This window comes from Nomascus leucogenys, chromosome 22a (genome assembly GCF_006542625.1).
Source record: "Nomascus leucogenys isolate Asia chromosome 22a, Asia_NLE_v1, whole genome shotgun sequence".
Lineage (NCBI taxonomy): Eukaryota > Metazoa > Chordata > Mammalia > Primates > Hylobatidae > Nomascus > Nomascus leucogenys.
The window spans coordinates 107,614,288-107,758,466 of record NC_044402.1 but is presented as its reverse complement, the minus strand read 5'-3'; the positions used below and the strand labels follow the sequence as shown (position 1 = coordinate 107,758,466).

At 40.3% G+C, this 144,179-nt stretch overlaps 1 protein-coding gene across 5 annotated transcripts; it reads left to right on the top strand.

Annotated features, from left to right (window-relative positions):
• Positions 1 to 51,504: 51,504 nt before the first annotated feature.
• On the top strand, positions 51,505 to 142,699 carry KLF7 (Kruppel like factor 7). Of its 5 annotated transcripts, XM_030802855.1 has the most exons (5): positions 51,550 to 51,652; positions 51,860 to 52,099; positions 93,168 to 93,801; positions 129,193 to 129,316; positions 136,526 to 142,699. In XM_030802855.1, exons 2-5 carry the CDS (start codon positions 51,998 to 52,000, stop codon positions 136,575 to 136,577), a joined length of 912 nt encoding a protein of 303 aa, XP_030658715.1. In that variant the 5' UTR covers positions 51,550 to 51,652; positions 51,860 to 51,997; the 3' UTR covers positions 136,578 to 142,699. The 5 variants fall into 5 exon arrangements, with proteins under 5 accessions (XP_030658718.1, XP_030658716.1, XP_030658714.1 ...); XM_030802858.1 differs by having other exon boundaries at positions 51,505 to 52,099; positions 93,168 to 93,596; XM_030802856.1 differs by having other exon boundaries at positions 51,505 to 52,099; positions 93,168 to 93,798.
• The last annotated feature ends 1,480 nt before the right edge of the window (positions 142,700 to 144,179 follow it).

The following is a 144,179-nucleotide window of genomic DNA, read 5'->3' as shown; positions in this document are numbered from 1 at the left end:
CTCTTAATGGCACAGAGCATGATGTTGGATGGAAAAATGTGGATGTTGATGGCAATGGGTCAGATAAACTGTACAAACCATGACATGCATAGCAAACTAAATATAAGGGGTTTTGATACCAGCTGGTTCAGACTAATATGTTCCAAGATAAGACCACTGACTTCTCATTACAAATTTCAACCTATCTCTGCCCAGCTCTCACTTACTACTAGGTTGGTGCAAAAGTAATCGGGGGTTTTTGCAATTAAAAACCCCCGATTACTTTTGCACCGACTTAATAATTTCTGCCCCAGATCACCTTGTGACGACCCCCACACCTCATGGAACATGAGTGGTACCTTTCCCTGACTCGCCTTTTGAGAATACTGAAACTCTTAAGGTGGTGCTTTCTTTTGCTCAGCAAGTTTAATAAACCCAGTTTTTCTGTAATCAGCAGTTTTCCCTGGTGGTTTTGGTACAGAGCTTTGATACCTCAAAAAAAAAAAAAAAAAAATCAGTAGAATCAGGCTCTAATTCTAACACGTTTTAGGAATAAATTATTTAACTGGTATTTTTTAATGTATACACAAGAATAATATATGATTAAAAAATACATATGTAGTAAGTTTAAAAGAACTTTCACCAAAGCATAAAATAAGAAACTGCCAGTAAGAAAGCATTGTGTTATAGTTGATTGGCATAAATTTTTCTTAGTGATACATAAAATAATGATGTATCATACAATCAATAGCATTTTATATGTACTAAAATACAGTAATAATAGCTAGCTAACTTTTTTCTGGACATTAATAATGAGCCATGCACTGTGCTAAATGCTTTACCTGCACTGATTTAGTTCTCGAAGCATTGTGAGGAGGTAAGTCCTATTGTTACCCTCATTTTGTAGAAGTATAAACTAAGTGTGGAGTGTTGCCTTACATTACACACTAATGAATGGTGGAAGGGTTTGGATGCGGATATTCTGACTCCGATAGGATAGGAGGAAAGAAATTCCATTTGTGGCACTATTTTCTTAAAACCAGCAGAAAGCATTAATTAGAATGACAGTATTTGTACAAAGCATGCACTAAATTTTGGAATTGGGCTTTTAAGGGTAATATATTTACCAGTTCTTTGGTGTTCATGGCAGTGAAGTTGTTTCCCTTGGGTATTTAAGAAAAGATGCATTCTGAACCTAAAGTATTTGCCAGCTTGTTTCTTCCAAAAGAGAGTCCCTAGGTGTTCAAAGCCATACATCAGGGTTAAAAAACAAGCAACCAAATAAAAACAAACCCAGCACTTGGGTCATCCATTTAAGTCACTGCTTGACAGCTGTTCTGGGAATGGCTGTTGCCACGGGTTACTGCAGGGCACTCAGCATCTCAGCCTTACCCATCACATCCAGCCTGGGCTCCCATCTCTCTGAAGAGATGACCCTTCCTTCCTTCCTTTTCCCACTCTACCCCCACGTTGTGGTTCATATTAGATTTTTTTTCCTTTTCAGGAGAAACAAAGTAATAAATATGCTAAAAATTCTCTAGATGTTGCATAAGGTATTATCTGCCTTTGATTCCTTTGTTGCCTCTTATTTTTCCTCATAGATCACAGCATCAGCACCACTTTTTCTATAAGTGTCAACACACAGTTCCAACCTGTGGCCTTCCACAGGTGGGGTCACAATTGGGCATTGTCAAACAACGAGTGTAGCAATATAAACATCAAGCAATTAACATGTTCTTAATTGGATTTTTCAGATAGTAGCCATCACAGTGTATTTTTAGGACTTTCATTGTTTATGTTCTTGTTTTTCTTTCTAAAATCTTTCCCTCTTATCTAATCAATGCATTTTCATATTCTTTTTGGCCAATAAATTTGACTAAGGCGCACTGATTTTCCTTCTACCACCTGCTTCCTTTTCTTCACACACTGAGAGGTTCAGAAATCCATTAAGACCTCACTTCACCCCCATCCTTATGTTTTAGGAAAGGAGGTGACTAAGGGATAGCATCTCACTTAGGTAGTGTTATTTATTAGAAACATACATGCAAAATACAAGCATTACATATCATCTATAATGCTAGTTGTATTGAACATTTCTGATTCTCAAAATCTTCAAAATCATGAAATGTACTTGTCGCCTATTATAGTTTTTAAAAAAGATTATTTGTGGAAAGCATTTTGAGATTCTTGTAAGAAATGTAGCATATTATTATTCCTTTGTTTCAGGTGTTGGATAATGTTTAAGAATTATAGCTTCCGCTGATGCTCTGAGTCAAATCAAATCTTGTCAAATCCACTGTTGGTTTTCTGACGTTTTATAAAAGGAATTTGTTCCCCATTACACTTTTTTCCTTTGCCTTTTCTTTCCATCACCTGCTCCCCAACCATTACTTTCTAGTCAGCACATGCCCCTTTTCTATGGTTTGCTTATAGATTATTAAGAAAAAAGATGTAAACTCACAGGGAGGATTAAGGTAGGCACAGCTGGTGTCAACAAAAACAGAGAGAGATGAAAGAGTATTGAGTGTGTCTGAATGGACAGCCCATGGGGCTCTCTTGTGACCCATCCTTGACCTTTACCCTCCCAAACCATGCCCAAGGCAAGTAAACAGCTTTTCAAAAGAGACTACCTTCTGGACTCTTCATACATTTTCATTTTAATTTCTTTGCAAAATGGGCAAAAATAAATGTGCTTATGGAGAGAAATGCTACTGACAAAAGTTGAATTTGAAATGACATAGAATCACTGTTACCTATCCCATCAAGGGTTCTAAATTGCTAATCAGTTTATCCCAAATGAAAAGAAAAGGAAATGTCTCCAATGAGTGTTTTAAACTTCTCTGCATCATTTAAAATGGTTACATGAGCCTTTGAAAATATTGCCTTGAGGCATTATGGTTGACTTAATTTCTTCTTTGTATTTTAAGGATTATCTGTTATGAGCATGTATTACTTCTATAGTCAAAAAAGAGACTGTTTTAACAAAAGTGAAATTATTGTATAAATGTTTTAAATATGAAAATACCACCCAGTGAGTTATTTTTATAAATGACTGGGATAAAGAAAGCAGCTTCTTAAAGTTGAACTATGTAAGAATGTAGATAAACTGTCATATGCCCAAGAATTATTTTCTGATATAAAAGATGGGTTAAAGATAGACTTAAATTTTTCTTCACTACATGGTTAGTATTATATCCCAAACTGAATAACTCTTCTTTCGTATATCTCTCAGCCCAAATAAAGAAAATTTTCTATCTGTACCTGTGGTTTGCAAGTTAGAAGCAATTTTTGTAATTAGTCATATTCAGCTGCATGAGAAGAAGCACAAGACCCCAAAATAATTTGACCTATAAAATCTCAGTCTCTACTTGATAACAACTGGGACTTCTGGAGCAGCACAGAACAGAATGACGTGTGGGCAGAAAGCTGTCATCAGCCCTTCGTCTCATTTTCAGTAGGTTTTTTTTTTTTTTTTTGGTCTGACAGTACAACTTCCTTTATTTAAGATACCAGTTTATCTTTAATTAAGATAAATATTGGAAATATGGGTAAGATAGTTAAAAATAGTTTTCAAAGTCAACACAGAGGCAAGGAAAACAGTCCTACTCTCTGGTTGTGTGAAAATGACTTCAGACAATCATTTTATTTAGTAAATACACATTGAAAGAGAAGATCTACCCAAACAAAACAATATAATCTCAGTTAAAGCAAACTGTTGAAAAATCTAATACAGATATGTGTTGTAAGTGCTAGTTACACGACATCCCAAATATCCAGCTTTTTACAGGCTTGCAAATCAAATTGCTGTATGGTTAGAGGAGCATTTAATACAGTGTGACCAGTTTAAAGTTAACATTTTGTATTCAGAATGATTAATGATACCATATTGTATTTCAATTACTACAAGATACTTCTCTATAATAAATGATGGCAATAATATTCACATTAAGTCAATAAAAAGCATCTTCAAAGTGTGATGTAGAAGTGCCATTATTATAGTATAAGTTGATCACATCATACAATGAATTATCAACAGTGTAACAGGAAATCTCTACACCAAAGCATACGTTTTCATCTCTGTGTACAGGGATTTTGGCAGATCCCTGTGCATTAGTATTAATAGGAGTCAAGTAAAAATCCTCACATGCATTAGCTAGAGAACTGCTCCTTCTTCTCCCAGCCTAACTACACTTCACTTGCTCCAAACGGCATTTTAGCAGGTTCAATATGAAAAACCACCTTATTTCCCAGGGCACCAAAGTCCAGAGGGAAATAAATGTGGCAAGTGACTTAACCATGTTCTGGAAAACCAACACTTGAGGAAAACAAATGCCAAAGAATATTATTTATTTCCCAAAAGGGTCTGTCTACTTGAGAGAGGGAGTTTGGGCACCTGGAACTTGGAGAAGTTTCTGGATGATAAATCCTCAGGGAATCACTGCTGTTTAAATGGTTCTGAATGGTTCCTAGTTACAGTTGTGAGGATTACAGAAGCGAGGGTGTCAAGGAGATGGTCCAAGGAGCTCAGAAAAGGTGGCACACGGGAAAAAGTAGGGAAGGTGGGTGGTTTCTGCTTCCCCTCTATCTGCTCTCTTGTCCCTCCCAAATGGTTCCAGCTCACTTGGTCATCATGACAGAATGACTGGATGAGAGGCACAAAATAGGATGTGCTGGGAGTGGGAGCCAATGCCGCCGACCTAACAACTCCACAGAGCAGAGCTTCTAATTTGGAACTGCACCCTGCCTAGAGAGTGGCTGCAAGTGGGAGTATCAGATGAAAGATCAGGGCCAGTGTCCAGGGACACTGATGTTTGTTGGGAAGGCTGGCCCCCACATCACTGGGTAGTCATGTTGTCTGATTTTACTTCTGTAGTATGCATAAGTATGGTCTACAGACCAAAGGGAGGATAACACGATCTCTTTTTCTTCTTTACTCGTACTGTTTTTTTTTTTAAATAAAAAACTAGTTTTTAAAGATAATATTATCTCTTGCAGATCTCATGATACCACAGGTCCAGGTAATTGCTAGTGATATTGTGGAATCAAAATAACTTTTAAAATAAACTTAGATATACTCCCTAAATTGGTCAATTGGTCATTAGAAGAAAAATGAGTCATTGGTGTGAATGATCAATATCAGAATAAGAGGCCCAATTTACTCCAATACAATCCAAAGTCATCAAGGAAGTATTCAATAAAACAGCAATATAAGATGAATATAGACTCCAGAATACAGTTAAATTAGATCCATATCAAATTGAAATTTTCTTAGAAATCTAGGTTCCCTGCCAACTGTCCATGGCTTTGCTTATGATTCTCTCTCTCTCTCTCTCTTTTTTAGACAGGGCCTCACTCTATCACCAGGCCAGAGTAAGTTATGCAGTCATAGCTCACTGCAACCTCCTGGGCTCAAGGGATCCTCCCACTTTAGCCTCCTGAGTAGCTGAGACTACAGGGAGTTGTCACCATACACAGCTAATTTTTATTTTGTATTTTATATTTTTAAAATAATTTCAACTTTTATTTTAGATTTGGGGGTACATATGGAGATTTGTTTCCTGGATACATTGTGTAATGCTGAGGTTTAGGGTACAATTGATCCCAACACCCAGATACTGAGCATAGTACCCAATAGTTCATTTTTCAACCTTTTCTCCCTTTCCTCTCCCCTCTAGTAATCCCCAGTGTTTATCGTTGCCTTCTTTATGTACTCACTGAGCTCCTTGGACCATCTCCTTGACACCCTCGCTTCTGTAATCCTCACAACTGTAACCAGGAACCATTCAGAACCATTTAAACAGTACTCACTCTTTAGCTCCCACTTATAAGTGAGAACATGCGGTATTTGATTTTCTGTTCCTGTGTTAACTTGCTTAGGATTGTGGCCTCCAGCTACATCCAAGTTGCTGCAAAGGACATGATTTCATTCTTCTTTATGGCTGCATAGTATTCCATGAATTATATATGTACAACATTTTCTTTAGCCAGTCCACTATTGATGGGCACCTAGGTTGATCCCACATCTTTGCTACTGTGAATAGTGCTGCAATAAATATAAGAGTACATGTGTCTTTTTGGTAGAACAATTTATTTTCTTTTGGATATATACTCAGCAATGGGATTGCTGGGCCAAATGGTAGTTCTGTTTTAAGTTCTTTGAGAAATCTCCAAACTGCTTTCTACAGTGGCTGAACTAATTTACGTTCTCACCAACACTGTATAAGCATTCCCTTTTTTCTGCAGCCTCCCAGCATCTGTTTTTATTTTTATTTTTTATTTTTGTAGAGACAGGATCTTACTATGCTGCTCAGGCTGATCTCAAACTCCTGGTTTCAAGCCATCCTCCCACCTCAGCCTCCCAAAGTGGTGGGATTACAGCCTGCACCCCGCCTGGTGTTTTTTGACATGTTTAGAATAGCCATTCTGACTGGTGTGAAATGATATCTCATTGTGGTTTTGATTTATATTTCTCTGATGATTAGCAATGTTGAGCATTTTTTCATGTTTCTTGGCCACTTGTATGTCTTCTTTTGAGAAATATCTGCTCAAGTCTTTTGCCCATTTTTTAAATGGGGTTCTTGACTTTGTCGATGCATAGTTTGCAAATATTTCCTCCCATTCTGTAAGTTGTCTGTTTACTCTGTTAATAGTTTCTTTTGCTGTGCAGAAGCTCTTTAGTTTAATTAGGTCCCACTTGTCAATTTTTATTTTCATTGCAATTACTTTTAAGGACTTTGTCATATATTATTTCCCAAGGCCAGTGTCCAGAATGGTGTCTCCTAGGTTTTCCTCTAGGATTCATATGGTTTAAGGTCTTAGATTTAAATCTTTAGCTCATTTTCAGTTCATTCTTGTATATGGTGAAAGGTAAGGGTACAAAAACTTCATTCTTCTGCATAAGGCTAGCCAGATATCCCAGCACCATTTATTGAATAGGGGATCTTTTACTCATTGTTTATTTTTGTCAACTTTGTCAAAGATCAGATGGCTATAGGTGTGCAGCTTTATTTCTGGGTTCTCTATTCTCTGCCATTGGTCTATGTGCCTGTTTTTGTACCAATACCATACTGTTTTGGTTACTGTAGCCTTATAGTGTAGTTTGAAGTCAGGTAATGTGATGTCTCTGGCTTTGTTCTTTTTGCTTAGGATTGTTTTGACTATTTGGACTCTTTTTTGTTTCCATATGAATTTTAGAATAGTTTTTTTATAATTCTGTGAAAAACGATGCTGGGAGCTTCATAGGAATAGCATTGAATCTGTAGATTGCTTTGGGAAGTATGGCCATTTTAATGATATTGATTCTTCTAATCCATGAGCATGGAATGTTATTCCATTTGTTTTATGATGTCACCTATAATTTCTTCCAGCAGTGTTTTGCAGTTCTCCTAGTAGAGATCTTTCACCTCTTTAGTTATATATGTTCCTAGGTATTGAAACTTTACTGAAGTCATTGATTAGTTCCAGGAGCTTTTTGGTGGAGTCTTTAGGGTCTTCTAGGTATAGAATCATGTTGTCAGTAAAGAGAGGTAGTTCTTCTTTACCTATTTTGATGGCTTTTATTTCTTTCTCTTGCCTGATTGTTCTGGCAAGAACTTCCAGTACTATGTAGAATAGGAGTGGTGAGAGTGGGCATCCTTGTCTTGTTCCATTTCTCAAGGGAAATCCTTCCAGTTTTGGCCTGTTCAGTATGATGTTGGCTGTGGAATTTTCATAGTGGCTGTTATTATTTTGAGGTACGTTACTTCAATGCCTACTTTCTTGAAGGTTTTTATCATGAAAGGATATTGGATTTTATAAAAAGCTTTTTCCACATTTACTGAGATGATCATATGATTTTTGTTTTGAATTATGTTTACGTGGTGAATCACATTTATTGATTTGTGTATGTTGAACCAAGCTTGTATCCTAGGAATGAAGCCTACCTGATCAAGGTGAATTGACTTTTTGATGCACTGCTGGATTCAGTTTGCTAGTATTTTGTTGAGGATTTTTGCATATGTTCATCTGAGATATTGGCTTGTAGTTGTCTTTTTTCATTGTGTCTTTGCCAAGTTTTGGTATCAGGGTGATGCTGGCTTCATAGAATGAGTTAGGGAGGAGTCCTTCCTCCTTGATTTTTTGGAATAGTTACAGTAGAATTGGTACCAGCTTTTCTTTGTATGACTGGTAGAATTTGGCTGTGGATCCATCTGGTCTGGGGCTTTTTTTTTTTTTTTTTTTTTGGTTGGTTGGTTTTTTAATTATTGGTTCAATTTTGGAATTTGATATTGGTCTGCTCAGGGTTTCGATTTCTTCCTGATTCAATCTTAGGAGACTATGTTTCTAGGAATTTATCCATTTTCTCTAGCTGTTGTAGCTTGTGTGCATAGAGGTGTTCATAATTGTCTTTGTGGATCTTTTGTATTTCTGTGGGATTGGTTGTAATGTCACCTTTGTCATTTGTGATTGTGCTTATTTGGATCGTCTGTCTTTTTTTTTTTTGTAATCTGGCTAGTGGTCTATCAATCTTGTTTATCCTTTCAAAGTACAAACTTTTGGTTTCATTGATTCTTTGTATGGCCAAATCCTACACCTTCCTATAGTTGTGGTTTGCAGGTTATAATCAAGTTATCAGATGACTGTGAGAAAGCTGTTAACCTCCAGGGGTCTTAGTTTCTTCATTTCATAGTAGAGATGATGCCTGTTGTCCAAGGTTTAATCAAACAGGTATGTGGAGGCGCTCACACAGTGCCTGGCACTTCATAAGTCTTTTCTTAGTCCATAATCCCTCATTTGTAATTCTAAAATCCCCAAAATTTGAAATAACAAAATTGTTTCAGTTGTTTGTAAGTTGGTGTCAAAACTCATTTAGTGGCAAAGCCTGACTTGAACCAGTGAGAAGCTATTTAATGGCTCTAACTCCACTTAGCATAATTTGCTGCAGAAATATTAATGCATTAAGATCAATTTAATTAGTGTACTTAAAGTCCCAAAATTCTGAATTCTAAAACATATCTAGGGCAAAGGGGTCCAGAGAAGGGGCTTTAAACCAATGATAATGATGATGATCGTGAAGATGGTAATGAAGATGGTGATAATCCCAAAACCTTTGCCTGTCATTAGCTTGCTCCTTTCTTCTGGTTATGGTACTTAGTTCTTGATATTTGGCATCTGTATCTCCCCATGACCACCCTGTATCGTGACACAGTTTCTGAGAGCCACCTGACACTTTCTCCCAGTTTCCAGTACTGACCTGCCTATACACCCATGGTTTTGCTTTTGCTCACCCTCTGGTACTCTGGGCTCAACCATTAATGGCTTCTGGGAATGAGAAACTTGACTTTATACTTGTCAAATGAATCAGGACCAACACTTTGTGGTTCAATTTGGCTGGGAGAAACAGTTGGCTGACTTAGTAAGGATGGAAGGACACTGAGGGTGAGGACAATTTATCTCCTTGTGAAGTAGAATCCATTCACACACTGGCACCTTATTTATTTCTTATTCATTATGATTGTTTGTATATAAAACAGCTCCATTCAAACAGCAGGCTTTGTGGTATGAATTCCATGGTCAGAAACGAATGCTATGGGAGACCTATGGATGTTATCTGGGATGGGTTCCCTCCTCTGAATCCCTCCACAGGTGGGTGGTCTATGGCTCCTTGGTCTCTGCCCCATGAGATGAGGATTCTATCTCCATCCATTGACATATAGCTGTAGCCCAAGGAACCCTTTCCCTCTTTCCAGGCACCTGCCTCAGGCATCTCGGGAAGAACCCTCCTCTGCACTGAATAAGAGCCTCTATCTAAGATACCACTGGCTTCTCTTCAGCTACTACCAAGCCAGCATCGAGGATGCTGTTTTCTCATTCCTTTCTGGGTCCAAGCTCTCACTGTTTAAAAGTCACCATCTTCCAAAAGTTATCAATCTAGTTGTCATTTAAGATGTGTACATTTTGGACTGCATCCAAAAGAAAGTAGTTACTGAAGAATGAAAAGGCTTTCTTCTGAGGCAGTTTCACTCATAAGGTGGTTCCTTGGCTTGGAACCAAAGAACATCCTCATTTAATTACAAAAATAAAACATATACCTGAAATAAGGAGTTTAAGTTTGGCAGTATGTGATTTGTAACATAAACGACATAGGAAATAGGTATAAACTACAGGATTTGGTGGAGAATGGAGTGTAGTTCAGGTTGAAGTGTCAAGAAGACATTTCTAAAGGGTGCTAGGTTTCACATAGGTCTTAAAATGTGTGTATGTCTAGATGATGGAGATGGGATGGAGATGAAGTGGAAAAATAATATGAACTGTGACAGTGATGAAATGGTAAATTTCACTGCTATCACTCTAACAGAGTTCTTTAAATCTAAAAACTGAATTATTGCAATCATCAGTTTATTGGAAAGTATATAAGGAGAGGACAAATCCTTATATCCTGCCATAAGCCTTTCGTTGGTAGTGCGGGGAGGATTCCAATCAAGGAGCAGTGTTGGGGGAGGTAGGTTGGGATGGTAACTTAGGGTCTGATAGTAAAAGGCCTGAATAAGAGGCCAGGGGTTTTGATATTTGTCTTATACACTGGAGACCTAGTTTATGTTTGGGGACAGAAGATACTCTTATAGTTGCTTTACTTTAGTAAGAGAAACTTGAAAGAGGTATAGAGTGAAGTAAAGAGGGAAGAAATTGATTATGAAAAACAGTTTAAAAATTATGGCACTTGACGTGCATTATCTTCATTATTATAACATCCTAGAGGTAGTTACTTATTGTTATCTCTATTTTTCAGATGAGGCTTGGAAAGATTAAGTAATTTGTCCAAGGTCATATAGCTAGCACATATCTGGTCCAGAACTTAAACCTAGATTTGTTTGCAGCTAGAGTTGAATTTTTGTCTGCTTTCTGGGCTGGGCATGGTGGCTTATGCCTGTAATTTCAGCACTTTAGGAGGCCAAGGCAGGAGGATTTCTTGAGGCCAGGAGTTCGAGACCAGCCTGGCCAACATGGCAAAACCCTATCTCTATAAAAATAATTCTCCTTATATACTTTCTGATAAACTGATGATTGCAATAATTCCATTTTTAGATTTAAAGAACTCTGTTAGGATGAAAGCAGTGGGAATGGAAATGGAGGTTGGATGTGAGAGATATTGTTACAGACCTAGTGACTGTGAGCAAAAAAAGCAAGGACAAGTCAAAGATCTGGTTTTGTAACTTCAAGGCTGGACGTCAAAGGAGAATTATGGCAACATCAGTTGAGAAAGAAATTTAGGAGAAAACTCTGTTTTGGAGAGGAGATTATGAATTATTAATGAAGCTACAATCAACACTGGCCTTCAGCTCTTTATCCTATCTTTCTCCTCTATCTTATCCCTACTATCTCTTCCCTTCATTACCAGCATCTATGAAAGGCAGTAAGATACTTGTTTTAGCTCTATTCTAAGTCCTGTAAGATAAAATTTATATAACGTACAAGAGGCTGGGATGAGTGCAGGGCTGAAAAGGGGGAATTAGTATTTAATGACAATCCTTAATTGTATTTCTCGTCAGTCCTTGGGATTCATTGCAATCAGATTTCACTGTAAAAATACTATTATGCTTACTATGTGCCACTATCCCAGTCATGGCATTGGGCCCATGTGCAGTTACAAGACCAAATCACAGTAGGCATTTAAAATTAATGATCTTATCACTGTATGGCAACGATATCAATTGTAAGGCACAGCCTGAATACCATCTTGTGGTTTTTATAAGGGGAAAATTAGTGGCACTTGGATTCATGAAAGGCTTATGGCAGGCCTGGGCCTTGTGGTGGCACTAATGTAGCCATCACTGGAATGCCAAGAGGTGGCCTGCTGTGTTAACAACTGTTATTTTGTGCCAAACTCACACAACTGAAAGTTTATGGGCCAATAAAAAAAAAGATGCTGCTCTTCTCCTTCGGTTATGAGACGCAAGAGCTAGCACTTTGGAAAGCAAGCTACCTTGTTTCCTGCTAACATATGCCTGTCAAAGTGTGCAGTTTCTATGGTGAAAGGCATATTGTAAAACATGTTCTTGTTGGCATTTCTTTGTCTACTTGGTGAGCCTTGCTGGAATATTGTGCTTGGATTTGAGTACTGGACCAGCCAGGGAAACTGACTTAGGATGGAGTAGCTTTAACATTTCAGTCAGGATGGTGGTTTGTATGGAGACAAAGGTAACTTTGAAGGGCAGAATGGAGCAGATCAAAATGCCTGAGCTCTGGGTCAGGAAGACCAGGCTCTGCCACTTAGCAGTTATTTAATTTGGTACAAGTCACATAGCTTGTCTGAGCCTGCACTGCCCTATCTGTACAATGGAGTTAATGCCATTTATTTTAAAGGGTTGTTTAAAAGATCAGAAACAATGTGTACAAGGTGCCTTGAAATTGCAGTAAAAACACATTTATTGAGTTCTTATTATCTTCCAGACCACATGTTAAGCAGCTTACATGCATTATATAATTTGATTCTTATAATTGCACAGTGAGGTAAGTAGTATTTTTATTCCCTATTTTACAGATTAAAACACTGAGTGTTGGAGAAGAAATTTGCTAAAGTTATTTCTCCAGTTAGTGAGTGAAGAAATATGGACTTGAACCCTAATCTGCTGACTCTGAATCCTGTATTACTAAAAAACTAAGTTATAGGTGTTAGTCATGTCTGTGATTTAGGTTCTGCCTTGCACTGTATAATTCTAGTATGATGAGTTTTCAGTACATCTCATCTATAACCTTTTTTCATGTATGGTTAGTTGCATTTTTGTCATACTCTAAAATTACAGGTCCATGAGCTCAGATATTTATTATTTATGTAGGCACAGTTATTCAGAAGAGAAAGGAGTTTAACACTTAGAGAAGTGGGAATGGGTATTGTGATTACTCTTTTTTTTTTTTTTTTACTTTTCAAAACCACAAACTCATTATGTATCTTATGGCAATTACTAGAAGTTCTACGTTTGGATTAGCTATCTGGAAAATGGAAAATGCAAATAATGGCCTCATTTAGGAAATGTATCAAGGAATCAATTGAATACAAACAGTCCTGCTAATCTCCCTTGTGGAGCTATTCTGGTGCTAACACAATGATCCTGAGGTGTTGAATATCATTATACAACCAATGGTAAACAAAACACAAGGCATCTTCAATATTAAGCATACCCCCATCAGAGAGGAAATGTACCCTCCTTTCAGTATGAGTATTCCGAGAATGCTCCGTGGTTTTGCACAGTGATTGTCCACTCTTGTTCCTAGTGATTATTTATAGGAAACATGGGTAACCCTAAGAATTTAGTTTTCCATGAAAATGCACTCTAATGTTTAAATGTCTGCACTTCTGAATTAGCAAATCTTAGACTCTAGTGGCTTCTTCAAAGTAGTTAATCAGGTAGCTGCAGTAAAGATGGATTCTGTATTTATAAATGCCTCCCAATATCCAAAGTTCTAGAACATTTTCTTAAAGGAATTCAGGTGCTTTTTCTGACTCCTTTTGTGGCACTAGACATTGTCTTTATGCTTCATGGCAACCCTGTGGAATAGGCACTATTTTTTTTTTTTCTCAAGGCAGAGTCTCGGTCAGTCGCCCAGGCTGGAGTGCAATGGCACGATCTTGGCTCACTGCAACCTCCGCCTCCCGGGTTCAAGCAATTCACCTGCCTCAGCCTTCCAAGTATTCCAGGGATTACAGGAGACTGCCACCATGCCCACCTAATTTTTGGCACTATTTTTATCCCCATATTATAGATGAGAAAATGTTCAGAAAATGTAAGATCACTCAGCATGCACTAAAACTAGAATTCAAACTTCGTCTTATAATTTCAAAGCACAAACTATAGAGTTCTACAACCTCTCTTAAAGGCCTTCATTTTTTCAGCCTCAGCCAAGTACTAACTCTACTATCAGGCAGTGGGATACTTCCTGGGAGACAGGGTGCAATGATTATTGAGCAAAGTATTAAGATTGAGTTGTGGCTCTGGGGCCTCTCTGGGTTTAAATCCTGATTCTGCTATAGAGCTATGTAATCTAGGGCAACTGACTTAATCTGTGTATCATTCTTATGAGAAAATATTTAATATGGTTGGCGTAGAGATTAAATGGCTTAAAACTTAAATCACAGAAAGGAATGTAGGACATCTTCCAGAAAAGTAGGTATATAGTAGGTACTCAAGAAGTATTTATAAATTATTAAATTAATGAATGCATATGAAAATTACAAGAGATTATAATCTAGTTCTTGGGACCAAGTAAGATTTAGATTTTGTTAGCTAAGTCCTCCTTTAATCAGCATCATTGGCATCAAAATGCAAAGACTAAGAGTATCATGTAATTTAGGAGCTAGGAGGCATCTGTAATATCCTCTCCTCTACCTCATTGTGAGTGAAGAGAGTGAGATTCCTAGAGGTTAGGTGACATTGTGTGAAGTAACTCAGTGAGTTGACAAACAATATTAGGGTTTAGCTCACTTTACTTCTCAAAGACTTTATAAGCTTGGGTGGAACCATCACAGGGGTGATTTGAACTCAATTTTCTTTTTATAAAACTGTCTTTATACTTTTCCATGGAAGGAGGGAAACAGTGGAAAAGGAAGAAGCAATTCCTTTTTGAAGCTGTGAGTTCATGTGAAATGAAATCTCCATAATGTTTGTGATACAAAACTGCATTTCAGCTTTGGTTCCTGGCTTTGGACATGGGTTGGGATCCAAACTCTGTCATTGGTAAGCTATGTGAAGTTGGGCAAGCCATTTAACCTCTCTGAGCCTAAGCATATCTCACTCATGAGATTAATAATCATACAGACTCAAAGAGTGGTCATGAGGAGGATTAACTGAGATGGTGTAATCCAAGCACTTATCACGGGACCTGTCACAGAGTAAACTCTAAGTAGGTAGTAGCTGTTACTGTGGACCATGTTAATCTTTTCTATGGAATGTCTCACTTAATTTTCCATTTTTATTTGTGAGGTTGCCCTACTTTACATAGTTTCCAGCTTTGTTAAATACTCTCTCAAATTGCTCACTAGCCCTTATCTGGTTCTATATCAGATCTAGACCTTCTGACCTGTTTTTCAAAACCCTCATTATAAAGCTTCACTTTGTGTCTCCTACTCTTTCCCTCAGGACTCCTCTCAAAGTGCACTTTTCCATCCAGCCTACCTCTGCTCTGTCCGTGGTCCTGACTTCTCGGGTTCACATTATCGGGTCCCTGTCTTTTAGCCTATCCAAATCTTCCTTATGCCTTAATGCCTTTCAAGGCATAGCTGAAGTTTGAGCTCTTTCAAGAAATCTTCTCTGATTATCCCGGTCCTTACTGAGTTACTATTCTGAGGTTCTGAGAGTGCTTTAAAACCTGTTGGGATGGTGCCTGATTTGCACTGCAATGGGGGCTTATCAACTGTGACTGAAAGTGAATTGCTATGAAACTATCAATGCAATGTTATATGTGGGGAGTGCATCTAATCAAGAATGCATGAAATATATAATTCTAATACCAACATATTATATTGGTACAATGACGCATCAGTAAATTATATAGAGTAATTATAAATATATGCATTAATTTCTAAAAATAGACAGATGAATACCTGACATCAATTTGCTAAAAGGAGACCAATGTATTTAAAAAGATACCTTTTTCTTACCAATATGTTTATGCAAGTGTGCAAAAATGCACAAAGATGTTATGGTAGCATATTTAAGATATCAAAATATTGAAAACACTCTAAGTATATATCAATAAGACTTGAAGTTATGGTATATCCATACACAAAATGTCATGTAGTTATTGAAAAGAACAAAATGGATCTATATGCATTGACAAGGAAAGATGCCCTTGATGCATTATGTATAAGAAATAAGCTGCAGAGTAGTTTATATGACTTAATTTTGTAAAATAAACATATATTTCAGATATATTTTATGTTCCTCTATGGATAGAAAACAGCTAGATACATGCTAAATTGTTGAAAGTGCTTACCTCTGAGGAGTTAGATATTGAAGATGGATTGGGTAATTAGAATAATCATTATTATGTCTTTTGAGTATCTATACAATAAATAAAATCTATCTCTTCTATATCATAATTTTAGACCAAAGCAGACAATTATAATATGTATTTAAAACTTTAAACAAAATCTTGTGCTTGCTTTCTCACAATCTTAAGATTTGAAAAAAAAAAGTAATATGTATAACTGAAAGAACTGATTTTTTCCCAGTGTAAATTTTCTCTCAGCAATAAATGTAATTCATAGGCCTTCCTTTGACCTTAGAGCTGCATTTGACATTATTCTTCTCAAAACCAATAGTCAGTATCCCCAAATTTCAGAGATCCAGTAAGGACATTATGGGAGATGATATTTTAAAAATATGTCACATCTTACATGGCTTTTGCACTGACCAGTCCGGATGGATGCTGGTTGGTATGCTGGACTGGGGCGCCCTGGCAGAATATCAACTCTGGCCTTGGCTTTGTGAATTGGCAGAAGGCAGGCTCTTAAATCTGTTCTTCACTTTTGTTGTCTTTTGCTTGATTTCTCTCTTTTCCTATCTCTCTTTTCCTACCCAACCCTAAAGGGACCATTATGAAGACAATTCACATGGCAGGACAGAAGAGATAGTCATTATCCGTGTGCTTTGTTCAAGACGATAGAAGGTGTGATAGGGAGTTAGGATGGTGCAGTAGAAAGAGAATGGACTTTGGAGCAGACAGATCTGGGTTTGAGGCCTGGTTGGGTCATTTCCTGGTTGTATTACCTAGGCAAGACAAGTAAATCTCTCTGAGCTTCTATTTCTTCAAGTATAAAATGATGCTAATCTCTATCTCTTGTGGCTGTTGTTAAGATAAAATGAGGTCACTTGTCAAGTGTCTGGGGCATAAGTATTTGCAAATGTTAATAATCCCCTCTCTCTCTCCTACTTTCCAATTTTTCTTTCCAGATGCCCTTGACTTATTCTAGAATGTAAGATTCAAGCCTTTTCAGCATCTGCTGATGAATGCACTCTTTCCTCTCCTTGTACTATCGGAGTTATTGCCCATTGCCAAGTCATATACCCATTGTGTCACTAAATTAAAACAATGATATGTGAAGAATAGGTGTTATTAGACATCTTTAAATGCACAATCATCAAGTAACACAGAATGCAGAGTACACCAACCTAGCAATTTAGCCCATAATTACATGGGAGTTCACGTGGGTCAGTTTCACCTTTTTAAACTCTATTAGAAACTCCTTAAGGGCAGAAGCCAATTATTCTCCGACAAATACAACAATCCATTGTACAATTCTGAGTATATTCACCAGATACTTATTGACTGATTGACTGGTTCAGGGGTGGCAGAGCCTCTTTATTGTGGACAAAGCAGCTTTCAAACTGTTCAACAGAGCTTGATAAGGAATAAAGTCCAAATCTGGCTGTTGGAGCTGGATTACACTTCATAAACAAATGCATCTGCACCAACATCATTGCAGATTGAATAAAATATTTTATCTGTAGGTATTCTTCATTTTCTCACTGGCTTTTTAGTGGCTCGTTTGTGTAATGGAGATGCTGTGAGGCAAGCTTCTATAGCCTGAGAGCACAGGCAAACATCCCTGAGCTCTGGAAAGTACCTGGACAGGCCAGAAAGCAGGAGGGAAAGCCTTGGTGAAGGCAATTGAGAAACCTCCCGGCGAGACATTGTCTGCGGATCACTGGCCCAATATCACATAAAGGCCCCGTCTGAGCCATTACAGCCTATTGTGTCAATGTGTTTTCTGGGAGGCTGTCATCCATAGATCACAGTTGGCAGTGAAGGTAATGCCTCCACGGGAACTGTTACTATTTCCCATCGGTGAATTCTATTAGAGGTCCGTGGGTTACTGCCATTGGAGTTCATATTAACTCGGTCAAAGGGATGGTGATTGATTCTGTGGAATTTTGTGAATACACACAAAATACATTTCATACTGTCATCTGAGTTTTGCATTGCGCTTCCATGATCCCTGCTACATGGTAAATCCAGTATCATCTACTCAAATTGTTACAGAGAAAAAAAAAAATTCCCTTGCCATTTTAAGGCTAAAATACCTGCCCATTTCCTTTCTTCTCCAGTCACAAAAGATTTAGACCTAACTATAAAACACTGACTTCTCTTCTGACTTAACAACTCGGTCTGATGGGAAGGGCATTTATTGAATTTCCACTGTGTATAAAGAAACAGCAGTGGGACCTACAGGATGATACCAAAAAACTTACATTAGGTTTGTACCTCCAGGTTTATAATATAGTTAGAAGACACTCATAAAATGATTAAAGAATATAATTATAAAACAAATAACAGGAAGTACCAAATTAATACACAGGTGTGCCACTTAGTGCAATAGCTGTGTTCTTGAAAAGATGAGTGAGGGCTGAATCTTGTGAAGCACTGAAAAAATTAGCTATTTACAGAGTAAATAGTGATTCCTTATATAGTCTAATTTGTTGATATTAAAGATTCTAAATTTTGTGAACATTCTTTCTCTTTAAATGGCTTATATATTTTGGGCTACTGGAAAAACAACAAGTTTAGTGGTAACTGTAGAAAGTTTTCTAGATTAATTGAATTTTGGATGAGATGCTGAAAGTGAAAGGAATTGGTAGTGATTTCAGTGAGGATCAATCTTCCCACATGCTCATAGAATCAGGTCTCCATTTTCTTCCTGAATGGGTACTGCTCAACATAGACAGAGCTGATGCAAAGACATTTATGTGATTTGCAGGTGGAGTTTTGTCACTGGTATGTGAGTCCTTTATTTTACATGCCTTTCTGAACTGCATTCTGACATGGCCTGCATTCTACAGCTCTATAGCCTGAGTCTTTTTGTGTACAGGTAGCTGCTTGGTGGTCCTCTGACACTGTGTCTGAACTCCTGGAAGAGAAGCAGGTACTCTCAGGGCACCCAGGGTTACTGTCGCCAATGGCACGAGTGGAACAGCCCAAGGGTCTTGTTCATTGTGGCAATTCTTTTATCCCTGTGACTCCTCTCTGAATGTCTTCAAAACGGCAGATAATGCTGGGACATTTATTAGACTGAGGTCTCCATTCTGAAGATGGTGTAATAATGTAGACGGACAATTTCTGCCTAATTCCTTCCTAAAATCCCTTAAGATGCCCCTTGAATTTATAGCTCCTTTTAGTTCCCATAGTTCCCTGCTTGTTTGAGTTCTCTTTGTCAGATAAATTGATTAATAGATGATAGATGGATGGATGGATAGCTAGCTAGCTAGAGATAGCAGCAGCCTCTCAGATGATTGTTCTAATTTTCATCTCTCTTTGGTCCAATCCATTCTAAAACCAGCAGATAATTTGACTGTGTGCAAGCAGAGAGACTGTCATGTTACTCCTCTGATCAAGAATTACCTATTGTTTCAAATAGGTAATTCAGGTAAAAATTTTTCACTCTAAGACCAGGTCCCTCACAAACTCCCTCTCACTACAACTGAACCCCTCTTTCAATCTCTTTTATCACCAGCATTTCTCCTGGTAACCTGAAAGTAGTTACAGGCAACCACCAATTAATCACAAATATTTTCTAAAATATTTTAAGTTGATATTTTAGATTTGGAACTGTTTCCTTAGGAACAAAATTTAAAATGGTGCTTAAGCTCCTTGTCAAGCCTTCAAATGTCTATGTGCTTATACTATAGCATTAGTCCCATTGAGTTAATATTATTGTTGTATTATGCCTAATAATGCTGTAAGTAGCTTATTCATTCAAATTTTATGTATTATGGACTTTTCCTGAGCCAACACAGGGTGTATGGTGGTGAAATATGGACCCTCTTTAGGAAATATGTGCTGTAGGGGTAAATTACAGCAAGCAGGGATAGGAAGTAATGCGATGATCACAGAAGGCTTCCGTGAGGAGGTGACATTTATACTGACTTTAAAATATGGGAAAGAATCATTCAGGCAGAGTGGAAAAGCACCAGACAGAAGTAACCAAGTGTGAAAAAGTCCTAAGATAGAAAATAACTTGCCATGCTCAAGAGCCTAGAAGGCTAGTGTGGCGTAAACATGGAAGTAAAGAGAGATGGTGGCCAGAACTAAGATTTGAGAAGAGGCAAATAGCAGGTCACACAGGACTTTGGCCTCTGAGAGGAGTCTAGATTTAATTTAAAGGTGATGGGAAGCCATTGAGACTTGTTGTTTTTTTTTTTTTTTTTTTTTTTTTTTTTGAGATAGAATCTTGCTCTGTCACTACAGGCATGCACCACCACACCCGGCTAATTTTTGTATTTTTATTAGAGATGGGGTTTCACCATGTTGGCCAGGATGGTCTCGATCTCTTGATCTTGTGATTCACCCGCCTCGGCCTCCCAAAGTGCTGGGATTACAGGCGTGAGCCACCATGCTGGGTCACCATTGAGACTTTTAAGTACAGTTATAGTTTTTTAGATCATAAATTGAATATGATTGAAAGAACTAGCTGGACATGTAGACAAGTTGTTTCCATGGGACAATGGTTTCCACAGAGTGGCAAGGAGAGATTATAGAGAATTGAAGAATGTTTGTGCAAAAGTCCCAGACATGGCAAGAATGGAGCCCAATATCCAAACCCCCGTTGTGGGAAGCCAGGCTGGCCAAATGATTGGATATTGGTTCTGCAGGGCTGAGAAGGAATAGAAGATAGCTGTCTCAGGCAAGACTGAAAGCTGAGAACGTGAGCAGAGAAACAATTTCAGCTAGAAAGTTGCAGGGAAAGCTGAGGTTCAAGCCCCGGAAAGACTAAATCTCAACAAGTTCTGAAGTCAGAGGGCCAGGGTCACATGGCTGAGAGTTGAGAGTGGGGCAAGAATAGGTCAGCAATGAAGAGCCCCTGGGAGCTTCCAGCTTTCTTTGGCGGTGGTGGGGTAGGGGTGGATTGGCAGGTATGTGGTGTGGGAGAACCCACCTGCTGCCTCCTGAAAGCTGTGGTAGGGAATCCAGTGACAAGAGGCTTCCTCTCACTTTCTCAGCCTCAAAGAACTAGAATGCTCCATTGACATAGGCAACCCTGAAGTCCAGAGCAAGTGATAATTTATAATAGGGATTATTCGAGTATCTACCTGATAAAGGAGCTTAGCTCTGTGAGCGTAAGGGCCAGATCTGTCTGGTCCACCACTATATTCCCAGAGTCTAGCAGGCTGCCTTGCACCCAGCTTCCAATCAATACATAGCTGCTAATTGAATAAGGTTGTTGAGAAATTTAAATGAAATAATATAAGGAAAGGGCTTAGCCAAAATTGAATCCCACATATTGAAAGGCTGGCTTAAGGATACTAACAAATTAGTAAACAGATCTAATTTGAAACCGTACATACATATCTCAATAAGTGGCAACATTTTAGCTATAGTGTGATAAATGTATTCCTGAGGAAAAAAAAACCCAAAACATTGTGTTTTGCAAAAGCCTATGCCAAAAATAACAGTGCTTTTGGGAAAAATAAGATTGAGACAGACTAATTAACACTGAGGCAACACTGCAAATACAGCATCAATAAAAACAATATTTTAATTAAATTCTAGTAGTTTAGAAATCGGTCATTAATTTCTTACTAAATATATACTATAGTACATATAAAACTTAAAATGAAGGTGGCTTGATTAAAGGGATGTTTAAAAAATTAACAGATTATGTCTGCAGATTATTGAGACAAGGCCAAAATGCACAAAGATTGGGGGGAAACTGTAAATAATCGCTTCTAAGACAGAACAGAATGAACAGGACAATACTGTATTCCCCCGTGGTTTGCTGCATTGAGCTGGGCTAATGTACTTTGCATCCAGCAGCCATTACTACAAGACATAAAACACTAATGTGCTGGCAAAAAAAACTGTGCGAACTAGTGTGTCATTTATGTTCTATTAACATCTTTCTCTTGTTTACCAATCATAGATGAGCTATTTCACATTCTAGAAACATGTTTAGAAGGCTGGGCACGGTGGCTCACGCCTGTAATCCCAGCACTTCGGGAGGCCTAGGCGGGTGGATCACCAAAGGTCAGGAGTGCGAGATCAGCCTGGCCAACATGGCGAAACCCTGTCTCTACTAAAAATACAAAAATTAGCTGGCTGTGGTGGCGTGTACCTATAATCCCAGCTACTCAGGAGGCTGAGGCAGGAGAATGGCTTGAACCTGGGAGAGGGAGTCGGAGGCGGAGGTTGCAGTGAGCCAAAATTGCACCACTGCACTCCAGCATGGGCAATAAGAGCGACACTCTGTCTCAAAAAAAAAAAAAAAAAAAAATCCCAGGAGACTGGATTTACAAATTTTGAATAAAGAAGGTCTACAAATGATCCCTCTTTAATATTCAGGGGGTTTACACTGAAGCAGGCCCATGATGGCTTGCCACATCTTTTATAAGGCCTCTGAATTATTTTTTAAAATTTTGAGTTGGTGTGTCCAAACATTTAAACATTCGGAAATGTTATTATGTGCTGCTCCTTATTCCTATGTGGCAGTAATTCAGTGACCTGGTAGTGGTTGTTTGCCTCCCATTCACATGGTCACTCTATTCATTTATGTTACTTGCATGGTCCTGGAGGTTATCAGGATTGGCAAGACTTGTTATACTTTTCATTCTCCAGGGCTGGGCTCACATGTAGATGTATTTTAAGTTGGTTGTTTGTAACTTAGGGAATGCCTGCATTTTATTTATATCCACTATCCTTTTGTGGCCTTCTTATTACCCCAAAATGCATAATCTTTCATTTAAAAGTGACCCAGATCCATACTAAACAGGTCACAGGTAAGTGAGATAAATGAATCCCAGGAATAGAAAAAGAAATAATGAGTTTTATGGGCAAATCAAACATTACCTTCCTAATTATCACAGTTAGATGCTTAAGGAAGATCTGTTGATCACCTTTGGGTAGTGAGTATTTTAATGCATTCTTTTAAATTTAATTTTATGTGATTGCTGTGGTTCTCATGGAAGAACAAGTGTATATAACATCAATGTAATTTTATTAGCTGCCTCCTACATAATTGCTTTAAAATAAGTTAATTCTTTATTGCTACACCTTGAGGTTCTATTATTATTAACATAAACAGGATATAAATCCTTTAATTTTTTATGTCACAGCTACCTAATTATTATTTTTACTATCAATCTTGTTATTGAGATAAAATCGGTACACATTTACATATTTGGCTTTTATTCCTCAAACAAGATGATGGATACCTCTCTGTATTAATCTAGAAAATAAAGCTGGTACTAGGCTACTCCCTGATGTAATCCTATGTCTAAAAAGTTTTGCTTTGGAATTTGGCATTTCTTCACATATTATTTCCATAGTATGTAACCCCCTCAACCCATCCCCAGGAGAGTGAATAATTAAGAGCTCTGCTTCCGTGTTTGACTATGGAGGGGTTTGTATGATGTTTAAGAACAGAATATAAACCCTCATAGAGTATATCTTCCTTAAGTTGAATTTGATGGATGTGTGTTCACTGCATCAAATTCACCCTGTCTTGTTCCAACAATGATTGACAGCCTTGATTGAAGACCAGTAAGTTAAAGGCAGATTGTTCAAAGAATGGCCACCATTCTCTGTGAGGATGATAATGTTCTATGGAAGATATAAAATCCACAACCTTAGTTATGAACTTGTCAAACAAAGAGTGGAAATGGATAGATTATAAAAATATAAATGAATGAAATAGTAATAGGTGATTTTCTCCTTACGATTTGATTTTGTTAAAAGGTTATTGACAAGAATCATGAGCAATCATCTAGCATGAGGTAAGTTATTGAATTATAACTGAGTTTTAAAAGTCATTGTTAATTTAATTTCCTACTGGACCTGGAAGCTCAACTTACTGTTCTTTTCAGCATTACTGCTAATTAGCTGTGTTTTCAAAGTCAGAAAAATTCAATGCATTTTTTCCCTATTCCCTCTATCACTCAAATGTTATGTAGATACTTTTTTAAAACAATAGATTTTAATTGTTGATTCTGCAGTCAGTCAAAGATCTTATGATTTTCCACATCATTGTCTTTCTGACATCATAGTGTATTTCTATGGAAAAGGAAGTGTAATAGAAGATCAACTGTATTTCCCAGAAAAGAATATCTCTCACCTTCTAAGCGTCATCTACTGCTACATCTATTGCTGTTGCTGTCTCAAACTATTCTTTACAAATGTTTCTTTTCTTAGCTTTTATCTCTTGGTTTGTTAAGTCAATACAAAACTACTTTGCACAAATTTAAATTCTCCCAAATAGACACTTATTTTACATTTTAAAGCTCTTCATTGTAATGATTTCTAACAAGGATCTCTATTTTCACCTTTGGTAAAGATGGAATATTCATGATTATGAGAAAAGTTATTGAATAGATACATAAATTTTCTCTATTACCTGCAAACGTATTTTTAAATCACTTTTTAGGAATTTCCACTTAGGAAGGAAGTCTGTGAGTGTGCATGATATGCTGCTTGCTACTTCGAGCCTTCGTGGCTCCACGGACACAGCAGATATTGTCAGCAACAGTGAAGGAACAATAATAAGTCCACGGTCCTCCTTTCCCTCTTTGGAAAGAGCACTAGATTGGGAGTTAGGAGAGCTCTCCTGACCTTTACAATATAAATATATAGTTCTCCATCTCTTATCCAAATAGTGTGAGACCACTTAAGAATACTAAAACAATAATAAAGCCATAAAAAGAAGTCATAAGCCAGGACAAATGAAATGAGAACCAGAAATGTGCCAAGCCCAGGATCAACACAGTGGCTGTTGTTGAGCTTCAAGTAAGAGTGACAAGGCTTATATTCCTTTGGGTATATACCCAGTAATGGGATTGCTGGGTGCAATGATATTTCTGTCTTTAGGCCTTTGAGGAATCACCACACTGTCTTCCACAATATTTGAAATAATTTACACCCCCACCAACAATGTATAAGCATTCCTTTTTCTCTACAACCTCACCAGCATCTGTTATTTTTTAACTTTTTAATAATAGCCATTCTGACTGGTGTGAGATGATATCTCATTGTGGTTTTGATTTTCATTTCTCTAATGATCAGTGATGAGCTTTTTTGCATATGCATGTTGGCTGCATATATGTCTTCTTTTGAGAAGTGTCTGTTCATGTCCTTTGCCACTTAGACACATGCATGCATATGTTCACTGCAGCACTATTCATAATAGCAAAGACATGGAGTCAACCCAAATGCCCATCAATGATAGATTGGATAAAGAAAATGTGATATATATATATATATATCATAGAATACTCTGCAGCCATAAAAAAATGAAATCATGTCCTTTGCAGGAACATAAATGGAGCTGGAGCCCATTATCCTTAGAAATTAATGCAGGAACAGAAAACCAAATACCACATGTTCTCACTTATAAGTGGGAGCTAAATGAAGAGAAGACAGACACGTAGAGGGGAACAACAAACACTGAGGCTTGTTGGAGGGTGGAGGGTGGGAGGAGGGAGACAATCAGGGAAAAATAACTAATGAATACTAAGCTTAATACCTGGGCGATGAAATAATCTGTACAACAACCCCCATGACACACGCTTACCTATGTAGCAAACCTGCATATCCTGCACATGTACCCCTGAACTTAAAAGTTAAAAAAAAAAGCACAAGGTCAAGTCCAGTTTCTGTCCCTAACATGTTGGTGAATTCGAGTAAGACACTTCATTTCTCTGGGCTGTGATGTCTTCAGCTGGAAAGTTCAGGGACTGAATCACTAGATGATTTCTGAAATATCATCCAGCTTTAAAATCTCAAGTTCCTGTGACTTGGGACTTTTATAATTTATTCAGCTAAATATAAACATTGGTTTTAGGGCTGAGGCAGTGTCTTGAAAGTCTAACCAGTTATCTTGCAGATGGGGGTACTTTTGATCATGAAATAGACAGTGCAGGAGAGGTGGGGATGTGTAACCTGTCTCTACTTGGCGGGAGTGTGGGAGGGACATCAAAGCTGGCCACATTTTCATTTCCATAGGGACAACATACGCAGTTAACCCCCAGAGAACTATATCTTTTGTTTTGCTCTGATCTACAAAGTCTTTCAACATTGGAGGCAACCAACTTTTCAGATTTATTTATTCATTCCCTTAGATGTAAATATCTGACTTTTTTTTAAAAGGAAAATTATAGTTTTTGTACTCTCAACTCTCTCTCTATATATATATATTACATGGCTAAGATACTTTGAATACAGAAGACTAAAGGCAGGAAGTAAAAACAAAGCAAGCAAACAAAACCCACACTGTATCCCACAACCCAGATATAATCGTTGACTGCCCAGAAAAAGCTGCTTTAAGAGAGATTAGATAACTAGAAATGTTTTTATTATACTAGGTAATGTCACACTGCTTTAAACAATAAGAGTGGATTTTAATTTAACTCAAACTTAATACAAAGAAAAATAAGTTGAAATAAAACAAAAGAAATTGCCTGGCTTAAAATAAGTGCTTGCTTCCACGTATCTGTTGCCGGGAGAAGACGCTTGCCTTAATTTATCCTACATATTTGTCTTCATTTACAATGAGAAGGAGACTAAAATCTTTAATGTGCTTAACTAATTCTCATCATCCTATTATTTTCTTCTATTGTGATGTTTAAGTGCAACATATGACCATACCTTAGAGTATAATTCCAGGTAAACTTGAGTATTTGGACCAATGATACCATGGCCATAGGGACTGCCTAGTCAACAGAAAAGAAAAAAAGTCCATATGTTTCTGCTTCATGTATGATCCACAGGGAGTTTCTAAAGAGATGATATTGTGGTCCTGAGTATAAGCAGTGCATGGCACATGCTCCTTTGCCACACAAGATTACTTTTTAAAACTGGAGAGGCAGGATGATCAAATAGATGTGTTTGAGGAAGCCCAAGGATCTACCTCCATTCCCACACCCTATTTAATAATTCAGTGATTTCCAAAGCAGAATGATAACACAAGATAATCCACGAGAGGAAAATGAATTTTAAACTCATCCTTACAAAGTCACTATTTTTGGTGTATGCTTTATAATGTCCATGCTGCATTATACAGTAGTACAAGTATACCATTTACAAAGAAATGAGTAAAGATGTACTTTAAGGGTGTGTGCTTAAAATGTTCTTAGAGGGAAGAGTGCCCAGGCAAGACTGAGAACTCCTGCATTAAATGGTGATGCAGAGCCTGACGGGATTTTTCTCTGTGCCTTTGCCTTTCCATTTGTAAACTGAAGCTCCTGTCCCCTCTCTTTCTGTTGCGTCCCTTCCAGAGAAGTTAGGAGATCCAGAGAAAACAGTGTTGCCCTGAAGAGCAAAAATTCCATAAACATTATGCATTAACTAGGATAATGTAATTCAGATTTTAAAAATGATTTTCTAGCACTTATTTTACTTCCTATGTTAATGGTCTCCATCTCCTCTGTTTAATTCATGTTTGTGGGCATGCTCCCAAATATATATTCTAAATTAAATTAAGAAGCCAAAAAAAAAAAAAAAACGTCTAGCAGGGGGCTTTTCACTACACACCTGACAGATTCATTTTAAATCCTCACGTTTTAATATATGACTGAAGGGACATAACATAAATGGGCTCTGAATTTCTCCCATGTAGCTCATTTACAAGAGTACCTTGGCTTGCTAAGAATTTGCCTCTTGTGGCCATTAGAACACTTATTAGAATATTTATTAGTTATTAACACAGATAGTGTGTTTGCATGTGTGTGCATGCACTGAAAGGAATGAAGCTCTCTAGCTACTTATTGTTGGGGCTAATTTAGATTGCAACATGTTGCACCTGGATTAAAAAATAACTAAATCCAAGAACGGATTTAGATGAGACTCAGGGGTAGAGGGCTGATCGGCTGACAAGGGCAGAAGTGGAGGGAGTCACATTGCCCGAGGTACCTTGGGTTCCTGAGATTTAGAGACCCAATCATGTCATAAATCCAGGCAGCAGAGCTCTTTCTGCCTTACATTGCAGCTGCATTACTCTGCTGGGGCTGGTATAAGAAAGTACCACAGACTGGGTGGCTTAAACAACAGAATTGTATTAGTCTGAGTTCCAGGTGTTGGTGGGGTTGGTTTTTTCTGAGCCTTCTCTCTTTCTTGTAGATGGTCACCTTCTCCCTGTTTCTTCACATGATCTTCCCTCTGTGTGTGTGTATCCTAATCTCTTATTAGGACACCAGTCACATTGAATCAGGGCCCACCCTAATAACCTCATTTTAACTTAGTTACCTCTTTTAAAACTCTATCCCCAAATATAGTCACATTCTGAGGCATTAGGGGGTTAGGACTTCGACATACAAATTTTGTTGGGGGGAGGACATGAGTACAATTCAAGCCATAAATAGGGCGTTCCCCAAGGTGATGAATGCACAGCCATCCTAACAGCATTTCAGCTAAGCGTCAGATAAATTCACATTTGACAGTAGCTTCCTTTGGCCTCGACTATCTTTATACACTATTGTGAAATGCTTTATTGTGTAGCTGTTAAATAACATTTGTTGCTTTCCATGACAGAGGTGGCTATATTCCAGAAATGAATGAAGTGTTTTCCTGTGCCTTTTCAGTAATGAAGGAAGGAGAGGGAAGAAAATTGGTGATATTATTACTGTCAATTACCATTATAAGATATTCAGGAGTGCAAGTTTTAATCCCATTTGTAGGTCTCATTTACATGGAAAAAATTTGATTTATATATTAACATAAATTTAGTTTATTTTCCTCCTGATTCAATCCCACCTGAAGGGACTTGAACTTGAACCCTGCAGCCTATAGAGAAGAGGGTCAAAATACAATTGGTTTGCTAAGCTGTCACACAGATTCCCTTGCTAACATTTGCAGTGTTTTTCTTGGCTGACCAAGCACTTTTCTTCCTGGAAAGTAAATAGAAAACAGCTGTCTATGAAATAGGTCAGAGCAAATATATTTGGTCAGGTGCAGGATAAATAGCTCATAGACTGACTAAAATAGTCCTAAACAAAACAAAACAAATCTCTAAGCCACACAGACCCAACCCAAAGGCTTTCAAAGGCAAAAACAAAACAAAACAAAACAAAAAATCTAATGTATTTGTGACTCATTCATATTTCTATTAAATGTGTGTTTCCTAAAGCTTTATTTTCACAACTAGAGCTCACCAAAGCACCAATCAACCAACGCAAAACTCTAAGCCTGGCAGAATTCTTATAAACTATGCTATTCCGTGGTGCCCTAAACCCCCTGGTGGTCTAGAGACTCTGAAACCTTCAAAATCTCAGAGGACATAATTGAATGATTACTGCCTCAACAGACAGGAGGAGAGTATGACAGGTTGATAACCAAGTCTGATATTTCAGATAATAATCAGTATTCTTTTAATGACCAGAAAAGTTTTGGAGGAAATACATGGACAGAATGTGTACAGAAACAAAACATTCAACTTGCAAAAGAAAAAAAAATCTATCACCTCCACCAAAAATGAAATAATTCTCCATTTGTGTTTCAAAGACAATGAGACATTTAATCCAGTAGATATCAGCTTTTAAGGACCTTTGTTTTTTCCCCCATTTTATTTTACTTGTATCAGTCCCTTAGCAAAACCCACTATCATTATAGATGTCAACTGGGATCATGGAATTCTAGAATTCAGTGGGAACTTGGAGATTTTCCTTCCTTCCATGATATTGCTATATATTGGCTTTCCCTCCACCCCTACATAGTTTTCAGTCTTCTGTGCAGGTTCTTCTTTCCCTATCCATCCTTAGATATTGATAATTCAGTCCTTCATGTTCTCACTCTTCCCAGGTGATCTTAGTCACTCCCATGGCTTCAGCTGCTATCCTTGTGCTGATGAATCCTCATGTTACCAAGCACAGGGGCCTCACTGCATGATACACTAGAAGCCAAAATTATAGTACCAGATTTGTGAGAAAAGAGAAGTTTTTACCACAGGTCAACCAATAAGGAGATAGGAGTCCAGCCTCAAATCTGTCTTCTTGTGCTGGTTTAAGGCAGTATGTTTAGTAGAAAAGGTCTAGGGGTGGATTCTAGGATTCATGAGTGATTGTTGGAAGGAAGGGGGAGGTTTGGAAAGTCCTGGGGCATGTGCAGTTATCTCTTTATGCTACCTCATGGGTTGCATGTGCAAATTTGGGGGGAGTTAGTATGAAACATGCAATGGAAATTCGGGCTGCAACATCAGCAAGCTTGTTCTGTGCACACTACAGTTGGCCATATTGGTTTCAATCGAATTTCAGTCAGTTTTTAAAATTTCATAGGTGGAAGACGTTTCAGCATTTCAACAAGTTGTTTCTTTTCTTATCTGCCATCCCTCAAACTCAAAAATTTCTGTTAGTTGGTTTCTTTAACTCTCTGGGGCATGGTTTCACTAATGCCTATCTTTGTTCTGAACTACAGCCCATCAATCCAGCTCTTTACTGTCCATCTCTACCTTGACACTGTTGAACTAGGTTATATCCAAAACTGAACATCCCAAACTGACATTTTCATTCTTCCTAACTGTGGTAGCCAAGATGACACTTGTCTTGGTAGCTACTTCCTAACTGTGGTAGCCAAGATGACATCCCTGTCTCTTGGTATTTATGCCCTTGCGTACCCCTTCCCATATTAGATGGGGCTGATCAGTGTAACCAAAAGAACACTGTGAAAATGATGAAGCATGTCTTCTGAGGCTTGTTCATGAAGATATTGTGGCTTCTTTCTTGCAGCATTTGCTCTAGGGGAAGCCTGCAGCTATGTCATGAGGACCCTCAACAGCCCTATGCAGAGGACTATGTGGCATGAAAGATGCCTTCTGCCAACAACCAGCCCCAACTTGCCAGGCACGTGAACAAGCTAAGCTGAAAGCAGATCTTCAGCCCCAGTCAAGCTGTCAGATGACAGCAACCTCAGCCAATATACTGACTATAACCTCATAAAAGACCCTGAACCAGAACCATCTAACTAAGCCACTCTCAAACTCTACCCCACATAAACTGTGAAAGAATATATGTTTATTGTTATTTTGGGCCACTAAGTTTGGGGGTAATTTGTTATGCAGCAATTATATAACCAATATTCCAACTAAAGCTGAAATGCCTCCTGCATTTCCTCCCTCAGTGGCCTACACTACAAGTTCAGGAAAAAATAATGAGAACCTTATTTAAGGTAGTGGCAAGAAATGAATGGATTAACTGGACATTTAAAAAGTATTTGATAGAACTTGGTGATAGGAGGTGGGGCAGTTAGGGACTAGCAGGAATTTAGGATGAGAGGCTCATTCAATTGGGCTTATGTTTTACTGAGCTCAATTCCAAAAGGAAGGAAAGAAAAATCCAGCCAAATAACCTTTAATGGACTAAGTCTTCTTTCATAAGTCGGTTTGCACAACTTCTTCACAGGAATCAGATTTTAAATATCATGACTGAAGAGAAAAAAACAGCAAGAGGAGGTTACCTTTATGGTGGAATGACACTAATCTTTCATGTTTTCAAATTTCTTGAAATTTCCTTCGTATGCATTATCTTATTTGCTGTTCACAATAAAACTGTGTATTGGCTAAGCCAGTTTTTATGAAAATATAAGCAGTGAGAAAAAGTAAGATAGTGTATCAGTTAGTAGATTTTTTTATGGACATTGTGACAGAGGACACAACTTAAACTGGCTTTTTTTTTTTTGAGACAGAATTTTGCTCTTGTTGCCCAGGCTGGAGTGCAATGGCACGATCTTGGCTCACTGCAACCTCCACCCCCTGGGTTCAAGTGATTCTCCTGCCTCAGCCTCCCAAGTAGCTGGGATTACAGGCGCCTGCCACCGCGTCCGGCTAATTTTTTGTATTTTTAGCAGAGATGGAGTTTCACCATGTTGGCCAGGCTGGTCTCAAACTCCTGACCTTGGTGATCCACCTGCCTCAGCCTCCCAAAGTGCTGGAATTACAGGTGTGAGCCACCACACCCGGCAAAAGGGTTTTGTTTCTAAAGGTACAAGAACAGGTACAGCTTCAGGTCAGTGTGATTCAGCCCTCAACAAAGCCACCAGGATCCATTTCTTGGCTCTGCTTCATTGCTTCTCGTAGGCTGGCTCATTCTCAGACTGTATGTGATATGGTTCAGTGGCTTTAGGCTCCAAGCATGACAACACCCAACACTCAGATTGATGGAGCTAGAGCAAGTCTCTTCAGGCAGCGTCTAGGAAAGTTCTGAAATTCACTCTGATGGGCTGCCCATCTCTGCATCAACCACATAACCCAAGGAAATAGGAACTGCTGATGGGTCAGGGTTGGTTCACATGCTTCATACCTGGAGCTGAGAAGACATCAACTCTATCCTGAAGCTCTTGGGCTGTGACTAGAGCAGACGGAGTTCTCAGAGGAAAGTCAGAGTACAGTTACCAAAGCAAGCAGTTACAGATGCTAGAGGACCAAAATCCAATAACCGCCCAGTAAAAATATTATACTAAAATCTAGGAACATGTGGCTGACGGGCAGTCATTACCAGGAAAAAAAAAGTTGTTAGGTCTAAATGTAAAAATTGAGGCAAAGAAAGTGCCCCAGCTAGAATTAGAACCCTGACTACTGGAGTATTAGATCGGTTAGTGCCACTCCTACCCTACGGCTGCTGAGCGGGGAGGTTAACAGTCTCTCAGGTTGTAGAGAGTGGATGGTTTCCCTCCCTCTATCTTCTCATTTCATGGTGGAGCTGAATCATCCTATGTTCTACATGCTGACAGTGGAAGGTTATGACCATACCCATATACTGTTGTCTCTGAGTCTCCTGTGGTGCAGAGATCTCTGAGACTTGTAGAACAGAACCTGAGTGGAAAGTGGGAGGGGGATTGGGGGTGGTTCCCACGAATCAAGCAGCAACCTGGAGACAAGGAAGACCTCCAACGTCAGCAGTGGATCAGAACGGCTGACTGAGCAATGGACATCCTGTGCATCTTTCATTAGTGCTGAGACCAACTTCTAGCTTGGAGTCCCATGAAAGGAAAACTTAGCCCTAACACCACAGCAAGAAGCACAGTGTCAAGGGGGGACATTGCAGCAGAGTTGCCGCAAAGACTCTGAAGTGCTATGGGAAGGGATATTTCCTAGGAGGGGTTAAAGGGATTCTCTTTAAGAAGGGGGCTGGGGGAATCTGAGTAAGAGGTGGGGGAAAGCAGCCAAAGCATGATACTTAGTCATAGCATCACAAGAATTTGACTCAGAATTCTTACAAGGTTGTCCTAAAATGCCCTGGCTCAGGTGGGTCAGCTTTGAAAGCACCCAATTACCCCGTTTTCTGTCCTATGTTATAAGGCAATTTGAAAGAAAGACCCCTAATTTGGAAACATGTTCTAAGGCTAAATCACTTTTTCAACTGAAAATTCTTTCTTACGTATTGTTACACTCCATTTTCTGTCTGGTTTTTTTTGTTGTTGTTTGTTTCTTGTTTTTTTTTTTTTTTTTTTTGAGACAGAGTCTCGCTCTGTCCCCAGGCTAGAGTGTAGTGGCGCGATCTAGGCTCACTGCAACCTCCGCCTCCCATGTTCAAGGAATTCTCTTGCCTCAGCTTCCTGAGTAGCTGGGATTACAGGCGCCCACCACCACACCCAGCGAATTTTTGTATTTTTAGTAGAGATGGGGTTTTGTCATCTTGGCCAGGCTGCTCTTGAACTCCTGACCTCAGGTGATCTGCCTCCCTCGGCCTCCCAAAGTGCTGAGATTACAGGCGTGAGCCACCGCGCCCTGACCCATTTCCTGAATTTCAGGGGAGTGAATTAATTCTAATATAGAGAGTGGGTAAAAGGACCAATTTTTTCATGACTATTTGACCTCATATCATCTTGCTTTGCAATGCCCTGGTTTTTACATCTATAAATCAGAAATGATAAGCAACCTGCTTTATAGGAATGCAATGAAGATAAGGAGATACAATATAAAAATATATATTGAGTCAGAAAGACAGATAACACTATTTAAACCAGTGTATTCTTATAATCCTCATTATTACTAAGAATGATGTTATAGTTATGATAAAAAGTCAACATGCAGAAAAAAGAGAATAAAGTAATTTCTCGTTTGGGCCAAGATGTACACTGTAGACATGAATTTTTAAAAGATGAGTGGTTAACACTTAGCATTTGATTCTGTGCTTGTTATAAGTGAGCAACTGAGAATTTCTATCTTTTGGAGTGTGTGTGTGTGTGTGTGTGTGTTATACAGGGAACAAGCATTATTTTGCATTTGAGGTCAAAACTGGAGAAATCAGGGAGACGTCAAGTTTTGTTCATTAACTTTCATACCTTTCTAACAGTAGCCCCCAGATTAAACCAATCTTCTACTGTCAAATTTGGGGACATTTTCTTTAGTGGATGGTCACAAATCTTGAGGGGAATATTGCTCACTTCTTTTAAGAATTAATGGTGATTCCTAGTTGGGAGTATGGAGTCATGTATCATACCCTGAAGCATTATGTTTTTCCCAGCAGAGATGCTCAATAGAAGTCTGGAAGCTTTTGTGGCTGCCAGCAATTTCATGGTTACTGTCCAAAGTAGAAAGGGCACATCATCAAATTCTTCCTTCTAATGCAATTTTGCCTTCCTGGAATTTGTAATATTTTTCTTATATGGATAGGGAATTTTTTTTGAGAGTGCATAGTCATGTTAAAGTAAATACCCTGGAGAAATACTTTCAATTAAAATTCAGAAGGTTTAAAATCCAGGCTAGAAAGGATTTCCCTGACCTACAAAACCTAATAAGATTCTTTTTCTTTCCATTTTCTCCCTCCTCATTCCCCCTAAGTGTGTGGAGCTGTCCTGCTTTCTTACCTGGTGGCCCCATTTAGCTCTGCCTTCTAGACATTTAAGTCAGAAAATGGCTTTAAAGAATGTTTTGAGAAAACTTGACATACTGATCTACTCTCAACTCAATGATTTTTTTTTTTTTGAGTGGAAAAGAGAAAGAAACCACAGAAGCAAAGCAATAATAAAATCTTTTAGTCAAGTAAGAAAAATTTGACCAGGAGATATAGAGATAGTATTTGTGGTGATTGAGGGAGTTAATACCAGAAAAGTTTAGAAAGCAGAGATTTTGAGGCCCAAAGGGAGGGGAGTCAAACAGGCAGCAAGTCGACCTGGAGCAAGATAGTCTTATGTTAGAGAGTGGCCCTCTCCTCTGTGGGGCCTGGGCCTGGCATTTCATCTCTCTTGGTTGGGTTATGAATGCCTAGGTTGCAGAATTTCTTAGTGAGTTTTGCACATTATATATGCAACACACCTATGCAATATGAGTACAGTGCCTCAAACCTAGGTACTCAGTTATTTAGAGTTACCATTGTAAAATATTAAATGCCTGGGTATGAAAGAATGAAAATCCCTTCCTCTGTCAATGTGTTCTCAGGATTATGGCTTTAAAAAATAGCTGTTCAACTAAAACTAATTAAAACGTCCAGGTTAGAACCTAGAAGCAGACATACAACAACTAAAATGAGTGCAAGAGGATAATGGTGTCCATTAGAGATTATTCTTACTCAGAGGCAGGGCTAGGACTAGGGAGAGGCAAGAGAAGCGTCCAGGGTGAACACTTAAGAGGCACCCAGCTTCAGGGCCTGCAGGCACTAAGCCTGAGCTTGCACAGCACTGAGAGTGCGACTCCCTGCCCTACCCTAGGCCCTGTCCTGTTCAAAGGACATCCTACCTGTCTCATTGGCAGGATATCTTGCCCTGTCCCCAGTGGTTTCTTTCATGCTCACAATATCTGGAGACAAAACAGCCACCGTTGTCAGACTTCTTTGACTTTCCAAACAAACTCCAGAAAGATCATTACAGGACTCAGCATGGGAAGGGAAACAGAGGTGCATTTAAAGCAATAAAATTTAACTGCAGAGATGATTTCATGTTCAATCATGAAAGTACACAGAGGGACTTGCTAAAATGTCCACCGTTGAGGGTAACAAGTCATGACCTCATTCTCTCTCACACCAGCCTTAGTATATATAAATGCTAAGAATAGCAAACAGGATCTTTTTTATTGGCTTTTCAAGAACAACATTGGGGCCTGGAAGACACCAGTCACCTTCAAAAACAAGCAACAATAGGAAGCTTGAAGCTGTTGGTGCACAGCTTTCAACATACATACTTTTTAAAAAATAATTTCAACTTAAAAATTTTAGATTTAGGAGGTACATGTGTGGGTTTGTTACATGGGTATATTGCATGATGCTGAGGTTTGAGGTATGATTGATCCCATCACCCAGGTACTGAGCATAGTTGCCAATTGGTAGTTTTTTTTTAAACCCTTGTTCCGCTCCCTTCCTCTCCATTCTCGTAGTCCCTAGTGACTATTGTTGCCATCTTTAGTCTATGAGTAGCCAGTGTTTAGCTCCCCCTTATAAGTGAGAACATGTGGTATTTGGTTTTCTGTTCCTGCATTAACTTGCTTAGGATAATGGCCTCCGGCAGCATCTATGTTGTTGCAAAAGACATGATTGCATTCTTTTTATGGCTGTATAGTATTTCACAGTGAACATATTTTTCTTAGACATTGTTTTCAAAACATTTCATTGCTTGATTTACTCAACCCCATTCTCCATCTAAATCATTTGTAAACATAGTCTGATAATTACTTTGGATTAATTGGGGTATTATTTGATAAAATCATACAAAGCTAGATTTTTGAGAATGGTAGTATGTTAGGAATGTGTTTGGCTATGAGTAACAGAAAACCCAACTACATGACTTTTAGCATAGGGGTTTATTTTTCTTATGTAACAAGATATCCTGACTTGGGCAGTTTCTGGTATAGGTTCAGTTCCTTTGTTCTCTAGGTCATTCTCTCATAATCATGACATGGCTGGGTAGCTCCAACTACTGAGGCAGTATATAAGGCAGAGAGAAGGAGGGGCAGTGGAAGGAAGGCACACCATGGTTGTCCCCTTTTACAAAGAAAGCAAAAGCTTCCCCAGCAACCCATACCAGCCCCCCTCATTATGGGTTGAATTTTGTCCTCTCCAGAACCAGATATGTTTTTCCCAACCTCCAGTACCTCTGAATCAGCGTAGTTTTTGTTCTTTGTGAATCTGAACTTACTTGGAGATAGGTCTTTACAGAGGTAATCAAATTAAAAGGGGGTCATTAGGGTGGACCCTAACTCAATATAAAAAAGGGAAATGTGGACACAGAGACATGCATACTAGGAGAGAGCCATGTGAATGGGGAGCATGCATCTACAAGCCAGGGAGAGAGGCCTGGAATAGATCCTTCCCTCAGAGCCCTCAGAAAGCACCAATCTTACAAGCATCTTGATTTCAGACTTCTAGCCTCCAGAACTATGGGACAATACATTGCCTTTCTGGAAGCCATCCAGGTTTTGGTACTTTGCAATGGCAGCCCTAGAAAACTAATGCATACCAGAAGACTTGTTTTCATATGTTATTAGCCAGAACTGTGCCCCTGGCATCCCTAACTACAAGGGAGGCCGGGCAAGTGTATATTTAACTGAACATATTTCAATCAGAGCATTAGGATTCTGGCAGCAAAGAAAAAAAGTGGGGGAAGGGCGTAAATAATCAGGAACATTTTCCACCAGGGAGAAAATGCTTGCACTTAATGAGTGGCCATAGCATGGGTAGCTCTCCCTCCAACACTAATCAGATTTGAAGTAACAGCACGTTGGAGATAAAGTTAGGCAGTGGAAAGAGTGCAAGGGATGTGGGGACTAGCACTCACTTTGCCACAACTTCCTACGTGGTTTCACACAAGCTGCTTTAACCTCCAAGCCTCAGCTTTTTTATCTGATAAATGGGAATAATAATCTATGCTCTTAGCATTTTAATAGAGCTTTTTTTTTTTTCAGACGGAGTCTCACTCTGTCACCAGGCTGGAGTACAGTAGCACGATCTCGGCTCACTGCAACCTCCACCTCCTGGGTTCAAGCGATTCTCCTGCCTCAGCCTCCCAAGTAGCTGAGACTACAGGCACGCATCACCATACCCAGCTAATTCTTGTATTTTTAGTAGAGACGGGGTTTCATCATGTTAGCCATGATGGTCTCGATCTCTTGACCTTGTGATCCGCCTGCCTTGGCCTCTCAAAGTGCTGGGATTACAGGTGTGAGCCACTGTGCCCGGCCAATTTTTATTATTTATGTGTGTTTTTTTGTTTGTTTGTTTGTTTTTTGAGATGGAGTCTCACTCTGTTGCCCAGGCTGGAGTGCAGTGGCACAGTCTCGGCTCACTGCAACCTCCGCCTCCCAGGTTCAAGTGATTCTCCTGCCTAAGCCTCACGAGTAGCTGGGACTATAGGTGCCTGCCACCATGCCCAGCTAATTTTTGTATTTTTAGTAGAAACGGGGTTTCACCATATTGGCCAGGCTGGTCTCAAACTCCTGACCTTGTGATCCTCCCGCCTTGGCTTCCCAAAGTGCTGGGATTACAGGAGGGCAGTTTTTAAAAGGGTTTATCATTCTAGTGTTGTCTGTCTACATTGCCCTCTGAGATCTGATGGGGTAAAACAAAGGATACCAACTAAGCTTGCAGGCTTCGGAGTCACCTCACCTGTTCCTATCACTTAGATGTTGTGTGGTCCAGGATCAGTTGCTTAACATCTCTGTGCCACAGTTTTCTTATATGTGTATAATAGGTATATGATTAGTAGCTAATTGAGACAGTTGTGAGCATGAAATAATGTATGTAAAGCATTCAGAACAGTGCCTGGCACATAGCAAACTTTATATATGTTAGCTGTTATTATCAGGCCTATCCAATTTATAGGTGATATGGAATCGAGAAAGATAGCAAATGTTTTAGACCATAAAATCAAGAATCTAAAAGAGATTTTGACAGAAAGGAAATGAGCCAAATATAAAAAGATGAAGTTTAATAAGTACACATAAAGGTCCTGTTTTGGGGTAAAATAGCAAGAATGAGGGAGGCCTATTTTTATAGTAGCACATGTTAAAAAATGACCAAAAGGTTTTTAGTTTATTTTAAACTTAATATAAGTTAACCATGAGATGGACTTACAAAACAAAATTAGATTTAGGTTGCCTTGATAGAAATACAGTATTGGAAACAAAGGAAAATAGAACCCAACTCTGCCTCTGCACTGGTTGGACCACACTTGAAATAATAGATTTCCTTCTAGTATTCCTCACAGCAGCCACTGAAAATTGATAATTGCCTTCATGTTCTTTAAGGGCTGGTATATGAAAAAGAAAAGAGATGTATTTTGGGGATGCTACAGAAGACAGAACATCCCCAATATGAATAAATTAGAGGTCTGCTGGACTACAGCTCAGTCTTAGAAAGAGATGACTATGAGCCACCTGGAAATGGAATGGCTTCCTTCAGGTGGGTTGCATGGGGGCCCCTGCTCGCCTAAATGCTTAAGCCATAACTGGCGGGATAATTCCTGGTGAAGGATGTTGCTAAGCAGACCAACAAGTAGTCACCCCTACTGCTTTGAGGAAGGGGTGGGTACTCACACAGAAGTCACATGTTGGTGGCCCATTGGCCAAATTTGGTCCGCTATTGTGTAGTTTTTGTTCTTTGTGAAATTCTTTTTTTCTTGTATATCTGGATTCCTTGTCAAAATTTAAAAATCAGGAGATTTCACAAAAAAAAAATCTTTTTTTTTTGCTTTCTTTGAAAGATAAGATGATCTAGCAGCACATGGTGGATCTGTATTGTCACAGATGGCTGGAGTTGAGTAGTAGCCATCTCATTTAAATGGAATGTGCCTTCTCCAATTATCCAACATCTTCACCTGGCCCACCTTACTCATTGAGGTTACCTGTCTGGTCTATAAGCATTTGAGTTTGTGATTCACATGCCAGTCTCTAGGGGCTTCCCTTACCCTGAGGGTCTAGACATTTCCTTAGTTTTGTCCTGCAAACATTAGGAGAAATTAGTTAAATCTGCGGAAGGGTGGGTAAAATTCAGATACATGTAGAGACTGGGGATGTGTTACAGAATAACTGCAAGTTTTAGAAAACACTGACATAGCAAATGTTTAAAGCTAAGTCTACATTAAGAAGCAAAAAACATTAAAAATTTTTATTTGAATTTTGGTTGCAATCTACATGTTCTAAATATATATGGTTCTTGCTGATATCTCCCTAATCTTTGAACCCATTCCATTCTTCATAAGTCATCATGGATCCTTGCATTGTATTTATTGATGGATAGATGGACAAATGGATAGAAATCATGCAGGAAGGATGGAGGACATAGAGAAAAATGTAACCAAATGAGTACTATTGTTTCTTTCTATGACATATAATCATGTACTAAGTATGTATTAAGTATTCTGTGTCAAGCATGGTGCCAGGTTTTAGGGGATGCAAAAAAGGAGTAAAAAACACAGACGTGTTCTGAGGACCTTATTACTTTTGCCCTTATTGTTAGTTTCAGCTTAAAAGTTAGGACTCTAAAATTTGAAATCCAGGCTCATTGGGTTCAAATCCAGGCTGTACTCCTTCTGTGCTCTGTAATTTTGAGCAATTTACTTAACTGCTTAATAAAGTAAGGATGATGCCAATAATATCTATTTCCTGGTGTTGTTTGGAGGATTAAATGAGAGAATCATGTAAGAGTATTTAGTACAGCACTCAGCGCTTAGTGAGCTTTCAATAAATTATTCTAAACTAGCTTCATTCAAATACCTGCAGAAGGAACATCAAAATGAGAAAAGAAGGTTCATTTGTATGGACACACACACACACACACACACACACACCCTCACTCAAAACTGGTCTTACTTTCACACTTCTCTTCCCTTTCCTCCTTCTACCCTTTATCTGCTGCCTCCTTCTCTTTTCTCTATGACTTCAAAGTTAATTTTTTAAAGAATTTATCATAAGCTTTTTAAACATATAGCAATGTTGAAAATTTTTTCCAGTACGTAACCATAAATAGGTGAGATTCTGTGCTCTAGGGGCATTGATTCACACTAAGCAAAGTTACAAGGAGCTAGAATAACAATGTATATCTATTATATTTCTTTCTCCCTTATCCTCTGGTATTTGACTTCTGTCTTTTATTTAATACTATTTTTTTGTATTGTAGTTCCTGTATTTTATTGTATTTGTCCATACTTCCTCTCTGGAATAGAAGAAATAAGGAACAAGTATGTAAATAAATAAAAATAGATACTATGTGTTTACAAAGGGAAATCTCATATAAGTCAGTTCATTCAAAAGAGGAAATCACAGATCAGAAGGTTGCTATGGTGAAGACAAATCAAAAAGGGGAAATTCTAGGTTGTCAAATACTTAGTAAAGCTACTAAAGTAGATCCGTTTCCATTCTAAATTATCTTTAAAGGTCACTTAGGACAACAGTTACCCCAGGGCAGTGTGGAAGAAAGTTATATTTAACCAATCCTTACTCTTTAGCTTTCCTTTGGCTAATGCTGTTACTAGTTCACAAAAAGGCCTGTTATTGTATCACCTTTTGAAATGTTACAATATTCAAGATTATAGTTTCCCTTAAAATGTGATAAATGTAACAGTAACTGTTTCTTAATAGATTGAGAAGTGCCTTAAATTCTGAAAAATATATTACTCTAAATCCCTCTGTAAAGTGGGTTCTTTGAGAACATCTCATATACTTTGGGTAGATTTTGGTAATTTTAACTAAGAAAATTTTTCTACGTGCCTTAGAACTTCTATATTCTTTCAAGCACATTTGATATCATTTGAGCTAATATCATCTGCTCCTGTTTAGGCCAAGCTGACAGAATCCAGCGCAAACAATATGGTGTCCAAACAATACTATAGAAAGCAATATTATTTTAAAATTTTATTAAAGATATTTTGTATGTACTTTAATAAATTGTTTTTTAAAATAATAGTTTTGAACATGTAGAAAGGACAAAACAAGATTGTTTTAACATGAATATTCCTCAAAGATTGAAAATTGATGTCACAGAAAAGGAAAGGATTGGGGCTTATATGTGGCACAAGGAGAGCTGGGTGGAATTTCCCATTTGGACAAATTGGGTAAGAGGAGTAAGCCTCTCTGAGTTATGCTACCTTTTGGTCTTCATCAAATGAGATTGCACTGGCTTCCCAAATAATGACCAAAGGGAGGCAGAGCAGCTAAGGGCATACCTTCCACGATGCCCAGTCTGGGAGAAGCCAAAATGAAATGACACAGTATAAAGCATGACCACATTTGCTTCAAACAATCTTTGAGCATTGCAAAGCGGGAGGAGAAGAGAGTTAGGAGAGAATTGTGAAGCATTCTGAGGGGGGCATTGAGGCATTATTTCTCCCATTTAGATGGCACAAACGGAGGAATTTTTTTTTTTTTTTTTTTTTTTTTTGAGACGGAGTCTCTCTCTGTCGCCCAGGCTGGAGTGCACTGGTGTGATCTCGGCTCACTGCAAGCTCTGCCTCCCGGGTTCATGCCATTCTCCTGCCTCAGCCTCCAGAGTAGCTGGGACTACAGGCGCCCGCCACCACACCCGGCTAATTTTTTTTGCATTTTTAGTAGAGACGGGGTTTCACCGTGTCAGCCAGGATGGTGTCGATCTCCTGATCTCGTGATCTGCCCGCCTCGGCCTCCCAAAGTGCTGGGACTACAGGCGTGAGCCACCGCGTCTGGCCCAAATGGAGGATTTTAAAGCATGTGATAACTTACTCCTGAGAAGAGCAGGGACCAGCATTAAAAATTATGACTCAGCTGAGTTTTCAAAGCACTCAAGTAAGCATCCTTCCGGTAAAGAAAATTTAGTCAGATTCAAATGAGAGACTAGTCAGAAAAAAAAAAACAAAACCTGCTTCTGACATTATTAATTTTCCAAACTATCTAGATGTATCATATACATAAAAACTCATCATTGAGCACTTGTGGAATAGGTATCTCTCACTTAAAGGAATGGTCATTGTCAGCAAAGTTTGCAGTACAGAGACTTTCCATCAAATCAATCTTATTCTCCCATTGATTTCCATTACAAAATCCAAGATGCATTCTGCTGTTAAATCCCATTAACTGCATACCAAGCCCTTTGGAAATGGCACTTCTAAAAGAAAAATGATAACATTCTGATAAAACATTGACAGTGATATTTAACATATTAATAGTTACACTGTGTTGTATTCAACATGTCACAACAAAAAATGCTCAGGATGAAACACAACACTATCTTACAAATTGTGCCTCACATGCCGCAAAAGCTAAGAATCTCTAAAACATTAGCAACTTGATTTCTCACTGGCTTCACAACTATCTGGGCATTTGTGTCATTGTACAGCAAAATTGATTTTTTACTATTTTTTATATTTTTTTCTCATTTCCTACTGGCTTCTTTTCCAAAATCTTTGTCCAGAGACCCCTGAATAGCTTGTGATGCTATTCTTAGATGGGGAAAATCATCCAATTAGGTTCAATCATAGCAGCTTATCCTAGTGCTTGCTGGGATCTCCCTACCATTGGAGGAACTGGGCATCTCCTGAAAGCAATGTTGCAAAGGGAAGCAGCATATCTGATGAAGGTTGGACTAGACACTTCAAATGCCTTTTCTAACTTCTGAGACACAGTACTACTCTCTCAGAAATTGATATTGGTAATATGTCTGTGTTTACCATTTTATTTTCAACCTAAGTTCTTTGCATAATATATGTTAAATGACTGAATGGTTTACATAATATATGTTGAATGACTGATTGAATTCAAATGATGATTTTGTTTTTCATAGAGGATACTGACACTTTAGGTGCTGATAGCTCAAGCTAGAAAACTGACTACTGATATTTATCTCCACAGGAATCATGTAACACAGGTCATAATGACATTCAAAGTCCAACATTCTAAGGTTGGACAGAGCATTCTCGACAGTGAACTTTTGCTGGACTTGTGAATTCCTTATCTTTCTCATGATGGTAGGTGAATTTTTGTTAAGCAATAGATCACTTGAGTTAGAAGATAGCAGCAAATTGTCTCCTGGGTCACACGCCCATAACTCATAATCTACCAGGCCATTTATCCATTTTGTATGACCCACTGCAATGTAAGATGTAACATTCAGGGTTGGCTTTGGCATTTTATTTAAAAATAAATGTTTTGTTAAACTATAATATACCCACAGAATTCTAAAAGCTAGTGGCAAGATTGGGATGTCTTCTGAAGAAGATAATAAGAGTTCTTGGTTAATTCACCAAGACCATTTTTTAAAGCCTATCATGTCTAGAAATCTCAATATGTTAGTGTCTTAAAATTAAACAAACCTAGGAAGTCAGACCCATGCTAATTAAACTAACAAAAAACACACATATTAACTAAAATGTCTTTGGATGTTTGACATTGACAATAGCAATAGTACTGCCACAGTGACCAGGCTCCTGTGGTTGTAACCAGTACATTTTTCCCTGTAGGCAGAACAAGTGGGAAGTCAAATTATGGGCAGAAAGTGAGCACAGAATGAAAACAGAGAGACGTATTTTCAAGAAATATTTTTATCCAGGACACTAGAGGCCTGATGAGACTACCATTTCATTTTTCTCAATGATGAAACAACTCTCACAAGTGGCCACATTCATGTTCTCATGTTCTTCCAAATTCAAACCATGTTTCCTCAGGCAGTCTTGTTTACCAACCTCCCCCTCTCTGACACTCACGTTTTCTACGACACAACCCAGGTTCACACTTTCCTCCATTGTAGTAAGATTGTGAATGGAAGAAAAAGTCAGTACACAAAAATATTTATTAATGACAGGACCACTTATAAATTAGTCCCCCACTCAAACATCCCTTCTTAACACCAGTCTTCTCTCCTGCTCTCATAGTGGCAAACATTTACAACACAATGCAATATATTCAATTATACTGCAAAGTAAAATTGCAAATCGTGCCAAAAGTGTTAGATTTTATGATGTCAATGAAAGTAAGGTTGATAAGGCCACTGGCAAATAGAGATTTGTAGAGTTAAACTAACAAGGTAAAAATCAACAGGGAGGGTGACTATACTGCTGCTTCAGAAGAGAATACTTTGAATACAAAAAACTAATAGAGACCCTTGGGGAAACTGATGAAGCCTTCTAACATTTTTACAAAATGACTCTCTTTTGATTATCCTGTAAAAGTCAAATATGAAATAAGGCATATTGTAAGTTGTGTTCGGGAGAAAAAGTAATAACTTTTCCTCCCTTATCACAAGGTTTATGGCTGACACTCCTATAACAAAAGACAGTTTAACAAGAGAAAATTATCACAAATCTGTTTAATCAAAGTTTTACATGACATGGGAGCCTTCAAAAATGAAGACACAAAGACCCAGGGAAAACTGTATTTTAATGCTTAGGTGTGATGAAGGATGAACAGTCGTGTTGAAGTAGGATTGGATAAAAAGGAGGTATGGCCTAAAGGTAATAAACTGGAAACTTAACAAGGCCTGTTTGTTCAGATTCTCTTTGGCCTCTAGGGAGGGGCAGAACACCTGTCACATGAAGGTCTTCAGGGCAAAAGGGAGGAGGTCAGAGAGTGACCTCCTTAGGTTTTATGGCTTGCTTTGAGGGAGAGAAATTTCAGTTTCTATGATCTGTTTCAGGAGAGAAAATAGGAGTAGGGGAAGGTCAGAGAGAAATTCCTGCTTTAGTGGCTCTCCCAATCTCCTTTGGCTCAAAATACTCAGCATGTCAAGGTGCCATACATATTGGGCCCCAGCCGGTGCTTTACATTTTGTAGAAAAATTAAACCAACAATAACTTTCTTGATTTATTCATTTTACAATTAGCACATAGTTGTACTAACAATGTAAATATTGTTAAATACAGGCATACTTTGAAAATATTGCTGAGTTTGGTTAGAGCCCACTGCAATAAAGCAAATATCACAATAAAGTGGGTCATGCAAGTTTTTTGTTTCCCAGTGCATGTAAGAGTTATATTTACCCTATACTCTAGTAAGTGTGCAATAGCATTGTATCTAAGAAAAAACAATGTACATACCTTAATTTTAAAATATTTTGCTACTAAAAATTGGTAACTATCATCTGAGCCTTCAGCAAGTTATAATCTTTTTCCTGGTAGAAGGTCTTTCCTCAATGTCAATGGCTGCTGACTGATCAGAGTGGGTTGCTGAAGGCTGGAGGGGCTGTGGCAATTTCTTAGAAAAAGACAACAATAAATTTTGTCACACTGATGCTTCCTTTCATGACAGGTTTCTCTGTAGCATGCAATGCTGTTTGATAGCATGTTACCAAAAGTACAGCTTCTTTCAAAATTAGAGTCAATCCTCTCTAACCCTGTGATTACCTTATCAACTCATTTTATGTATAATAATATTCTAAATAGTTTGTCATTTCAACAATGTTCATAGCATCTTCACCAGAAGCAGATTCCATCTCAGAAAAGAACTTTCTTTGCTAATCCGTAAGAAGCAACTCCTCATTCATGTAAGTTTTATCATGAGACTGCAGCATTTTTGTCACCTCTTTGGGCTCTACTTCTAGTTCTTTTGCTGTTCTCACCGTATCTGCAGTTACTTTCTCCACTGGTCTTGAACCCCTCAAAGTCACCCAGAAGGGTTGGGATCAACTTCTTCTAAACTCCTGTTAATGTTGATATTCTGACCTCTTCCACAAATGAATCACAGATGTTCTTAATAGCATCTAGTATGGTGAATTCTTTTCAGAAGGTTGTTAATTTACTTTGCCCAGATCCTTCAGAAAATCACTATCTATGGCAATTATAGTCTTATGAGATGTATTTCCTTAATAATAAGATTTAAAAGCTGAAATTATTCCTTGATTCACAGGCTGCATAATGGATGTTGTGTTAGCAGGCATGACAACAACATGTACAACTCTTTATATATCTCCATTAGAACTCTTGGATGACCAGGTGCATTGTCAATGAGCAGTAAGCAACATTTTGAAAGGAATCTTTTTTCCTAAAGAGTAGGTCTCAACAGTGAGCTTAAAATATTCGGTAAACCATCATATAAACAGATGTGCTGTCATCCAGGCTTTGTTCTTCTATTTATAGAACACAGGTAGAGTAGATTTAGTATAATTCTTAAGAGCCCTACAACTTTCAAAATGGTAAATGAGCATTGTCTTCAACTTAAAGGAACCAGGTGCATTAGATCCTAACAAGAGAATCAACCTGTCCTTTGAAGTTTTGAAGCCAGACATTGCTTTCTTCCTCTAGCTATGAAAGTCCTAGAAAGCATCTTCTTTCAATGGAAGGCTGCATCATCTACCTTTATCAATGATTTTAGCTCAGTCTTTTGGATAATTTGCTGCATCTTCTACATTAGTACTTGCTCCTTCCCTTGTACTTTAATGTTATGGAGATGACTTTTTCCCTTAAACCTCATAAATCAACCTCTGCTATCTTCCAACTTTTCTTCTGCAACTTCCTCACCTCTCTCATCCTTCATAACATTGAATAGAGTTAGGGTTTTGCTCTGGATTAGGTTTTAGCTTAAAAGAATGTTGTTGCTGGTTTGATCTTCCATTCACACCACTAAAACCTTCTCCATATCAGCAATAAAGCTGTTTTGCTTTCTTATCGTCTGTGTGTTTATTGGAGTAGCATTTTTAATTTCCTTCAATAACTGTTTCTTTCCATTCACAGAGTGGCCAACTGTTTGGTGTAAAGGCCTAGCTTTTGGTCTATCTTGGTTTTTGATATACCTTCTTCACTAAGCTTATGTCTAGATTTTGATTTAAAGAGATATGTCACTCTTCCTTTCACTTGCACACTTAGAGCCATAGTGGGGATATTAATTGGCCTAATTTCATTATTGTTGTGTCTTAAGGAATAGGGAGGCCTGAGGAGAGGAGGGGAAGAGCCAGTTGGTGGAGTAATTAGCACGCACACACACACTAGTTATTAAGTTCTGTGTCTTATTTGGGCACAGTTCATGGTGCCTTAAAAAAATTACAATAGTAAAACTGAAGATAACTGATCACACATCACCATATCAGATGTAATAACAAAAAAAGTTTGAACTATTGTGAGGATTACCAAAATGTTACATAGAGACACAAAGTGGGTACGTGTTGTTGGGAAAATTGTGCTGATTAAGACTTGTTCCAAGCAGGGTTGCCACAAACGTTCAATTTATATAAAAAAGCAGTATCTGCAAGGCATAATAAAGCTATGTACAATAAAATGAGGTATGCCCATATAGGACAGAATAAATGTATTTTAATAACATTGAGTTTTATTTTCAAATAAAGTCTTAAGCAAACCTTTCTTCACTGATTGGTCTGAAATTTGGTCCCAGTTTTAAGTAGATTTACTTTTGAGGAGTACTAATCACACTGGGATAATAAAGACTTCCTATACTAATGAAGCAAAACTTTACTGGTGGAAACTGCCTGATGCCTTTAATGTGTGTATTCACATATTAAATTTTTACTATTTTATTCTTAAAATATCCTCATTTATTTCTAAGCTCTCCCGGGTGGGGGGATAATTTATTATTTACTCTAGGGTGTTTCCTATAGGATTATTTCCAAAGAGTGACATTATTAGAAGTAAAATGAATACCTCCCAAGGCAATACTTGTGGAGAAGACAGATTTTGGAGTCAATTTGGAGGCAGACCTGTATTCTAATCTGCTTTTACCCACTTACTAGACACATGGTAATGAGCAAATTACATGCACTCTCTAAACTTCAGTATCTTCATCTATGAAAATGGAGCACTAATAGTTCCCTCACAGGATTGGGGAGATCAGAGGTATGTGTAAAATACTAGGTACAAAGAAGGTAATCAGTAAGTGGTAGTTACAACAGTGCAGTTTATTTTGGTTTGCTGAACTGCCAAAGTTCTCTACTTTGTACATTTGGATACCTTGCATGTGTTTTGCAATGTGAATCTTGGGTCTCTAGGCTATAAAAAGTAGCTAAATATAACTAATATTGAAAATGTGCCTTTCAGAATGCCTTGCTGCATAAATCTCTTAAAATGAATCTAAAATATTCTACAAAGCTTGGAGCAAAGATCATAATGAGGTTTGCAGTATTTGCTTTGTAAAATTTTGGTTGAGTCCTTCTGCAAGTCAGACGGCTGATAGGTACATAGGAAAAGTCTCGATGGAAGCCCCCTCCTCCGGCCCCACCCAAGCAATTTTTGTAAACACACATTGACTTAAAGCTGAGGAACCCCATTTTTCCCCATACAAAGCTCAGTGCAGAACAGTGTGGGGAGTCAGATGCTCTTGGATTTGAACCCCTGCTTGACCACTTCCAAGTTGTGAGACCTTGACCAACTTACTTAATATTTCCAAGCCTGGGTATCTTCATCCATAAAGTTGGGGATTATAAAAGTACATACTTTGGGGCTGTCCTTAAGATTAAATGAGACACTGCATATAAAATGTTTATGCACATACGGCACATTCGAAGTGCTTAATAAATGGGAACTATTATTTGTAAAATCTTCAAACTCACGTTAACCAATATGTCCTATTTTATTCAAAAATGGTTATAATGTAACACACACAAAATAAGTTCACTTGAGTCTCAAGTACCAAATTATATGGTTGGTCTTGCCTCACCTTTTGCCTCTAGTTTTCTGTACCCAAGTTCCTTTCCTTCCCCTATTATTCACGAACATGTTTTTTGCCCTAGTGTTTCTCAATGGTTCCTGCCCATCCCCCCAGTTGAAATAGCATGGGGGTCAGGGGAGAGCACGGAGAAGGGAAGACCTTGTAACAAACTAGCAAGGGGTTTCTACCTTTCCTCCATCTCCAAGATTCTATTAATAGTATATCCTCCTAAGGGTCCTATTAGTTTACATAGCTCAAGTGGGGAGACAATGATAGCTAATATTTAGTATTCACCTAATAGCGTCAGATACTATGCTAGGTGAGTTATCAAAGATATTTTGACTCTTCATAACAACTAGACAACGCGGATCCCACTATTTCTGTTTCTGAGATGGGTACGAAGAAGTTCTGATCCAGTAATTCGCTCAAAGTCATGCAGCTACTTAGCTGGCAGCGTCCTTGCACATCTAATTGCAGATGCATCTGCATCTACATTAGAGTAAATGTTCCAATTATACTCATACAATGAATGCTATGAATCTGGCCAACAGAATTCCAGACACTACCAAGTAAATAAATCAGGCTTTCCTCAATCCCAGTAATTCATGTTTAATATTCCTTGGCAAATACTGAATTTCAATCTGTGCTTGTTTCACGGAGTAGAATCTTTCAAATGTTGTGTTATCGAGTCCTACATACTCAAAGGGAGGGGAAAGACAAGGAGGGTGATTAAGGTGAAGCGTTTCTTCCATTACTGGTAGAACGAAGTTTCTCATCTCTTAAGCACCGAATTCTGCAATCATTCCAAAAGTGGAAGCTCAGCTCACAGCGCATTTTGGGGAAGCTTAAACCACACTAACCATTTAAGGTCAAGCAAACAATTGGCCAACCCTAACGTGTATTGTGCAGGGTTTTAATCTCAGATGTAACAGATCTCTGTCTACATCCCAACTCCAGAAAACGAGAAATCGAGTTCCTCCTCTCACCATCGCAGCTCTGCAGACACCTCGCTGGAGACCCCATGGTGAGCCTCACGTAAAGGCCCCCTCGCAAGCTGCGCGCTCCAGCTTGCGCCCCACGTCTACCTAGGCTCTCTCTAGCCTTTTTAACGCACAGTCGAGCAACAGGCCCCTTGCAATCAACTCTAGCCGCCAGACTCCCGACCAGGTCTCTCGCTCGGGCTCGGGGTCAGAAGGAGGCGCGGGAGCGCGGCGGCGGCGGCGCCCGCGGGGCGGGGCGGGGACTGCGCAAGCGGGGGGCGGGCGCAGGCCGCGGTCTCGCTCCGTTCCCCTTTGTTCTCTCCCATTGTGTGGCACTTCCTCCTCAGGCGCTTCTTCTCTCCCTGGCAGCCTGTGGGGAGTTCGGGATGGGGCCCTGAATGCCTTTTCTGCTTTTGAGTACGTGAGGACCTCCCCGGCACCGCCTCGCGCGGGTCCCTGCCCCGTGCCCAGGCAGAGGCGGGGTGGCCAGTGTCCTTCCCGCTCCGGCGCCTTCGGCGGCTTCCCCGCGGCCCCCTGCGCCGCGCCCCCTCCAGGAGGCGTCCTGACCCCGCACTCTGGACTTTCACCTCCCGACCGCCAGCCTCAGGGCCGCCGCGGCGACGCGCGACCCCTTCCCTCTGAGGGGCGCGAACTCCGGACGCGCCGGGCTGCGCCAGGCATCTAGTCGAGGGTCGGAGGCCGGCGACCAGCCCGAGCCCAGCCGCCCCGGCGTCCCGGGAGCTGGCGCGAGTGTCGCCACGACCCTCCCCGTCCCTCGCGCTCGCGCTCCCCTATCGCCGGGCGGCCGCCTCAGCCCCCTTATATAGCCCTCTAAAAATAGCTCGCCTTGCACCGCCTTGTAAGGCAGCAGGGAGATCCACAGCGTGCCAATCCGCGCCCGCCGCCAGGGCCAAGCCCCGCCCCAGGCCCTGATCCGGGCTCCCCATTGGTCTTCAGTGACTTCATGAGCCCCCTGTTTACCTTACATGGTCACACGCGGCCTAATGGACGCCCTCCTCCGAGATCCCACGGCTGCGCGGAGAACCGAGCGGAGGGAGGGAGTTTGGGGAGGGGGAAGAGCAGGAGGAGGAGAAAAGGGAGGGGGAAGACTACAAACTAGCAAGGATGGGGTGGGGGGTGGGGAGGGAAGGGAAGGGGGGGGAAGAGAAGCGATCGCGAGAGAAAAAAATGCAACCTCCCAAAATAAAGAGCAAAGATTGCATTAGGAGCGAACAGCGCTGCAGAAATAGATGGCAGCTTCGTGTCAGTGAGTTTGCATCCCCCTTCCTGATCCACGAGCTGGAGTGATTAGAGCCCTGGAAGGGAATTGTTAGTCCCGTGGAGAAGTCCCCTTTTCCTGGCAGTCGTTTGCACTGTACACGCTGGATGCCTCTCTCCATCCACCCCACTCACTCGCTCCTCTCTCACCTCCTCTGTCCCTCTCCTGCATTGATTTTTTTTTTTTCCTTTTTAGTTGACTGAAACAAAACAAAACAAAAGGGCCACTGGATGTCTGCCTTCTTGGGGGGTGAGCCAGACAGACTGACAAACAAACAGCCCCAACTGTGTTCGGGGGAGGGTTTCGCCTCCCGTTTTGCCCGGCAGCAGCAGCATGGACGTGTTGGCTAGTTATAGTATATTCCAGGAGCTACAACTTGTCCACGACACCGGCTACTTCTCAGCTTTGCCATCCCTGGAGGAGACCTGGCAGCAGGTGAATGATTTAAATTACTTGTGTAAATCGTGTGGTGGCGGCGGAGACGCAGGGGCTGCGTTGGTGTGGGCTCTGGGTTGAAATTTTTGTTTGTTTGTTTGATTTTTTTTCTTCATTTTTGGCTGTCTGTTGTTGAAAATATTTTCTGAAACAGTCATCTGCGCTTACCTCTCCACCCACCCCTAACCTCGTAGTGTGCCGAGCTGAGCAGCCGGTCCGAGCTGCCTGCGTTTCAGTCGCCAGCACACATCCCTGCGCACACGTTGTCGGGTTTGCTGTCCCCTATCAGAGACCTGCCGAACTTCTGGGGTTCGGAGGAGCCGGGTGGGAAGGTGGTTTGGGGTGTTAGGAGCGATTGCTGACAGGGACCACGTTCTCGCATGCATGAGCTCTACCCACTTGGTACCTGAAATCAGGTTCATCTATTTCAACTGGTGTTTATGACCATCGGGTGGGGGGCGGGGGAGGGTGGGCAGGAGCAAAGCGGAGTGTTTTTCAGTAATTAGCAAGTGTCAATAAAGAATAGGAGCTTGATTTTGAGATTAGAAGGTAGGCAAAAGAGAGAAGAGCCCAGTGACAAAAGATACTCAAGGAGGACGGGAAGATGTAGCTGAGGCTGACAATGAATTGTAGGTTTTCCCAGTGTGATGCCTCCAGAAAGAGAACACCCTCTATGCGTGTCCTTGTTTCTCTTTTTTGTTTAGGGTCCTTCTCTAGTTAGGCAGCACAACCTCGGACAAAGGCTGATGTGTGCTTCCATGCCTCTGACTTTGTCTTAGAGGACTAGTTAAGAAACTCCTAGGATGCTGAAGGGCACCGATGCCAAGTTGGCTAGCCGTCCCAGGGAGGATGAAGCGGGGCTGGTGACAAGTTTACTGGGCTTTGTGAAGTGGAATAAAGAAAGTGCTGGTTAATGGAAAGTGCTGGCTCTGCTGCGGAAACAGTGGTTTTTTTCAGCAGCGATTAGGAGCTGCTGAGGGGACATTCTGCAGGAAAGATGGTGGGTGGGGGCGGGGGGACACGGGTATTTAAAAATTCTACAGTGTGCACCATGGAAAGTCCAAGAAGACAGTCCGGATTTGCACATAGGAAGTGTGAACTTGTACAGTCCGTCCTGGAGAAACCCGCTTGCCCTTGGGGGGAGGGCTGTGAGAGGCTCGGTGTGTGGCTGCTCGTGTAACTTCTTCGCTTAGTGACAGCAGCTTGTTAAGGCTAATGAACGGCTGAATTTCCTCTGCCGGGATCCAAAGTAGGATTTGCCAGCTTGAGGCTGAGATGTAACAGTTTCTGCTTTAGCAAAAGAGGTTTGGCTTTTGGTATAAGGAGCTGAGTGGCAAAGCGGATCCTTTAACTGTACCATTGTTACTAGTTCACTTCTGGTCAGAGGCTGTGAGTTTTCCTCCAGGTATTGGCCTCTGGTGTCTGTGTGTCCACACATGCATTCTTGTCCAAGGACGCGAGCAGTTGCTTGACTCTGTCTCTCTATAAACACATACACAGTTCACATATTTTTAGCATAGAGTCTTTCTTCAATGCATCCTTTTTCTTATCCTTAACGAGAGTGTATCTCATGAAGGGTCTCACTGGATCTTTTTTTTTCCTTTAATTTCAAATGCTAATTAAACCAAAATGTTGCCTGAATTTCATTTTCTGAAATAGTCTTCATTTCACACTGTCAGCCCACTGGTATGGAATCGGTTGCATATTAACAACTGTCTAGACAGGTTAGAGAAGGGAATCTGTTGATGTAGTCAGCCTGCCCAAGGCAGCCCTTGTTTGTGACTAACTGTTAAGCAGTGTTAGAAGGAAGAAAGTTGGCTTTATTTGTTTGAACGTTCCCTACTGATGAATCATGCAACTTTGTTTTGGTTCAAGTTTTCAGAGTAGTAAAGCCAGATTTGGAGGAAGGTCTCTTCACAGGAAACCTGCTTTTCTAGATCTGGCTAGACCATCCAGGACAAACTCTAGATCTGAAAAGAAACATCATTGGTTTGACAATTAGAGGATGTATTAGACCTATTGTTTCCTAAGAAGCCATCTCTGCTCTTCCTTCTCCCCTCCTCCCCCTGCTCCTCTGCCTCCTCCCACTTCAGGGAAGCTCTAGTTTAGTTTCTACAGGCAAAGGATTTTTCACCCCTCGGAACCCCCTCATTTCTTGCCTTAACCCTCTCCAACTGCCAGCCACTCTCACCTTAAAACCCTTAGCCAACTTATTCAGCGGCATGCCTATAGCCAATGCTGATGCATAACTTGTGGGGAAGCACTAATAAACAATATATCACTCCAGTGAGCTTTATGCTCTGGACTCCATAATCACAACTGCTGTATATAAAGGCGACTAGGACCATAGGTTTACACTGATGACAGAACCTTTAACCTCTATCCCTTCCTTCTTCCCCCTCCCAAAACCGTCTCACTGCTTCTGAGTATAAGGGGTGGTGATGGTGATATGCAACTGTTAGTTCCAAATCAACTATCAGATAATGAAATTTTGAGACTCTTTTGCTCAAAACAGCTCAACAAGATTTCTGCAAAGAACCCCAGACAGGAAGAAGTTTCCGTATGCTCTGGAGTAATCAGATTTTAGAGGTCAAATGAGGAGTAATTATTAGATGTTCTTCTTAAAGTGAACAATGTACCTGGGCTCATGGAGATGAGCAAAATGTGGAGATTCTGATAATCTGACTTGGTTTCTAGAGAAAGAGTGGCTTCGATGATAAACTCAAGAACATTTTACATTTGAAAATTTAAGATAAACGATTTGGGGATTTTATTTTAAACTGAAGATATGGGATAATTGTCCTGCCTAATAGTCAGTGAGCCTGTGACAGTGTCAGTGACTGTGACAGGGCCACCTCCTGTCACGGAGATCCTCGTTTTGACATTGGATTTTCTGGCAATGATGCCTTAGCCACATAGCTCCAAGTCTGAAAATAATCGTTGCTGGTATAATTCTAAAATCCAAATGGACTTCACACATTAACGGCTCTCCATTCCTGGGCTCTGACTGCATACTTAAGCACTCGGCCCAAGTAACATCATCTTTCTGCCTGTCATATAACTGTAAATTACACTGTGCTTATGTGGTCTATTATTTTATAGAATTCAGCTGACGCGCAATTCTTAAGACTACCAGCCTTAAGCGCTTTGAAAACTTGCAGGAAAATTTCCAAGAGCTGTCTGAGCAAAAGTAGGAAAAGGTCAAGGGTAGGACAGAAACCAGAGTTTCTTATGGGGTACCACTTGATTATGGGTAAAGAGAAACTCATTCATGACTTTTTTTGCCAATAGAAATCATGATCTTTTTTTTTTTTTTTTGGACACACTGCTGACTTGGAAAATAAAAAGAATTTGATACAATACTTTTATTTTCTTCTAGAATATACAAAGACTTTTAGAACTTTTATATGTTTTATCTCTAGTCTGCTATTTCATGAGTTCAGGTCAAGCAGTGATGATCTAAGTCTTATTTGGACTTAGCTTTGCATCGTGTCATTGAGGAGCATCGCATGTTTGCTTGAAAAGTCTTATGGAATTATGTTTGTTGTTAATGCTGATTCATAATTGGCAGATGGGGTCAGTTTGAGGCTTCTCTTTGCTTGGAGAAAATTTTCCACTGCTACTGGAAACAAATAAATAAATCATAGAACATTCTTCTCTCCTCCCCCATTCCCCTATTGTTTTAAACTAATGGCATACTTGGCTACTGTAAGGACTAAAGTGTCTCCTTAACACTGCAATTTCATCTTGGTTTCAGGCACCCTGAAACACTTTTTATGAGGGCCTTTGGTGTAAGGAATCTCTAGGGGAAAACCTACAGAAATGGTTGCATTCCAAGAACAGCCTCATGGTACCAGGGATGGGATTTGGTCTGTGAGCCACACTGCTTCTCCTTTTATGTGAAGATCTTGCCTTTGCACTTCCTTCTGCAGGCCTGGGCCGCCAGGTGCTATATCAGCCAGGAAAACAAAGCAAACTGTAGGGTCTGTCCATCCGCAGGTTTGCCTCAGTCCCCAATTCGCAGAAAACCTTGTCGTGAATTAGAATTTCTTGGCAACAGCACCACCCAGGGAAATTTGTAGACACAAAGGAGCCTTGCTAGCCACACTGAAAGGATAAAATAACTGTTTTTTTTGTGTGTGATTTGTGTGTTCTTCAGTTACTGTAAATCTGTTTCTTTATTTGAAACAGCAACTTGGTAGATGAAATAAAAATATAACTGCCCGTTACCCAGAATTTATCTTTATGAAGATGCAATCACTAAACAGATGTAACTCTACAAATGAAAGCACATGTGACTGCAATCAATCACACACTTAGCCTTTCTTTAATAGATTCATTTCCATGTTCCTTTAATAGACACATCTTTGTGTAGATTCAGGGGCTTCAAACATTATCATTCAGTCTACCTGTTTGCAGTTTGGTATTTTAAAGTGGGCAAACATTATAATGCAGTTATTTTTTACTATATCTGTCCTTAGTAGGGGGGAAAGGAAGTCACTATTCTTTGTTCTCCATGAACTTCCCACCCCCACTCCTTACCCTGAGGAGAATGGGATGTTGGGGTCCCATCCATTTAAAAGGCAGAGCAAAAGATGCCAGATGACAGCCTTGCCCTGAAATGATTTATGTATGGGTATGTCAGAGACCTTAAGCATCCAAATGTGAGCTGCTTCTTTCTGCCAGCCCATTCTAAACATAAATGCCAGTGGGGGCTAATTTGCCTCTCTACTTAAATGGAGATAGTTCAGAGAGGGTCCTAATGGGGCCTTTAATAGCCATTCTTTTATGAATCTTCACATTCTACTCTCTTCAGAGAATTCTTGTGTTTTAACTTTTTGAGTACAAGAAGACATTACAATCTTCTTTAATTGCTCTCTGTGCCTGTTGAGGAAAGAAGAATACAATTTCCTCTGGCCAGTCCCATCTGGCTCAAGTTGATAGGATAGCTGGTCTGATTCCGGATGGGGTTGGTGGAGATACCCCTTATCTTTTCATTTTATAGTATTGTGCAATGGACTTTTAATTATCTTTGCTGGACCCCACGACTGGCAAATGCAGAAAATGGCTCTGTGATTCCAGTTCACTTGATGTATCAGTTAGCATATGTGTTAGAATTGCGATTTGCTGAAAGTTTAGGACAGCTCCCCAACTTAACTTGAATGGTGCCAGAGGGTGAGGGGCAGAGATTTCCTCTGTCCAGAAGTCCCTTTGTTCTCCCAAATCAACTGACTGCTTGCTTAGCATAAACGATTGGGGGTGGGGAGGCGGAATGTTTTAACCCCAAAATGCCAAATCTTACCAAGTACAGCGATTGGAAAACTCAACTACTAATGGTGTTAAAGTTGGTGAAACAAATTATAGTGTCTAATTATTCATGTTACATGTAACATTGACAAGTTAAAAAGCACTGATCTCTGTTATATTGTATACTCATTGTAGAATATACATATCCTTATTCTATCTAAAATTCCCCAAATAAACAAAATGTTGCCATTACTGGGACATGCTTTTACCTAAGATTGTTCGTGATTTTGCTCTTCCCCACCTTGCCCAGATTAGTTCCTGCTAATTGGCAGAATTATTTCTACCACCCTACATCCCTTTAGTTTTCCTTCTCGGGGTATCTGGTGTGACCCTAAGAACTTGGTCCTTTTTAAACGAATCATGTCCATCCCCCCTTCATTCAAGCAGTACCACATGCTTGATATATAAATGTTACAGCTGAGCGTTTGCAGTAGCCTTGAGATCTGAGTCTAGTATCAGCCCAGATGAGGTGGGAGTGACTTCTGATTTCAGGGGGATACCATTCCTCGTTGAGCTGGTAGATGGACCTAGTCACACCTTGTGGGATTTTTGTTGTTTATATTCAAGTATAGAAAATATTCCACAGTAAATACTTCATTCCTTAAGCCCTTTTTATGTGCATAATACTGTATTTGGGCAATGCAAAATTGAATTGGATATAGATTGTGCCCTCTAGGAGCTTGACTCTAGTAAGGCAGAGAAAGCATGTTCAAAATTAAGTTAAACAGAATAGAGCATGAGTGCCAGAAAGAAGTAAAGAAAGAAAGAAACATTCAGTTCTGTGTTGGAACACTGACCTGTGCCTATCTGTATTACCCACATTGTTCCAACCTTGTTTATAAAACATGCTTGAGATTTACCAAGTTCTGTTGTGAAAAAGCCTTCAGCTAATGGCACGTCGTGGGCTGGATACTTTTAGGGCAGATGAGTATACAGTGTGAATACACATGTCCATAATGGCCAGGAAACAGCGCCCATGTCTGTGCCATTCGGAAATGATTAGAGGTAATTAAAATAATTAATGTAGAGCCATATGTGATATCTATTTTTGAATGTGGGTGTATTGACATTTCCTGAGGGTCATTCTGAAAGTCAGGTTCTCAGCCTTGTACCAAAGCGAGGAACGTAGAATCTCAGAATTTCAAATCTTGAAAGGGTCTTGGTTTCCTCAGCTCTAAAATACTGGGTTGAACTAAGTGACTGTTAAAGCCAGATGAGGCATTGCACTCTCCAAGGTCACACAGCTTATTAACACTGATGGTTTCAGGGCCCAGGACTCTCAGATGCCCAGACCAGTTTACTTGCTTTCTGTCACCTGAATACCCCTTGACTCACTTCTGATTCTTTTCTTTTTCTTTTTTGCCTTCAAAGGAGGCAAGAAAATTCCCTTTTTACTTTTAAGAGTACTGGTACATGGAATTTTGGGATTGGCTAGGTTCTAGACCAAGTTATTGAATATTTTGGAGAAGGCTTGTGTAATTTGATTCTTTTTCCACTTTTAATGTGTGGTAAATTGGAAAATATACACTGTACCGAAAAAATAGCCCCCAATTATAACTCGAGTCTTATAAAAATTATTGTCATTTAAATAATAACAAATGGAGCGGGAGTATGAAGGGTGTGCAGTGGGGCATATGTTGTAGGGGGTTGGATGGAATATAGAACTAGATGGAAGTAGAAAGCAATAAACGTGAAATTGCTTTGTTTCTGACACTTCACCAACAAAGATAGTGCCTGAAACTTTACCAGCAACCTATGTGCCAGTTTATGAAAATCTTTTGAAATGTTTTTAAATTCTTGAGAGGGTTGTAATAAGCAGTAGTGAAGAAACTCAACCTCTGAGAGGTTTTTCAAAAAGTCTTTTGAGGTCTGATGGATGAAGTAGGCCTAATTTTTACCATTGTCCCTAATGAGGAAAGGAAAATGGAAGGCTCACTTGACTTTTTTGCCCCAATTTTTCCCCAGTTACTTTTTGCCCTTCCCTACCTCCTTGAATCAGTAGTTACGATGGTGAAAGTTCTCTCCTGGAATGTGTCTCACAGATCTCTTTCACCTCTAACATCTCAGAGGTTAAAATCCCCTTCCCAGTTCAGGACTTCTTCATCTCCTCACAGCTATACTCTACATCTCCACCTCCAGATATTTCGCTGGGTTTCAGGCCCTCAATTTTTTCTAACCGGAAATAAGCAACAAGCAAGATGGGCTTTGGGGTTGTTCTACCATCACTTCAGCTGAATATGTTCTAAACCCCTAACTCATCAACTTCTTCCATGGACTGCTTCCTTTTTCCTGGCTTCCCTATTTCTTTTAATAATGTGATTATTCGTCTCATGATCTAGGTTTGACATTCTAGTCATTGTAACTCCTTTCTTTTTCTTGAATCTAATAAAAAATTAGATGAAAAGATCTAATTAGCAGAAGTCTAAAATTAGTTGAAAAATCCCACTGACTTGGCTTCTGAGGTGCTTTAGCATCAGCCCGTCGTGGATGGCACCCTTGGCCATTGCCTTGCCACAATCCCTGTCACCTCCCTGGACTTACCCTTCTGCCACCATCACCCCAGGTGGCCTGCTTTCAAACTGTTCATGGCTGCCTCTTATACATAGCATGAGGCCAAACTTCCAAGAGTCAGGGTGTTCCAACACTGGGTCTACATCATATTTGCAAGTTTCCCCCCTTTTCACGTGTAGTAAATGCCATCCAAATTAAGGAACTATGCTTTTCCTGCTTCTGTCTTTATTTTTGTTGTTTCCTTTAGCCTTTTTCCTCTTCCTCCCTCTCCCCTTCCTGATTTTCTTTGTCCAAGTTCCACCCATCCCTTAACTTTCAAATGGGTGCCAAACTCCCTCCCTTGCTACCAGCCAACTGTAACTGCTATGATTTCCATACTCTTTTGCAGAACTTTTTACTTCCTTGTGAGGCTTTACAGTTTTGAGTTATAATAAAGCTTTTTTTTTTTTTTATTCTCTGTTGTGTTATTTTTCCTGTTAAGTCTATGCTTTAAGGAGTTGATGCCTTGGGTATAGTTTTGGTAGTGAACTTTTAATGTATCACCTGCTTCTTAGAAAGCTTTGCACACTGTGGGCATTCGATAGTTATTTGAGGAGCATGTTATGACTATGACTTAAGATTTGACTATGCCTTTTTCAGTGGTTCTCAGTCGTGGCTGCACCCCAGACCAATAAAATCAGTATCTCTTTGGGAAGGACCCAGGCATCAGTGTTTGTAAAGCTTTCAGGCAATTCCAATATGCAGCCAAGGCATTGAGCCATTGATGTATAGAGGGTTTAATGGTATATCAGAGTTGGGGTTATCTACTTCTTATATTGAAATATTTAATGACTTGTATAATTTGGAATCCACACGGAGCAGAGGTTTATAGTAAAACAGGATCATGCCAGTGGATGTGCTTCATCTGGCACTTTCGTTAATAGCAGCTGCCCAAGTGTTGTTTCATCCTTCTTGCTTTGCTTTCCGTCACCCTAAAGTGTCTAAGGCAGTCTGTTTGGCTCACATTTCCTGTGACCCATCAGGAGTTTGCTTAACCTGGTCAAGTTCCGTATTTGGAAACTTTGTGGTGTTGGGCTTTAAACTCCAGCCTTGCTGGGTTTCAAATAATTCATTCTCAGTAGGCCCTTGGCCATGATTTTCCACTCACCTCAGCCTCCTCCATGGTTTGAAAGGGCTGGATGCATGCATGTACATGCATGTACATCTGTTGGATGATGCTGGAGAGGCATTAGGTAGCAGCTCTCCATTTTCTTACTGACCAACCACAGTGTTTGGAAGTAGACTCTGTTTATAAAGAATTTCAAAGGATCCATCTTTCTAGTAAGAGGAGCAAAAATAGACTGTGGAAGAATTGCTGCTGAGGACATTCAGGCAAGGAGGCTGCCTTCACACCCATAGATGGCTTAGCTCCTGTGGTAATGACTGTGGGCGTGTGGTGATCTTCACAAAGAAGCCTTAGAAACGCCTCTTTTTCAAACTGTGATGTTTGCAAAATTGTATGTCCTGTAGCTACATCCTTTCATCTGTAAACTGTCTTTGATGGGGGTATGGTTGGCAAGAGAGAACATCAGGAGAGGAGCTTAGAGCTCAGGGTTGAAGGATGCCTTTTGGAAAGCTCAACCCAGCTGTGAAAACGGCAATTAGCCGTGGAGCAATTGCCCTGCAAGGGAGTGCCCACCTGCTCTTGACCCCGTTCTCACATTCACCTTCCAGAGCCGAGTTAGCAGGAATTCAATGGAGTGGTCGTAACATTGGTGCTTATTTTTGGAGAGGCAGCAAATTTGCTCGGCATACAAAGGAGTGGAAATAGATTCTTTCCACCCCAACACCCCCTGCCTTTTGAGCTTTTAGCCTTTGTTCATATGGGCACTACAGACCATGTTAGTGAAGTGCAGCTTCTGACTATGGTGTTGAAGGATGTCTTCTGTGAGGCCCTACGCAGAACTGATTCCCCTGAGAGTGATGAGATGCTGCTCAAGGTCAGACCTGAGTCGACTTCATTTCTTCCAAGATTGTTCAGCCCTGATTTGTACATTCTCCTCCTCTTCTCAAGGTTCTTGCTTTTCTTTAATATGGATCAAGAAATGATTTCCTCTGTGATGGGGCTTTTCATGTTTGCATATGAGAATCTAACAAACATCTGTGTTGAGCTTTTGTTCTGAAGGGCTCAGGGTGTTTTGCTCCTGGTCTTTTGTCATTGGCACATTCTTTCTGTAACTAGGGAGCAGACAGATATTACAGAATTTCCCATTCAGGGGTGAGAAAATTGGGCCACAGGAAACTTAAGCAAGTTGTCTTACTGTGGCTGCAAAGCAAATAAGTTGCAAAAAACCATTGGTGGAATAAATTTTCTCTTCCCTCTTTCCACTTGGCTAATCTTCCTGTCATAAAAATAACCATCATAGTACTGTCTCATATGTATCAGACACTTCCTAAAGATGATCTCATTTGAGCACCTGTATCCATCATTTCAATGAATGCTCACAACAACTCTATGAAATGCATATTCTATTTATCCCCATTTTACAGATGGAAAAGCTGAGATTTGAGGTATTGAATGGCTTGCTTAAAATCATACAACTTGGAAGTATTTGAGCTGGGATCCAAGCCTCAGCAGGGCCCAGCGCTCTTAACTGTTACATCTATACTGACTGCTGTTTAGGTAGGAGACATTAGGGCAGAAGCCAAAGGTCATGACCTGGCAATCAGTGGCCCAGTATGGATTCCAGTAGTTCATTGGTCTGTCTTCTTTGTGGGCTTTGGTTTTCTTATCTGTAAAAGGACTGGACTGTGCAAGGCACTTTTTAAGGTCACAGTGTTTCATAGTAGACAAATTACATGAAGGCTTTGAAATCAAGCAGAGATGGAACCTTGAGAAAGTCACTTAACATCTCTGAGTCTTGTTTGTCATTTGTGGAGTTCTTAATTCCTGATAAGAATCAGCTCTCTGACCTAGTGTCTGGCACATAACATCCACTGAACAAATGCTCTTTCCTTCCCCATTTTCCTCTCAATAATAATACACAGAGGCACAATGCTCTTTCTCTCAGTGGTGTCTTTGGTGTCTTGAAGATCCCAGTGAGCCTGGAATGCCCAAGAGACAATAAATGATGGAAGGCAGGGGAAAGCGGAATGCTGGGCATTGGATATGGTATACCTTTATCCATCCACAAGAGAAACTCTCATTAAGTAATTTGTGCTTGGAACTGGGGAAGGACTAGCAATACCCTTTGTCCCTGGAAACTGGGCCTAGTTTGACATCCTTGGAATTTGCTTGGCTTGTTCATGCAAATGTCCAATCTCTTCCCCTTTATTTCTGTCCAGTCTGACTTACGACTTACGTATCTTAGGTTTTTCTAGCATGCAGTTTTTTTTTTTTAAGAGCCAGAATTAGGCATATATAACATAATACAGTGCTGGTTACTACACCTGCCATTTCTGCCTTACCTGATGACTGAGCTTACTGCAGCTTATGAGAGTGAATCAGGTTTTATGAGATCTATAAATATCTCAGATAGGATTTTTATTTCATTTTCCCCCTTCAAATAAGACATAATGGAAGCACTCACATACATAAGGAAAATTCTTTCTGTGATAAAGTAGGGTGTTTTTGAATTGGCCTCTGAAAAGTAATAATTTGATGTGGTTGTTCCTGTTGGGAGTTTTGTGGGGGAGGGGAAGAATCATGCATATGCTGCTATGAAACTCAAAAGATTATATCTTCATATTTAAGGTTTAGCCTAGCACCTATGGAGAGATTTATTTCAGAGATGCCAGCCCTATGTGAAGGCTGCATTCTCTCCTTCTGTAGATTATATATTTGTGTTTTCTTAGCTACAGAGAAACCAGGGAAGGAAAGTCCCATTGGCTAGCAGGAGGTGAGCTCCCCAAAGGAACTTTTCAGTTCTTTGTCTAGTCTCTTTCCAGCTGCCCCAAGGGAGGATGTTCTCGTCCTTCTCTCTACTTCATGATTTTCCTGCGAAGATTTTCCACTACTTGATATATCTCACTGAGGTTTTTTTTTCCCCCCGGAATTACACTTAAAAAAAAAAAGGTTCTTAATAGCCAATACCAGGAATGGAAGTTATTTTTCTCACTTTGCTCTTTGAGAAGCATCTAGAAGGAAGCTTGAACACCTAACTTTAAAAAATATATTACAAAATAAACCATGACACAATCATTGTAAGTGCCTCACTTTACCTGTCTGTAAAATCGGCTCTGTTTGCCATGTCTGATTCAGGGCAGCAAATTTAACTATAAATTTAACTATTGTTTTTGAGAAATAAAATGTCTGACTCTGAACCTTTCATTGTTGTTTTTTTTTCTTTTTTAGTACAACCTCCCTCTATTTCTTCCCCCAGTTCTCACTAGCTTTGTGTTTAACTAGATGATAATTTAATTTGTTCTTAAAAGAATAAACCATGTGAACTGAGTATACCTGAACCAAAGGCGTGCGGAGGACTTTGGCTTAATGTCATTTTTTTTTTTTTTTTTTTTTTGCTGTTGTTTAACATCATCTCAGTGTGTAACATAATCCTAGCACTTTGGCTTTGCTGTATATACTCGCTGCTCTGAGGTTATCATCAAATGATGTGACTTCTCTAGTCCTCAGTTTCCTCATGTGAACAGTGTAGGTAGATTTAGGAACAGTGAGATTATCAGACATACAAACAGTAAGCTCCTAGACTGAACTGGCTTGAAGATGTGTTTTATTTGGCCAGCATGCATATTTCAATTCCTTTTAATTTGAATGGTTTTAGACAGATCGTGCACTCTTCAATTAACCCTGTCCCCACTATTTCCACCTCGCTTAATTTTTGATCTCTGGCACAGTGAGCATGCATTTGGGCTTGTGACTAGCATCTCTCTAAGGCACCTTCCGCTCCAAAATGTTCTGATTTGGGGACAAGCTTTATTTATCAATCATAGTCTCAAACTGGTTTGCTTTCTGCTCTCACCCAGAACCGTTTTCATTTCCTTTTAGATGTCTCTGCCTTGTTGAGTGTCTTTGTTTGGGATTCTATTTTATAAAGCAATTTCCAAATCGCATCTCACTTTTTCCTAGTCATTCAGGTTCTGTTGTAGATCATCGAAATCTGGGATGGAAAAGACCATCTGGTTCACCCCTCCCCCTGCCTGGGCTTAGCAGTTGCTCTAGAGCATGTTCATTCCTTATTGGTATTTGTAACATTTTCCAATTTGGAAACTGACTCTGATTTTCCTGAGCATGCAGCCTCTTGGTCTAAGTGGGAGTAAAATGAGACAATACCAAACAATTTTTTTTTTCCCCGTCAGACATCCCTCATTAACAAAAAAGCCTGCTATTGTCACAGTTTCTTTTGCCACTCCCAGAGACCCAGCTGGTCAGTTGTAGTAAAAACTCCGTGTGTGTGTGTGTGTGTGTGTGTGTGTGTGTGTGTGTGTATGTGTGTGTGTGAAAAACATGTAACCAGTTCTTAGTTTTCTTAGTCTGACATAGAATCATGTTGTAGAGAATTCCGTTAACCACTGTTAACTGCTTATTTTTTTGTGGAAGTGGATTTTATATGACTTGTTTCACTGAGGAAGTGATGCTTTTTGTGTGAAAAAGTCCAGGGTATTATAATAAAGTACTTTTCCTGAGAATCAAGTAATGTGTTTTCTTCCTACCCTTGGCACTCAAATACTGCCAGCAAGGCACTTGGCCTTCCTTTTCTAATGCTTTTAGGATGCTATTCTACATTAGAGGTGTTTTAAAAAAGTGTATTCTTTTATATTGGCTTCCTTATATTACTAAGGATATCATTTAGGTTGACCAGATGGTGATTTTTAGGGTCATTCTTTTCCTGATTAAAAAAAGCCGTTTAAAAAAATTACTTGCTGCTGGGTGTTCCTCCATTTCTCCAATCTCCGATTACTTTTTTTCTTTTTAAAAAATTTTGAGTGCCAAATAAAGGCCCAAGGTTGTTACTATTTTGTGTGTGTGTATGTGTGTGTGTAAAATTTTTCAAAACCAATGACTATTTATTTAACTGTGTGAATTAGCTACTATTAAAATATTTTTGAAAAAATATTTCTAAAAAGGAAGAGAGAGAAAAAGAAAGGGAAAGGCAGACATTATGTGGTCATAGAATGTCCTTGCACGGTTTTCCCTGCAAAAGAGAACCAGAATGCAAACCAGTTGTCCTCCTACCCAAGATGCGACTGCCGTTTTCCTCCAGCTTTTGCATCCAGGAGCTCTTTATTATGCCCCATATTTATAGAGCTACTAGGACTTCACAAATATCAGAACTTGAGGAGTATTAGACATTTCTTTCCAATCCCTTCCCCCTGCCCTCCTCAATTTGCAGATAACTGGCCTGAGCTTCAGAGATCATTATTTAAGTCCAAGCCAGTATTGGGCCCTCAAGACTTGTGAGCCTCCTTGCAGTATTTTAAACATATTCACATGTTAACACAAGGCATGGTGCAGCATGGCTGAGGGAACTGCTTCTCGAAGGGTGGGCTGAGCTCCACAGGGCTTCATAAGCACAGTGTTGATAACACAGAATTACCTCGGGAGGCAGTTTTATTCCCATTGCTGTTTTCTTTCAGTCCTTTTAACTCAAGGAGACAGTCAGCTTTGAGGTGCCATGTCTTTAACACCTCTCTGTAAACTCTCCTCACCCCTCCTTTTCACCCTCCCTCCCTTCCTTTTTTTTTTTTTAAATAAAGAGAACAGGTCTTACACTCAGAGCTTTTGACAGGCAAACATCCAGTTGAAAGTTTGTAATATTGTTTTGATTTTGTTGTTTTTAATTTTATGATTATCTTCTATTAATGAACATTTGCAGGAAAAGAATTTAAAACACATGCAGCCTTAATATATAATGCCTTAGTGAGGCAATTAAAAGTGAAAATAATAGGGGAATGATTGTACAGATGGAATGCTGATTTGGTAAAAATCCGTGAAGGTGAAATGAAATTGAAGTTTGAAAAATACTGGTGTTGTGGAAAATTCAAGGGATTTGGCATCAGAAAACCTGGAATTTAGTCCTGACTTTGTCAGTATAAAACAAAGCAAATTATTAAATTATATTTCCCATGTGAAATGCAAGGCTTATAATAGTAGGATTGCTCTAATCCAATGCTATATGGATGTGAGAGTGCTTTGTAAACTGTTACATGCTGTACAGTGTAATTGTTTTCTATTCTGCAGTGGGGGAGGCTTTTGTTTCAAGCCTTAAACTATTACTTCTTGTTGGCTTTCTTCCTCTTTATGATTTCTGTTCAGTTTTCCGAGCAGGAACTTAGTGACTTTTTATTTGTTCCAATGGGGCTGTTACTTGTGCCTTAATTGTGGTACTTTGAAAAATTTCCTACTGGTTGTCTAAATGGGGACGTAAAACTTTGTAATTTATTTCGTGTGTATTCATGTGTGTTCGCTTTAAGCTAAATTTTGCAAAGTAAACTTAGTCTGTGGAATACAGTATTGTATAACTATTGGTTAGATATAATATGCTTCTCTTTATTTTTTAAAATACATTCTTAACAATTATATTTTACCACACTCATGAAACAATCATGTGCATTTGTACATGTGTGTATGTGTGTGAGGTTGCGGGGGAGGGTGGTGGTGGTATTCAGGGATGAAGGAAGTCTGGGTTTTGGGTAAAACTGAGAATTCTGGGGACTATTTGCTTCTGAAAGTAGACGTCTGTGTGGCTACAGTGACTCATTAACAACACACTGTCAGATGTTGTTAGATAATAAGAAGATGGGGACTTACCTGGATAGGAAGTCCTGGACTTACCTATATGTCTACTTCCACGGAAACCTGCTAGATTATGGCACACTGGGGTCAGAATGACAGAGCAGTATGTTGCTTTCGGAGATGCAGACTCTTGTCCTAGCCCAGGATAAAGTTGGTAGAAGGTAACTGCAGCTTGGAAGGGAAGTTGAACTCAGACCCGAGGACCACATTGACTGTGTTGGCCAAGCCCCTGTGAACTCTTCAAATGAATATGTTGAGATTTACCTCCTGCTTAAGACAGGTGCCATACTGACAAGGATTGGGGAGCCCAGGTGTCAGGTACAAAGCTGCACTATCATACTGCCTTACCTAGAGTACTGGTTGAAATGAAGGCATATCTGCAGCTCTGTCTGTGAGAGGCCCTCCCGATGTCTTCCTGTTGCCAGTAACTGTGGCAGGAGTGCCTTATCAACAGTGGACAGCGCCACCACTGAGCAGAGCGTGAGCACAGGAGTCAGCTGGGATGGATCATCAGAGATTTCTTGGACTACTAACAGTGCTGCCAGTAGAGCAGATATGGGCAAGCCTGGGGTATGGGCCCAGGAGGCCTCTTTCTCTATGTTAGTCTGGCACCCCTGCTGAACCTCAGCGGTGATAAGTGCTAGAAAAATGTATGGCTAGTCTAGAAGACAAAGTCAGAGCCTCCTGGAGAGAGAGTGACAGCTCTGAGTGGGGGTGTTGCTTTTAACAGATTTTTAATTTTTTCTCCTCAGAAAATTATTGAAGACTCATCTCCAAAAAGAAAACACACCAGTTTCTTCTTATTGACTATGAAATCAACGTGACTGGGTGGGACTGGGGAAAAGACAGATTTATCAGTCCCTAAGAGCTGATGGAAACTGCATCCTTTAGGTAGAACACAGAGTTGGGTGTAAGGAGACATTCCTTTGTTTTTGTTGTCTTGAACAAAAGGAAAGACAATAGACGACACAGGTAATGACTGGGTATATCATATATTAAGGGCACCAAGAATTTAGAGAATGGGGAATCAGGTGAGGGTGGAGGGGTGATAGGAGATCCCTGCCCCCAAAGCAGACGTTGGCAAAGGAAAAGTCAGAGAGCAGGAGTCATAAAGATGGCCCCTGGGAGTCAGTCTGGTAATGTCAGTGAGTGAGTCAGGCACAGTATAAGGCACTAGAGAGTGGTGGGAACTGTGGTGACATAGAAAGTATAGACCCTATCTGAAGGGGCAGTTGCCATTCAGCTCCAGCCAAATACTGCTCAAAAGAGTTGCAGAACCTGTTGCCAGATCTTTTGGTTTTTCAAGAGAAGTTAGAAATCTGAGTTTTTATTTGAAGTCCCCTGATTTAAAAAAAAAATGGACAAAATAAAAATATTATATATGTCAAAAAACCATTGTGGGCTGGATCTGATCACTAGGCTACCAGGATTTTTGCTCATTACTGTCCTTTTGGGTTGAGTAGCTTTGTCTTTATACATCCATTCAAAGCAAAAGCTTGCATGTAGAATGACCATGGGAAGCAGTACTGCACGGTGGCTTGGGAGGAGCCTCTCTTGCTGTGCCTGACTGGGTAGACCCTAGGTCAAGTCGAGTGGGTCCCTGAATCTCACAGCTTCCATTTGCCCTGGCCCCAGACTTCCATGAGTAAGTGAAGGTGAAGAGGGACAGGAATGTCAGCCTCTCGACCAACCTCTGTAGGGATTTGTTGGGACATACCTTTGGCTCAAACTTTCACATGAGAAATTAAATTCTGGGATCAGGAATGTGACAAAGCACTTGAGTATGCAGCTGGATTTTTGCCACCAATATGATTTGCAGGGAAGTGTTGCCATAAAATGCTTGAGATCATGAATTGGACAGACTCCCCATCTGGAGAGCCATACCTTTCTCTGTGAAATTAAATATTTATGTACTTTTAAGGTTTAGTTTTGATTTTTAAAAAGCAGATAGGAGCTTACTCAACTATTAAAAAAATGTTTCAGATCAAGTGGTAACATTCCAAGTTCACTACAGTTAGCTTTATTGGAAAACATGGTTTTGTCTTTTAAAGAAAATCTAACACATCCTAAAACATTTCAAGAACTGGCTGATGTTACGACTTTGGCCAGCAGAACCCATCGAAGCCACCGAGGCCAGGGGCTGGTGTTAGTATCCGGCATATCGTGTTATACAGGAGCTTTGCCAGCTTCTCCCAATGGCGCCATCTCATGTAGCTATCCTAAGACGTATTTTATTTTCAGGCACTTTCTCAGAGGGAATTGGATGGGTGTGGTCGTAAGAACACCTAGAAAAGAGGGGTGAAATCTTTATGGGGCCAGGGAAGCCATGGCAGAGGGTGGAGTGGGGGATAGAAGCCTCCAGACTCTTCCGCCCCAGCCACTCTGCACCTGGGGCCTTTCAGCTGTTAAAATGAAAAGCCAATTATCTTCTGTAAATGAGGAAAAAAAGAAGGAATAAAAGTGTCTATTATGTATGCTGATATGCATAGCACTTCAAATAAAAGGATATATAAGTACTTGACAAATGGAGGGAGAAGGAGGGGAGAGTGCTGGGGGCAAAGAAAGGCAGATTTTTACTTTTTATACCTTTTCTGTTCTGTTTCAATTTTTCGACCTTCATATATGATCATTGCTTTTAATTTTTTAAAGAGCAATTTGGGTGATGGAATGGTGGACCACTTATGTTATCCTGTGTTTCTGTTCTTTGAAATTTTATTTGTTAACTGAAAAAACAGCAGGCATCTTAAGAGGACCAATAATTTGGACCACTAACCACTGTCTATAATTATAGTACAATTGCTGTTCTTTTAATGGGAGCAACAAATTTGCCGCACTTTACCCCTCTCAACCTATTTAAGAAGATAGGTATAGGAACCAGACAGAGGTCAAATATCAGCTTTATTATTAATGAAACTGGGTTTATACCCAACTGGCAAGTGCAGTCTCAATCTAGCTTCCCCATACTTACCCTGTGCCCAACCCCTTCTAGCCCATGGGCTGACTTACACCACGGGAAAGTATATGTCGCATAGAATAGCAGGTTGCCAGGAATCTCCGCGCCCTACCTGTCCTATCTGGGCATCAGTGGGGCATTCATATTCTGGCCCCAAGCTGCTTCCTTCATGGAAGAGGGCAGAGTAAAGCCCTCCAGGAAAGAGGCCGGATGAGAGATGAATAGGCCATGCACTGTTTTCTCTTTCTTCTGTTTTTCTGTTTTTTTTTTTCTTCTTTTTGTTTTTTCTTCCAGTGCTACCACTTTCTCTCTTAAGCAGGAATAAGTAAAAGGAAGAAAGGAAGTCCAGAAGCCTTACTTCCAGGATATCCTGGAAGATACTTATTTGTGGGAGTGGAGACCCCCAAGGGAAACACAGAAAAACAGAAAGGGTCCCCTAAGGAGAAAGGAGACCAAGAGAAGGGAATATTCCAGAGGAGGTAAAGGGGAGGGTCCCGTAAAGCAAGGGAAAGGGATCTGGTGCAGAAAGCAAGACAGGAAGCAGCTGTGACAGCTTTACATTGGTCTGACTCAGGGGAAGGGGGCAAGGCCATATTGTTCCAGGCCTTGGTACTTGAAGAGCACAGGCCAGAAAGTGACTGGGAGTGGTCAGGGGAGGGGAGTGATCCAAGATATGCTTGATTCTAGTGTGTCTTGAATTCCCCCAAAGTCACCTGCAAGAGAAAATGGAGAGAATGTGAGGAATATAGATGGTAGCCTCAATGGAAGGAAGGGTGATATATATGAAGAGATGAGAACAGGAGAATCTCAGAAACACCCTGGCTGCATAGAGGGCTTTGTCCTTTATATATTCACTTGTCCACTTGCCTGTTGGTCACTTTATATCAGAATGTTATCTACTTGTAGTCCTGCAGTTGACTGGCCCTTGCTGGAGCAGGGTCCATCACCCATCAGCAGGGGATGAAGCCATTAGAATGGTCATACTCGTTCATAATAAACCATTGCAACTCTTGAGAAGGAAGCAGAGAATGCTTAATTTCATCGCTGTAATTTATTTCTCTTTGGTGATTTTTTGGTTCTCTTTCTTTAATTGATTCACTTAATTTCTCCATCCTTCTCCTTCCTTTCCTCATTCCTTATCTCTTTCTTCCTTTCCTGGGGTCCTTCCGTGTGCCACGCACTGTGCTAGGTGCTGAGGATGCAGTGGTGAACCTGACATTGCCCATGCTCTTATGGAGCTTAAAGTCTAGAGGTGGACCTGGAAGATAAATAGGCACAGAAGTTTAAATTGTGATTGGGAAATAAGGGAAAGATTAGGGTGCCAGGAAAGAATACTCCTTAGTGACATTCACAGTCACATCTGACAGTGAATAATCAAGGAATATTTCTACTCATCTTCCCAAAAATGTTCTTCTGAAAACTTTTTCCTGGAAGTTTACAGTTACCACTCAAAAGGAATCTAAAATGGAACAGACATTGAGAACACTTAAAACTTTCAGACACCTGTATTTCATTTATGATTAGTCTCTTTTTGGGTTTTATAACTTCCCATCCATGTATCTACCTGTAATTTTCATCTTGCTAAGCAAAAAAGTTGTCATACTTTATATAGTAGGTATATTGCTAGTGTTGAATAAGTGTATTATTGTTTAAAGGTTTATTAAAAGAAACCCTCAACTTCTTTCTTAGTATATTTGTAGTATTTCTTCCATTGGAAAAAAATGAGTGAAGTAAAGAATAGGAAAAGTTATTGGGTCTTTCCATGTTACATATTAAATCATGTCAAATAAGAGATTTTGACTGAGCCTGCCAGTAAGGCCTTAATGATATGTTACTGCACAGTATTTCCTAACAAAGTCTGTATACATGTAAGCAGCAGGTAGTTATGGTCATCAATGGTGGCAATTTGTTTTTACAATATAGATAGGAGAGTTCCGTTCCTTAAGTTGTGCCCCAGAACTGACTGGTGAGTTGTCACTGTCCCTGTTGACAGATGTGAATAATAACAATAAATACTTCAGGCTGCATTTGTCTGATTCTGGCTTGGTGTGTGGCTAAAGGGGAAAAAAACCTTTCTGGGAAGTGTGGTGCTTCTTTAACAGCAAATGGATTGAACTGATGCAAGTCTGATGTGCAACAGGGAGTACTTAACCTTCTATCTAGAATCAAACGCCAGAATTAGAGAAGCTGAAGCCAACCACGACTTCATAAAGATAAGACATTTACTTGATCTGCATGACTGGAGGAAGGATTTGGGGATTAAGATGTGTTTGAAAACTTAGTTGGTTTACTTTTAATGTCAGCAGATTTGCTGCCCTGAAATGACAAATATGGATGCTGCTTGGGGATGGTTGCAGGGTGACCGAAAGACCAGCACAGATCTTCAAAGAAAGGGGAAGACTGAGCCGACTTGTGTTCATTGGGTGTCATGGGAGTTGGTGATAGAGGCAGTTGGCTTGAGTCATATGACCTATGAGAGGGAAACAGTGACCCAGCTGGGTGGGAGTCCTAGGCAAATCAGAAGGAACACAAGGATAGGGTTGGTGGTGTCATTTTCATGAAGTAGAGCTATTATTTCGTTCTGGTGAAAAAATTTGGAAGTGTTCATTTGGGTACTTGTCGGTAACCCAAGAAAACAGAGTGAAAAATGATTGACAGGGGATGCTTTAAAATTTGTGACTGCAGATGAAGGAGCATCCCATTTGTATGACACATTTAAAACTTCTGCCTTAGGTTGGTCCCTTGACATGACTTTTCACTTGCTGGCATTTTGGAAGTCTATGCCAAACGACAGCTCTCTGCCACCCAGCCTTTGCTCAGTCTAGCTATGCTTTTTTTTTCCCCACTGTGACAACTCCTAGACTAGGGCCAGGGTTTTTATGGGAGCCTCTCTACATTGCGTTCATCTGTTGCGCTTACACAGCAGTTGCCTCCCTTGAGTTAAGACTCTAATGAAGCATCCTTTCCCCTGGAGCCAGCCTGCCCCTCCCCCGGCCTCTCTCTCTCCACCAAGGCAGAGAGCGAAGCCCTCTCTTATGATATTGCAGAGTTAATAATGCTGCTCTATTGGTTTTGTGAGCCTCTCAGTCACAGGGGGAATGTGTGGGGGATGGGCCCCAAGCTGGAAGTGTGCCTCCTGTAACTCTCTTTCCTGCCCTGAAGCTTTTGTTTTGAATCTAGAGGCTTCAGACCAGGGCTGGATTTACAAAGGTCAAATGTGCCTGCACATTTTGTGCTTAATGAGTGAGCCTTGCCCTGGAGCCCTCGCTGAAGGCGCCTGCATTGAATCTGAGTAGTAGCCACAGAAGCAGTAGCTCCGTAGCCAAATCCATTTGCCTGACATGCCACCCTTGAGAGAGCCTCCACGAGCCACGGAGGGTTACTGGCCAGGAGAATGTGGTCATAAATGCATGTCTACAGGAATGGGTGAGGTTTCCTCTTTGCTTAGAAAGCCAGAAAAACATCAACAGAGAGAGGCTACAAAGCAGAAAAACATACCCAGGCCCTGAACCTTCAGTTCCCTCAACCGACAAAATATTTGAGGGTTTTAAATAAAAACATTTTAACTTTTTTTTTTTTTTTGGTAAATAGAGGGATTTTTTTTTCATGTCATTTCTTCCTTTTGTTCCTCTTCCTCGTTTTCTTGTCCTCCTCCTTCTCCATTTACTTTAAACTCTACGTGTGAAGATCAACTGATCTCTGAGGAACTGACATTTCTTTTATTTGATGACGAGAATTTCCTAACTCGATCTTTTTGCTTCAGCTACCAGGCAACTCAGAGATGAGTTTAATTCTGTGCTTAATCCAGTGGCATTGTATTTTAGCTAAGTTTTTTTTGGTAGTATTTATTTCCATCTTTTTGGGTTTTGTCCTCATTTTGATTTGTTATGTTTTTGTTGTTGTGTTGTTTTTTAAATTGGGAGTATCAATCTGAAAAAGAAAATGCCTTGAATGATTTCTTTGACATTTAGGTTCAGGAATATCACTAGGCAACATTAATACGGCTACTGAGTTTCACTAATATCTTTTGAGCTCTTTAATCTTTCCCTGAGTTATCACTGAAGATCTAGAGAAACAGCTACTGCCTTTTAGAAGTGCGTTGGCAAAGCTTAACCCAGAGCAAACCACCAATGTAATTGGCAGCCAAAAATAGAAGACATTTTTTAGGCCCGAGGGGGTGCATTTGTTGCTGCTCCGTAACGTGTACCCCATTCATCAGAACCCTAGACTGCTCATCCTTTTCCACACACACAGTGGGGCTTTCACCTCTCTACACCCTTGCTCACACTGTGTGCACTTTTTAGAATGTCATTGCTCCCTTTCTCCACTTGGCAAAAGTTCACTCATTTGCCAAGGTCTGTTTCAAATGTGACTTCTTCACAAGGCCTTCACTGACCTCTGCAGGGAGAGTGAGTGGGTTCCTTCTCTGTGTTACCATACCACTTTATTCAGCCTAGTTCTTAGTCGCATGTGCTGTGTTATCTTGAATTGCATGTATTTCTATCCCTTTCTTCCTATGATACCATGAGCACCTTGTAGGCAGATATTGAGCTCTAGAATCCCTTGAAGTCTCCAGCACAATGTCCTATATAAAGTGGAAGCTCAGTAAATAATTGTTGAATTAATTTGAAAGAAGTACAAGATAACAGACCCTGCCCCGAAAGGCCATCAGAGTTCAAAGAGGTGTCACCTGTTTATCTTAGCAGAGCTTTTTCTCCCGAGGCATTATCTTATTGGGCAAAATCTACCAATCTCCCAGTCACCTCAGTGAAGAGCATGCAATGAAAAATAATAGTAGCTCCTAATCAAGATTTTTAAAAAATTCATTGAAGAAGTATTTATTGAGCAGCTATTTATTATGCCCAAAAGAAGTTTAAAGCTTGGTGCCAGACCTCAAGGCTCACTGGATTTGTCAGAGCTCTTGCCTCTTCCTGCTTGACATTTCACGGTGCCTTCTCTACAGATCTCTCATTCTTGTAACAAGATTCTTACTGAGAGCAGGGATTCCAGCCGAGTACTGCGGGGCAGGAGGAGCTGAGCAGGGCCAAATGAAAGTGCAGCTCATCATTATTTCCTTCAGCTGGGTCTCTCCTCAAATAAGGGATTTCTTAGGGAAACTCTCTGGGATGTGAGGCTTAAGGTTCTCCAGCTGGTAACTACCCTAAGAGACAGTTACACCATAATTTGGATCCACAGGGAAGAAAGAACTGCCTAAATATGCCTCTGTTTTTTTCTTTTGCCTCTGCTTTCATTTGGAACAGAAGGCTCAAACTGGCAGCTGCAGGCCCTTTGCTTGTCTCACGCACTCTAACTTTTTAATATTAGTTGCCAACATTGAAACAATTGGGGAGATTCCACATAAACCCCAAAAGATTTGGGCTTCCTTTAAAAACACTTGACAACTCTGGACCTCTGTGTTCCACATGATATCGATGAGCTGGTGCTATGTACCAACTTCCCCTTTTAGATGCTATGCGCTATCCAGTTTACCACAGTCCCCACCCCTCACTATTGTCATATTCTTTGACTGTTTCACTAATGTATGTTATGCTCCTGGTCCCTGAATGTGTTTGAGTTTGATTCCTAACCTAGATTTATGGGAAGATGTGTTACCTTTTAGAGGAAAGCATCCTCAGAAATAGCATCTACCTACTGCAGCACCCTAAGGACAAGTATGTGGTCTTGTATCATGGGACCTTGTCTAGGAGACTGAGCAGAAACTGCAGTCCAGAGTCTGAAATTGAGATACCTGGAGCATGGCCCTGCTGTAAGCAGAGGGATCAGAGTAGGGAATTCCATTTTCCTCGTACCCTGGTTCCCTAAACAAACAAGATTTGGTCATGAGAAATTTATTATATTCACAGAGGATTTTCATACCATTGGGAAGGATATATATATAGTCCAGTTTATATATCTATCTATATATATATATACTAATACTTTTGGTTTCTTGATAAAGAAACCAGAGACTGAAGATGAGATGACTTGAGGAAACGCATAGAGCTAATTATGTAGAAGGAGCTGGTAGAAGTTATCCTGACTTGTCTGTGTTCTCTCCATGACTCCACATTGTCTTTTATTTTACATACTTATAAAAAGTCTTTTATTTTACATACCTATAAAAAGTCTCAAAGTTGAAGGATTTTGTGTCCAAGTCTGATCAGGTACCCCTTACAAGGAGATACTTAATTGCCTGCTTTTAACAGAAATGGTCTTCTACCACCATACATTTCTGAATCACAATAGTCTTCCTCACCCACTGGCCCACCCTTCTTTTTAGTCTGTTACTAACAGGTGATTATAGACACAACTAATGTTTAGGCTCCATGTAGGGAGCAGGGCCAAGTGTAAATTGTGCCCTTGAGGTGATCTGCTTCCCAGAGTTTGATGATCCTCTTGGTTAGAGGTGTGTTACTGATGGGAGCAGCTACTGGCATCCAAGATTTTTATACAAGAATGAGATGCTTACTGTTCATCTGTTTTCCATTGCTCCTACTTTTCCTCCTCTTGTTGCCTCTATTTCTTACATGCTTTTTTTTTCCTCACTGCATTTTCTATTTTGAACAAAAGGGATGGGTGATAGATAATACTGGTGTTGGAAAATGCATTAGTCTCTAAGGACTGGGAGAAAAATGTTGACTTATTTAGTCCAATTTGTATTTTCATATTTATTAAAATTAGAAAATGTTTTTTAAAATGCTGGATAGCAGTTTCAAATCCCCCCTTTAAAAATTATATAAATTTGAGTTTCTATGTATTTGGTATTAATCAAATAACCAAAATAAGGTCTTCAATAAATTGTAAGTTTTCTCAATTCAAATCTTAAAAAAACAGGCCAGGCCTGGTGGCTCATGCCTGTAATCCCAGCACTTTGGGAGGCCGAGGTGGGTGGATCATGAGGTCAAGAGATTGAGACCATCCTGACCAACATGGTGAAACCCCATCTCTACTAAAAATACAAAAATTAGCTGGGTGTGATGGCAGGCACCTGTAGTCCCAGCTATTCGGAAGGCTGAGGCAGGAGAATCGCTTGAACCTGGGAGGCAGAGGTTGCAGTGAGCCGAGATTACGCCACTGCACTCCAGCCTGGTGACCGAGCAAGACTCTTGTCTCAAAAAAGAAAAAAAAAATCTTAAAAAATGATTCTAATTCTATTTCTTTTCCTCTCAATGACTACACTTGATGTTGACAGGTTGAAATGTCTGAAATCCCATTTGCTTTTAACAATTCAACCAAGACATGCAATGACCGGAGAAAACTCGGAAATTGCATAATTAAGGGTGTTGTCAAAACCAAGACTACTTGCCCCAGTCTCACTAGGAGAGATTACATAGAGAAATGTAGTTGAAAAGCTTATGAAATGAAGTTTGGGATCTGGTGATTTCCAACTTGAGAAGATCCAAAATCTTCATCAGGAATCCTTATTTTTCCAAGGTACTAAGAGATAATGATTTGTTGGATTTTTAGAATGTTTTGAGATCCTTGGTGGAGAGTTCAGGGTTGGACCAGAAAAAAAACCTAATTGTTAGTGGCCAGGAAACTTTTCGTTCTGTTTCTGGTCTTTTTGGTAGTATGGTTACAGAACGGTGAAAAACTCAGTTTTCTTTACTAAGTTAGGTTCCCCATAAATAGGATGGGGATTTTAATCTTTGCTGCCTATTACAGGCTCACAGGGGGACTCCAAGGTTACAAGATTACCAGATAAGTATTGATAAGCATTTTCAGATGCTTTCACAAAAGAATACTCTGTAAAAGAAAAAAGAAATGTATGTCATTTCATATGGAATGGATTGGAAAAATCCCAGTTTCACCTGGGTGTTAGAGTTGTTATAACTTTGTTCCTGTTTCTGTCAGCCTGTTTTCTAGAGAAAATGGAAGGTTTCTACAGGTCTCTGATTCAGTACATCATGGGCTGAAAGCTCAGGGTGTGCTTTTAAAATAGTGAGGATAAAGCATCCCCAACCTTAGCAAAAATGATCCTTTCATTCACATAGTTAGCAAATCCTGATAGTGTAGGCACCATTTTCATTTTCTTTTCCAAAAAAGCACACGCAAGGAAGAACTCAAGTTATTGAAGATCAAGCCAAATAAATGACCAAATTTCATGGCAATCGCAGACACAGACACAAACATCGAAATATCTCCTTAATTAAGGCAGCAGCTCTGCTGGGGCCTACATTCCAGGATTCTCAGCAGAGAAAACATGTTTTCTTTATAGAGGAGTTTTATTAGCAGCAATGTTCCGGTATGTGGTTCAGGTTAATTAATGATGTAGTCACACTGGTGTCTTGCCATGAGTTTTATTCTAGTAAGTAGGGCACTAGGAAATTGTATTGGCATATCTTGTCATGCCAAAAAAGAATTCTTAATTTGGACCATTAAAATACATTTCCATGGGATCTGTCAACAAGGTAGTTTAAGAATTCTTAATGTGGATACTGCCTTAGACTAAGAATCAACTCACCGTTAACTATAAGTAGCAGATGCAATGGTTTCAATGAATATATGCTGTTCTTAAATATTTTTTTGGCTGAGATGATTGAGACCTCAAAGACCCAGACTACCCACAAGCTCTGGTGGAGTTGACCTTCATTGTATGAGAAGATTTGTATCAAGGACCACCTTTTTCCCATGAGAGTTTTTATTAATTTTAAATCATGATGGTGTTTTAAAACTTAATTTGTGTTGTGCATATGTAGCAACCTTCCTTGGAGGTTGAAACAACAAAGCAACTGGATTGGAAATTAGATTTTCCCCCTTATGCTGCTAATGTAGTTCTTGCTCCACTGGGATTTCCCCTTTGCATGGGCTGATGATTTCTTTGAAACTATATGGAAATTGGTTCAGACAGGAACAAAGGGGAGAGGGGATGGCAGTGATGATTCAAATTAGTGTCTCTTCTTCAGTGAGAGTCTGGTGTGCCTGAAAGTGCATGTCATTTGGTATCAGTCAAGCCACCTAAGGTTAAGTGAGGTGCCAGAGCTACTGGAATCCAAACTTCAGGGCCTCAGCACTTGATTTTTTCCCTGTCATGTTGGGTTGAATTGTTAATTTGAAATCTGCAACATTGCAATGGGGTTCAGAATTGGGCTAAGCACAATTTTACTTTTCTTTACATGATGGAACATCAACTCTTCCCCTCTCCCTCATCTTTCCCCAGCCAGGATGGGAAAAATTCCTATTGCCTGACATAATGAATAAGAGAAAGAACAGCTTTGTGACTCTGGGGACAACGAAAGATTTAGAAAGAAAGGCATCCAAAATACATTAAAGAGAATCTACACTTCATTGACAGTGGCACACTATGCCCACGTGCATGCACACACACACTCACACTCATAGGAACCCTGTACTGCATATATTCCATATTTCCATCCTCCACTCCTGCCTAGTTCAAACTCCATACCCTCTTAATTGGATTTTGGCTCACTTCCAGGTTCAGTGTTCGAGGGTTCTGTATCTGTGAAATAATGATCCTGAAATAAATAGCACGTCTCGGTAGAGATACCTTTTCATGTAAAATTCTTAAAGGGAGTGGAAGGGAAGGAAAAGCTTCTGTGTTTAGGAATTTATGGCAAGGATACCAGGATGGGCCCACATAGGAATTTTGAAGGACCTCACCTGTGTAAGTGGTGTGTGGGGCTTACAGAAAACATGAGTCCTCGCCAACTGCTAGGTTTGAATGGACCTCTTCATTTAAGGACCTTTCATGTGAGGACTGATAGAAGTGGGGCTGCTAATGTCAGGGAACGAATTCCTGTGACCCTCAAGTGCTTCGGAGACCAGTGGCTGGAGTTGCCTTTCTCCGGGAGATCCTGTTAGGTGACAGGAATGGGAATAAAGTGGGCTGAGCCTCTCTCTTTGATCTGTTCCCCCAGGATACCAGTTAATAAGCAGTCATCATGCAGGTGAGGAGAGGGGAGGGGTGGGTTTTGTTCATGTTAGTGAATGCGTGATGCAATATGGACTGCTGAGGAGAAAAGCTCTCTTTGTGTCTATTTGAAATGGGCAGCCACGAGCACCCACAACTGACCACCCTGAAAAGAGGCTCCATTTGGCTTCTGTCTGATGAGTACGAATCAGCAAGTGCCTTCTCAGTGTAAAAACTTGAACTGAGGAGAAATGATGAGGGAGCCTTTTGACCTAATAAGGTGAGCATTTTAGGATAGATTTTCTGGCTGGAGACACCAGCTCACGTGTTCCCTGGAATTCCAGGATTGATTAGTGGCTTCATTGGTTCATCGATTGATTCAACTAGTATGTTTTGGATGTCTTTTCCAGGTACTGTGCTGGGTGCTGGGGATTCACTGGTACATACACTAAATCCCTGTTCTCCTGAAACTTCCATGCTAGTAGGGAAAGATAAACGATAAACATGCAAGCAAATAATTTAGACCTTTCCAGGACTTGGTAAGTATAAAAAGCAAATAAAATGAGGTAGTATGATGAAGAATGAATGGGCTGTTTGGGCTAGTTTCTCTAGGCAGGTCAAAGAAGGATTCTCTAAGTAGGTGACAATGAAGCTAAGACATAATCAATGAAAAGGAAACAGGTGTGCAGTGACGTGGGGAGTCTGTGTTCTGGGATGCAGACGGAGTTACTAGAGCTCTGAGAGAGGGATGAACTGGGGGCATTTGTGCGAGAAGTGTCATGTCTGAAGGGGAGAAGCAGAAGAGTAGAGGAGAGTAAGGTCAGATCATGTAGGGTCTGGTTTGCCGTGGTAAGGAACTGAGAGTGACAACAGGCCACTGAAGGATTATCAGCAAGAAGTTTGAGCCAGAAGGAGTCTTTGAGAGTGTGGTTCATCCATTTTTCAGGGAAGGAAGTGAATTCTCTACTCAGATTCAGTAGTTTGCTGGAAAGGGGAGGGGTGGTGTGGGAAAGGCAGGCACTGAACCTGATTCCCAGGCCAGAGTTCTTTTCACCAATAAAAAAGGACAATCGAAAATAGTGTTTTGTTCACTCATCTTAATTGCTTCTCTTCCTGGTGGTTTCTGGAGGCCAGAGGAGAAAAAAGGAAGTGGCAGAGGGAGAGGGCATTCTCCAGGGCAAGGAGACAGCTTTTACTTCCAACACAGGTGCATACTCTCAGGGCTACCCTGTGAAGCTAAATTGGCCTCTCTGTTTAGAAATATGGATATGTCCCAGACAGTAAGCATTAATTTTTTTTTTCCAAATGAAAAACGTTAGAGACAAGTAAATAACACCTATAGTTAACTCTGAAAATACTGACGTGTTCTACCAGAAATGTTGGTAATAAACACATGCACGCTGCTTCTGATGTTTTTTTGGTGAAGAAGGAAGAATTTCTGGCTTTCCTGATACTCTTGAATCTCTTCCTACCCAGGATTGTGATCACTGTTGACTTTCACTTTGATTGTTTGAGAGTTGATTCAATTACTCATTCATTCATTCATTCATTTGACAAATGCTTGAGGCAGGCTGCAAGGCAGGCACAGGTCTGGTATCTTTGAGGAGTCACATTCTCATGAAGTTTACATTTTAGATGCTGTGAGGTTTGTATCCATGGTGAAGCAGGAAATTAAACCTTCATAGCATCCTGTAAACATGGATTATTGAGTGTCTTAGGGCTTTTAATAAAGGCCATGAGGTCCCTGTCAGAGGAGGGTTCAAAGACCACTTTCTTCCAGGTTCTCCAAACTCTTTTTTTTTTTTTTTAACCACTCAATGACAGCAGAGCTATCTATCAGTTCCTCTGAACTTGTTCTGAATGAGCTTTTCTCACTGTTCAGTCTTTGCTCTCCTATTACTGTTTCGCTTCGTCATAGAATTCCAGATTAGTGGGCCCCTAGAAGTTCAGCTGGTAGATGAGAAAACTGAGCCCATTGAAGTTAAAGTCACCCAGCTAGTCAGGGTTGATCTTCCCAACTCAGAGTCCCTGCTTACTTAAACTTTTATATCCAACAAGTTTACTTTCCCTGGAAACTTATTTGGTATTTCTTATTTTCCATCTCCGTGCCCTCGATAGGTTTCTTTATGTCTGTTTGGAAGTGTAATGAAAAATAACACTAGTTATTGAATAGCTACCACATACAGAGTGTGCATGCCAGGCCCTTCCAAGTACTTGGCATATGTCAATTGATTGAACTCTCACAATGCTCCTGTGTTGTAGGTACTACTATTACCCCATTTTACAGGTGAGGAAACTGAGGCACAGAGGGGTTAACTTCTCCCAGGGGGATTGAGCTAGTAAGTAGTGTAACCTGATATTGGACCCAGGCAGTCTGGCTCCAGGGCCAATGCTTGGGCCCCTGTTCTTCTGCCTCTCAGTATGCAAATGGCCAGTCTGTTTCTTTAACTGGGTTGAGCGGCACTTGGCACACCCACACAGCCACCTTAAACATTGTGGGAAATCAAGTCCAAGTATCTCAAGTAAAAGTACAACAATCCGTGTCAGGAAAAACAGCTTAGGGCTTGACTTCATTATGTTTTTGGCTGCCATTTTATGCATTCTGAGTAGAACAAACATTCCTCCTAGTGCCCCCACCTTGTCTTTAACATTCCACAGTAGAAGTTCCTCAAAGCTCTCCGTTTTGAAAGCATCCTCTATGATTACCAGCCACTAAATTGCATCTGCCACTGAGGGCCCAATGGGCTTTGAACCTGTTATTCTTGGGAAATTCAAGCTGCGAGGGAGTGAGAGAACGTTGTACACGTGTGCAGCTGTGCTTTGGAGTACAAGAAGTAATCGTATGTGTCTGTGTGTTTTTTATGGGGGTAGGGAAGGGTATATTAATTAACCCAACTGAGAAGGAGATAACTGTGTTCCAGGAAGGAGCCAATGAAATGAGTTTGCTTTAAAAAAAAAAAAAAAAAAAAAAAAAAAAAAAATCCCAGTAGCCTGAGTCAGCCTGTGCAAGTGATTTGGGAGAGGAAGGGGAGATGATGTAACTGGTTCGGCATGTTCCCATCTTGGCCACTGAGTGTAAAGGGGCCCAGGGAGTTTGAGGAGGGTGTGTGAGTGTGTGTGCAAAGTTAACAGGAGCGGGTGGGGGTGCCTAAGAGCGGGCTGTAAAACAGGATTAATAATCCCTTGTCAGACCTTTCCCTGTTACTGTGTTTTTCAGTGATTTTGGTTTGAATGAGGGCTCTCTAGCCAATTAATGTTTATTTGTTTCCTTTGGCAAGATCCACTGGGGGGTGGAATGAGATTGGTGAGTTTAAAATTTTTGTTTTGTTGTTGCATTTTGGAAGAAGAGGCGAGTAATGTGAGTTTGGGTTTTCAATGATGGCTCTCCCCCTCCCCCTCTTAAGAAGCAGGAGGCAAGACATGGCCAGCTGGTGCCTTGAACTGACACAGGTGCAGAGGCTGTAGGGGGTGGGGAGCCAAGAATAATTACAGGTTTCTGAAGCATCAGGCCCTGCCTGACACAAGCGCTCGTCAAGAAAACTGCTCTTTATGGAAAATTAATGGGAAGCTGAAAAAAGCGACAGGGCCATTGTTGTTCTTGGGAAGCCATCACTCCTCTGAAAAGAGGCCTCCTCCCACGTCCTTGGGCTCTTGACGAACTGGTTAGAGTCCTCTCCTTTCAGAGCAGGGACGGACTGGTTGCCATTGTCATGGGATGTGATGGGTTTTTCCCATTGGAGCGTCTCTCCTGCATTTTCTCATTCTTAAATCTCACTTTCAGTCCAGATCTAGCCCTTTGCACTTCCCAGTAGTATGGGTAGGATCATTTTTTATTGACTCTTTAAAGCGTGAATTTCATTTTGTCCGTGGAAGTGTAATGACCAAAGCAGGGCCGTCTAATGCAACTTGCTTTCAATCTATATGTAACAAATGGGATTTCCACCAGTGTGTGCCAACCTGAATAGGGGCCTGGTTGGGAGATGAGGGCATAGGAGATGAGGGGATAGCATACAGGAGCATCTTCTAGGCCCCAGCTCTGCATGAGCAGTGTCTCTTGACTACTTAGAAGTTGTAATTTAGTTATAGTCCAGTGGCCAAGTAATAGTGAGCAATTCTTCTTAAGGGCTCTCTGCCACTGTGGGTAGAGGCCAGGCCAATAGACTCCCAGTCAGTATGTCCTGCAGAGTAACATCTGGAAAAACAACTCTAAACCAAGTTAGAGAAGCCTCTCTGTGCATGGGCCATCATGTCCCTAATGGTCGCACTGAATTTTGAGGATCACAGACATAATGAATGAGGACAATGCATTTCCAAGTTATTGGAAGTGTAGGGGAACCCAGTGCCTTCCTTCAAGGGGTGTGAGGCCTGGGCCACAGCTACCAGCTCTGCCCAGGTTATGTGACTTTAAAGCTCACTTTGATGGTTAATTTAGATTTGAGTTGTTTTGGGAATTTCTTTTATGCACTGCAACTAAGGAATCCTTGGAAGATGAAAGGGGTATTTGAGGCTGCTTTGCATCATGTGCCTGGGGAAAGTAATTTCAAAGACATCACCCTCTCCCTAGGCCTTTAATCTTGTCTCCTTTCTCCCCCTCCAACGTCCTCACCACCCACCTCCCCAAGGAAACATATACAAATATTTTCTTTGTTTGTTGAAAATAGGAGAAGAGAAACATGGAAGAGGTTTTGATAGAAATTTTTCAACTTTCATGTTTGTTTAGATTTAAATTAGTTTTCACAGCATTGTCTCTCAAAATTTACAAATTACCAGGGGGAAATATATAACTTGGTTTCAGCTCTAGCAACCAGTAGATGTGAGAAACAGTCAAAAGCAATGCAGTCTTAACATTTGTTGTAGTCCCCTGGTTATTTCATGGAGTTCAGCAATCCTGACAGTAATGTGTAATGCTATTGTACCTCTGGGGTGTGCTATTGATGTGGGTTTTCTTTTAACCTAATAGCTAAAAAAAATGCAGTAAGATTTTCACTCATACTGTCTACTTGATTATCCACATTTTCTAGACGAAATTCATACTCTCCTAATATTTCCTGGTCATGAACGTCAAGAAAAAGTGAACATATGCTTAATATCTTGTTAGGAATCACTCTCTAGGTCTCCCAAGGTGGATTCTTGCACTGGTTCATGCATCCTTTCTGCCACGAGGTAGATTCAGTGTTACCGTCTTCTTTCTCAAGCCTGTTTACAATGTTGAAACCCAGGAAGGCAGGCAACAAAGTTCAGATGCTTGGCATCTGAGATTCTCTCATGAACCTCCTGAGTTTATTAAGCATAGTACATCTTTTTCCTCCTCCTCCAACTCCTGATAAAAATGTACCAGATCTCCCTGGCCATGCTTCCCACATCTTTTCCTGTCTTTGAATTCTGACTTAATTTTGAAAGCCTAGGAATGTGTCAGAATCATTACATCATATCATTCTTTGAAGAGAAAGAGAGTCACAAAGTTCCCATCAATATCAGTCTTTGCAATCCAGATTTTCAAGTTGGTTTCTGGAGTCAGAGAATCTGCCTTTTTTGCTAAAAAGTGATATGTAAACACGTCTAGTAAGTTAGAAAAGAATGAGTATTTTAGAGGGTGGCTTGAAGAAAGAAGCCCACATTTCCCTCCTAACAGTAGCTTGTTTTGTGTCACTCTGAATTTCCATTCTGGGATGTTTGAAGATTTCAAAGCACAAAAAAGCTAATTGAACTTTGGGACCCTCCCAGGAGAAAGGCAAGGGGTTTGTTTCTCTCTTTCTTTACTTCAAACTCTTTGGGGACTGTGATACCATGGTTAATAGCATGTGACAAAAACCACACAATAAATGTCAGAAAGGGGCTCCCCTGGGCAGCCAAGTGCAGTTTACCTGCTTGTGCAATTACTTAGGTGAACATTCCTTCTGGGAACCAAAGTCTATCCCTTCCTCGCCAGAAGCATCATCCTCCTCACCACCATCATCATCATCCTTCAGATCCAGATCTGATCTCAGAGGAAGCATGACTTTGCAGGTTTCCACACGGTGGAAAGCTGCACTTTCCCATGCTTTATATCTACATTCTGTCCCCAATTTGTTTAATCTCTTTGTACTTTTAACTCTTGGCCCTTTTAGGCGAGATAGGTGGAATGATTGAGATTAAGGGCAGCTGGCTAAAGGACCACAAATGACTGAAAATTGATTAGAAACATTGAGTATAGTTGGTGGCCATTTATTTCATTGACTCTGTACCAGAAAAAGTCATTAGAAAATTGCAATTTCTTTAAATTTGTTTTACGTACTAACTTGAGTATACACGGATCCAGAGACTCCCATAATTACCCAAAGTGGCATAGTTATTGGGTAGTAGCAAAAATATTGCACCAATGGTTTTGTCTTATATTCAAATTAAAAGACACAGAAATAAAAACTAGAACCTTTTATGTTCCAGATAATTTGTTTGAAAAGTGATGGTATTGAAGAGGCTGGACTACAGTCTGCCCCAACTAAACATGGTTGTAGTTATAGTGGTTGCAATGGATGGGAGTTGTGAGACGATTCTAGCTAATTTTTTCAGAAAGTTCTAGCTTTTATAACTCTCCATCACTTCAAACACTTAGACATATCTGCCATGTGAGAAAACAAAGGTACAGGTTTAGCTCTAATCACTTAACTTTACTGTTTAGGAACATCTGGTATAAGAAATATCAATGCTTTTAAAATCATGATCTTAATAAACCAGACATCCCACTAATCTGTGGACTCTAAGATTCATTTTGGAAATACTGTTTAATTGTCCAGGGTTGAAGTGGAGTGTCTTTCAACACTTGACAGTCAGCGTATTTTCTTGACTCCATCTTTTTCTAGATTGGGCTCCCTGAAGGGGATAGACTTTATGTTGAACTTTGAATGAAAGAATGATGAGTGGGAGGGAAGGTGAAAGGAAGATTGTTTCGAGCATATGGGCTTGGGAAAGTAAGGACAAGAAAAATAGGTGAAGGAAACCCTTTAGGTAAGGGTTGTAGGGGAAATAGTCAATGTGACAGGAGATGTGTGCAATCCTGACTGGCAAGTTCCACGTAATTGATGATGAGATAAAGACAGGTTGAACAGAAGCCATTTGGTAACCTTGGCACCATGCCCATATATGACCAAATGTCTTATATTGTTCTCAGGGCTGTGAAAGTAACTGCCTCTTGCCAGCAGCAGAGAGCTTTTGATAAACTTAATATGTGCCACAAAACTTGAATTATCCTGTTTTCTTTCAACTCCTGTCTCTGGAAACTTCTGCCTCTGAGCAACAAAAATGAATAATTGTAATAGTGGATTACAATCCATAGAATAAAATAAAAATGAATTCATACTGATACAAACAAATGATTGAATAAATAAACAAATCGAGAGGAAAAGTCAGGTCCTCCTTGTAGGAAAATTATCATAGATGTAGTAGGCAGTAATAGGTTTAAAGTCTATTATTTTTTATCTAGGTCTTGGATTATTACTTTTAATAAGCATGTTGCAACAAGTGAGAAGGCTATGAAAAGCATGAAGAGAGTATTAAAAAAGGTTTCAAGATGATCATTTCAATACGAATTTCGGTGATATTTATTAGGAAGCCAGGAGAAGCCATGCATTTCAAAGTTGAGATATCAAGAGAGTCTTCACAAAGCTCATCTGTGACTCATCAATATAGAGGAAAATCACTTTGCACTCGGGAACATTTTCTTCCCATTGCTGACTGTAATGAATTTTTTAGGGGTTGGGGGTTGATCCAGTGGCTCAAGCCTTAAGTTGTATGGTTAGGTCAGGCTGAGGGAAGCCTTGTACCTCCAAGGTGAGTGCCAGACAGGCATAATTTATGTCATTAAACTGACATCCGCTGACTCAGGTTTGGAGTATGCTGGCAAGAGTATCATTCGAACAGAGTAAATCTCTGGTTCTGGTGGAAAAACATTTGAACTCTATATCCAAATTTACAGTTTAGAGACACTTTTAGCCTGCTGATGGTCTTCATCTCTCTCTGTTTTTTGAAGTTAGTTTAGACTTACAGAAATATTGCAAAAACAATACATAGAGTTACCAAATATTGTTTGTCCAGCTTCCCCTAATGTTATGCAACCATAGTTCAATTATAAGAACCAGGAAATTATCATTGATATAATATCATTAACTAATCTATACACTTCCTTTGAATTACATTATTTTTTCCACCAGTCCTTTTACTGGTTCAGGATCCAGGCCAGGATCCATTGCATTTAGTTGCCATATCTCCTCATTCACCTCCAGTCTGTGACAACTTCTCAGTCTTTCTTTGTTCTTTGTGACCCAACACTTAAAGAATAACTGGCTATTTCCTTTGTAGAATAGTCCTCAATTTAAATTTGTCTGTTTTCTCATGATTAGATTGAGGTTATCCATTTTGAATAATCATAGAATAATATTGTATCCTTGTCAGCTTATCATATCAGGGGTACATGTGATCAGTATTACTTGTTCCTTGTGCTGCTAACTTTGATCATATGGCTAAGGTGGTTTCTTCCAGGTTTCTCCACTGTAAAGTTATTATATTTTGTCTTCGTAATTAACAAATAAATATTTTGTTCGGTGGATACTTTGAAACTAGGCAGATACCTTGTTTCTCATCATACATCTTTCTACTAGTTTTAGCATCCATTGGTAATTCTTACTTGTAATCATTTTTACTTTGCTGTTTGCCTAATGGTGATTTTCTATTTCCATCATTCCTTCTGTGGTTTTGAATCATAATTTTACTGTAATGAGGAGCTGACCCTTTCCTTCTATCTTTTAATTTATTCAGTCATTTATTTATGTCAGTATGGATTCAGGGATATTTATTTTATGAATTATAACCTATTATTATTCATTTGGCCATTGAGAGCTCCTTTAAGTTGGCTTCTGAGTCTTTCTGACATGACTTCATCACTTTATGAGCACTTCCTTATCTTTTGGTACCACAATGATATTCTAGGCTCAACTTTCATTTTCATTGTTCTGGCCCTTCCAACAACTATTTCTCTAGGGAGTCCTGGTTCCCTTTATTGGATAATGATATTTAGAAACCAAGATCCCCGGGCTAAGTGTGCTCATTGCTCCTCGGGTTATCTTTGCCTGTAGCTTCTTTCAGTGGATGGAGTTAGGAAATATATGTATGTATACTCACACATGCATATACACATTTATTTCTCTATATATGTGTGTGTATATTAAAATCCATGAGGAAATATTAATACCTCAATTCCCATCAAACATCATAGGCATTTTTTTTTTTTTTTTTGACATGGAATCTTGCTCTCTCACCCAGGCTGGAGTGCAGTGGTGCAATCTTGGCTCACTGCAACCTCCACCTCCCGGGTTCAAGTGATTCTTCTGCCTCAGCCTCCTGAGTAGCTGGGATTACAGGTGCGCACCACCACACCTGGCTAATTTTTTGTATTTTTAGTAGAGATGGGGTTTCATCATATTGGCCAGGCTGGTTTCAAACTCCTGACCTCAACTGATCCATCTGCCTCGACCTCCCAAAGTGTTAGGATTACAGGTGTGAGCCACTGCACCCGGCCTATCATGGACATTTCTTGTGAGAGTTCTCATCATCATTTACAAACAATGTTGGAAGTAAATGTTCTCATTGGCTTGGAAATAATCTAATATTAGAATCCTCCTCATCCTTAACATTTTAATCTCCATACTCCTGATGAGAAAAGTCTTTAACCCCCTCACTGGGGTTTCCAATTGACAAAATCTTCTCCTCTACCTTAACTTCATCTCCAGCAGATACAAGAAGTGTATTTCCTAAGACAGCAATCATTTCATAATGATTTGACAGGACTGTCTAGCACATCCCAATGGGTAGTTATGCTTCTTCAATTTTCAGGAGGAATAAGAATGCCTTGTATTAGGATTGCAAGTTATAGCCACTCTGAAGTGGTCCAGATTTTTCCACATTTTAGTGATCAGATGTCTCTCATCTTTAGATCATAAATATGACTCATGTGCTCCTGCAATTCACACCAGGGTGTACTGGGTAAGTTACTTAATCCTCCCAGAAGAGTGTGTAAATGTATTTAGAATATCTCAGTCCTGCAGAACTCTGAATATGAAGAGATCTGAGCCTTCTAATAATCACAATATCTTAGTGACTTTTCAGTCTTTGAGCTGGATAGTATGTAAAGAAATGGCATACAAAAACTCTATTCACAGGCAGTGATGATTGAGTATGTGAAAGTCATTGTAGAGGAGGCAGGGAACTACCTCAAGGACATCTGATAACCCATGAGTCAGCCGATTTTTTTTTTTTTTTTGGTAGAAACAGGGTCTCGCTGTCTTGCCCAGAGGGCTGGAGTGCAGTGGTACGACCATAGCTCACCACTGCAACCTTGAACTCCTGGGCTTAAGCGATTCTCCCACTTCAGCCGTCTGAGTAGATGGGATACTAGGCACAAGTCACTGCACCCGGCTAATTTTCTTTTAGTTTTTGTGGAGACAGGGTCTCGTGTTGCCCAGGCATACAGATTTTTACCTAAAACATATCTGTGTCTCAAAGATCTGGTACTGCTCTTTGGGCAAAGCTCAAGAAGCATTGCAATTGTATTCCCAGAGATATGTATTAGTGGTCATTTCTAAAATTGCCTCCTCAGCATGGTCCAGGGTAGGGTTTCAAAGATGGCTTTTGAAGAGTAGAAGAGGTAGAATGATCAAAGTAACAGTATAAAGTGGGCTTTGTCTTTGACAGACATTATGTACCTGTTAGGTGCCAGGCACTGTGCTTGGTAGGTGATGATTCAGAAAGGGAAGAAGAAATTTAAGGGAGGTTTCAGGAGTAGAATCTTATAATTCAGAAATGAATTGAATGGAGCTAAGACTGAGGGCTTCAATATTGGGGAGATGTAAATGATAATTTCTAGCAATGAGATGGAATAAGGAAGGGGAAATTTTTGAGAAGTGGAGTTCAGAAGAAGCAAGTGAGGATAATTCATATTTCTAGACCTGAGAAGGTCATCATACTGGTTTCTAACTTAGAGTGGTGGGAAGCTACTGAGTCAGAGCTATTATTTAATCAATAAGTAAAACAGAATCAAAACTTACTTTTTCACTAAGCTTTCCTTGATTAATACTACATTAATAGAGTATAGAATTTGGTGTCCACTCAGCCCCTAAGAACTTATCAACACATTTTATACTGTTTTTTTGGTATCACATTTCTATGTGAATTTATGTAATTTTTAGCTTGTGGTTGTTTATTTTATACCTGCATCGTGTGGACCTACTGCTATATCTTCTCCCTCTACCACATACAAAGCCGTGTACCTTGCTGTGAGCACAGTAGTTGAATGAACACTTGTGACATGAGTGTTGAATGAAGATTGGAACCATTCATTAGTTCTTACCGTTGAAAATCAACAGTGAGACCCAAAGCTGATTCATAGTTAAAAATCTGATTTTCTTATTCAGTAATGCAGAGTTTTACCAGAAGTGTGATTAAAAACCAGTCTTTTGAAATGTCACCAAAATAAAATCCTTGACAGATACAACACTACTAGGTATATCATTAAAATATATTCTTAATAGAATAAACGCCTAGAATCAGAACATCGGTTGAAAACATAGGAGCTTTACGGGGGCAGTAAATTTGGAGCTACTCACGTTTTAAATTTGCCGTCGGTGGCTCTTTGTTGAATCCAGAAGACAGAGCAAATTGAGCTGATAGTGCAAGTTAGCAACATAGTTTTATACAAGATTCTGGAATTGTAGGATTTTGGAGTGAAGAGGGCTTTAGAATACAAACTTCTTAAATATCGACTTTTGCCATAAAAGCACTCCTCCATCTTACAAAAACTTAAGAGTGCCATGGATGAAGATTTGTTGAAACTAAACTTTTTTGTTCTTCTCCCCTGTTTCTTTATCAGGTGAAAATTTTATGTTGAAATGTGTTGGGTCCTATCTTTAAGTGGTCTAAATAGCTATGTTTGAATTTATTTTTATCATGTAGTCAGAGATGCTAAACCATTGAAATGGGATTTATTCCCCTTGCCACAAAGTATATAGCATTGTATTTTAATGACTTGCTATGAACAACAAGGGTTTTGTCTTGTGCCTCAAAAATTTTATGGTAGACATTCTTTAGAACAGTATTCTTTCCTGCTGGTTATGGAATCCATCCCCAAGGCAGGGCTTGCTGTTGTTTGTTACTGAGGTCACCTCTTAGTTTGAGTGAACATGGCTTGTTCTTCAAAGCAAGTGGGAAAACTGACTTACTTGTGTGATGTGCTCAAGTCTATTTTGAGTAATGAAGTTGGACTCTGGGAAGTCTTGTCTTAGTATGAAAACCTTATCTGTTTCTATTTGCTTCTTGCTTGCATGATAATTTCTAGAGGGGAAATTGGAGCATCTTACCTGCTGAATTGGATTGAGGGGCAAGAGATCATCATTTGATGTTCTCTGGAATCTCGAAGGTATGAGATAGTTCTTCTGGGGCTCTTGTTCTCCTTCAGCTAGAGTAATTGAAATCATGTGATGTGACCCTTATGAACCTTTCAGAGGTATTCAGAGAATAAATAACAAGGTCAGACCTTCTACTAAAGCATTTCTGATGCAAGCCATGAAACCATTCTCTCTGCACCTTCCCCGTCTGCCTGTCAACGTGTGGCCTCATGGTGTTCTGTGCCTCTGATGGCTGTTTCTCTCCCTCCTTCTTCCTCTCGCAGACATGCCTTGAATTGGAACGCTACCTACAGACGGAGCCCAGGAGGATCTCAGAGACCTTTGGTGAGGACTTGGACTGTTTCCTCCACGCTTCCCCTCCCCCGTGCATTGAGGAAAGCTTCCGTCGCTTAGACCCCCTGCTGCTCCCCGTGGAAGCGGCCATCTGTGAGAAGAGCTCGGCAGTGGACATCTTGCTCTCTCGGGACAAGTTGCTATCTGAGACCTGCCTCAGCCTCCAGCCGGCCAGCTCTTCTCTAGACAGCTACACAGCCGTCAACCAGGCCCAGCTCAACGCAGTGACCTCATTAACGCCCCCATCGTCCCCTGAGCTCAGCCGCCATCTGGTCAAAACCTCACAAACTCTCTCTGCTGTGGATGGCACGGTGACGTTGAAACTGGTGGCCAAGAAGGCTGCTCTCAGCTCCGTAAAGGTGGGAGGGGTCGCAACAGCTGCAGCAGCCGTGACGGCTGCGGGGGCCGTTAAGAGTGGACAGAGCGACAGTGACCAAGGAGGGCTAGGGGCTGAAGCATGTCCCGAAAACAAGAAGAGGGTTCACCGCTGTCAGTTTAACGGGTGCCGGAAAGTTTATACAAAAAGCTCCCACTTAAAGGCCCACCAGAGGACTCACACAGGTAGTGGTACAAGTTGGCCGCACGTGGTTTCTTCTCCTTTCCCCTCCTGTAGCCTCGTCATGTGGGAGGGCTCCTGTTTGTTCTGAGGAGTGGCACCCCTGCTGATGAGGAGGTGATAGACAGGCGGGAGGCCCCAGGTAGGGACAAAGAATGACTCACTTGTTACCTTAAGATCTCAAGATGTCCCAAGCACAGGACATGGGTTTGTCCCTACAGTGCCAACCACAGCATAGAATTACACAGTTCTGAGGATGGCTGAAGGGGGCCCTGGCAGTGACTCACAGCTGTTTGTGACACAGACAGACACTTGTCGCTTTCCTGACACTTTGCATTGTTTTGTGAGTGTAGCTCCACAGTTTTGATCAACACTGGGATCTGAGGATGCATTTGAAAGCATTCACAGTTAAACAAGGTAGCTAGGGTGTCCCTATTCACTCTTTTCCCAGCATCCTGATTTTTCATCAAAGTCACCAACAGCAGGAGGGTTTCAGAGTTCATTAGATGTGATCATTCTATAATTAATTGGCATCTCCTCTTTTGCATTGTTCTCTGGCGCGTGCTTTATGGAGAGATGACAGAATTGCTTTTTAATGAGCTTGTTACTGAGAAGTTGCTAAAGTGATTACATTGCTATGTGTGTGGCAAGAGCGGGTTGGGGAGGGATGGGGATTGTGTATTTTACTCAGGGCATCCTAGTAGCCCAGGAAGAGACACCATCCCTAAGTTCCAATCATACTGATCTTTTGAGCAATGAGATAATTTGGAAAAGTGGGGTTTACGCAGAAAAGCGTGAAACTCTTATTTTTCTTGGAACTGGTCTTTGTTCTCTGCTTTGAGATTGGAGCTTAGGGGTGGTGTCTCTTCCTGGGCTCCTAGGATGCTAGTAGCAATTACTGTGATTGGTGGTTTTTAAGTAAGTCTCCAACAGTGTGCTACCTGTATGGTTTTTGCATACTGTTTGCACACTGCGAGCTGAATAGGGAAAATCCCCAAAGGTGTAAGTGGAAGTATAAAAGCATTCTTGGAGAGAAATCAGTGATAGCATATGAGCTAGGAAAAGTGTTTGATGCTCTGGGGGCCTTCTAGGCCGTGCCACCAAAGAAGTGTGCAGGGTGAGAGATTGTTGGCTGGAAAATCAGAACAACCTGGTCTTTAGTTCTAACTCTGCCACTGTCCAGCTCTGTGACCTTGAGCCTGTTCCTTTACCTCACCAGGCCTCATTTTCCACATCTGTTGAACAATCTGGCTGTTAAGGCCCCTTTCAGTTGTAGTGTTCTGGAGGTCCATGAACTGTTTTTGTGTAGTAGAGAAGAACTTTCCTGAAGTTCGAATATATAATATATGACAGAGGAAATCACTGTTATGAAGCTCGGAGTTATTCCCATGGGAGGATGAAGACTGACATTACTTCCTTGCACACCAGGACTTGGGCCTGTACTGCTCTAATTCTGAACTTAATTTCCTGTGTGGCTCTTGCTTGGTTCATGGGACAGTCTCCTAACATAATGTTTATATCCCATGGCTCAGGCATAGAGACCCACTCATGGTTTCCCATCAGAATTTGGGTTCCAGTTCACCACTCCACATATACACACCAAGGCTAATGCTTCATGCTATTGTCAGTTTTTGCTTCTTTGATATTGTTCTGAAGGTAGTTTTTATTGATATTTCTTTCTTTCTAAAGTCAATGAGTAAAGTAATGGCAAGATATTGGAAAGACATTGCTGTGCTCCCAGGCTGGAGTGCATGACTCATCTCCTGGCCCCTCCAGGAAACCAGAGAAGGCAGAAAAGGGCAAGAATGTTGTGTTGTCTTGGGGCTGTGGAGTTCATGATTATGGACACTTTCTGAATTATTGGCACTAAGGGCACGTCCTGCTTAGCATGGAGGCTATACAGCTCTGGGAAAGCAGAGATTCTTTTTAGGGAGTCCAGAGCATTTTCTTCTTCTTTCTTATCCCCTCTTTCCAACAGAGATGTCAGAAGGGTGACTGTTAGGGTTGATACATTATTTGGTGCTTTGTTATTTTGAGCATTGTCTACTCAGAGTGATTACCAAGGTGGAGCTCATTATGTTACCTGGCACCTGCAACTACTTGCATCATGTTGGACTAAAGTGGAAAGACTCCTATTGGGAATTCACTCAGGGAGGCACCAGGCATTGTTAGAAAAGCCTGCGGAGCAGTTAAGAGCTGAGCCTTGTGATCAGTTGGACTTGGGTTTATGTCCTCGCACTATCGCTTCCTAGGTTTATGACCTCAGTTTCCTCATTTCTAAAATAGAGACAATTGTGTCTACTCCTAGATTGTTTTGAATATTAAATGAGCAGATACTCATAAAATACTTGTAAAAAAAAATACCTGATAGATAGTAAGAACTCATTACAGATAGTAGTGGGGTTGATTGTAGCTGTTACTATTGTTGTTGATATTAGTGATGACTGAGTGAAAAAACAGCTTTGTAAACCAGAAATAAGCCAGTTAGCCAAAGTTAAATACCGCAAAACAGCAAGAAGCTTTTTCTCTCTCGCTCCCAGTGGTTTGATCAATGGGATGTGGGGTGATGACACCTGTGGACACAAGTTGTGGAGGATAAACCAGATATGCAAGCATTAGCCCACAGAAGTTGGCAATAAGGCAGAAAGATCATGGCTTTCCTCCCACAACACAGAAAGCAGTTACCTTGCATCCGCAGAAGCATTTTGCCTGTAAAACCTTCCTCAGAGACATGCACGGAAAATAGGTGCTACAAGAAAGATAAACAGATAAAAGGGGAGGTAGAGACAGGGATGGAGGGTGGGGAGAATATGAATTAGTTTGGATTAAATGGATGAGAATCAGAAGTATTTATTTGGAATTGGTGTGAATTGGAGCACATGGGGAACTGAAAACAAAGGTGATAATTTATGTGGTGTAGATGGACTAAGAATAATGAAAACAGCATGAAGGATGGAATCAAATTAAGTGCAAACATATAAAGGAAATGGACTGGTAAAAGCTCGAGGGCAAAGGTATATGGAGATGGGAATTCAGGTTGGAAAGAGGCTGCTGATACAAGGACTGGAGTTGGGAGAGCTGCTGACCAAATGTGGAAATGAAGATTTTTGAAAAATGGGCTCTAGTTGGATTCAGGCAAGCTATTTTAACCCAGGACTCACTTTAATTCAGTCAAAATATTTCTTATCTTCCAGTTGGGGAGGTGTTTGGGGACAGGAAAAAAAGGGAGATAAGAATACCATCCCAGAGAAAGAAGAGAAGTATTTGCATTTTGTTCTCTAGAGTTGCAGATATATGCTATATCTCTTCTATATGGTAATACATTGCAAAGGAGATACAGTGAAGAAATGAAGTAAAATAAAATATGCGTGTCTTCCTCTCATAAGCATAAAGGAAGACAATACATGTTGGTAACATGGATTTGCTTGCATTGAAGAATTTTTAAGGTGTTATTCATTTCATCTTTATATAGACAGAATTTACTTGAGCTGAAAAAGATATGCATTTTTTTCCTTCTGTGGCTGTTTTTTGAGGATGCTGAATCCTTAAAAATTTTTGCCCTGGAGGATATTAGACAATGAGGTGATTTTTTTATTTATTATTTTTTAAGGTAGCAGATGTTCACATTGGTAGCTAGGGCACAAACGCAGGTTGCCCAAGGAAGTAAAGTTAGAGATGGGGCTACTGAGCTGGAGGTGCAGGATGACGAGGCGAGGAATGGGGCAAAGGGAATATTATGAAGTAGCAGAATTTAGTGAAGCATATAAAAATGGACATAAGGGCCAGGCGTGGTGGCTCACGCCTGTAATCCTAGCACTTTGGGAGGCCGAGGCGGGTGGATCACCTGAGGTCAGGAGTTCGAGACCAGCCTGACCAACACTCGTCTCTACTAAAAATACAAAAATTAGCTGGGTGTGTGGCGCGTGCCTGTAGTCCCAGCTACTCAGGAGGCTGAGGCAGGAGAATTGCTTCACCCTGGGAGGCAGAGGTTGCAGTGAGTCGAGATTGCGTCACTGCACTCCAGCCTGGGTGACAGAGCCAGACACCGTCTCAAAAACAATAAAAATTAAAAAAAATGGACGTATGGTTTATTCATTTGGAAGAGCACCTAGTGTTGGCATGAGCGTAAAAATGTTCTTAGCAGCCAAGTCATTGCAGACCTTTCTCTCCTACTCTGTTTTCTGGTCTTCATATATTTTTCTTTCTCACAAATTCTACCATTATGATCATAGTTGTATTCATCTTCTTGAGTCAGCTAAATAATCCTTATATTTTGATGAAAGGTAACCTTCACTTCCAATGTTAAAAAAAAAACTATGCTCATTCTCAGCAAAAATCAATTTTTAAAAAATCTTAAGTTTGTGTGTAAAAAAAGAAGGAAGTCTTTTCTATATTTCTTCTTACTTCTGAGAAGAGATAAAAACCTTTCATTGAAATGGTGCTTTGTGCTAAGTGAACAGACTTTTCAAATTTGAAAATCCATATAAAGGCACATCCACATTTATGTTATTACGAGTGAGTCATATTGGTAAAGTCAGGACAACGGCCAGTCATTAGATCTTTGATTCTTGGTCGCAGTGAAGGGAGATGTGAAGAAGCCATGTTCTCTGAATGTGCTGCTTGGAGGACTCTGTCTATAGACTGAAGTTGCTGTCACCTAAACCATGGCTGGTGATAAGCATTCTCTAGATTTTATACCGAACAATATAACAGGATGCTTTTCAGGTGGAAAAGTAATACAAGTGTGCAATTTGTTTAGCATTTTACATTTGCTTTGGGGCCCATCTTATTCAATCAGAAAGTGGCACAATCTCTCAGTTGAATCAGAATTTAGGGAAATAGTTTATTTTCAAAAGAAAAGGTGGCTAAAAATACTATAAACAAAAAGACCAGTGTAGCATTCAAAAGGCAAACAGAAGTGTTATGTCACCCATGTAATGAAAGGCCTTTAAAGTTTGAAATACAATTTATTTTACTTATTCAACAAATATATATAAAGCACTTGCTATGTCCCAGACATTGTTCTAAATGTTTTACAAATATTAACCCTTTTAATCCTTATACTAACCCAATGACATAAGTACCATCTTATTTTATAGATGAGGAAAATGAGACCCAGAGAAGTCAAGTAATTTGCCCAGTGTCACACAGCTCATCATAGATGGTTGGGCAAGGATTTGCACCGAAAAGTATTGCTCCAGTCGGAGCTCTCTTAACTTCTGAGCTTACTAATGAAGGGGAAACAAGTCAAATGAATTTTTTAAAAGTAACCTGTTATTAACAGGAAATTAAATACGTAGAGTTTAAATGCAAATGGACAATGAAAACTAAATATCCTCTCTAAATAGGTGAGAATTAGGAGGCTCCTTAAACGTATTGCCTCGTCAGGTGACTGAGAAGCAGTACAAGGAAATTACAAAGAAATGGTCTTCGATTTCCAGGCCTATTATTGTTACTGATAAAACTACTATTTTATGGTTGTTACTATTTTCATTTTTTTAATGTTAGTATTAAAGAGAGAGATGCCAATCTCAGTTCACGCATTAAAATGACAAATGTTAATACTCTGTCCCTATCAAATAAAAAGGTCAGTATTATCACAACGTGGGAGAAATTGAGGGACCTCCCTGTTGTTAGAAATTAAATTGGACCCGTGTTTCCTGACCTATAGGCTTACATCCTACTCAGTAGATTGTTTTGCTTCTTATTTACTGTATATGTTCTTCAGTCTTTCTGCGAACAGGTATTAAGTGCCCATAGATGTCAGGCACTGTACCATGGAGTGACTAGCAAAGGAGAACAGGGTGGTCCGTTTGGGAAGGAGTGCTAAAGGGTGGTGATGGGGCAGTGAATGAAAGCGGGGGCTTGCATCAGCAGTCAGAGGCAGCATGGAAGATTTAGAGATAACAAGTCACTTCTCTCCTTCTGGACAGAGTGTTTATTGATGCTGTTCATCTTTTGAAATGATGTCAATGTGATAATATAGTAATTTATATAAATAGAAGCCCTAATTCAAGGTCAGGCGTATCAGCAGGATAAAATTAAATACCTCAGTGTGGAACTGTAGGGGGTTCATCGACCACTTTCAACCTCCTAGTGCCATAGATAAGAATTCTTTGAATTCATACAATAGCAACTGAAATGGGGCAATTTTAAGATATTAAAGGGCCTTTACTATGCCGAGACACATGGCTGCTAATGAAGTTTATCCATGTGTTGAGGCAGAAACTCATTAAACCCCGATTATGGGATGGAAACAAGAATAAGGGTTAAATGTTCAGTTCACAAGGTGGAGAGAGCTGAATAGGAGGGTTTGATAATTTGGATTTAGCGTATTCAAGAGCTTAAGAGAAGTTTGAAAAGAAAGGGTATGAAATGAGGTGGTGAAAAACAATCGCTGGGAGAATTTTCTGATTCAGTAAAATCTTAAAACTTTACCACATGATAATTTAGCAATGTGATAACTCCTAACATTTATGAAGATAAATTAATGTAAACATATATTGGGAAGCATGGCTTAAACTCAGCATATACACAGCAAGCACATTTATTTTATCATTATACTATGATAATAAATATAGGCTTTGTGGGACGCCTATTCCAGATGTCCTTTTAACGGATAATTGATAGTCACAAAGCAAATAAGTATGTTAAAATAAGAATGGAGGAGAAAGAAAAACATGAAATTAATGAGTATTTCATCATAAACAAGATTTTTGAACACCCACTGTACATACACTAGTCCCTCTATTATTGCCGAGGACCTCGCTTTTTGACACAAAAGCCTGAAATACGGTTTCATAAAATAATTATATTTGGAACTTGATCTCAGAAGAGAATATAGCTTGGATGGGGGGTGTGGGGGAACTGGGAGGAAGGAGAAGAGAAAAGAGGAATCTCATTTCAGAAAAGGCAGTGAAAGTAATAGAATTTTATAGTTTCAAGGGTGGGCGAGTTCTGTTTGATAGAGAAGAAAAGAAGAGGGTCATGAGAAGTCTGTGTAAATGAAAAAATGACATTGAGAAGGCCAAGTGTAAACTTTTAGAAAAACTGTTCCTTTTAATAAATTGATAATGTACAGAGGCTGTTTCTATTATAATATGAGTGTTAATTACCATCATGATCATGGTTATCCTGTGCATATAATATAGGAGGGTTTGAGGAAAGCTATGTGGAGCTTTGTAAAGAGTGAAGGCTAAGATGACGTTGTAAGAATTGATGGTAGGCAGGAATTTTCTATGTTTCCTGAAGTTGAAATAATAATGTAGTGATTGTGTTTGAATTAGAAAAAAACAGAGTTTAAGAAACTCATGTGTTAATTTTTTTAAACAAGTTTGTTTTGAATGATCCTCTTTTTAAAAAAGTTGAAATATAAGGACAGATGAAAAATAATTGTAAGATGACCTGTCTTTCTTTGAAAAATATTCAGCTTGAATGTAGTAGAAATTACAGTTGAAACCTTGATAATGGATCATCAGGAAACAAACTTTTCATATAAGGAAATTAGTTCTGATGAGTAAATGCAGCTGTTTGGGAATCTGGTCCACCAGGGGCAGAATGTGTCAGGTGACAGTAAGCTCTGCTGCACGACTCCGGTACCGAATGGAGAACGCCTAACCCTTTCCAGGCAGGCAGTTTCTATTTGTCTTCACCCTGATGGAGGCAAACTGGATAGCCCTGGCCAAACTTGTTTTCTAAAATATGGGGTTTTTTTCTTCTGCATTCTCCACCTAAGTACCTAATATCTGATCCCTTCCTGTACTCTGTCACTTTCTGCCCTGCAGCTTTCCTCTATCCTTCACAGCAGAAAGGATCTAGTAGCAACACACTGTAGACTGTTGTGGTCGGTGGATTATATATCCGTCCACCAGTGTATAACACTTTAATCTTCTATTGTTAGTTTTTTAACCTTCAATTAAGGGAAACTTAATAGAATTTCAGTAGTCTGTAAACAGGTAGGGAGACATGATGGGGGAGTGTTGGGAACTGGGATGGCATTCCCCCACTTCACTCCAGCACCATCCCTTCTACCCCTCCTCTGCTACTGGATTTTCTACATTTTCTAAAAGTGGCTTCCTTTCAACAATTTGTTAATGTATTGACATGACGTTATTAAGCTAAATGTTGGTTGAGGCAAGATCACTTAAAATAATTAAAAGTTGGTGACTTTTTAATGTGCTGGTTTTTCAGCCAACCACTGATGGAGTTACTTCTCATTCCTGCAGTGTCCCCATGTTCAGTCACCAATGGGTGGTGATATAATGGAGGTGAAAGCACTTCAATTATTTAAGGATGTCTGCAATGAGAATAAGCTTAGCATGCTTTGTTCCATATTTCTGTTCACCCTACCTTCTCCTTCAACGTGTATGTTTATGGAGCTGGGGACTGACCCGGGATTGGACCCCATAATCTTGTAGGGGAGAAAAGATCAGAATGCCCCATTGCTGGTTCCTTATGGAGCCTCAGTCCAGCTTTGTCCTAAACCAAGCATCCTTGGCATACCCCCCTTTTTTTTTTGCAACTGACATCTTTTTTTTTCTTCCCTTGAAAAGTTATCTGCATTCATGTAAGACCCCTTTTATTTTGTTTGCAAATTAAAACACATTTACAGATTAAAACTCCTTTTATATTCTAAACTACTCGTCTGGTATTATAAAACATATACTTAGGCTTATTTTGTTGTTTCTGCCTTTAAACTGTATCCCGTTTCCATTACTATAACATGTATGGAATTCAGTAAAGTGGTACATATTGTTTTCAGGCAAATAATGTAAAAAGATGTTTTAATCCCAAATTTGTTGGGCCATCATAGTTTTATCCGTTTCACTAGGTGAGCTAAAAATAATAAAAGCTATCAATCATTTTGTTGCAGGCAGGAAACCAGAAGCCATCCTTAGTTGAGAAAGAATTTGACCTCCATGGTAGAGTATTGCCTAGTTAGGTGTCTTAGGGTATCTAATATCTAATAGACCTTGCTATTTTCCTAGCAGGGATGTTTTGTAATAAGGACTATAGTTTGTTCTAATATTGAAGCCAATGTTAAATGAGAGTGGTTCTAGGAGTCTAGCAGATGCCCTAAAAAATGTAGGATTCTATCTGTGTCCTAATGAATAGAACCAAGAAAAAGCTTGGCTCTGATACATATTCGAGTGTAGAAGAGCACCAAGATATGGTAGGAAATATTTTAGAATAACTGTGCAGTAGTCCTGTTTAAAAGGTTTCTGTCTTCATTTTGTGTGTTTATGTAGTTGAATGTCATCTCATGGAATTCGTTGCTTGGTTATGAACTTATAACATGGTGTTTGGAATCCCCTTACTATGGGATATGCAACATCCTTTGCCTGTACTGAACTTCTGTTGCAGAAAGGAAATAATGATCCCTCATATTGAATTCTCAGTTGGTCATGAGCCTATTGAAACTAGTATTGGTATTTTAAAAAGAGCAACAAAAGATACATCTCCCTTCCTTGATATAGGTAATAAGACATTTTGTGTTCCCAGTGTTCAGGAGAGAATGTCAGAAAATCAATATGAATAAATTCAAGTACACAGAGGATTCACCCTATTTGAAAATGTAATGTGTGGCAAAATGACAGTATGTATTAAATTTTTTTGTTTCACTTGCATGTAAATATTAGCGTTTAGAAAAGGTACCATCGGCTACTTAAAAATTTAGGCAGAGGGCAATTTGCTGGCTTTTTGTTTTTTTCATTCTTTGTTGTTGTTTAGTGTCTCAAGGCTTACAACTAAACTGAATTTGAAACTAAATACTGTCATTACAGAAGATTTTTCCTGAGTTCTTCCAATTTCTCTGGGGATAAAATAATGGTCGCTGGAAGCAGTGGAGAAACAGTAATTAGGGCAAATAGTAATACTGTGCGTGATTGAGAAAAATGTGAGAAGGGGAGGGGGAAAATGCAACAGACAGACTTGTACGTCTTGTTACTAGGAAACCACATCAGCATTAAATACAGTGTGCTAATTGGCTATCCTGTTTCTTCCTGGGTACCAGCCTGGGCCTGCTACACAGCTGTTTCTGCTCTTTCTGGTTGCTAGGTAACTGCATCATTTCCCCCCCACCCCCCACCCCACTTTGTATTCTGGAGGGTAATTGGCTACTTCTGCTCCTGGTGTTGCTGCTGGGTACCAGTCTGGGCCTGCTGCTCTGCTGTTTTCCAGAGGGATTTAGTCAGGGGGGAGGGGAGGAAAAGGGAGAGGAAGATACGCTGGCAATTAATGGAGCATAAGTGCAAATTCTACACATTGTCTGGCACCTGCGGCCCCTCAGCCTGCCTTCTCAACTAAATCCTTTAGCTATGGAAACACATTAAAGTCTTGAAGTCTTGGCATACCTTATAAATATAGTTTAAAGGAAACAAGACATTGAAGACATCACTTAAATGACAGCTTTGGTCTTCTTCAGGAAAAAAAACTGGCAAAATATTATATACCTGTATTTTGATATGAGTAGTAATAGAATTTGTGCAGATATTAAAAATACTTTATAACAAGACAGCATCTTTAACATCTTAAGGATAGTGCCACCTTATTTCTTAAGCAGACCAAATTATTCTGTAGCCATTCTTCTTGATATCAGAGTATAAAGTAGGAAATAGAATGGACTAAACGCATTATGGGATTTTCCCGACTGTATTATTATGAAGGAGTAAAGGGAGGCTTCTAGACCCTTGACTTTCCTATTATGGGTTTTATTCCTTTGATGTGCACAGCACGTGCCCGGGTGCTTTTCACTGGGACATTGCATTTACGTGGCAACAACACATTTTGCACCATAGCTGCTTTCCTGATGGCAGATGAACAAATGTGATGCAAAATCTAAAATCAATTTTGTGATTTAAAAAACAAGTAAAAAGGTAATTACTTTATATATTGTTGTCCTCTCTTGTTGAAGTAGAAGTTGCCATTTCATCATTATTGAAATTCTCACTGGAAGTGTGATAAGGAAGATTCTTTAGAAGTGAAGTGATGCTCCAAGGAGATTTCACTTTAAATGGTTGAGAAAGTGTATGTAAATTGGGGCCCCTTGAAGAGGCAGCTTTATTCCCTTGGGAAGGAGCTGTTTTATTGAGAAAACTCAGAGCATGTTGTGTGACTGTGCACAGAAATAGTTAGCAAAGGCAACTCTTATTTGACACTAATGACTGTTACTGGTTTCCCATACTAATGAGATCCACCATACCCTATCACAATTGAAGCAGGAAGAGGCCTAGGCTGAGCTACAAGCCCTTCCACCATAAGATAAATTCAGGCTTTATGGAATCATTTCTACTTAAAGTACCCCTAACATAGGCAGAAGGCCTCCAGCTACGCTAGGTGATTGCGAGAAGATCGCAGTGTTAACACCCATCTAAAGGAAACCAGCTAACCATTAGTAGTGTTCAAATTGCAAAAGAAAATCTTGTTATCAAAGAAAAACTTGCAGAAAGGTATAATATTATTTCTGCTATCTCTATTAAAAGGACCAGTTGTTAATTACTCAAAAGCATTTGCCCATTAAATGAATTAGCCATTTACTTATGAAGAACCATCAGAAGTCAGAATATCCCTTTGTCACTTGACAAGTTTTATATTCTGACTTTGAGAGGGGGGTGGTTTTGTTTGAGTATTTCATTTTTGTTGACAGCAGACTGTCAGAATAACAACTTTGCAAGTATATTATGGATTGTCCCTATTTGACTTAAGCAGGATACAGATTGAAAAGTTCAAAAAAGTCTGGGGAGTTTGTCTTACCCAACCCTCTTCACCGGTTTGTCTTACCCAACCCTCTTCACCGGTTGATTGGATGTGGTTATATAGCCTCACTGTGCCTCTGGCAAGACCCTGGAAACCCAAGGCAGGGGTCTTTGAAGGCGAAAGTGGTCATGGTTACTAACCCAGTGATAAATGAACATCAGTGCATACTTCTGAGCTTCCTCTCATTGTACTATTCTGGGAGAGCAAATCTTTTTTCTTTTGATGTCTCCATGTTTAAAGCAATAGTGAGAGTGCAGGCATACAAGCAAGCATGCTTTGGGGAATGAAGAAAGGAGGTATTCCATGGAGCTGCTTCAACCCCTGGTTCTCCTCAGTCCTGAAAACCTGCTTTGCTAATTCTCATGGCCACACAAAACTGCTACCTTTGACATCAAGCAAGCCGGTTGACAAAATTTTAAAGGACGAATCTGATGGCTGCTAGTCCTCCAGCAGGGCTGCTGCTAAGCCATAATATGCTTTTGTGTGAATTAGAAAAAGGTACCCTTTGCATGGGGCAGCTTCCCTGTGCTTGAGGAGCAGAGCCAGATTCAGCCCCTCTCAGCCTGTAGCTGGACACCCTGTGCTCAAAACCTTATGTGGCCTGTGTGCACTGGGAGAGCATTCCACACAGATGGGCCTTCCCTGAACTTTTAAGAACTTCTGAGGCTAAGAAGGGCATAGCAGGAATGGGAGAGTCACACAATGGTTCAAGGAGGGTATTGGGACATCCTGTCAATGTCTGAAGAGGCCACTAAGTGTGACAGCAAATCTTTTGGTCTAGCCACTCTCCCAAAATGTGAGATCATTAGTTGCCTAATGTGGTGGTTCTCAACCAGGGGAGATTTTGTCCCTCAGGGAACATTTAGCAATGTCTGGAGACATTTTTCATGGTCATATCTGGGGTTGGGGGTATGCTACTGGCATCTGGGAAGTAGAGGGCAGGGATACTGCTAAGTATCCTACAATGCCCAGGACAACTTCCACAGCAAAGAATCATGTGGGCCCAAGAGTCAACAGTGCCAAGGTTGAGAAACCCTGGCCTAATGCAACCTTAGCTGTCTTCTTCTCTGTAGGTTGCTCTGAACCACTTGCAAAACATTTCCTAATCCTTTTAAGATGACCCACCCACCAGGTCTTGCCTTCTTCCCTTTTATGATCTTTAACAATATTGATGAAATGAAAATATTGCATTATTTATTATTTCTGTTAGGACTTAGATGATGTGCCGCTTTTCCCCTTATGATAAGAAAGAAATCTCCCTACTTCCACTAAATGCTTAACCTTCTAGATTGAAGATTCGTGATTGTGACTCTTCCTGAGCCTCATGCCCTCCCCTTTTGCAGAAGGCTCCTCACCTGTAATAATTTGAGATTTTGGTGAGGCAGAGGTTTGATCACATCAGCTGCCAGGCTGGTATGTGGGAGGGAGGTGCTTTGCCAGGAAATGGGCCTAGCTGACCAGGCGCTGAAGAGCCACACCATCATATGGTATTGTCATTCTCCCCCTGGGTACAGTGGCCTTGCTGAAATGTAACAGTGGCTTCCTCGTTACCAAAAAGAAGATTAACTGTTAGTGAAGAAATAAGAGTGATGTGTTTTCCATGGGAAAATAAAACTTGTATTGGGAAAACTGTATATTGTGCTGGTATTTGCTACCTCAGTACATTTCCTGCTATTCACTGTTCTGGTTCGCACCAGCACCATGAGGAGCATACTGGAAGCTTTTTGAGTTCTTAGGGAGAAAGGTGCTATTTCAGGTAAAAGGATTTAAATTGCCTTATCTAATGGACACATACTTTATGTCTGCATTTTGTCAGGAGCTGTGAATTATGCATTGGCCCTTTCAGCTACATTCACATGCATAGAAAATAACATTGTCAGACGTGTCATCCCCAGATACAATGGACAATATGCTATTATAATTGTATGGCCTTGTCCTTGCTGTTTGGAGATAATACTGCTGACTTTATTCCTCTCATACATGTGAATGTGGCTGTAGGGAGTACGTGACATCTGTGGCTTTTACATATATTAGCTTATCCGTTGCCACTTGAAGAGATTGCCATTAGTGAGCTGGCCTTGTGGGGTCATGCTAAGTGCCATGTTTTGGATCACAGTTGTTATTGGACCTTAGTTTTAGACCCAGTAGGGAATTAGTAATATTATCTTGATGACCTGAAGATGCAGTGGGTTACTTAGACAGCTTCCCAGAGCAGATGTGCTAAAGAAAGGGTAAGCTGAGGCATTCCTACTCAGATCAGCTTTGGGAGTAAGAAGGCAATTGGGTACCAAGCCTGGGAATGGCTGCTTCTATGTTAGTGCATTACCCAAGTAAGCAATAATAATATCACTTGTATTGATCTTTACAGTTGCCAAGTGTTTCACATACATCCTTCCATTTAACCTTCACTTACCGATGGGGTAAGTCTTTTCATTATACCCATTGTACAAATAAGGGAACTGAGGCTCAAAGAATCATTTTTCAAAGGTTTCACTGCTGAACCATCACAGAGCCTGCCCTACTCTGTTTTTCCTTTAGAGATCAGTTATTTCTTTTGGGGGCCTAAGTTGAAACAATATAAATGAATTCAGTTTTGTTTATGGTTCAGAAAAATAAATGGCTTACTATTTGTTGTTATTTTACTTGTTCAGTATAACTACTAATTCAGAATAGCTAAGAAAACTGAGTGATTATCTTGTATATTCCTACATCCTGTCTACTTTGGTTGAACTTAAGAATCCTTGATCTTAGTGTTCCCCTATTTTAAGAAAGAAAGCTGGTTTTGAAGATGCAAACAAATGCAAGGTATTGATTTTTGAAGTGATATCTCAGTACTACTGCATTTGCATATTTTAGATAATTCTTGATGAGAAATAGCAAATAGAAACTTTTCTCTGAACCCCTTGAAAGAATGCGTCTTAGCAATCCTCTTTATTACTAAGCTGGAAAACCCAAATGGAGATGCCTTAAAGAATTCAAAGGAAGCTATGGATGGGTAGATCTTGGTATGTGAGTTGTATGCTCCTCACAGTTACACCACAGCTTTGCTAGGTGAGGTTGAAGAAATGATTTCTGTGCCTTTATTTTTGTTTGTATGGTAAGTGTGGAATTCAGGATAATTTTATCTTTGTTTTTGCCCAGTTATTTGAGGATATTTATAATGGGTTAGAAGTCTTAAGAATAAAAACCCTTGGTAAATATAGGAATTGTAAGTCTATTCATGGGCAAAGATCCCAAACTTAGGTTATGATTTTGCTTGATATGTGCAGCAGTCTCTCTTCTGAATTCAGAAAAGCACACAGTGAAGAAGAATAGCTGCTTTCTAGCATTCTGCCAAAAGGATCTACAGGAACCTCAGAGTGATGGGCACTTATATTATATCCAGAGATCTGAGGAAAGAAAAGGTATTAACACCAAAAGACAAATTCCTGGAAGGCTGAAGGAATAACACACATTGCCCCTGAGGGCTCCACTCTTTTGAGGATTGTTTGTCTGTAGATATTTTTGTGTGTGATCCTGTGTTCCCATACATCTTTGTATTTTCAAACTTCCCCTTTTTTTATTTCATTCTACCTGCCATGGAAATAACCTTAATAAATCGTTAGAATTGGCGGTCCCCCCCAACCCAATTTGATAATAGCCTTTTCCTTGCTGACAGTTGGCTACTAAGCATTTAGAATGCTTTCGAACCCACCTGTGTATCTTTCTCCCCCCTCTCACGGTTAGATGTTAAAGTTTGTCTTGTTTTGTTTTTGTGGTTTTCCTGGTGTGCATCTTATCCAAAAGGAATAGTTAATGAGCAAAGCCAGAAAGAATCCTTTGCAGCCAGGGAAAACTTTTCATACATCCTTCCCACTCCTGTCATTGTATGAGCTACAAGGACCATAGGTACAAAGCTTGTGGGATCAATTACCACAAGCTCACCGTTAAGCATTTTTTAAAAAATCTGTTGCAAGAAGAGTAAAGCAATAATTAAAATTAACTGAACAGCTTTTGCTCTATTGAGGCGTTAAATCTTTGTGTAAACACAATCACATTGTGCAAACATAGGTCTTTTTAGTTGGGTGATTTAGACAGCGAACCCACTGAAGTTTTGAGGTCTCTGGGTCAAGGGCCCATTTCGACATGGTTTGAGAGGTCACCTGCTCATTTGTGTCTGTGTTTTGCAGAGAGAACTGTGAGCTGGTATGGTTCCTTGCCCACCGCAGCACAAAGAAGAGCCGGCTGGCATTTGGCAGATAGCGGTCTGTGACGAGGGGGAAGGAAATTGCACACAAAGCAAGACGGCTGCACACAGGAGCCGGTGGGGAGTGCTTAGGAACCTCTGGGGCCCAGGCAATGATGTGGCTTGAAGGTGGAGAAAACAGCAGTTATAAAATATAAATGTGTTTATTATTACACTGGGCCTATGCTATATAATTTTACATACACTCATATTTGTGATTTACGGCCACAGCTCCATATGGAGGAGAAGCTTGCTAATTTCCCCAAATTGATAGGGATGCCGCTGAAGATGATCAGATTGGTAGGAGCAGTAGCTGAGAAAAAGTGGCTCCTAAAACAAAAAAGATTGGGGTGGGGGAACTGCTGTGTCAGAGGCATCCTTTGTTCATTTATTTTGATAAGCAGAGCTTGGCTTTAATTATTCATGATAATGCTTGCCCTGGAAGGAGCAGGCCTCCGATGCCACAGCAGCTGTGGGGGTGCTGTTTGGTTCTCTGTGCAGTTAACACCGAATCAACCCACCTAGCCTTTCTTGAGATTTGTCATGCTTTCACCTGTGAGAGGTGAGATGCCCTGAAGTTTTGTTTACACCTGATATCCCTTCCTGGGGGCAGGTATTGACGTGGCTGGAGTGGAAGAGAAAGCCTGAATGATAACAGCCATTTCATGAAATCCTTACAAGGTAGGTGGTGATTTTCCCATTTTAGGCATGAGAACATGGAAGCCTAGAAGATCCCAAGAGTAGACACGCCCAGCTTATAAGTGACCAAGCTGGCTTTCGAGTCTGAGTCTGACTCCAAAGCCTGTCCCCTGCAGCATTACGCAGGCATTTCCTAGAGAAAAGGCCAAGAAAGGGACAGTGGAGCAGACCCCACCCTTCTTCCACCCCAGTCCATCCCACTCTCTGTGCTTTCAGCCTATTTCCCGGTCTTAGCATCCATTACCATCATTTCCGACAGCTTTCCAAAGTGTTTCTTGACTTGGCAAAATCTTGAGGCACTTCTTCTGGGAGCTCTTCAGAAGGAAAGCACTTTGGAACAGCATGCACGCGTTCCAAAGTCCCCAGAACATGTATGATTCATGCCTCTTGCAGGGGAACTTCATGGAGAAAGGCTGTTGGGACCCTAGGATACTTGATTGACCATTTTTTTTCATAGATACATAAATACCAGAGGATGAATGCTGAATGGCCCATCCACTCAGCTCATAGCAAAACCCTGGGAGGCATCCCTGATAGATGTCCTTTCAATCAATTTTTTGTTCATCTCATGGGCACTGCTTTCTAAATATGTTTTACATTTGTTTGCTTTTCTCCATCTCTGCTGTAATAAGCAGAGTCATTTGTGTTTCAGGCACTATCTTCATTCTCCTGGGCAGTTGTAGAACCTCCTAGAAGTTGTAGAACTCTCCCCACATTGGCTCATTGCCTTTGGCAGCCCATTCTCCATTTTGTACCCAGAGTAATGTTTTAAAGTTCAATTCTGATCATGTTATGCCTCCGTTTAAAAGCTCAAAATGGCTGCCATTGTTCTTAAAGTACAAATTCTTGAACATGATCTCTTAAGACCGCTTTCCAATAGAAATGTAATGTGAGCCACATATATAATTTTATATTTTCTAGCATGCACATTTAAAAAGTAATTAACCATACTAATTAGTTCTAATACTGTATTTTATTTAGCTCAATATATCCAAAACATTATCATTTCAACATGTAAATAATTGATAAACAAGTATTAATGAGCTATTTTACATTTCTTTATCTCTTTCTTCTATTGGAAAGCCTTCAAAATCTGGTGCATATTTTACACTTAGAACACATTCAGTTCAGAGTGCTCACATTTTGGGTACTCAGTAGCCACCTGTGCTAGGGTGTAGGAGACTGGATTGTGCAGGTCTGTTTAAGTCCTTTCACAGTCTGGCCACTGCCTATTCTCTCAGTCCCTGCAGAGCACACAAACTGATACTCCTCTTTGATCAGCTTCTTGGTGAGGTGTGGGAGAGAATGTAGGAGAGGGATGAGAGGACCTCACCCCTGCTAACGAACTGGAGGAAACAGCCCAACATGGAGCCATCCACGTTGTACCCTTCTGCAGGGCTTTCTGGCACAGCAAATAGGATGGACTGTGATGGAAGAAGGGTGGGGTCTTTTGCTTCTGTGTCCCTTTCTTGGCTTCTAGAAAACCCCAGCATGATGCTGCAGGAGAACAGGCTTTGGAGTCAGACCCAGACTTAAAAGTCAGCTCAGCCACTTATTAGCTAGGTGTCTATCCCTGGGCTTCCATGTTCCCCTCCCTAAGATGGAAACATCACCACCTACCTCGCAAGCCTTCTGTGAAATAGCACAGGTAAAGCACCATCAGGCTGCCTGATATGTAAAGAACATGCCAGGAACAGGGATGTTATTACCTGGTGTTTCTCCTTCACTCCAGCCCAGTCAGTACCTACCCCTCAGAAAGGGGCGGCAGGTAGAAATGAAGCTTCAGCTCATCTTACGCTGAGGTGTGGGTTAAGAATGAAATCCTTGCTTTGCTGTTGGCCTTGGGGGTTTCCATTTTTGGTTTATGTAGAACTTGTTAAGTGACACAGATTTTTTTGAGAGGGTAAGGGAATGAAATGAAAAAAAATGCTGGTAAAGTTAATATGAGGTATTCTCTGAAAAAAAAATTTTCCACCCACACTAAGGTCTAGTAGTCAGTAGTACCGTTCTGTGAGCTGAAAATGAGACCATGGGTTCTAGGGGAGAGCAGATGAGTTGTAGTTTCCTGGCTTCATGTCTCAGTAGATTCGATTGCTTTGCTTATTCATTTTTAAAAAGTTAGAACAGCTATTATATAGGTGCATCTAAATAGTTCTGACATTCTTTCCAATTGAAACATTGTTTTATCAGAAAATATTTCCAAAGGGAATATGAGCATTGATTCCACTTCCATTGTTGCTGCTTATATAAAAGGCAGAGTGAGGTAGTGGTTAAACATGTGGATTCTGAAGGTAAGATGGCCTGAGTTTCAGTCTTGACTGTACCACATGTAAGTTGGGTGAACTTGGGGAACAGCTCTATTTCTCCGACCCTCTATTTCCTCATCTAGAAAATGGGGAGGGATAATAGCATGGGGGCTGTTGAGAGAATTAGAGGACAGAATATACATAAAGCCCTTAGGTTCTGTAGTGCCCAGCATATAGTGAGGGCCCAGTAAATATTAGCCAACAGCTAATTTTACTTGGATTTAAAAAACCCTACCACCCATTGAAGGTGGGTGGAATTGGACCACAAGTCTTGGCTGATGTTGATTATTTGAGATGTTTTCTCTACAGAGATGCATGTGTTGTCTAGTTTGTTATGTATAACATTTTGTACCTTTCCCCTACACTTAGTTTTCTACTATATGTGTATCTACATGAGGAAGGAAAATATAGACATTTCATCAGAGATTGATTCTGCCACTCACATATTCGTATATCTAATAGAAAAAGCCAAATATATCTCAGCAGATGAGATATGAGATGTAGTAAGATATGCACCATATTTTAGTAGTATATGGGCTTTGGGCAGTTTCTCTCCATATGGTATTGAGTTTGTACTGTTTGGTTAAAACCCTTTGGCTTTCTAATCAGTGCCACATTTAAGTTGAGGAGTTGGGGCTTGAGGTCTTGTCTTGGATGGTTGAATGAAACACCGGCCTCTGGAGGTGGTCTGCTCCTAACATCTCAAACTGATCTCTAACCATCTTAGCTAGAATCAGGTGATTGCAGGCTCTTTATTCACCAGAAAGGTATATTCAGGTACTGGGTGTTAATATGAGCCATGTTGCATAAAGAAGGATTTTTGGATAAAATATTTTAATAATTGCCCTGCCTGTGTGGTGCTTTGCAGCATATGAAGCATCTGCACAGAAATCATCTCTCTTCACATTTCACAATAATCCTGTGAGGGCTATGCCAAAGAAGGGATTAGCTCTATTTTGCAGAGGAGGAAAGTGAGACTTACAGAGTAGGTAACTTTCCTGAGGGCACATCATAAGTGGTAACAGCCAGGACTAGAGCACAGGTCTCCTGATGGTGAGTTGTGTGTGTGTGTGTCTGTTTTGCAGTAAACTGTACTTGTACACATGGGGCAACATCTCCAGAACTCTGACAACCTTTCTGGAGAAAAGAAGCGCGATTTCCTTTGTTCATGTATGTTATGCTTTGAATTAATTAGATCCTAAATGAAGCTTTTGTGACAAAGACCCAAGCTAACAGGAGCTTAAAGATGTAAGATTTCTTTTTCTCTTTAATATAAAGTCTGCACTGAGAACTGTCAGAAGCCCAGACTCCTTTCATTCTGTTGGTCACCCATCCCTAGGGTTTCCATTTCTGAGGTATTGCTCAGGTCCCTGCAATTCAAGATGGCTGCCACCAGGCCTGCTTTCCAGGAATCTAGTTTTCATGCAGATATTTCGAAAGTGAAAAGGGGAGGGGATGTCCCTACTTTTAAAAGTACAGCTTGATTGGCCATAATGGCTCACACTTGTAATCCCAGCAGTTTGGGAGGCCAAGACAGGTGGATCACCGGAGGTCAGGAGTTTGAGACCAGCCTGGTCAACATAGTGAAACCCTGTCTCTACTAAAAATACAAAAATTATCTGGGTGTGGTGGCGGGCACCTGTAATCCCAGCTACTCAGGAGGCTGAGGCAGGAGAATCACTTGAACCAGGGAGGGGAGGTTGCAGTGAGCTGAGATAATGCCACTGCACTCCAACCTGGGTGACAGAGCAAGACCCTGTCTCAAAAATAAATAAATGAAAGTACAGCTTGACATTGCACTTGCCACTTCCACTCACGTCTCATCAGCCAGAACTTGGTCATATGTCAACAAGCAATTGCAAAGGAGTTTGGAAATACAGTCTTTATTCTGGGTGGCCATAAGCTAAACAAAAACCTAGGGATACTCTTACCTAGGGATAAGGGGAGAATGAATATAGAGGACAACTGGCAGTTGCTGCTATGCTTTTAGTCTTAATAATCCTTTTTAAAAAGCCTTTAATGCAGACATTTTAACAGAAAACTCTTGAGTTCTGAAATTCTAAATGTATGAAATGATAAGGGTAACATCCTAGTACATTGTAGTTTGTGGCATATTGCAAGATCAAAATAATTGCATGAAAACTAGGTTTCTGTGGAGTGGCTTAAGTTCTGAATGGAAACATAATTTACATTTTGCATTTCATGAGAATATTACATTACTGGAGTAATATTAAGTGACTGGGAAATTAATAACTTAAGCACAAAAGCGTATGGAGTCAAATTAACTGCATCTTAATATTTCTTGCACCTCTTTTTCCCCCTTCCGAAGTATAAAGTCACATTACATTGACATTTTCCTCCCAGAATGCCTTCATTCTTCAGTAGAAGAATGAAGAGAAAGTATTTTGTAGCTGTGAGTTTAGTAAAGACAAAAATTAAGGCTGTTTGAGGTTAGAGGTATATAGGATGACAGATTGTGTGGGGGTGTTTCTACATATGTGGGTGTCAATATGTTTGTGCTGTTGTTTGCAGATTGGGGGGGAGGGCAGGGTGTGTGTGTGTGTGTGAATGTGAATGTAGATTTTACGGGTGGTTTCAGTCATTGTGTTTTCTTCCTAATGATTCCTATTAGGGAGCAGCAGAAAGAAGATGTAGGAAGATCTAGGTAGCTGCTTAAAGGAAGGTTTGGAGATGGACCAGTAGTATATGGGTATGTTCATTCAGCCAGGTTAATTGAGGGTCTTTGACATGTGTCCAGCATTCTAAGTCTTGGGAATACTAAGGTGAATAAGCCTGGCCTCTGCCCTTAAAGGGACCATTTGGTTTTATGGAGCTACATAGAATGTAAACAGTTTACTCAAACAATATGATAGTCTCTTCTAGAGGAAGTTAGGTGAGCAGAAGAAAGGAGTGCCCAACTCTATCAGAGTCCATCTAGAGCCACTTCCCACAGGATATGCTTTGGAAGTACTAGGACCACACATTGTGCCAGGCCCTGAGGGCACAACTATGCACAGATGTGAGGTCTGGCCTCAAGCGAGTCAGTCTCTTGAGGGGATAGTTCGTCATCAAGATTCCTCAGGGTTTGGCATTACCACCTCTTCAGTCCATTCTTAAGGGTCCTCCTCACATACTTACCCTTGACCTCAGGATGATAAACCACTATCTCTTATCTCTGGGCCTTTGTGCATGCTGTTCCTTCTCCAGGAAATACTTATTGCCCTTGTCCTTGGTGTCCTTCAAGTTTCAGGAAGGCTGATCGTCTCTGGGACACCTGCCGTAATAGTCCTACCAAGTCTTAGGGATTTTCTGTTTCACATGTCCACGTTACACACATCTGTCAAACACATTGAGTCTCATGTTCTTTGTATGTATGCGTGGTGCTTTCCTAACTGGGAGCTGCTCTAACGTGAAGAGCCTTTCCATTTAGCTTTAATCTCTAGCAGTGTCATTGGTTGGCATATATTAGAACTAACAATTAATGCTGGTTGAATCTAACTTGTCACACTGAAGAGACTGTTTCTTTCATTGCCAGTGAGTTAGACCAGAAGTCTAAGTATTTGACTTTTCCTGCTTACCCATGGACAGAGATGAAGTGTTTCGGAGATAATGCATGTTAGGGTTTATGAATCTGGAAGGTAAGGTGGTAACGAAGCTTTTCGTGCTGTTGGATTTTGATGGTCTGATGTCTCAGTTAGCAAACATTGTATTGAGTGCATGTTACAGTGTGTCTGAGCCTGTGCTAGACTTTGTGCCTGATTACAAAGAGGCCAATGAGAAAGTTTCTAGCCCAGTGCCTGGACATACACTAGATACTTAATCAGCATTTATTCCACTGGGGGTATAAGGTGTCCTTGTTTTAAAAGCACTTTTCATTTAATGTGTGTGAGGAGAAGCAGGGCAAGGGACCAAGGCATAAAAAGATAAATATCTACAGGAAATAGTGAATAACTGGCCAAAGAGTAAAAACTTAGATAAAGGTATAGTTTTCTGAGGAAGAGAAATCCTTGCGGATGGGGTGACATGTGGCGAATAGGCACATTCTGAGCAGGGGACATCCCAGCAAGTGAGAAAGGCTTGGGCGGGAGATGGGGAGCGGGGGCTGTCTAGGGATGCTGGAGACTAGAGGGTTATGTAAGAAGTGATGGGTGATAAGGTAGAAAAATAAGTGACATGGTTTTGTGTACATCTTTTCCTGAGTACATAGGCAGTGGTATGTGAAGAGCATCTATCCTAGATTATTATGTGTCAAAACAAACAAATGAAAATTTTTTGGGGGGGTTACTCTTTTCTTAGGCTTTATATTTGAGTAAGGTACATATTTGGGTTGCTTTAGCTAATGGGGAAATTTAGTCTCTAAAAAAATGTTTAATCATCTTGGAAGAAAATTATGTAGACATATTGATGTTTTAAATCCTCACTGATTTGATATTTGCCTCTAAAAAGCTCTAAAAAACTGGATTAATATCTATTCAACCTGAATGGTAGCTGGTCCAGGGAGGGCCCTTCTCTCCATGATCTGGGTATAAATTATCTAATTTGGGCTCTTCTTTTTTTGAGACATGGGTCTCGCTCTGTCATCCAGGCTAGAGTGCAGTGGTGCAACCACAGCTTACTGCTTACTGCAGCCTCGGCCTCCCCTGCTCAAGTGATCCTCTCACCTCAGTCTCCCAAGTAGCTGGGACTACAGGCGTGCACCACCATGCCTGGCTAATTTTTTAATTTTTTGTAGAGACAGGGACCTACCACATTGCCTAGGCTGGTCTCAAACTCCTGGGCTCAGGTAATCTGCCCGCTTTGGCCCCCCAAAGTGCTGAGATTACAGGTGTGAGCCACCACATCTGATCTCATTTGGGCTTCTTGAAGATTGATAAAATTGCCTTTTTTTTTTTAAGTTTAGAGAAAATTACCATATGAGCTAGTGATATGGTTAAGCTACTTCTCTACCATCTGCATTTATATAATCAAGGAATATCAATTTTTGTTATCATTAGCTTAATTAAAACAAATTTAGGATACTGAAGCCACTTACTTTATAGCTTCCAGAAGCAGATCTTAGGTGGTTTTTGGATTATCCTTTCTTGTGTTTTTTTTTTAATACCGTTGATCTATCTCTTTTCGTGTATATATATATGCACACATATATATATATATATCTCACATATGTAGCAGAAAGTTAACTTTTATCCAAATAATAAATGATTTAGGTGTATATTTTCTAAATTTTTGGTTAGCAAAAAAGCAAAATTTAGTGTATCCAGGAAAGTAAATTAGACATTGTCAACTAATGTGATATGTACTGATGGGTGACCACCATGGGTCCCTGATCTGATAAGGCCTAGTTTAGTCTCCCCTCCCCACCTGTCCTGGCCCTCCATGTCCCTGCATTTTCTGTGGTTCGCAGACACACAGTCCTCTCACCTGCCCTCAGGCTTCCCAAAAGCCTCCCCAGTAGGGTGTTATGCAGACCTACCCTCCCTCAAAGCTGTGTGTTCTCCGAGTATCTTTTTCTTACTACGAACCTCCTTGCAAGAAAAATGAATTCCTTGGCTATACTCACTAGGAGTTGTACACCTGTTGCCAACCTCTGGAATTGACTGGATTTTTAGGGGAAGTTTCCTTTTCTATGTTGGTTTACTTCTACAGGGTGTACTTCTGATTTAGTGGTATCACTTTCAGAGTGATGCCTTGACATTACCCATGCTTGGAACATGTTGTTCGGAGTAAAAGTGAATTTTTTTCTCTTCATTCTGAAAATCTTTTAAGGTGATTCAAAAATTAATAGTTTGGGAATAGACACAGTGGCTCGCTCACACCTGTAATCCTAGTGCTTTGGGAGGCTGAGGTGGGAAGATCACTTCAGGCCAGGAGTTCAAGACCGGCCTGTGCAGCATTGGGAGGCATCGTCTCTACAAAAAAAAAAAAAAATTAGCCAGGTATGGTGGCACCAGAGCCTGTAGTCTCAGCTACTTTGGGAGGCTACTTTGGGAGGCTGAACTCAGGAGTTCAAAGTTGCAGTGAGTTGTAATTGCACCCCTGCACTCCAGTCTGGGCAACAGAGTGAGACTCTGTCTCTAAGGAAAATAATAATAATAATAATAATAATAATAATAATAATAGCTTGGTCATTGTAGTAAGAGTCTGTTCTTGTATATGTCCTCTGCAGTATGGTGATCTTTACATCTGAAAACAAAAAAACAAAGGTTGACTAAACGTGAGTTTAAAATTAATGTTTTTTAATAATCAAATTTCTATTTAATACATCAAACTGAATTGTGAGAACTTGACTTACAGAGTGATAACATTGCTGCTAATTGGAAATAAAATGTTCTACAAATGAGTTTCAAACAAATTCACATGGTGTAGTTGTCATCTTGAAAGGGAAAGATTAATGTTTTAATAACATTTTTCTTCAAATTTAGTATATACCTAGCTTTTAACTTTATTGTAACTGGTAATCACCAAAATATATTTAAATTTCCATGATGACGTTAAGTTTTATTTGGATTTAACTCCAAAAAAGCTGAGAAAAATAATTTTTGAAGTTAACCTTGAAAAAAGAATATAAACAAAGTAAAATGGAAAAAAAACGCAAGCAAATTAAACTTGTTGCTTAAAAAAAATAATAAATGTTGTTTCCCCAAATGATCATGCTTACCTGTTTCAAAACTTGAGAACATACAGCTTCAGGTATAAGTGTTGTTGAGGTCTAAATTCTTAAGTGAGTTTACAGTCTTTTGAAAATTATAGTAATATCTAAACAGTTATGAGTTTTTGTTTTGCCTTGTGTCGGGGTGGGGGGGAGCAGTGGTGTTTGTTGGCTAAACCTCTCTCAGCCCACTAGAAACTACTAGAATACTGCATACATTTTTAGTTAAATAAAAAATAATTTTGTGGCATTCCTTGGGTTATGAGAAACATGGTACGGTGTTTGAAAACACATGTATTGGAATAACAAATTACACATTGCAAAAGTTCTTTAATTTTCAGCAGCTAAATTTATTTCAGCGTCTGGATTGGTAACTAATTTTCATGACCAACACAGTCTTCCTCCAACATTTCAAACAGATTCACCAAGAATCTAACACTTTGTCTCGAAATAAACATTTTAGAAAAAGTTAACAGTTGTTAACAATGGCACATGACCCCAGAGGATTTCTTTAGTCCTGTGTATTTTCATGGCTGTGCTCCACGAGGCAGATTGGGCTCCAGTTTGAGTCTTACAGAGAAGCCCTGTGCCTTTGCCCCGGACATACAGGTGACAAAGTTCTCTGTGTCCACATCTCTCACTGGCTTCCTGTGTGTCTGTAAACTCCCTGTTGATATCACCACTATGAATAGCAACTTTAATGACAAACACCATTAATAACACTTTTTATTCATTTGGGACTTTGTAACTGACCAGCCACTTTCAGGTACTAGGTTCCATCGAATCTTCATGACTATAGGGAAGTGGGACATTTTGTTTTTTTTTTAATTCCTTCCCCACACAGTTAAGAGCCATAAGTCCCTAAAGAAGTTATTAAATAGCTTTACAAGGCCACATTGCTATTATGTGGCAGAGCCAGAACTAGAATAATCTATTTTTTGATGCTGAGTTCATTTTATTTCCCCACTACAGCAGTGGTTCTTGAGGTGTGGTCTCTGGACCAGCAGCATCAGCATCATCTGGGAATTCGTTAGAAATGCAGATTCTTGGGCCCTCCCCTTGTGAATCAGACCTACTGAATCAGAACCTCTCAGGGTGGGGTTCACTAACCTGTGTTTTAAACAAGCCGTTTAGTGAATTCTAATAAGTTTGAGAACCACTGTGCTAGAGGACTGCTTATGGAAAGAGAGATGGATATAGGGGATGAGAACAATTTAAAGAGAAAAATTATTTTATATTTCTTAATGACACTTTTATGGTTTCTATATGTAAATAAGAATATTATCTGAGCATCTACTGTGTATAAAATTTATGCTAGCCACTGTGGATAAAGGGGAGAACAAGTCAAATGTGGCCCCTGTCCTCACAGAATTTACATCCTGGCCAGTGAGAGAGACTCCAAACATTCTATTAAGTTTGGGGGTGGGGTAGGGATCAGAGAAGAAGGCTTCTTTGAGCCTTTTGGTTTAATGACTGTTTCTTAAAAGCACCAAGCTGCTTCTGCTCCCAGGGCCTTGGTATGTGCTGCTTTTTAAACCTGCAAAGCTTTCTTCCGCCTGCACCTGGTTAACTCCTCCTTCGTATCTCGGCTTAAATGTCACTTCTTCAGATTCCTGAACCCATGCACAGAGATGCTAAAAACAGATTCTGATATGCAAGGTCTGAGATGGGAACTCGGAATCTGCATTTTTAATAAGTGCTTCAGGTGATCCTGATGCAGCAACAGGGAGGAGAACCCTCGAAACAGAGAAGGGCTGCTGTTGCGTTTGATGAGGCATTCAGGGTCTTGTACACAGCAAGGTTGATAGTAATGAGAATAAAAGCCAGGGGTGGGGAGGAGAGATTCCACAAAGGTGGAGTACTTGGACTTGTTTACTGAGTCCTTCCTCCCCTAGCTTTCTCACAGTTAAAAATAACTCTAAGATTTTGAGCCTGGGAGAGTGCTTCTACCATGGGTTGGAATGTAGAAATGGGAGCACTGGTATTCTAGGCTATGGGCTGGACGTGGAGAAAAATACGGGAAGGATGAGCTTTTAAGCTTGAGTCGATGGGGTTTCTACATAGAAAATATATTTTAAACCAGTGCTGTCCAAAATAGAAATATATGCAAGCCACATATGTAACTTTAAATTTTCTAGTAATCTCATTTTTTAAAAAGTTAATTGAAAGGTAAAATTAATTTTAATATGTTTTACCTAAATTAATATATCTAAAATATAATCATTTCAACATAAAATCAATATTTAAACAGTTATTAGTGAGAAATATTTTACATTCTTTTTTAATACTAATTCTTTGAGATCCAGTGTGTATTGTATGTTTCCAGGGTATCTCATGCTAAATTTTCAATGGTGAAAGTTAAATGCAGTTCTACCAAAATAAGAGTGTGAAATATTTTTACACTGCTTCCATTTTTAATCTTAATTTTAATTAAGGTTAAATTAAAAGTTCAGTTTTTTAGTTACCTCAGCAACATTTCAAGCGTTCATTGCCATGTGTGGCTAGTGGCTACTATATTGGACACAAAACACAATTGTTGTCAGCAGTTGCAGTATTCAGTTAAAATCTTTTCTCACCTCTCTCCGTATTCTGAAGTAGGAGCTGTACCTCGTTGAGGATATGGTTTAAATTTTGGATTACAGATTTTTGAACAAACATTTTCAGGTGGTGAGGAGTAAACCTAACCCGGGCCCAGTTATTGTTTTTTAGTTGTTTTAAGAATAAAAACAGGCCGGGCGCAGTGGCTCACGCCTGTAATCTCAACACTCTGGGAGGCCGAGGCGGGCGGATCACGAGGTCAGGAGATCAAGACCATCCTGGCTAACACGGTGAAACCCTGTCTCCACTAAAAATACAAAAAAATTAGCCGGGCGTGGTGGCTGGAGCCTGTAGTCCCAGCTACTCGGGAGGCTGAGGCAGGAGAATGGCGTGAACCCAGGAGGCGGAGCTTGCAGTGAGCCGAGAGCGCGCCACTGCACTCCAGCCTGGGCAACAGAGTGAGGCTCCGTCTCAAAAAAAAAAAAAAAAAAGAATAAAAACAAATAGGGCAAATGTTTGCATGCTCTGTAAAGTGACTGGTGCACTGTGTAAACTCAGTTACTTGGACCTTGCCTTTGGGTAAGCAAGTAATGGATGAATGAAAAAGCCACATGGATCATCAATGAGTACCTTTTAATTTATATAGTAGCTATTATAAGTGTTTTGGGAATTCTAGAAAAGAATTTTTATTTTCCATCAATCAGATATGCAAAAAACCTTGAAAAAAAAATATTTAAGACCCAGCTGGAATTTAAGAGGGGCTCTGAGTCAATTTTCCAAAGCAGATTCAGTGACTTAGCATAGGTATTTTTTAGTTGCATCACCTACACGTTGAGAAGACATTGACAAGCTATGGAGTGAAGTTTACCGGTTACTCTGTTTCCAGTGCTGAGAAAGCTTAGTGACACTTTCTCTACAATGTCTTTATTCTCCAGCTTGCTTAAATTCTCTAGTGCGACTGAGTGTGATGTGAAAGCAATTGATGGGTCTTTGCTGATTTCTTCTAGATGTACTAGGCAGCAATATTAACTCATTGCAAAGTATTCCTCTTTTCCAGTTTTCTTTTCCATTTCCTGATCTGCAGAGTTTCCAAATTCTTAATCCAAGTCCTCAAGACACTAGGACCTTGACGTACCTAAATGTCTAGAACCACATTAAAAAAATAAATAAATAAAAGGAAACAGGTAAAATTAGTCTTAACAGAAATCTAGGCAGGTCAAAATCCTAATCTCTTTAGAATTTGGATTAAGAATTTGAAATTTTGCGCATCAGGAAATGAACGCAGAACATTTGTATTAGTGAGTTTATTTTCAACAGATTTTAAACCTTGAGTGCACGATTCTGCCACGTGTTCATATTTTATGCTACACTCTCTATCTTAAAGGCAAATTTATAGCACAGTACTTTTGACATATCACTTATGCTCTCTCAAATACATCTTCAGAGATAAACATTACAAATGAGTTTCATAAAATGACGCACTTTGCTTCCCAGAGGGGATGTTGCTCAGGAGGCTAGGTTCCTATGTGTGAGATTAGGTTATAGGAAGTTTTCAGGATCCTCATCTTTTAGGCTGTGGAAGATAGGGAAGAAGTAGAAGTGATACTTGATGGTAAAGGAAAACTTACCACATTTTAGTCCATGTAAAAGAAGGATGTCAGATTTAAGCAACCAAGCAAACATTTCCACTCTTAAACCAGTTTAATACCTAGAAAGTGAGGGATTGGAAATCACACAGGCTATTCTGCCCCTCTAGGTGTACTCAGGTTTTTGTTGCAAATCGGGATGCTTTGTTAAATTCACTTAATGTATTGGACAGGATTGAGTCGAGCACTGCTTTAGTGCTGTTGGTATCAGCGCAAAATGGATGTCTGCATGAAGTTTATGCTCTGGTGAGGGAAACAGACTATAAATACACTCCAACAATATGCAATTTCATTTCTTTTTATTTATTTATTTATTTATTTATTTTTTATTTTTTTGAGACGGAGTCTCGCTCTGTCGCCCAGGCTGGAGTGCAGTGGCGCAATCTCGGCTCACTGCAAGCTCCGCCTCCTGGGTTCACGCCATTCTCCTGCCTCAGCCTCCCCGCCCGCCACCACGCCCGGCTAATTTTTTGTATTTTTAGTAGAGACGGGGTTTCACTGTGGTCTCGATCTCCTGACCTCGTGATCCGCCCGCCTTGGCCTCCCAAAGTGCTGGGATTACAAGCGTGAGCCACCGCGCCCGGCCGCAATTTCATTTCAAAGTAATTAAGTGCTATGGAGAAAGTGGCAGAATCTGTTGTTTTACAGAGGATAGTGAAGGAAGTTCTCAAAGAGGAGGAGACATTCAGAGACCAGAATGAAGTGAGGAAGCAAGAGTGTTCGAGGCAGAGCGAGGAGCCAGTGCAAAAGCCTCGAGGTGGGAGCCTGCAGGCAGGGCAGCAATGTGGTGAATCGGGGAGGGGAGCGCAGGAGATGATACTGGAGAGGTAGCCAGGAGCCAGATCATGTAGGCTGTACTATAGAGCCTTGCCTGGCTTTTGACTTTTTTTCGGAGAACGATTGAAAGCCATTGGAACATTTACACTTTAATTTCATCTTAACCTTTTTTGGGTGAATGTCTTTGGCAGTCTGGCAAAACCTGTGGAACCCTTTGCAGAATAATGTTTTTAAATGCATAAAATCCAGTGGATGTCAAAGAGACCATTTATATGGAAATATATAGACAAAGGCCCCCTGTAAGAGTCACTCATGCTCTGATTTACATTTTCAAAGGATTGCTTTGACTGTTGTAATTAGAATAGACTGTAGGAGCCATGAATGGAAGCCCTAAGACCAGTGCGATGGTGGGGCTGAGAGCAAAGCTATTTTTATTTATCCTACAGGGCAGTGGCCAGAAGTAGGGTTGTGCAACAGTCTTTTTGAAGGCAAGAAGAAATATGTATGACTTCTATTTATATTTAATTTATTCTCACTTTTAATTGGTCTATTGAATATATATTTTATAATATCCTGATAAGACATTAGTACATCTGTGTGATTCATGAATAAGCCTACATATATCATAGATGCATGCTCAAAAAGTATTTATGGCAGTGTTTTTTGATCAGTCAATTCTGATGATCACGATATATGGAGAGTGACCCTGTAAGAAACTAACAAAATGCCACACTGGTTTAGACCACATTTCATTTCAGATGAATTTTGTGGGAGAACGCGAGTTCTTGACATGATTTAACCTCTCTAAATGTCAGTCCTGTTTCTCAAGCACCCTCACCTCTCCTTACAAGCCCTCATCTGGCTGTAAGTCTGTTTTCACCTGATGAGACTTACTGTCATCTCTGAGGTGGCATATACTCCCCCAGGGAAACAAGTATCCTAGGGTTCTTGCCAGACAAAGTGGTTCTTAATATTCACGCTGAGATTTGGGAGGTCCTGAGGGTGTCCTCTGCCTCCAGCATTGTGAGCTGTGGGGACACAGCCTCACTGCCTCACCCACCCTCTGGGTGGTGTCCTTGCCTTCACTCGCATGCCCTTCCTGGACTGGAGTCCTGGGTTTTTAAGTCTCTCTTCCATCTCTCTGTCTCACATAGACCACTCTTGAGCATTTTTGTTCACTCTAGAGGTACAGTGAGCTGAACAGTGTGCATCATTCCAAGTGGGATACAGCAGTGTTGTGCAAGGCCATGACAGTTTCTGTTTTATACCCAGGAGAAGTATCTGGAGTGGAGGAAGGAGAGAAGGGAAAGTCAAAGAAGGGAGAGTGGAAGAGAAGAGCTGATTTTGCATGAAACGTGCTCCGGTACCACTGATGTGCAGTTTTCCTCTCTCTCATAAAGAAAGCCTTTCTTTTTTTTCTTTTATAAAGAAAGAAATTCAGCCTTTGATGAAATGAGCAGAAATCTTCAGGTAGGCTTTTAAGGATGAAAACAAATGTATCATGGCTACAGGTATGTCCACTCCCCAAGATCAAGCTGTGGCTGTTGGTGTTTAGGGAGATGCAGTCTTGGCCATGCTGGAAATACTGACAGAAGAATTTCCCTGACCTGCCTTTCCAGTAGGAATTGGTTTATAGAGGTGGGTATAGAACCTGGAAACAAGGCCAGTCTAACTCCACAATTCCTGTGTCTTAAATATAAAGTCATATTCCCAATTCTTTGTATATATTTTTTCTGCTTCTCTGATTTCTGAGTTCTGCGTTCAGGCACTGCTCCTTCATTGGGCATTCTTGATGATTTTAAATTTTTTATTAGTATTTGTAGGAATGGCAACTTGTCAGTAAACTAGCCAGATGGTGGAAAAATAGCTTGATAAATCACTATAATAGTAACATGGCTAAAATATCAGGGCACAAAGGAGCCTGTCCTCAGTAATATTCTGAGTAGTGTTTGCTGCAAGCAGGAAACAATGTCAGGTGATAAGATTCAGAGCTAAGTCAAGCTATCTGCAGTTTCTCAGTAGTGGACACAGCCACGAGGACGCTGAAATAGCTCCTGGGTTGGAGAGTTGGTTTGTACCGGGAAGTAACTAAGAGTCTTATCATTTTCTGGAAAAGAACTATATCCTTAATATTATTTGTCAAAATGAAACTAGTTAAGGGAATTCAGCAAGGGGAAAAGCAAACAGTTTGAAACGGGAAAAAATATCCAAAGACGTCCACTTCAGTCTTCTTCATTTTATCTGCCCTTCCTATGTCCTTCAGAATGTGGTTGCCTGTGATAGACAAGTCAGTTCGATTATGGGATTGATTCTGGGGACTAAATGTCTCTGCTTGTTGCTGCAGAATTTCATGGAATTTCCTAGGTGCCTCTAGGAAGTGTTTGGTCCCCAAGGTTCCAGGAACCTCTAGTTTTAATTACGTTTGAAGGCCTTCGTGGGTGGAGGGCATTTTGAATTTCTAAAGTCTTAGGTGCCTCATTCTCCTTTTTTTGTTTGTGCCAGATTTCCCCTTGAGATAACAGAGCCTAGTGGGTGATCAGCAGCATTAAATACATGATGCTAACACGTCTCGCTTGCAGGGTGCTGGGATCTCTTACTTCCCCTTCTGTGTCCTACTCATTCTGAGCAGTCCTAAGGAACACTCCCTGTTTTGGATTCATTCTCCATCAATATGCTGAGAAAATACTTAAAACTTAAAAGACTCTGTATTTCTAATATTTCAGGTACCCAGAATGTCTGTAGACTTGGCTTTCTGGAGCCATGAGCTCTGAAGGCTTTTATTGACAGCAATTTCAGGGCCTGCCTTCCTAGTAATCTCTGTGAACATAGGCAGAGGAAAGGGAGTTGAGACAGGAACTGAATACTGACTGCATGCAAGGCTGAACAAACGTTTCTTACGTACAACTGATTGAAACCTCACTATAAACTTGGGTTTATTAATAAGCTCACCCTCATTTAACAGACAAATATACTGAGTTCTAGAGTCTGGAATGAACGCAGCAAGATCCCAAGTATGCTGACTCCAAAGTTTATGTGGCACCTCCACTTGGCTACCTTTTCTTCAGCCAGCACATCTTTTCTAAACTTTTGGCTTAAAGGAGCCAGAAGGTGAACTTTTAACACTGTTCAGTGATTCATCCTCTTTTTTTCCTGGTTTCCAAAACTGAATGGGTTTCCTCCTGTGCCTCCAGCCCTCCTTCATGTCCTCTTGGTTCCCTTTAAAAGAAATGCCCGTGTTTCTCATTCCCCTTCTCTGTGGGTCTTACAGAGCAGTGGCTCACTAGGGCACCAATTTAATGAAATAAAATTTTCAAGCATGTTTGGTTTGATTCTAGGTGATACAAATAAAGAATTGTGAATGCTTTGTAGTCAGGTTTAAAGGGAAGGGGAAAGGTGGAAAGAAGAAAGTAGGTCAAGTATAGTACCTGGGTAATGTCGCCTTCAGGGCTGCCTAGTAAAGATTTAGCTTTTAAAACTGGGGAAATAATGGGACGCCATAGTACTTTGGCACCTAGGTATCCTGAAATTTTGAGTTTGGCAGTTTTTAATGTTTATTAGTTATGTGACTCTTACATATGCCAGGCATTGTTCTAATTAATATATAATACGCATGTGTGTTGATTTATCTTCTCTAAACCCTTTGAGGTACCTGTTATTATGATCTCTAAGAAAACAGAGACACACAGAGGTTTGTTAACCTGCCAAAGGTCAGACAATTAAGGACAGAACTAGAAGCTGAGCCCAAGAAGTTTGGCTTCAAAGCTCTTAACCACATACTAACCTGCCTCTCAGTGACAGGGCTCAGTAACTCAGCTTCATGATTTCACAGGTTTCCAAAGATTATTTTTCTTTTTAATTGGAACCAGTCCACCATACAGTTGGAAGGGTAAATATTTGTCATGTTTGGTGACAGATGTGATGAGTTAAAAAAAGGTCTAAGGCAAAGTCATGTACTTTCTCTTACATATCCTTCCATCTGTATTTACTGTGTGAAAAGGTCACTTGAGCACAAGTGTTTGAATTTCATGCTTATAAGCAGCTTCCCTGTGGCTAAAACCTTGCTCTCCAAATTGATTTTAAAAATATTTTACAATAATGTACATTATTCTCTAATAAGAACACTCTGCAGTTGTTAAGCTATGAGCTTCCTAACTCAGACTTTTGTGATAGTATTTTCCATAAATGCCAGGGATTGTCAAGTGATTTTTGTTTTACTCTCAAATTGTAGACCTTTCTCCTCATTGTCCATCCATCACATTTACTGGAGGGAACAGTGGCTCTGGGAGACCTAAGCTGTTTGCTTTGTCAGTCAGCTACCTGGCTGCAGCTTGTGGTAGGAGGGAAGGGGAGGGAGAAGACTAAAAAGCCTGAAATGGCAAATGACTGTAGGTTCTGGAGAAAAATAGAATTAGAAGCATTTGTGGTTCAGATGAAAATAGCACATTTCCTTTCTGCCTGGACTGTGGGGGTGAAAGTGCTCCGGGGAATAGAAAATAAATAAAAATTGATCCTTCACCAGTCAAAGGAAATGCTCTGACTCTGGGAACTAAAATGACAGCTCCAGATTTGAGGATCTGGTGAAACCACTTTTGAAGGTTAACAAAAAAGAAAACAAAAAACAAAACACCAGGAGACTTGGAAAAAAAAACCCAAAAGACAGTGGTATACTATGTTAGGAAATCTAGTCTTTCAGGAATGAGTTAAACAGCCCTTTCCCAAGCCTGACCAGCAGGCAGCACAGGCTGGTCAGGTGTAATCCCTTTTGTTCCTGCTGCTGACCACGGTCCTTCCATCTCTTCTTGCAGGTGAGAAGCCTTATAAGTGCTCATGGGAGGGATGTGAGTGGCGTTTTGCACGAAGCGATGAGCTCACGAGGCACTACAGGAAACACACAGGTGCAAAGCCCTTCAAATGCAACCACTGCGACAGGTAAAGAGAAATAGAAGTTGATGGGCTAGGGAGGAGAGATGGGGAAGTGGGTTGGAGGGTGAGTAGCACCCATGTGCTTGGACTTATCACAGGTCTGACTCACAGACACTTGGACCTGGGAATGCCTTTTACTTCTCCATGGAGAGGACCAGTGAGAAGAGGGGGTGCCCTCTTGCATGAAATCAAGAGGTGGTGTGAATTCTTGGTTAAGTTACGCAAGCATTTACTGAACACTAGCTTTGAGCCAGAAATGGTGTTAGTCACTGGGTATCAACAAGATGTGACAGATAACTTCAGTAAAATATGAAAAGTAGTGAGACAGAGAATGGTCACCTGTAGGGACTTCTGATCTTTGTATCAACGTCAATACCACTTTCCCTCATCTATAGTAATAAGAAAGAGTAGAAAGCTTGCTTAATGGAAGGAAGGTTAGGGTTCCTGTCACTATAAGGCTTTTCTCTGAACCATTATTGGAAATGAATTCTACTGAACAAAGTTCCCATTCTTTGGGGGCCCAGATCATTCTTTCTTCCTTGAAAATAGGTGCAAGGGTGCAAAAAATGATGAGGCTTTGAGAACTTCTCCTGTAATTCAATTTTAAGGCTTCTTTCTGCATTTGATAGTAGAAGAAAGAGCACGTAGCAACAGATACTACCCAAGTAATAGTATCTGACAGCCCTGGCATTATCAACCAATAAACCCCAAAATGGAGACTCTGCAGGCCAAGGTGAAGGCAGGATTAGGTTTAGACATAATCGAATAATGGGCTTGCATCTGAGCGTGTTATCCTTCTAATCCTATTTCTGTGTTTAAAAGGAAGCTTAAGAAAATTAACCATCTTTTTAATGCAATACTAAAGGTCTCGGTTATGATGAGAAAAATGCTTCTAATACGATAAAAGCCCCTGAAAGCCTCAGGGTTCCCCAGCTTGCAGGATGGCAGCAGGGGCCTGGCTTTGCTTGGGAGGAAATGCGATCGCTTTTGCATCCTGCCTCCCCCTCCTGCTCCCCCCCCCCCCGCCCCGTCCCTGTGTCCCACACCTCCCCCTCACCAGGGCTTCCTCTGTAGTAGTGTTTGGTGAATAGGGAAGGGGTGTCCAGACTGGTCACGTTGGCTTAGTGCTCCCTTAGGATGCTTATAAAGGAGCAGTTATGTTTTTCTTTCTTTTTTTCCCCTTCTTCCTGGGAAGCTATTTTCCTCTTATCTTCATTCTCTAAGTACTAAATAAAGACCCCATGCATCCTGGAGCCCAGAGATAACCTCCCACCCCAGGGCTGAGGAAGTGTACTTCATGCAGTTATTGTCTCCCATTCCCTTGGAGCTCTGTTCTGCTACCCAAGAATACAAGTTATTGTTAAATTTCCATCCATTACCTAGAAGTCCTCCTGTATTTACATGAATCAGCAGCTGTCTTCTACAGAGTATGCTCCAGGAGAGTTTCTCCTTATTCCCCATCTTCCTTCTATTTCCATCTCAAGTTTCTCTGCTTTGTGCCTCTCTCACTCTGGCTAATAAAGAAGCCCTGCACATGGTGACTGTCTGTCCATAGTCTTTTGAAGGAGAGTGTTCTGTTACATCAACTGGGACCAAGATGAATTCTTTGTGAGTGGTCAGAGTGTGATGGTAGCATGTACACACAAGTTGCTCAGCTCTGAAGGGTGTGGAGGCTGTTACTTGGAGATTGTGAGCATTATGGGTTGCCGTAATTATTGTATGTGGACAAAGAGTTCTTATGGGGAAATTGCCAAAGTTAGTATTCCACTCGTCAAATCAACTGACTTATTGATTTACAACCTTCCAGCAGTTGATATATTTGGATTTAATCTGGTCTTTTGTATGATTTACGTGGAGAAATATTCCAAACCGATTGGTTATTTCACTGAAAGAGATGTCAGAGATGGGTGATTTGGTTAGTCTTTTGCTTTGTTTTCTTCATCAAAATACACTACAGTTTCTGGAGCTAGAAGTTTGCTGAGCAGATGGTACAAATTCTGCAACATGGTATTTGTGGGAGATTGAGTAGATCAGCGTCCTGTGACACAGGCCAATAGTGCATTTTCGACAACATCAGAAATGAGGGTTTGTATTCCCATTAGTGTCTCATGACAGCCAGCACCTTGGCGTTTCAATTGCAGTGACTGTGCTAAGAATAGCCAGGTCTGGGAGGCGACATGGGGAATTGGAGTGATCCCAAAGCAGATGAAAGGAAAGCCTGGAGTGACCGAGGGTTGGCACTCCTCAGAAGATGTTTACCTTCAGAAACAGAGGGCATCTGTAGCCCTTGGCAGCACATGGCATCCTATTGGTATCGCAGTATATGTGAGTGCACCACCTCTTGTCTCTTAAAATTTGAACGATTACACTGCCCTATTTAGAAGTTAAATAGGGTTTGGACTTCCTTTCCTTAAGCATGTACCAAGTCTAACGTATGCTTTTATTTTGCCTATAGGGTAGTTTTAAAAAATTCATGACGTTTTTGGTTTGGTTTTTTTTTTTTTTTTGGCCAACATTTAAAATCGTTAAATGTCACACAAAAAAGTTTGTATTTCTGGCTTTGTCTGGAAAAATCAGATCTGGCCACAGTGGGCTCACATTCCCATGTGGCTGTAATTGGATGTAGCTGAAGAGCAGTCATTACCCATTTGCCATAGCCATGTGATGACTGTGTTTACACTGTTCCCACCACTCCCTATGGCTGCACAACTCAAAGGCAAGCCATTGGTTGCCAAGTATTGTCCCGCTTTTTGTTGTTTCTTCTTACAAGAAGAGCTATACTTCTTTGTATCCATGCCTTATCGGAAGTGGAAACAGATAGCCCAAGAGTGCTGTGTTTCTTACACTTGACCCACGGCACTTACTTTATCTGCCTGGCCTTGCAGACACTGGGTTTTGTGACTTCTGGCTTCATGTTTGGGTTAGGAAAGAAAGCACAGTAGTAGTGCCATTTCTTCACCATCTGACTGGACAGTGACCAGTGGCTAGAGGGATAAGTGGTTTTTCAGCCCACAGAGTTGGAGGCTGCTGATGGTGGTAAATAGGGCTCAGTTTCCATCAGTGGTAACATGCAGGCCCTCATTCTACCGACTGACTCAGTGCAGTTATAATCCAGGGAGACAGCTACTAGCGTAGTACATTCCAGTTCTTGGGCAGTTTAGAGGGTTCATTTTGATCTTTATGTCAGCCCACTTATAAGTGGTAAGAAATACCAGCCCGTATCTTAGCCCCTTGGTCACCTAGGAGATTGCTGTTGACTTAATCCCTGTGTGACTTTAGTGTGCCTTGTTTTTTGTTTTGTTTTGTTTTGTTTTTTTTCATTTGAGACAGAGTCTGGCTTTGTTGCCCAGGCTGGAGTGCAGTGGTACGATCTCGGCTCACTGCAACCTCCGCCTCCGGGGTTCAGGTGATTCTCCTGCCTCAGCCTCCCAAGAAGCTGGGATTACAAGTACCTGCCACCACGCCTGGCTAATTTTGTATTTTTAGTAAAGACAGAGTTTTGCCATGGTTGGTCAGGCTGGTCTTGAACTCCTGACCTCAAGTGATCCACCCACCTCGGCCTCCCAAAGTGCTGGGATTATAGGTGCGAGCCACCACGCCTGGCCTAGTGTGCCTTTTTCATAAACAAGAGAAATGCCTGTGGGGTTGACTAGTTCTCCATTATGTACAAATTTCAATCATTAAGGACCTTCTTATTTAAGGTCACCTGGCTGCTGTAAAGTTATAAATACCCTCTAGGGGTATATTACCCTTAAAATTATTTGATTCTGCACTTCTAGATGCCAAATTTATCTATTACCTTTTACTATTCCTATGTGGAATTCAGTAAGTATAAATTAATCATGACTAAGTACCTTGCAGGGGTATTGAATTTAAATAAAAACCTCAATAGTAAGGGACCTGGTCTAATCCTAAGCATCATACATTTTGTTGGAATTTGAACAAATAATGATGCTCATTTGATTCAGTAGGGGTGCAGTTGCATTTCCTACCATGTTAAAGGTTTGGTTTACTTTTTTCCACTTTTTTTTTCCCTGAATTTGAAGGATAAAGGGAGTTGCTTATACAGATATTGCTAAATACCCAGTAATTGGTAAAGGCAGAAACAAAGCCGAACACATACATTTCTGAATGGTTCTTTTAAATCAAGTTCTGTATCAAGAATACTAATTTCCCGAGAGTTCCTAGGATATAGTAGGGAAAGGAAAGGGGTTTCCCACTGCCAGGCCCTCTCTTCACTCCTTACCATCTCAAATCCCTGCATTCCTCTTGGACAGGCAGGCTTCTGGGTGTCTGTGTTGTTGCTTCTCACAGGTACTTCCTCCTCAGGCCTGACCAGCTTAACCTCAGGATTAATTTTCTAGTTGCTGCCTTGACCACTTGCCACAAATTTAGTATCATGTTTATTTACTTTTCAAGTTTATGATCTTACAGTTCTGTAGGTTAGAAACTTCTAGGTTAGAAGTCCAACATAGGTCTCACTGGGCTAAACTCAAGGTTTTGGCAGAGCTGCATTTTTTTCTGGAGGCTCTAGGGGAATATCCATTTCCTTTCCTTTTCCAGCTTCTAGAAGGTGCCCACATTCCTTGGCTCATGATGCTATTCCTCCATCATTAAAGCTGTTGAGTCCTTCTCGTGCTGACATCTCTCTGGTTCTCTTTCAATTCCTTCTCCCACTTTTAAGAACCCTTGTGATGGCATTGAGCCCAACCAGACAATCCAGAATAATCTCCCTGTTTAATGTCAGCTGATTCATAAAATTAATTCCATCTACAACTTTAATTCTTTATCATGTAACCAAACATAGGCCTAGTGTCTGGGCATGAAGTGTAGACATTTTGGAGGGAGCATTATTCTGCCTACCAGAAGCTCCTTAAATTGACAGCCCACTTCTCTCTTCTTCTCAATGTGGTTAAGCAGATGTGACTAAGAGTGTGGGCTCTGGCGTCAGACTGCCTGTGTTCAAATCCTCTTTCTGATGAATATTTCATCTGGTAGTGGGAATAAGAATGGTACCTTCTTTATAGGGATCTTATAAAAAAGAAATTTAAAAAAGAAATACGTACAAACACAGTGTCCCAACTTGGATCTTCTTTCTCCAGGTTGTTGGGATAAAAGAAGGAAGGAAAGAGAGAAAAAGAAGGAAGAAAGAAGGCAGAGAGGAAGAGAGGGAGAGAGGGAAAGAGAACAGGCAGTGGGCAATACTGAGTTGTACCCTCAGTACATGAGTTATGCCAGTTAGATGCTAAATTCCCTGCAGGCTGTATTGATTTTTCTGTGTACCAGTGACATGGAGTACTAGTTTTTAAAGAAAACTTAGTGACACTGTTGTATAGCAAACCAAACCCCCTTTAGAGGCATCTCTAAGGGATTATCTAAGTATATTCCTCATACAAAGTCAGGGCTGGAAGTAAGTGGGTATAATTGGAATTGTTATTATGCAGCATGTTATTGGATTAGATTGTTTTCTGTTGTACTTTTCCCATTTTCATGTGGTTTTTGTTTTACCCTTGTCCCATTTCACTTCATTCCCTTGGAGTTCTATCCTACACATGTACCTATTTAAGGAATGGACACAAATAGGGGGTGTGGAGAATGTTGCAGTCAAGGGAAAGGGTGGATATTTTTTGTTTGTTTTAAGAATGAACAAACATTGGGAAATCCTGCCCTGAACAGGAAACCCTGCTAACCTGAACAGTGTAGCTTGCTAACATTCTGACAGGAGTTTTGGACTGTAGGGATGTCTCAGGCTTCAGGGAGCCTGGGAACTTTCTCATAGGTTAGAAAGCAGCTAGTTTCAGGCGAATGATCCAGGGAGAAAGCATACATTCAGAGCTCAGAATGACTGCTGTCATGTAGGCTGACTTCACTGGGATTTCATTCAGAACCTGAGATTGAAGCCTGCAGGGATTTGGAAACACCCATACTATTAGTTATAACATACAGAAACCTGACTTAGACTGCAGTTAGCCTCCAAGGGTATTTATGTGCTCAGGTAACTAAGAAGAACAGAATTAGATTTGTCTTTAGGCTTCACTGGATCCAGCTTCTCTGATATTATCATCAGGACTCTTTTTATCCCCCAGATCCCCTTTTTCTCTGTTGACTTCATTCTCAAGCCACCTCTTTCCCACAATGGCAATATAGACACCAGTCATTCCAGGATCCCAGTGGAAAGAGAGCTTCTCTCTTCCAATAATTTCAGCAGATGTCCCGGGGCTGGTTCTCATTGGCCTTTACAGGTCATATGGCTGTTGCTTAGCAGAGTACTGTGGCCACAACTTCAGCCTCACACAAATGAGAATGCAGAAGGGTTGCTACCCAAGAGAATATCAAATAGCTGGTGTTAGAGGAAAGAGGAAAGAAGATGACCACTGGATCCACTCTGACATGAAGAAGGCACTCAGTTATGGGCCTTAGGTTCCAAGAAACACCTTAGCCTCAGTTTCCTTCACCCCCCTCCTTTCTGCCCCCAACACACACACACAAAGGGTGAGAATACTTACCATGGAGGGTTGGTGAGGTTGGCGTGATATTGGGAAAACCCTTAGCATAGGGCCTACATATAGTAACATAGTCAATAACTGTGAGCACCCTTCTTCATCCTTTTTTTTTTTTGAGTTGAATATGGAGTGTCTGATAAGCCTATAAATAGTATCACAAGCCGTATTTCTAGGCTTTCATTGTAAATGAAATTTAGGATTGAAATCTGGGTGTTGAAATTTCAAAGTTCCACCCTTTTATGATACAGACTAATTATTCTTTATTATATTTACAGTATGCAGGCATGACACAGGTTTCAAAAGCACTTTCCCATTCTTCTCTTCTTTAATAATCACAATTATGATCGTAACAGTTAACATGCACTGAGATCCTACAGTGTGCCAGGTGGTATTCTAAGTACCTTGCATAGATCATCTCATTTAATCCTCACAACCCACCTATGAGGTAAATGCTATAATTATCCCCACTCTACTGAGGAGGAATTAAAGTACAGAGAGGTTAATGTGCTCAGAGTCACACAGCTATTGGAAGAGATGGGATTTAAACCCAAGCATTTTGCCCCTCAAACTTACCTTCCCAACACATGGCCCTGTTTCTCAATGCATGTGCACTGTCTCTGTTTAAAGTAAGGGAAATCATTTCCTAAGGAGTGATGCAAGTCAAGCTGTTTGCTGGGAGCTCTCTAACATCCTTGTTGTTTATATCTCCTAGGTGTTTTTCCAGGTCTGACCATCTTGCCCTCCACATGAAGAGACATATCTAAAAAACCGAAAGGCCAGAGTTGCCGTGGCATCGGCTAGTGTCTAAAGGAAACGCCATGAGGCAGGGGGCTGGACTTCAGGCGGGGACCCATTGCCTCGCAGAAGAAAGTTCTCACTTATAAACCTCTGTACACACACACACACATATACACACACGCACAGACCCACACACATACACACTGTCATGCACTCAACTATATTTAAAATATATACGTCTATTCTTTATGCCTTGCCCTAGCCAGATGGAAGAAGATGAAGAAGGAAACCAGGTGAACTCAGCAAGGCAGACTGGCTGCTTACTTCAGCACTATTGGAATTATTTCCCACTGTTGCCAATGGAAATCAAAGAGAATGGATGTGACGTCTTTGCAGGTGGACGGCAGTCCGAGGGGCTTATTTAACTTGCTTCTCAGTGCAACTTGATAGGAGAATCCAGCATCTTAAAGTTGCATATGTGTAGCACTAATGTTTCTTTTTAAATAGTTGGGGGAAAATGACCTAGAAAACCAAATTGCAGTTTGGTAGCCAAAATTAACTCTTGGTTTATTTGTCCTTTGTGTGTGAAAAGTCCTACTATTCCGTGCGTGAGACTTCCTCACAGAACTGTTGACTGGTTTTGGTTCTTAGTACTATTGAGATCTTTCGCGTCGATCCCAACGGCCTTAGCGGCGGCAGACTCTGGAATAACACCTTACACCTTTCTGGCCTGCATTTCTGTAGACTTCACTCTCAAGGGAGGAGTTTTCTTTTCTTACTTTTTGACTTTTGCACACCATATGCACTAGGGATTCTGGAAACTTCTAGCATGACTGCAGAGTGGCCAAGAGAATAAAGTCCTTGATGATAAATCACAGTATATCCCTTGAGCCTCACCTTATTGCCAGTGCTAGATTTTTTCTTTTTAATCTCTCTGTTTTTGCTAATGAAAACTTGAAAAGCTTATTTGGAAGCTTAAATGTTTTATCTTTTCTCCATGGACTAAACCTCTCCAGGACTCTCTCGGCACCTGGATGTCCAGCTCTCGAAGCAGCCAATCAGATGGGACATCACAGTTCTCTCATCCTCCTTGAGGCATGATGACCTCAGCTCATAGTGATCAACCGTTGTGCTGTGTGTCATTGCTACCCCATAACCAGTTACAGCATAGATGTCGCTAGTCTCAGAGGGCAGCTGCGTATTTAATTTAACTCTGGTTTATGACCTGACAAAAAGCCAAAAATATCACTCTTTCCAGGAGTGGGGAAAACTGAGGATGCCTCCCAAGTCTAGTGGCTTCACAAAAGATCATCCTATCTTCTCTGTCATGCCCACCGAGCTCCCATTCCCCTACTTGTTACAATACACGATTGAAAACGCCATTGTGGGAGCGAAGGGTTGACATTTAAGGAAAAGGTTGAGGTGTTTCTCTCATGGGCTGTCTAAAAGGAGAGACACGTTTCTTTCTTTGTTTTTTTTTTGGCTAGGCCCACCATGACTTGTGACCTAGAACCCCCAGGATTAACAGAGGCCTCACATTTACTCTGCAAGCTGACTCCAAAGGAGTCTACAGTCCTTAATTTGTCATACCACACACACACATCTAATAGTGGTCTCTATCTACCCGCATTCCTAGCTAGCTGGCACTGGCCTCAACTCCAAAGACTGCCTTTAGGACCATCAAATGGCCTATGCAAGCAAGCGGGGTGGTTATTAGGACAGATTGTATATTTTGTATATTCTGGGACCATCCCTTCAAGACACGTCTATAAAACAAAAATGGCGCTTGGTCCACACACGGTTGCTGCTCCCTCCTACCAGCTGGCTCCCCTCCTGTCCTCCTCTGACTGTTTGACTCATTGACTGTTAAAATGCCACCCCATACATATTTGGGATGCAAAACTGAAGTCAAAAGAAAATAATAATATAAGAAACACAAACACATATATGACAGCAACCTTCAAGATCTGGCTTTTCAGCTTTCTGCAACCTTTGTTTTCACTGAAATGTTGAAACTACTCGTCTGAGGGCAAAGGAACCTCCTCACAAATGCTGTAGCTGCCAGTTGGACACTTGGGGCATTTCGAGGTCTGGCCCTAAGAATTTACTTTCTCCTTTTCCTTTTTTCTATTTAGACCAAAAAAAAAAAAAACAAAAAAAAAAACAAAAAAACAAAATAATGCAAAACGAAAAAAAAAAGAAAAAACACCCGTTAACATACACACACACACACACACACACACACACAAAATATCTGTCCATTTGCCGGAGGCAATTATATGTATGTTAGTTGGAGGGTATTAAAATCAGTTTTATTCCAAAGATTTAAAACTAGACATGACTTAAAAAGAATTTCTGGAGCACTGCTTGCTGACAATCTCGTAGTTCTCTACTGCATTTGAGTGCATTTTGTGGCCAGTCCATCAGGGCGTACCATGGGATTATATTTGAATGTGTGGTGTATCCTTCCTGGATGAAGGATGTGTGAGGGACCTTGAACCTCAGCTGTATTAAACTGTAGCGCCTCCAGTCAGTGCACTAGATGAAACTTTTAGACACCCTGAATTCTGTTGGTTCTTTTCCTTTATGTAGCAGCCTCCAGCATGAATGCACGCACACGCCAGTGATGGCATTAAGCCATGGCCACCACGATTTGCAAATGTTCTCTCCCAAGCTGGAGCTGCTCTTGCCTCTCGAAATGCTATTATTAAGGGTTTATAATACTTAATTTAATTTTCGAACTGACCAATGCAAGGCTCTATTAAAAAGAAAGTTTAAAAAATGCAAAAGAGTAATCATTGCTTGTTTGCTCCCTATTGTCATCTGTGGTCTCATTTGAATGTGGCAGAACAAAGGCCCTTTGGTCCTCATCAGTGTCTGAAATGTTCAGTAATTTCTCTCTCTTTTGTATCAGTGAGGTCCTTTGTAATCTGCTCCTGACCTTTCTTGGAGCAGGGTGCATTGAAACTCAATGGTGGTGCTTGCTTGCTTCAGAGTCATTTGTTGACTGTGAGAATTGGCCTAAGAATTTGGTGGGTGCTAAGTGGATGGCTTTGAAACTGTTCTTCTTTAGCCCACTTGACACCCGTGAATGATGACCAGTCCTGATCATTTTGGAAATGGATTTGTAGTAAAATGTCCATCACCTCTGCAGTGGCAGAGATGGTTGCTAAGAGCCTCTAGATCGAGCAGGTTTTCCAAGAAGTAACCTGAAGACATTTTGCTCCCAAGAGGACTGGTTATTTAAAACAGTGCATTAATGGACATTTGAAACACATTAAACCCCTTTCTCATTTCAATTGTTATCTCCTAACACTCCAGGGGATCCCAAATTTGAAAGGAAAAACCCGGCCTGGTGTTTCTGGTGGTGTCCTAACAAGCACGCTTTTGTCCAGGGTTCAGAGTTGGACATGTAGAAAAAGAGTTTCTAAGCCACTGACAATTTTTTGTTTTTTTGTAATTTCAAATTATACTTCTTTCTCCTGCCACATGACTGTAAGTCATAGACATGGAAACCTGAAATTATAATGCTGCTCCTAGCTACTGGCCGCCTGACCCACCCATGGTTAATGGCTCAGCTCAATGCCTGGTGGTAATGAGTATTATGTCCAGAAAAAGAGATGTTCAGATTCCATGACAAAGCTGCATTTTTGTAAAAATATTGGAGACCCCAAAATGAACTTCATGCTGACCATTTCCTCCTCTCTGTGTGCTTTCTCTTGCAAAGCCCTTCAAATATCCTCCTCTCGACGCCATCTCCTCTCCACCTGCACCTCTTGTGCCCTTTGTACATCTTTGATTGCCTGATGATAACAGGGTAAAAGGACAGCCAACCTCATGCCTGATTAGCAGAACCGAATCCTAGTTTTAAAAAATCTTCTCTGGCTTCAGAGAAGATTTTATAAGGACTTTTGTTTGGGATAAGCTTTCCAGATTATCCATGTCTATTTACATCAAAGGGGAAAGAAATGGGGCTTTTGGATGGCTCTTCAGTGCATTCGGAACATTGCCTCTTGCCTTTATTCCTGCGTTTTATGGCAAAGCCAAAAGAAAGAAACTCAAGTTGCAAGAACAAAACCCAGTGACCAGTTTTGATGGTTCAAAATGATTTCCTTTATGGAAGTCACTTCATAAAATTAGTTAAATAAAAAGTGGGAAGTGCTTTTGTCTTCTCATTTGCATGAGTTGCTTTTAGGTGCAGGAAGAAGGTAGGCAAAGTAAGATAAAGATGGAACACATTTAACTACAAAAATCAGGTTCATTTTTTAGTTTATTAGAATTTTTTTGAAATCTCAAGAGGGCCAACATTTCTGGCTGCAATTTTGCACCCAGTACATTGCCAAAATGAACATTCAGTAAATAGAACCTGATTGAAATTTACTCCTGGAAGCTTTCCTTTGCATTTTCGGGAAGTGGCCGCCTGCCAGTCGCAAGAGTTGGGGGGCAGGAGGGGAGGACTCAAATTCTGGGTGTCTGGGTTAAATTTCGGTGAACATGGTGATATCTCAGTTTGAAAACTAGAGGGCCTATCCTGAGTATACATCAATGTCTCTTTGATGGCCTACTTTCCTCAGTGAGGATCTTTGGGAATACTTGAGATGGAACAACAGAAATGTGTGAAAGGAAGCAAAAACTTCTTGTAAATAACGTGACCTCCCATGACGAACTGCCTGAGGCTTCAGGGTTTTTTCTTGCTTTCAACACTCTTAAATCTCCTCTGTTGGTTCCTAATAGATCCCAGAAAAGGGAAAAATAAAGCTGCAGTTAACTTTCTTACGTGCATCCCTCCAATATAGTACTGTATTCTTCAGGTGTTTTGCATTTAACATAAAAGTCCTCGGGAAACAGGTGTCAAAAACAGAGAGAGAAATCCTGGGCCATCACTTCACAAATATCCCAAACAAGATATTCCTTTCAAACAGGGCTCCCTCTCAGTGGTCATGAGGGAAGGTTGATAATGTTCTTTGTTGGGGACTGTTTATACAATTTTTTTTCAACTGTGAGCTTTGGAATCGTAACTTGCTGTGAGTCCAGCTTCTGTCTACTGCCATAAGATGGACCCCACGTCAGCATAATGAGGGTGGTATATATGCTCGCACCTAGACATGCGCATATATACCTGTCGTACCTTCACGGAAGGAAAACAGGCTACTGACGTTTCGGAGGAGTAGCCACCAGTGCCTAATATCTTTTGGGGGGGATGGATGCTTATAATTGCCAGTATATCGAAACCACGCTGGGAGTTCCACATAGCGGGGAGGGGTTGGGGGTGGGCAGAGGGGACATTTTAAACCTAGGCCTTTGGACTGGAGGCAGAATGATTTCTGCAAACCTAGGTCCTGAAGGCTTTGGGGCTTATTGGCTGGTTCTCAACCTTTTTGTTTTTTCTTCCCAGCATGCATTTCCTATCTAAACCCAGACTTAGTTTAATTTCCTTATCTTTCACTTCTGCTTCATTCCAGGGAGGAAAAATACACCTGTTAATGGCCAAGATTTCCTTGCTAACACAGAGGCAAAAATAAATGTCTAATGTTTTTGAAGCCTCCCCTTCCTTTCCACAAGCCCCCGCCCGCCCCCGCGTCAAACTCCTTCTCCCACTTCCTACTCCCACACAACTTCCCAGCCACCGAAACTTTTCTTTCAAATCTTTATTATCCTCTTAACAGTTGCTTGAATAAATTTATTTTTGCACTATACATTTTCTTTTTGCCAGATGTGTCTAACAAGTGTGTTTGGAGAGACCTACTCCCAGCCCCGTCTCCTTCCCCGCCTCCCCCCGTCACATTCTCTCAGGCCTTCTCTGGTATTTATAATATATCACAGAAGTACCCAGTCTTATAGCCCTCGGTTATGCCTTTTTTTGACATTTTATTTTTTTTAAGCTTTTTATATATATATATATAAATATATTACTTTGTCAAGTTTTTTTGCTGTACAAAAGTCTTAAGATTTAAAACTATTATTTGTATTATATGATGGTGGTATGTTAATGTTACAAAATTATTAATGAAGAAAAAATTTATTTTTGTTACTGGTCTGTTTCATAATTCTTTTTTAAATTGGTATATTGTAAGATATCTATGCAAAAAATGTTATGTGACGCATTTTTATTTAAGAATGTAATATGTGTAATAAACAGTAGAATGTGTTTGGTCTTGGAATGCTTTACTGTATTTCTCCTTAGCTTGTTTCACTGGGGAAAAAAATCTTCGAAAGACACAAGCGGGTACTTACTTCGTGAAAGTTTTCTTTCTTGGAGAAAGGGAAAGCAAAAGGTTGTATTAGGTTATCTTCGTTTGGGAAGTTGTGTGTGTGTGTGTGTGTGTGTGCGTATGTGTGTATTTTATAGTTTCGTTGAGGTAGCTCAATGCCCAAATAAGAAGGGTCACTGAGTTTATTTCTTCCAGGGGAAAAAGGGAGCCAATTGTTGGAGATTATGAAAAGCAATATTTTAGAATGATATAGATTACAAGATGTTATTTGTTGAGGGGGTTGGGAGAGGCTTATTGAAAGCAGTTTATGTGGCGAGAGAACGAGGCAGTTTGTTCTGGGATGGTGTTTAATAGGAACCTATTGGGAAAGGATCTTTGAAGCAGTTTGTGAAGGAAGGAGGAAGGGGAAAGATCAGAGGGAATAACTTAGGTGAGGGGTAGGAGGCAGTAAAATGACAGGAGATGGTCGGAGTGGGGAGGAAATGGGTAACCGGAAGCCAGGAAATCCAGCTGGCTGTGGAGAGTACAAAAAACTAGATGGAAATACAAGCAGCTTCAGACCCAGAGAAGAGAGGGAGATGAAAGCCCCAGGGAAAATTCTCAGAACTGAAAAGAAAAGTACTAAAATCTCTGCCACACACGACTTCCAGGAAAGAGCATCACCAGTAAGGAGGAAGGTAGAGAACCCAGCTGGTGGCGTCGCCTCAGCATCCTGAGCTCAGCGATTCCCCAAGAGAAGTGGTGTCATTCACAGGAAACAACAGTAAAACACATTTGTCACATGGGACACAGCACTAGTCAAGCTCTCTTTGCATTCTTTGGACTTACAGAAGTGGATACGGTGGTGAATAACCTCTATCCCTAATCAAATGAATCTGACAAGAAACTTTCCAATAAATGTTTACTTTAGAAACCGTGGCTAGTGTGACTGAATTTGCTGCATGGATACAGACATTTCTCATGTCCCTGAACAGGAAACAGGTGTCAGGAGTGTGACAGCGGGTTTGGAAGGGAAGCTGAGAGTGATCAAGTTCTTGCTCTTCTAAAACTCAAGGTGAAGAGAACAGTAGGTGCTGCAGGGGCCGGGAAAAATGGTTTTGAAGTGTTAAGCATCAGCTGCCGCATCTCCCGAACAGGCAAGTGAGCTGGGCAACACGGCAGCCCAAAGCTGACTGAAAAGAAACCACATGATGTACTGGGGAAAACACAGCCCCTGGAGTCTGAAGACCTGCCTCCTACTCCCTATGTCTTCAGTAGCTCTGGAACTAGATGAGTAATTTAATTCTGATAACCAAAATCATTTACCTGGAAATTTCTCTGAGTGAGGAAGGATAAGATAGCTTGGCAATATTACCTAGAAGAAGGCTTATTATTCCACTTCCCTGACTTACAAAAAGATATCAAATTGAACATTTT

Coding starts and splice junctions, on each gene's coding strand:
- KLF7 (XM_030802854.1), top strand. CDS start 51,998: ATGGACGTGTTGGCTAGTTATAGTATATTCCAGGAGCTACAACTTGTC. Junction 52,100..93,167: donor TGGAGGAGACCTGGCAGCAG/GTGAATGATTTA, acceptor TTCCTCTCGCAG/ACATGCCTTGAATTGGAACG. Junction 93,802..129,192: donor CCAGAGGACTCACACAGGTA/GTGGTACAAGTT, acceptor CTCTTCTTGCAG/GTGAGAAGCCTTATAAGTGC.